This window comes from Trachypithecus francoisi, unplaced genomic scaffold, assembly GCF_009764315.1.
Source record: "Trachypithecus francoisi isolate TF-2019V2 unplaced genomic scaffold, Tfra_2.0 Lachesis_group3, whole genome shotgun sequence".
In the NCBI taxonomy this organism is placed as follows: Eukaryota; Metazoa; Chordata; class Mammalia; order Primates; family Cercopithecidae; genus Trachypithecus; species Trachypithecus francoisi.
Window position 1 is genome coordinate 79,241,934 of NW_022681468.1, and position 144,179 is coordinate 79,386,112.

Consider the following 144,179-nt stretch of genomic DNA (forward strand, 5'->3'; position numbering starts at 1 on the left):
GTTGATGCTAGAATAACTCAAAAATTCAACAGTTCTTGGACCTCCCAGCCTCTGGAACTGTGAGCAATAAATTGCTGTTATTTATAAATTGCCCAGTCTGAAGTATTTTGTTAGAGCAGCCTCAGCTAGAGTAATACACTATCAAAACGAATTCAATAATATATTAAAAGGATTATCCACCAAGTGGAAGTTTTTCCTGAAATGCAAGGATGGTTCCACATGTGAAAATCAATTATTATGATCTACTACAGTAATGGAATGAAGGAAAACACATATGATCATCTCAATTGATATATAAAAACCATTTGACATAATTCAACACTTTTTCATTATTAAAAAATTCAGTAAGGCGGAAAAGAAAACTACTAAAACATAACAAAAGCATGTACATATATATCTATACATTAATACATATAGATATATATGTATATAAAACCACAGATAACGTTATGCTCAATGCTGAAAGACTTAAAGCTTTTCTTCTAAGATCAAGAACAAGACACGGATGCTTGCTGTTGATAATTCTATTTAAAATAGTATCAAAATGATCTATTTAAAATAGTATCAGAAAAAATTAGGCAAGAAAAAGAACTAAAATGCCACCAAACTGAAAAAAGGGGAAGAAATAAAATTTTCTGTTTGCGGGTGACATGATCTTGTATGTAAAAAACCCTAAAGACTACACACACACACACACACAACTAGTAGAACAAATAAACAAATTTAGTAAAGTTTCAGGATATAAAATTAATATGTAAAATCAGTTACATTTCTACACAATCACAATGAACAATCTAAAAGGGAAACTTAGAGAATATTCAATTTACAATAGCATCTGAAAGAATAAAATACTTAGAAGTAAACTTGAAGAAGAAGGTTAAAGATGTATATACTGAAAACTACAAAACATTGTTGAAAGAAATTAAAGATGCGAATAAATGGAAAAAATGTTCATGTATTGGAAGACTTACTATCGTTAGGATGTCAATATACCCAAAACAATCTACTGATTCAATTAAACCCCTATAAAAGTCCCAGTGGCATATTTAATAGAAACAGAAAAATTCATCCTAAAATTAATATGGTATATGAGGTACCAAAAATTGCAAAAAAAAAAAAAAATTGTAGGTTTGTAGGTCTTACATTGCCTGATTTTTTAAAACCTTACTAAAAGTATACAGTAATGAAAATAATAATAATAAAAATAAAAATATACAGTAATCAAAAGGTTATGGTACTGACATACAGGCAGACATACAGACCATTGGAATAGAATTAAAAACCCAGAAATAAACCCTCCTAGGTATGGTCAAATGATTTTCAACAAGGATGCTTAGACCTTGCAATGAGAAAAGGACAATCTTTTCAATAAATGGTGCTCGAGTGAGCACAGTGGCTCACGTCTATAATCTCAGCATTTTGGGAGGCCCAGGCAGGCAGATCACGTGAGGCCAGGAGTTCGAGACTAGCCTGGCCAACAGGACAAAACCCTGTCTCAAAAATACAAAAAAAATTAGCCAAGTGTGGTGGCGGGTGCCTGTAATCCCAGCTACTTGGGAGGCTGAGGCAGGAGAATTGTTTGAATCCAGGAGGCAGAGGCTGCAGTGAGCTGAGTTCATGCCATGGCACTCCAGCCTGGGCAACAAGAGTGAAACTCTGTCTCAAAATAAATAAATAAATTTAAAAAATGATTTTGGAAAAATTGGAGATCCATGTATTAAAAAAATGAAGTTGGACTCTTATATACAAAAATTGACTCAAAATAGATCAAAGATACAAATGTAACAGCTAAAACTACAAACTTTTTCAAAAAAAAATAACAAAAGAGCTTCATGACATTTGATTTGGCAATGATTTATTAAACATGGCACCAAAAGCACAAACAACAAAAGAAAAAAGAGGAGGTAAGCTGGACATTATGAATATTCAAAATTTTTTTTTTTTTTTTTTTTTTTTGAGACGGAGTCTTGCTCTGTCGCCCAGGCTGGAGTGCAGTGGCCAGATCTCAGCTCACTGCAAGCTCTGCCTCCCGGGTTTACGCCATTCTCCTGCCTCAGCCTCCCGAGTAGCTGGGACTACAGGCACCCGCCACCTCGCCTGGCTAGTTTTTTGTATTTTTTAGTAGAGACGGGGTTTCACCATATTAGCCAGGATGGTCTCGATCTCCTGACCTCGTGATCCGCCCGTCTCGGCCTCCCAAAGTGCTGGGATTACAGGCTTGAGCCACCGTCAAAAATTTTATGTATCAAAGAATAGCAACAGAGTGACAAGGCAATTCATGAAATGAAAATAAACATTTTTAAATCTTATGTCTGATAAGGAATTGATATCCATAATATATAAGGAACACCTACCACTCAACAACAAAAGCAAACGACCTGACTTTTAAAAATAGTAAGAATTTGAATAAATCTTTCTCCAAAGAAGATGTGCAAATGGCCAATAAACATACTAAAGATGCTCAATATCATTAGTCATTAGATATATGCAAATCAAAACCACAATGAAATACTACTTCACACCCATTAGGTTGGCTATCATAAAAATAAATAAATAAATGACTAAAAAACACAAATGTTTGTGAGGATGCAGATAAATTGAAACTTTTGAGCATTGCTGGTTAGAAAGTAAAATGGTGCTCCTCCTTTAGAAAATAGTATGATGATTCATCAAAAGCTTAAATACAGAATTACTATATAATCCAGCAATTCCACTCCTGAGTATATAACGAAAAGAAATGAAAGCAAGGATGCAAACAGATACTTGCATACCCACATTCATAGCAGCATTACTCACAATAGCTACAATGTGGAAGCAACACAAGTACCAACTGAAGAATGACTGAACAAACAAAATATGATACATACATACACAGGAATATAATTCAGTTGTGAAAAGGAAATAAAATTTTGACACATGCTACTGTCTTCCAGGAATGAACCTGGAAGACATTACACCAAGTGAAATAAAATTCACTTAAACAACTGAAGACAAATATTGTATGATTTCACTTATATGACATTTCTAGAGTAGTCATTACTGAAAGTAGAACAGTGGTTACCAGGAAATAAATAAATGTAGAGCGGAATGGGAAGTTAGTGTTTGATAGTAACAGAATTTCCGTAGAGGAAAATGAAAAAGTTCTAGAGATAAATTGTGTTTATGGTTATGCAACAAGTGTGAATGTATTTAATGTCACAGTCTGTACACTTAAGATTATTAAAATGGTTATTTTTATATTGTATATATTTTACCATAATAAAAAAAGAGAAAAATCTTAAATGCAGCCAAAGAAACGTACAGAGGAAAAAAGAGATGGCAACATCTTTCTTGCTAAAGCAATGCCAGCAACAAGAGCAACATCTCAAAATAGTGAAAAAATTATACACTCAATAAAAAATGTATTTCAAAAAATGAAGGTGAAAAAATAATGTTTCAGGCATATGAAAGGTAAAAGAATTCACCTGAAATGAGCCTGCATGCTAAAGAAATCCTTCAGGCTGAAGGAAAATGATAGTAAATAAAAATATGGATCTACATAAAGGAATAAAAAGCACTGAAAATGGTAACTGCATGGATAAATATAAAATAATTTTATTATTATCTATACCTCTTTGAAATGTAACTTTAAAAAATAACAAATAACACGTGATATGAATCTCCTATAATATGTAAAAGCAAAATATGTGACGGTAGTACCATAAAGGTCAGGAAGTACGGAATGGAAGTTTCCTCTTGTAAAGGTCATATACTTTATGTGAAGTGATATAATATCAGTTGAAGCTAGATAGTGATATAGTAATAGTACGCACTATAAACTCTAAACAACCACTAAAATAACAAGTCATGTGTAATAAGCCAACAAAAAAGATTAAATTAAATCCTAAAAAATTCTCACTTCAAAAGAGAAAAGAGAACAAAGAAAAAATGGGACAATTATAAAAATAGTAAGATCATGATCTTAAGGTTAACCATATAAAAATTCCTATTAAATATAAATGGGCTAAAGATCCAATAAACAGCAGAGATTGTCAGCTGCAAATTGTCAGATAGCAAAGCAAAACCCAACTCTATATTGCCTACCGTATATATCACCTATCAAATTCTGTATTGCTTATCACTTTAAGTATAGACAAATAAGTTAAAACCTAATGATATATATATATGTGTACACACACTATATATATATATGTACACTCTCTCTCTCTCTCTCTCTCTCTATATATATATATATATATATCTTGTGTATTACCTTACTAGGGTTTTCATCACAAAGTACCACAAACCTGACGGCCTTAACTAGAGAAATTTATTTTGGAGGATACAAGTTTGAAATCAAGATGTCAGCAGGGTTGAATTCTTCTGATGCCTCACTCCTTGGCTTGTAACAGCCATCTTCTCCCTGTGTCTTCACATGGTCTTCCTTCTGCACCTATTTGTATCAAATTTCCAATTCCTCCTGCAAGTTAGAGTCCAGGTGAAGTTAACAAAGGTTATCTAATTTAGGATTTTTTCCATGAAATATTATCTGCAATAGATGATGCTAAAATTTTTTTAAAACTATGTCCCAGCTCCAACTGATTCAGTTTAAACTGTGTTTTTGCGCTGACTCCAAGTCAAGAAGATGCTCAAGACTTATAATATAATATACTTAAACTTATAATTGGTATCTAATTAATTTTATTTTTAAAAAGAGTAATTGTTTTATTTATGACTAGGTGACAACCACTTTTAAAAATAGAAGGTAATGGCCGGGCGCGGTGGCTCAAGCCTGTAATCCCAGCACTTTGGGAGGCCGAGACGGGCGGATCACGAGGCAGGAGATCGAGACCCTCCTGGCTAACATGGTGAAACCCCGTCTCTACTAAAAAATAAAAAAAAAAAACTAGCCGGGCGAGGTGGCGGGCGCCTGTAGTCCCAGCTACTCGGAGGCTGAGGCAGGAGAATGGCGTAAACCCAGGAGGCGGAGCTTGCAGTGAGCTGAGATCCGGCCACTGCACTCCAGCCCGGGCGACAGAGTGAGACTCCGTCTCAAAAAAAAAAAAAAAAAAAAATAGAAGGTAATTTAGATATATTAGTACTATTATATTTCAATGCATAATTTCACAATAGATATGTATTATAAAATATGACTAATATTGGATAAAATAAGGAATTTTAATGATCAATACACTGTGTGGTTAAGAAATATTCTTTCCTTTCAGTGAAATGTGAGTATTATCTTAGCCTGTCTCCAGCTGCCATAACAAAATACCTTAGGCTGAGTAATTTATAAACAACAAAATTTTGTTGCTCACAGCTCAAGGCACCAGCATATTTAGTGTCTAGGGTGACGGTTTCTCATAGATGGCACCTTCTAGCTGTGTCTACGCATGGTAAAAGAGGTAAACAAACATCGTCAGGCTTCTAAGGGCGCTAATCCCATTCATGAGGGCTGAGCCCTAATGACCTCTCAAAAGCTTCACCTCTTAATACTATTGCATTGGATATTAGTTTTCAACATATGAACTTGGGGGAACAGAAATATTCAGGCCATAGCAAGTATTGAATAACTGAGCATGTTGGTGTTTTATTGTCTTGTCATTCTTCTGTTTTTCCTTTTTGTTTTGTGTTAGAGAGTAATGGATGCTTAATCTAAGAAAAGGGGAGAGATTATTTTTGTTTTTACATGCTTGCAACTAAGAAATTGCACCTTATAATCCCAAATATGATGATCTGCAGTAAGTTCTTGCTCAAATCATTTTATTTTTCTATGGCTCAATTATTTCTTCTCTAAGAACTCAAAAAAGTTATATCCTAAATAATCTTTTAGAATGTAAAATAACAAATACTTTCATATATTTGACAATATAATTTGCTATGATATTCTGAATTTTTTAAAGTAGTAACACCCCAATCAATAGTAGTATGTTTACAATACATTGCACTTGCTACTCTGATCACAAAGGCATACTGAGAAATTTCGTTGGTTCTTCAGAATTATTCCATCTACATGATGTTAAACCAAAGACACAAAAGAATTAAATTCTGTGCATCAGAGTCTTAAGTGCACAAGGGATTCAAAAGAGGAGTAGAGAGACTAAGAGAATTAGAATAGGAAGAGATACTTCTCAGAGGGATAGCCTTGAAAGTGCTCTTGGAGGATGAGAGGACACAGCCAGGTGAGAGGGATAGAGCTGCAAAGTTTCAAACTCACTGATCGAGTTTCAAAGAGAAATATTCTAAGAATTTAGAAATATTTACTGCCAGAGAGTAGGTGACCACTAACCTGGATAGGCAGAATGCAGAATATTAGGGTATTAAGATTCAATTTTGGAAAAATGAAATAAAACCAAAACCACCTATTGAATATGTAAAATAGTGTGTGAAAAAGCACAAGTACAGATAATATAAGAGGTAAAATATAGGGAGTGAAATGTATTTAAATGCATAAGTTTGTGTTTGCTAACATGAAATAAAAGTGATAAATATTTATAGAGGCTGCCTCTTATTTCATAAAATCTCTCCACAGGAGAAGAAAAACATGAATTTAATTATGGAAAACAATCATTGAAAATAGTATGAGAAAATGGCTGCTTTGTCTGGAAGGCTTGGGAAAAGTTACACTAAACTATTTCTAAGCCTAAAGAAAATTAATATAGAATATTTCTTCATGAGAACTCAAATATCCAGTAGGAAACTGTAACTGCACCAGACCAATCTGGCTCAACATTTAAGTAACAAAGTGAGTCTTTTTTCGGTTGCCATAGACTCCCAGGTAAAACGTTACATAACCTGATCATTGTTTTATTTATGACTAAGTGAATAAAGTCAGATGAGCAAAGCATGCAACCAGTGGAGGAACCCAGGTGCTGAGACTGAGGTGCAGGGACTGACTTTAAAAGTGAACACTGTATGGCAGGATCCAGAATCCAATCAGATAAAGCTCTCGTGTCACCAGTGGATTCTGGATCCTAAAGTTTTCAAGTGACACCAGGGCTTTATGTGACTGGGTTCTAGATCTTGCCCGATCATCTAATCAGATCATGCCTCATTACCCCACACATATAAAATCTGATCCAGAACTCAGCTCAGAGAGACAGAAGTGAGAATTTCCTTCTGTTTCCTTGCTATTCAGCTCTCCATGAAGCTTTTCTTTTCTCAAAAGTCTTTGTCATGGTGTTGGTCTCCATGTGCATGAGGAAGCAAGCCCGTTGATTGCTCTATAACAAAATCAAGAGGAGAAAGCTCCTCATTCCTGCTCTTAGGTCCAGGAAAGTAAGAAGTAAAAAGTCTAGTTAGACACCCTCTCATGGTTTCCTTTGAGCTATGAAGTAAACAGAACCAACAAATAATGTATTATTGTAAAGGGAAATAACCCATTTGTTTAAGAAGGAGTCTTAAAGTTTATATTTATTTCTCTATAAGGAATGTAAGGTGAAAAAACTTACATTTCAAAGTCACAGTTACTTTGAGGTAAGAAAATGAAAAAGTTATATTCTTAAAAATAAAAATTTAAAACCATAACTTTCACATGTGTCTTTGAAAACTTGAATCAATATGGAACAGTCTTTGGACATGAAGTTGTTTTGTATTATTTTGTTTGTTCTCAGGTAAAAGCCATAAATGTATTTCATTCATTTGGGGAGGGCAGCTTAAAATTATGAATAATGTACTTCAGTTATATCTTTAAATGTATATATGTGTGTGTGTGTGTATATATATATTTTTTCGAGATGGAGTCTCGTCCTGCCGCCCAGGCTGGAGTGCAATGGTGCAATCTTTAGTCACTGCAACCTCCGCCTCTCAAGTTCAAGCAATTCTCCTGCCTCAGCCTCCCGAGTAGCTGGGATTACAGGTGCACACCACCACGTCCAGCTAATTTTTCATATCTTTAGTAGATACAGGGTTTCACCATGTTGGCCAGGCTGGTCTCGAACTCCTGACCTCATGATCCACCGACCTCGACCTCCGAAAGTGCTGGGATTACAGGCGTGAGCCACCACGCTCAGCCATCTTTAACATTTTGATGTCAAATTGAAGCATATTTTGACTGATGAAGTCTTTGTCAAAATAATCAAATTATGTAACTCAGGATTAAAAGGTAGAGAAGGAAAGAAAGTGAGAGGAAGAGAAAGACAAAACAAGGAAGTTGTCAAGTTTGTTATGAGCCAATGCAAAGAAATTGTCAAGTTCTTATGAAACAAAAGAAATACTACAGAGCCATAATTTGATTTCTAAAGGCATATCAAGGATATCACATCTGAAATGTACATGACAGTGGAGCAGCAAGGACAAAACTATGGACAATATTTTACCTGGCGCTCTACATCAGTCACAGTAGTAGTCACATGAGGTACCAAGCATTTCTATTTTACCCAGTCACACCTTGGTAAGACAGAGTAGCAAACTGAACCACATTAAAAATAAATGATTTCCAGGATACCGGTCCTAGACATTTTTTGAGAAAGACTTAGGAAGTAGAGAAATTATTGTAGCACACCTGATTGGTTAAGAACAAACATTTACCTATGCATAAAATATTTCTGTAAAATATATACAATGTGAACTCTGTCAATCTTTGAAGAATTATATTGCAAGTTGTTTTACACAATGAGGGGATTGGAGAAGAATGTGGAGAGAGAGAGAGAGAGAGCGAGAGAGAGAGAGAGAGAGATGTTTTTGACCCTGAGGGCAGGTAGGTAGATCATATAAGTTTAATATCTCCATATTCAGGCAGAACACTATGTGTGATTACCTGTTGATCTTTACAGAAAGGTATCTCTAATAGACCCAGCAATACTATACCAGGGCTGGAAAAGATATCAGCAAACATTTAACTTCCCCTTCTTTTTGTACGCAAGTCTGCTCTTAAATTAACAAAAGAAGACAGTTCTGCAATCCTTTTTAAAAGTTATTGGGAAAAAAATTCTTTGGCCATTCTTTGCCATTTCAAATTAAATAAAATATATTTAGACATGTACTCACAATGAAAAGTTAACAAGGTCATTGAGAAGAGGATAGGGATCTGAAGAAGTGTATATTTTATGTATGCAACACCTGGAAGTCAAGTGTGTGCTGAATGTTTTCAGTATGATTAAATAGTTAGTACAGTGAGAGTTAAGTAAAAATAGTTTGAGTTCACCTATTTCCATGCAAAAGTAACCTTATCAACTTAATTGTAGAGTAGTTTATTCTGCATTGTAAGAATTTGAGGCATATTTTTAAATAAATGGATAAATGAGTGATAAACAGCATCAAAGATGGAAATGCATCTCTCATCTTTATACAACTTACCCTATTTCTTTATGAAATCAATACTATATGTGTTAGGGTAGGTATATGTGTAGTTAGACCCTAAGTTGTCTTTTTTAAATAAAATGCAAAGATTCATGAAACCAATTCTAGATAATCAAAGGCTGTTGTAGGCTGGGAGCGGTGGGTCACACCTGTAATCCCAGCACTTTGGTAGTCTGAGGCAGACAGATCACTTGAGGTTAGGAGCTCAAGACCCATCTGGCCAACATGGTGAAACTCCATCTCTACTACAAATGAAAAAATTAGCTGAGCATAGTGGCATGTTCCAGTAGTCCCAGTTACTTGGGATGATGAGGCATGAGAATCATTTGAACCCAACAGGTGGAGGTTGCAGTGAGCTGAGATTGTGCCACTGCAAAAAAGCTGGTGTAAATTTGAAGACTCTAAAAGCAGATATGTCATAATTATTAGTCCTATGACAAGTCGATACGTTATATCATTTTGCAACACAGACTATGGAATTGCTAAGACCTGGGTTCCAGTTCAAGACCAACAATTATCAGCCATGAGTCAATAGACAAATAACATTCTCAGACAATCAACTTGCTCAGCTATAATATTGGTACTATAACTAATGTATAGTCCTTTTTTTAAAGTATAAAATATAGTGTGCTTAAATATTATAGTTGTTAATCTGTGGTATTAACCCATAACCTGTATTTCATGTTTGAGACACTTCCATCTATGATGTACATGCATCATCTCCTCCATTCTTTCCTCCACACATTTGTGAGATGCCCTAATTGAGTACCTGTCAGTTAGTGCACCTTTAAGTAAGGATAGCAGTTATTGTGTGGAGGAATAGACATGAGCTTACAAAGAGGTTTTGATTACACAATGAACAACTCAGAAATACCTTGGGAAAAAAAGTAGAAAGCAGATATGAAGAAACTGAGCTGAAGTCAATACACTAACACTGCTCTCATTGTTTAGCTGTGTAATGACAATTAACATGCTTAAAATATGATTATAAATATGCATATTGGATCTAATTATCAGCCACATAATCATCTGTAGCATATGGAACAGGTCATGAAGAAAACCAAAAAGATGATTACAGGGCTAAGGAATAGTTCATATAAAAAGGTTCAGTAGAGCCGTTTTTGTTTTGTTTTCTCTTGTGTTTGGTAACAGAAACTAGGATGCAGAATGACTTGATTGACACAAAAGCTGTATGTCTAATTTGTCACTCTTCGTACAGACTAAAGAAGTTTTATTCAGGATGACAGAATGGAAATTCTTCCTGAAGTTGATAATGCATATTTTTTTAAAGGCTATAATCTTTTTGAGGGTAGGAAGAGGATCTTATTAATTTTGCATTTCTTATACCTGGTTACACTAAGTGTTTGAAATATATTTATGGAGGGGAAAAGGAGAGAGTTAGGGACAGAGAGAAAAGAGAGAGAGATCCCTTCCTGATGCTTGGCTAGAGAATAGGGATAAACTTGTCCAACTCAGTGTAACTATTGGTTGAAAATGTAACTACTCACCTGAATTGCCTGATATGCTTCTTTAAAGTACAGATTACCAGAATAAAATCCACAGAATTAGGAATCTGAGTAGTTCTTAAAAGAAAGATTCACAGGTGTTTCTAATATTCCAGATTTGTACCCATTAGATTAGGTAATAGCATTACTAGGTCAGAGTTCCAAATTCCAGATTCATTTGGAGGATGAGATGGTCCTCACCTCAGATCTTTGGTAATGTGATAGGAGCATAAAAGTTGGAGTTTTGACAGACATAGTGACTAAGACACTTCTACAGTATATGTCTGTCATACTGGAGTTAAACAAATTTCAAAATCTTCAAGAAGAAGAAATCATGTTCAGTAAAATGTATAGCTTGACTGGCCTCATCCCTTTTTTCTTACTAGAAGAAGAAAGCTATGAGAAAGAGAAATGAAGCTTTCTCTCTCTATGAGTCTGTGAGTCTTCCAAGTTAAGAGTTCATACTGAGCTCTTAACTTGCAACTTAACTGGGCTTACAATGTCAGAGGTACCTGTACTAAGCTGAACAATCAAACCTTTTTAAAAATCTTCAGCCCTTTCCACATCTTGAGGAGCAAACTCTTGTTTCTCTACAGCAATCTGAGATTCCTCTTGGATCATCAAATATAAATATGCATCAAGTCATGCCAATTTGCTAACACTGGATATGCATTAGCAAATTCAATATAGTGTATCAAAATATATGTATATAAATGTTAAAGAAGACCAGGTATTTGTATTATACTCCCACAAGCTACTCAAAATGAAGAGTGCTGCATCATGAGAAGGGGGAAAAGCAATGTTGCTAGGATTGCTTTTTTTTACACCAACATGTGATTAGTACATTTCTGCAGAGACATCTCAGGGGTGTAGAGTACACTTGGCCTAGCAGATAGGATGCCTTTTTTTTACCATTTTTCTCTCTCCAATAGACAGAAAGTTTAGATTAGTGAAGGTGCAATCTTCTTCGATAAAATACTTGCAGTACTTAGTCCAGTGGCATTCATAATTCTGAATTTAGTCTGCTCTCTAAAGTTCTTCAGAGAAGATCAAAATTAGGTAGACTACTATCAAACACTTTGTCATTCAGCACAACACTAACCAATCTGACTTTTATAATGTTTAATGTGGAATGTTTCAGTAAACAGAAATTATATCTAAACTAATACACTCTGCTATACAAGCATCACTTTCTTCTAAAATATTTAACATCACATACACCACCATTACCAACACTATTTTAATTTCCTAAGCCAGAGTTATCTCAAAAAGGCCAGGAAAAAAGAACCACTTCCCTAAATTGATGGCATATATATATATATAATATATATTTTATAATTTGTATCTATAATATATATTATATATAATAATATATATTTATATATATATATAATTCTAAGTAGCTTCTACCTAAAGATCTTTGACATGCTTAGTATGCTTTCCCCAGGGGATTTGGTAAAAATGAAATTAACTGCAGATACTAATTTATGAAATATCAAATTCATATGTATGCTGTATTTGATTCATTTATATAAGTTTCACATTTTTTTTTCATGGAAGCAATACCAAATGAAATATGTGATACCGTAGTTTGAATCTAGACTCTGCTACTGACTTACATAAATGTCTTGGGCAAGTTGCTTAATTGCTCTGAACTTCGGTTTGTTTGTGTATAAAATGTCAATAATGTCATTCTACATCATGAGGTTGTTTTGAAAAGCAAACAAAATAAGGTTTATAAAATTAGCTCAAGTAATACAAAGCATATAGTATGCAATACATTTTCCATACTTTGTTTTATATGCCAAGTGGGTACTTGACAAGTAATGCTTGTACTTGTATGTCCTGGGCTAGCATAAATTTACTTTCCATTTCTGAGTATTTATTTAACTGAATGTCTTCTGTAAATTTCAGGTTCTGAAGACATACAGTCTGGATCTTGAGATAGAATTGTTGCATCTGTCTTCTTGTCAATTAAAACAACCAAATTAGTTTAACAACGCTCTTATCAGAATCCTGAAGCAACATTCAAGAAGGATAAGCTTTAAAATGCCGTAAGAGTATAGAAAGGACTTGCAAAATACCTTATTAGAGTGGTAGCTGTCCATAGAATAATACAGTAGATGATAGAAATGGAGATGGGCAATCTAGTTGTTTTCAAAACTTGAAATATTTTCTGAAAAATACTGCAGGGAAATTAATAAAAGGAATACTTAGATGAAAAAATATATGAGTCCTAATAATCTAGGTACCTCAAGAGCAAACAATAACAGTCTGTATTCACTTATAAATCCTCACTGCCTACTGATAACTCTCAGAATAACTATGTGAGCATAATGGAGAAAAAAAATCTGGATGTTAGTGCAATTAGCTGTGTTCTTTACTATTAAAAAAAATGCCCAGATGAGTTGTTATTAAAATGATCCACACCAGCAGGAAAACTATCAAGCCATATATATTAAGAGAGCCTGGCCTTGCTTCACTCTTAATAAACATTTTGACCATCAACTTGAATATAAGTTAAGAAGTAATAACAGCAATAATAATGGTATTTATTAACTCTCAGCTATGTGCTACAGCACTTTGCAAAGTGTCTTTTCTGTATTATGTCTCTGTTATTGATAACCACTCTATGAAATAGGTACAATTATCCTTATTTCTTACAGATAAGGAATTTATGCTCAGAGAGGTTTAGTAACAAATTCCAAATCTTAACGATTAGTTATGCGATTGTTAGGTTTGGAATCCAGGTTCGTCTTACAATAGTGTCACTTCAGTGATAGTCTACACCGCCTTCTCTCTCTCTCTGTCTCTCTATAAATATATATATATATATATATGTGTATATATACACACATACATATATATACACACACACTCTCTAATATATGTATACTCTCTCTATATATATAGATATATGTGTGTGTGTGTATATATATATAAGTGTATGTGTGTGTGTATATATATATGCTTAACTAAACTTGCAGATGTCAAATCAGGCAGGTGAATAAATACCTTGATACCTTGGTATGGAAGGTGTTGCTGGACCTCATCAAGAATCAGTAATTGCCCTATCCTACATGTATGCTCCAAACTTCACTACACAACTCAAGAAAAGGACAGAGGTGATGTAGTGGCAAGGGCTCAGTCTGTGTATATGAATGTGCATGTAAAAATATGTGCATGCATGCTTGTGTGCTGGACAGAATTAGTCGCTTTGGAGGAACATGAGTCTCCTCTTTCTGAAAGGATTCAAATCTAGGCTGGATGAAAGTCAGGAACTGTGGCTAGAATTTAAGCACCAGATGGATGTATAGACTGAACATTTAAGTGTATTTCCAACCCAATATTCTGCTGTCATGCTACATTCAACTGTTCAAATAAAAAGCAATTAAATGTGGTTAGGAGAACAGATACAGGGAAATGTATATTTTTAGTATCTTTAACTTGCAGTGAATAGTTGGAAAATCCATCAGAAGTGCAAAATCATATCTTGACTGACAAGCCTCACCCAGTGCACACCCCAGGCAATGTTTTCATGTCACTGAGAAACAAACTGGCCCACCCAGAAGAGAGTCTTACTAATCTTGATGCCTAGAAGCTTGAAGCCTCACTGGAGAAGTGAGCAGTCAAAGGGAGATTGTCACCACTGATTAGTGGAAAACAAAGAAAAAACTAAGAGAAATAAAGGAAGATATTTATTTTGCCAAGATGGATAAGATCCACCAGCTGAGCTGTACAGCTGGAGGGTAAAGGTAAGTAACCATAATCGGCAATAGTCACTTCTAGCTGGAGTTGAAAACAGTCTGTAGTATAAAAGCAGGCAAAGGGGAGCACCTTTCTCTCCCCTGAAGGGATTTCTGGCTAAAGGAATATTGTCAGCCGCCTTCTGGGGTCCCTCCCCCGAACATATGTGGACTCTGATTGTAGGCAGCCAACCTGGGCTTCTCTCCAGTCAGGGGCATATGGTGAGGTCACAATGGCTGAAGGGGATGAGACAGAAGACGATTGATTTCAGAGCCAGAGACAGTAATCCCATCAAATGCAGGTGCACAGAAATTAGGAGATCAGAACAGCTCTTTGCATTTCTTGCTACATTTCCAGTAGTTTCCCATTCCCTTGCTCAGTGCCTTGTCAGCACACCTAGAATTGAGGGTGTGATAAGAGAGGAGCAGAAAAATAAGACTGAAATATTTTCAAATACGACTAAGAATTTTGCAGAACGCAATAATTGTTTTAAACAGAACAGCAGTTTATGGTTATCAAGGCACCAAGGAATAGCACTGCCAAGAATTTACTGAGCAGTAGGGCTTCTCTGACAGGAACTGCGCAGCAATGTTCTCCCAGCAGCCTGACGTCATTCTGCATTGGTTGGGGTGAGACTGGGCAGAGTGTGGCTGAGGCTGACAGGAAAGAGATTATGCAGGTATGTAAAAGTAAGGGTACATAATTTGCACACAGTTCCTTATGGAGTCAGGAATTATGGTTCAGATGAAGGTTGCAGCTTTCTTGTGGCACAGAATTCAGCATATAAAATATGTTTTATACCACGAAATAATATATGGCAACTTTGATCCAATTCATCACCCACCTAAATCCATTAGGAAACAAATGAAACAGTCCAAATAAAGAGCCTAGACTAATTGAGGTTAGGATTTCCAGAACAGAAAGAGTTGAGACTCTAATTAAAGAAGCCTCCTAACCCCACACGTGGAGCAAAGGAGCTGAAACAGAAAGGACATGAATTCCTTCTGTTGTGCTCGACAATAGCATCATCTGACAAGTCAAACATCTGTCCAAATGACCAAACATATGCACATCCCAGTTTAAAATGACAAGATATACACACTTAATTTAGAGGTATCTGAAGTATTATGCGAGCCTAAGGGAAATCCAGAGAGACTGGGATAGAGGAAAAACTGGTGCCAAAGCTTTGGGATTCACCTTGAATAACAAACAAAAATATCTTGGATTTTTGCATATCTGTAGTAAAAAATAAATATCAATATTAGAAAAACAACAAATGTGAAACTCATCCCCTGATATTTATCAGGAGACTTAGCCTCAATGCTCTCCATGATCTAGTGTTCAAAAAGAAGTACTGGTTGTTTTTATATTTGTTTACTTTGCAACTCAATGCATTTGTTCAAATCCAAGCAGAATCTACATTTTTTTGTTGTTGTTGTTTGTTTGTTTCAATGGCTAACCAGCCAGGTAAACTAATGGTTCTCTGCTCTTAAATCAAAATTAGAATTAGGAACAAAAGCCAAAGTAGTATAGTTAACGAAAACCCACCGATGTTTACAGTCATTAGATGGCACAAAAGAACCTATGGTTTGTTATGAAATGTCACCTGCCAGAAGCTGACATTTAGACCAAGTCTTATATCACTGTCCTGGCCAAACTATGACAAAGCGAAGAAATTGCTTAAGCAAAAACAAGGACAATAAAACAAAGGTTTTCTAAATTACTGTTGCCCGTGTCATTAAATTTCATATTGTGCATGGAATATAAATACATCACTTTGTTCTGCATGACAAGCAGAAGTGAGCATTCATACATTACTCAGCCACTTAATTAAGTGCCTGGGATATTTGCAGTTAGCAGAAACTAATAAGGGAATCACATTTAAATTCAAATCACTCCTCAGGGTAGCTGTCTGCAACATAAGCAAGGCTTACTGGGTAGATGTTCCACTAAATGCTCAGCTAAAAGCTTAGATTCACTGTATTTGTGAATAAAGAATAATTCTACTTGTGATTAAAGGTGAGAGTAAAATAAACAATTCTGTTAGGGATATTTGAGTGACGTTTTATTTCCCCTGTTTTAAATAACCATTTCGTCTATTACTTTGTCTCCCAGAACAAGGGTATGATTTAGGGCTTTGCTAGCTTAGAGCAGGAGGTTCCATAAAAAAACAAATGACGAGGCTGACCCTTTCCATGGCAGCCTTTCAACAGACCTGACAGTAACAGTCCCTGCACCACAGACAGTAAACAACAAAATTATAAAGTCTCCATTGAGAAAAAAGGCAAACAGGAAACAAAGTGATGGAGGGTCACGGGAGGCAAAGAATGGGGAGGAGAGAGGAGGGATTCACATATTTGTAGCAGGAAGCCAATAACTCAGTATTCCCACCTCTGAGGAATTGCTTGTCCTCTAGCCATTGCCCAAGACTGGGTTTATTTTTAGCCATTCTTCTTTATAAATTTTAACTTCTCTGGACTAAAACAGTCCCATATGGTTTCAAATCTGCCCTTGATTCCAAACAGCCCCCACACCGAGCTTCTTCAAAATTTCAAAGCCATCTGGTCACCGTTGGTACAAATGACCTCTCAATATCCCTCCTCATACAAAGTACGGTTTTTTTCAGCTTCAGAAAACTGGACTCTCAGGGCCCCACACAATTACAATTACTAAGGGCAGAGGTACACAAAAGACCCCACCACTTCAAGAAGAAAACATGCTCTAATCCAAGGTACTTACAGAAAACTGAGTAGAATAGCTTAGATGCAGATTGTACACCTTTGTTCCTTTACTGAGAGAAATTACATAATTTCACCTGACACCATGCATCATTTTGCTACCGAAAAAATAAACTCCTAAATTCCAGATTGCAATCCCAACTTGAAATAAATTAAACTCTAATATTTTAACACTACATTTAGACTGAACATAATTTTTTGGTTAGATAGAAATTTGGCATCTTCTGCAAGTCATAAAATCTTTGAAGCATAAATTCTGATCATCACAATAGGTACTGTCACACAGCATCACCTCAGATATTGTCAAGGTACCATCTGGCATTAGTTATACAGCAGTGGATAGAAAAGGTGTAGGCCTAGCACCCAGTTCTTTTTTTTTTTTTTTTTCTTTTTTTTTTTACTACATTTTCTCTATTAGTGTGATCTGAAACTTCTCAAGGGCTTTCTCCTCTTTATAATTCTCTATCAGGGAAAGCTAATATATATATATATATTTTTATTATACTTTAAGTTCTAGGGTACATGTGCATAACGTTTATATCATGTATAACTCCCCAATGCAATCCCTCCCTCCTCCCCCCTCCCCCTGATAGGCCCCAGTGTGTGATGTTCCCCTTCCCAAGTCCAAGTGATCTCATTGTTCAGTTCCCACCTATGAGTGAGAACATGCGGTGTTTGGTTTTCTCTTCTTGTGATAGTTTGCTAAGAATGATGGCTTCCAGCTGCATCCATGTCCCTACAAAGGACGCAAACTCATCCTTTTTGATGGCTGCATAGTATTCCATGGTGTATATGTGCCACATTTTCTTAATCCAGTCTGTCACAGATAGACATTTGGGTTGATTCCAAGTCTTTGCTATTGTGAATAGTGCCGCAGTAAACATACGTGTGCATGTGTCTTTGTAGTAGAGTAATTTATAATCCTTTGGGTATATACCCACTACTGGGCACCCAGTTCTTAAAAGTGTGGGAATCAGTACTCATACCAACATCAAGAACCAGCACAAAACAGCTCCTGTGTAGAGTATACATGCAGAAAAAATGCTTGAGGATTCACATAGGGAACCATTATCTTAGTTGTATCTGGAGAGAAGACAGGGAGATTTAGTTTTTAATTAAATATCCTTTTATATAATTTGAATTTATTGCCATGTGCATGCACTGGTTTTGTTAGAAGTAGTAAACAATAAAAATTAAGTTTGCCCACAGCTTTTCAATTTTTCCCCAGTAATTTCTCTCAAATACCTCAATCTGAAAATACATTTCACCATTAAACACATCCACTGAAATCCATCCTACCATTTTAAATAACAGTCTTCTCAGTTCACAGGTATAATCTCCCCCTCAATGTTCCAAATGAGGTGCCTTGATAGATATGCCCTACTTAGGTTCATCTGAGTCTTGATGGAAGTGTTTAGGATGATCTCTTATCCAGAAAACGTATTTGATTCTTCGGTGGAACTATTTGAGACACTTGAAAATTTAGGATAGATGTGAAGAAGTTGAAGAGTCTAGTATTGTAGGCTAGCTATCATAACAAGTAATGCCAAAGATCTGAGAAGATTCCTATGCAACAAAAGTTTATTTAGTCCTAGTGTCACACATCAATGTGAGACTCCTTAGAGGCTCTACTGTGCAAAATTAGGGTCCACTTTCCTTCCATTGTGAATGTGTAGCTTGGACATATTATTCTAGGTCCAAGAGTCCTCCAGACTCAGCCAGCAAATTAATAAGGAGAGAGAAAGAAGCATAGTGTGAGAGGTTTTCACGAACCAAGCCTGGAATTGGCGTGTATCACTTCTAACTACATTTCATTGGCATCACCCCTTCCCATGAGACACCCTATCTGCAAGCGAAACAGAATTTAAGCATTTTCTTAAGAAGGAAAGTTTGGTGAGCACCATAGTAGATCAGATCCTTCGAATTTCTTCATTCTCTCCATGCACCCCTACCTTTGCCATGTGACTTTGCAGTACTTCTCAGGAGAGTGAGCAATATCTCTTTCCCCACCTCAGTGATATTGGGTTTGGCCATAAAATTTGCTTTGTCAGTGGAAAATTAGCAGAACTGACAATAGCAAACGTTTAAAATGTCCTGAGCAAGTTTCACTTTCCCTTGCAATTTGTTCCCTTAACCTTGAAAAGAACATGCCTCAGGAAGGAAGAAAGTCGTGAAGTAGACCAAAACTTGTGCAGATATGAGTTTGAAGCCACATCCAGTGAACCCACTTTCTGAGACAGAGCTACTCAGTGTAAACCATCCTAGATCAGCTAAACCACAGCTGGCTTGCTGGCCTGGTAGGTGAGAATCAGTTTGCTGCTGTAAGATGCAGAATAGAGGGAGAGAGACACAATTTGTTAAATATCATTACTGTAGTAGTAGCTAACTGATTCACACACATAACAATCTCTGCTTCAGCTGGCGTCTGTGAGCAATTATAATTTTAAAGGACCTCACTGTATATCGTTTTTAAAAGAATATTTCACCTGCATAGGAATACTTTTGTATAAATATTGAGAAAATTGTGAAATCTCTTAAAATCAGGCATAGCAAAACGAGTTAACACCATGAACTATAATGTGGATAACATGTTGTTGTTTTACCACATTTTCTAAGTATTCTCTTAAATAATGTGTTCTTAAATGCCATAAAGTGCTCATTTAAAAACTGAATATATCTTTGAGAGGTTAACAATTTTCCAAAAGTCATTTGTAGAATATTGAGAAACACAGTATCTATTCAACTACTATAACTGTAGATGATCATCCAAAGACTCATTTCTTTATGTCTATAAATTATTTAGATTTCTTCCCTTGATGCCTGCATTACAACATTTATTTCACAGCTGGTTTGAAATTTTAACAATGGATGATCAGAAGCAGAGATGTTTTTTACACCAATCATGAACTAGATAATATTAGGCATTTAAAATATACTGCCCCATAAAATCCTCAAAATATTTCCATTCATTATTTATACTTGTCCCCATTTACAGATGAAGAATCTGATCCTTTTAATTTTTCCTAAATTTTTAATGTTATATTCTGCTAATGTGTTATAAAGTTGAAGGGCTCAGCTTAAAACTGAAGGAATCTTTCTCTAAAGTTCACATTTCATCCACTACACCGGACTGTCTCCACAATTAATATCAACGCAGAAAGGTTAGTTAATAAAACACTGGCTAAAAGTAAGTTTAGGGATGACTAAGAAAAATACATTACTGACAATACAGACATTTGTAACTTGGCTTCATTTTCTAGATCTTGCAATAAAATTTGACAGTAATGTTTAGCCCACCTAAGATAAAATAATTAATAAATGTAGTTTAACAGAAGAAGGAAGAGATTCATTTGTAAAATTAAAAATCAACGGATTTCAAGCCTTTAATTCACTACAACTTTTTATAAACAAATATAAGAAAATATCAAAAAAAAAAAGTCTCCTAATCTTTTTCTAAAACATTTGGGAAAAAAGAGAAACATATATGATACAATTTTGAAAAAAAACAGTTTCCAATTTTAGAAACTATTAAGTTTAGTAAGTGCAAAGTACCTATTTAGCCAATGTAACACAGCATAAATCGCAAGAGACCTTCTGTATCTGAAGTTTGGTCAGAAAGAGCCACCATCTCTCTTAACCTCCCATGTATTTACCTTAGTAATCAGAAAAAGTCAAAATAAACCGAGAAAAGACGAGTTTTGTTTTAATTCTTCTGTAAGTCAAATACATTAAAATAAGTAAACACAGAAGAACGAGCTCCCACAGGGATTGAGGAATAATAGCATAGTAAGTGACTTGCAACGGGAACACATTCAACACTTCATGAGCTCACTGGAATTCGTGACACCTGCTCCACCTATTGAGTCAGCCTTGTGGTGGGTGGGTGCTGGAAAGGGAAAAGTGGGTGACAAAGGCAATTTCCATGGACCAAAATAGGTTCTGGCACATTTAGCTCCTAAGATTTTTTCTATTTAACTTTCTGAGGAAATTTTGGAAGAAAAAATGTTTACCAAAGTTTTCTTTTAATAAAAAATACTTTTACAAAGATTGAGATATAATCCTAGTTTCCATTGCAACATAACTTTCATAACTGTTGTGAAAAACACAAACGTATTCTGATTTTCAATTACAGCCAGTACATCAGATTAACTTTTCCCCCAAGATGAGCTTTCTACTTTTTAGTAAAAAATCATCATCCAGGTGACAAATCAGCTTTAAACAGGGCTTAAATCAGCACAGAATTTGAAATAAGCTCTTTCCTGCCAAAAGTGCAAAGACATCTGTTATCTCTTCTCTAATTCTTCCCATTAAAATTGCAACAGCAGAGCAAATTTTTAGCATCATATCTCACTCAATCATTAATCTATGGATGAAGATTATTAAAATTAAAAAAATCAGATATGCTTATTCCCAAAGGTTTCATTCTTTGAGGCCTTTGTTTAAGATAAAGTTAAACACATGCATTTCTATCATGGCACTTATTTTAAGGCTCACCTTGGCTATTATTTCTCTCACTTGCCACGTTAATTACTCTCAATTTCCACTTTTTTGTTAATTTAAATGTATAATAAATATACAAATAAATCTCTCCTTAATAAATGCCACTTTTATTATATATATATATAATAATTGACTTAAGTCATTCAAAAATAATCAGGTTTAATTTATATCTTCAAGTTTATCACTGAAAATACTCTATTAGCTAAAAATCTCTAGATATATTAACTAATGTCATTGTATGCATATGAAAATATTTTAAATTTTATGTTAATACATAATCATTATTTTATTATTTCTTGTTCTGTGTTACATAGCTGATAAATAGTCATCGTTGAAAATATGTAAAATAAAAATACATGAAGGAATTTAATCTGTCATTCAACATCTAAATATGCCTTTCACTGGAATATGTTAAAAATATACACAATATAATTTATATTTATATTTGCATAAAAGGTTTCTGTAAATTTGAGGTGATGCCTTATATCATTTTATAACTTTTTCCGACTTTGTTTTATTTCCCTAGTAATAATCTGTTAAATCTCCAAGTAGAGCACCTAATATTTAGGATACTCATCCCTATAGATGCCTCTCACTCCCTTTTTTTTAAACGTGAAATATTAGCATCTTACAATTTATTTTATAGAATGATCTGTTTTCAAGTTCAGAGATTTCTTTTAAAATTGCATTAATTCAAAGATAGTTCTCTATTTAATTGACTTTAATGTACTTCACCTGCACAACTTATTTCTCATCGAGGTGTGTGTGTGTGTGTGTGTGTGTGTGTGTGTTTTTAATACTTTAAGTTCTAGGGTACATGTGCACAACGTGCAGGTTTGTTACATATGTATACATGTGCCGTGTTGGTGTGCTGCACCCATTAACTCATCATTTACATTAGGTATATCTCCTAATGCTATCCCTCCCCTGTACCCCCTCCCCACAATGGGACCTGGTGTGTGATGCTCTCCTTCCTGTGTCCAAGTGATCTCATGGTTCAATTCCCACCTATGAATGGGAACATTCAGTATTTGGCTTTCTGTTCTTGTAATAGTTTGCTGAGGATGATGGTTTCCAGCTGCAACCATGTCCCTACAAAGGACACGAACTCATCCTTTTTTATAACTGCATAGCATTCCATGGTGTATATATGCTACATTTTCTTAATCCAGTCTGTCACTGATGGACATTTGGGTTGATTCCAAGTCTTTGCTATTGTGAATAGTGCCACAATAAACACACGTGTGCATGTGTCTTTATAGCAGCAGCATGACTTATAATCCTTTGGGCATATCCCCAGTAATGGGATGGCTGGGTCAAATGGTATTTCTAGTTCTAGATCCTTAAGGAATCGCCACACTGTTTTCCACAATGTTTTTTTTTTTTTTTTTTTTTTTTTATTATACTTTAAGTTCTAGGGTACATGTGCATGACGTTTATATCATGTATAACTCCCCAATGCAATCCCTCCCTCCTCCCCCCTCCCCATGATAGGCCCCAGTGTGTGATGTTCCCCTTCCCGAGTCCAAGTGATCTCATTGTTCAGTTCCCACCTATGAGTGAGAACATGCGGTGTTTGGTTTTCTCTTCTTGTGATAGTTTGCTAAGAATGATGGTTTCCAGCTGCATCCATGTCCCTACAAAGGACGCAAACTCATCCTTTTTGATGGCTGCATAGTATTCCATGGTGTATATGTGCCACTGAACTGGTTTACAGTTCCACCAACAGTGTGAAAGTGCTCCTATTTCTCCACATCCTCTCCAGCACCTGTTGTTTCCTGATTTTTTAATGATTGCTATTCTAACTGGTGTGAGATGGTATTTCATTGTGGTTTTGATTTGCATTTCTCTGGTGGCGAGTGATGATGAGCATTTTTTCATGTGTTTGTTGTCTGTATGAATGTCTTCTTTTGAGAAGTGTCTGTTCATATCCTTTGCCCACATTTTGATGGTTTCTTTTTTTTTTTCTTGTAAATTTGATTTAGTTCTTTATAGGTTCTGGATATAACCCTTTGTCAGATGAGTAGATTGCAAAACTTTTCTCCCATACTGTAGGTTGCCTGTTCACTCTGATGGTAGTTTCTTTTGCTGTGCAGAAGCTCTTTAGTTTAATTAGATCTCATTTGTCAATTTTGGCTTTTGTTGCCATTGCTCTTGGTGTTTTAGACATGAAGTCCTTGCCCATGCCTATGTCCTGAATGACATCACCTAGGTTTTCTTCTAGGGTTTTTATGGTTTTAGGTCTAACATTTAAGTCTCTAATCCATCTTGAATTAATTTTTGTATAAGGTGTAAGGAAGGGATCCAGTTTCAGCTTTCTACTTATGACTAGCCAATTTTCCCAGCACCATTTATTAAACAGGGAATCCTTTCCCCATTTCTTGTTTTTGTCAGGTTTGTCAAAGATCAGATGGCTGTAGATGTGTGGTATTATTTCTGAGGACTCTGTTCTGTTCCATTGGTCTATTTCTCTGTTGTGGTACCAGTACCATGCTGTTTTGGTTACCATAGCCTTGTAGTATAGTTTGAAGTCAGGTCGCATGATGCCTTCAGCTTTGTTCTTTTGGCTTAGAGAAAGCAGGAAAGATCTAAAATTGACACCCTAACATCACAATTAAAGGAACTAGAGAAGCAAGAGCAAACACATTCAAAAGCTAGCAAAAGGCAAGAAATAACTAAGATCAGAGCAGAACTGAAGGAGATACAGACACAAAAACCCCTCCAAAAAATCAATGGATCCAGGAGCTAGTTTTTTGAAAAGATCAACAAAATCGATCGACCACTAGCAAGACTAATAAAGAAGTAAAGAGCCTTCTCGCCTAACGCCGCCAACATGGTGTTCAGGCGCTTCGTGGAGGTTGGCCGGGTGGCCTACGTCTCCTTTGGACCTCATGTCGGAAAATTGGTCGCGATTGTAGATATTATTGATCAGAACAGGGCTTTGGTCGATGGACCTTGCACTCAAGTGAGGAGACAGGCCATGCCTTTCAAGTGCATGCAGCTCACTGATTTCACCCTCAAGTTTCCACACAGTGCCCGCCAGAAGTATGTCCAACAAGCCTGGCAGAAGGCAGACATCAATACAAAATGGGCAGTCACACGATGGGCCAAGAAGACTGAAGCCAGAGAAAGGAAAGCCAAGATGACAGATTTTGATCGTTTTAAAGTTATGAAGGCAAAGAAAATGAGGAACAGAATAATCAAGAATGAAGTTAAGAAGCTTCAAAAGGCAGCTCTCCTGAAAGCTTCTCCCAAAAAAGCACCTGGTACTAAGGGTACTGCTGCTCCTGCTGCTAAAGTTCCAGACAAAAAGATGACCACTGTGAGTAAAAGGGCTCCAGCCCAGAAGGTTCCTGCCCGGAAGGCCACAAGCCAGAAGGCTGCGCCTGCTCCAAAAGCTCAGAAGGGTCAAAAACTCCAGCCCAGAAAGCACCTGCTCCAAAGGCATCTGGCAAGAAAGCATAAGTGGCAATCAAAAGAAGTATTAAAGGTTCTTTTTGACATGTTGGCAAATGTATTTAAGCCTTTGGATTTAAAGCCTGTTGAAGCTGGAGTTAGGAGGCAGATTGATGGTAGGATTATAATAAACATTAATAATCAAAAAAAAGAGAGAAGAATCAAATAGACACAATAAAAAATGATAAAGGGGATATCACCACGGACCCCACAGAAATACAAGCTACCATCAGAGAATACTATGAACACCTTTACACAAATAAACTAGAAAACCTAGAAGAAATGGATAATTTCCTGGACACTTACACTCTCCCAAGACTAAACCAGGAAGAAGTTGAATCCGTGAATAGACCAATAGCAGGCTCTGAAATTGAGGCAATAATTAATAGCCTACCAACCAAAAAAAAGTCCAGGACCAGATGGATTCACAGCCAAATTCTACCAGAGGCACAAGGAGGAGATGGTACCATTCCTTCTGAAACTATTCCAATCAATAGAAAAAGAGGGAATCCTCCCTAACTCATTTTATGAGGCCAACATCATCCTGTTACCAAAGCCTGACAGAGATACAACAAAAAAAGAGATTTTTAGACCAATATCCCTGATGAACATCGATGAAAAATCCTCAATAAAATACTGGCAAACTGAATCCATCAAAAAGCTTACCCACCATGATCAAGTGGGCTTCATCCATGGGATGCAAGGCTGGTTCAACATTCGCAAATCAGTAAACATAATCCAGTATATAAACAGAGCCAAAGACAAAAATCACATGATTATCTCAACAGATGCAGAAAAGGCCTTTGACAAAATTCAACAGCCCTTCATGCTAAAAACTCTCAATAAATTCGGTATTGATGAAACGTATCTCAAAATAATAAGAGCTATTTATGACAAACTCACAGCCAGTATCATACTGAATGGGCAAAAACTGGAAAAATTCCCTTTGAAAACTGGCACAAGACAGGGATGCCCTCTCTCACCACTCCTATTCAACATAGTCTTGGAAGTTCTGGCTAGGGCAATCAGGCAAGAGAAAGAAATCAAGGGTATTCAGTTAGGAAAAGAAGAAGTCAAATTGTCCCTGTTTGCAGATGACATGACTGTATATTTAGAAAACCCCATTGTCTCAGCCCAAAATCTCCTTAAGCTGATAAGCAACTTCAGCAAAGTCCCAGGATACAAAATCAATGTGCAAAAGTCACTAGCAATCTTATACACCAGTAACAGACAAACAGAAAGCCAACTCATGAGTGAATTCCCATTCACAGTAGCTTCAAAGAGAATAAAATACTTAGGAATCCAACTTACAAGGGATGTAAAGGACCTCTTCAAGGAGAACTACAAACCACTGCTCAGTGAAATAAAAGAGGACACAAATAAATGGAAGAACATGTCATGCTCATGGATAGGAAGAATCAGTATTGTGAAAATGGTCGTACTGCCCAAGGTAATTTATAGACTCAATGCCATTCCCATTAAGCTACCAATGACTTTCTTCACAGAATTGGAAAAAACTGCTTTAAAGTTCATATGGAACCAAAAAAAGAACCCGCATTGCCAAGACAATCCTAAGCCAAAAGAGGTGTGATTTTTATACCTTTATTTGAAGAAGATGTGAGTAATCATGGAATGTGCTTCTTTGGTCCCCAAATACAGATATAGAGTCCTGAGATCTGAGGAAACTCTTTGGATGTTAATCCAATATCTTCGATATGAAAAATCGGAAATCAGCATGATTATCTTTTACTTTTTATGTTAACCTATTTTTTAGTCTGGTCTAGATGGTTGAAAAACATTTTAAGCATATTTTTAAATGTAAAATAAAAATCTAGCACAGGTATAAATATGTTTCCTCAGGTGGATTTTCACTTATGTTCAATAAACTTTTTCAATCTAAAGTTTTAAGTCTTTTGAGGTTTTGAATTGATCATTAATCTTTCATCAGTTCTGTGTTTTTATTCAAAACTTTTTAAAAAATTATATTTAAGTCATATATGTTGTGTCTGCTCTCCACATCACTTCTTTTCCCTTTCAGTTAGAAGAAACTTTCTCCGGCTTTTCATCTTCTTCATGGATTTAATTTTTCACCATTGTTGTGGTGGTTGTTACTCATTGTTCCTTTGTTTTTTTGTTTGTTTTTTGAGACGCAGTCTAGCTCTGTCGCCCAGGCTGGGGTGCAGTGGCCGGATCTCCGCTCACTGCAAGCTCCGCCTCCCGGGTTTACGCCATTCTCCTGCCTCAGCCTCCGGACTAGCTGGGACTACAGGCGCCTACCACCACGCCCGGCTAAATTTTTGTATTTTTAGTAGAGACGGGGTTTCACCGTGTTAGCCAGGATGATCTCGATCTCCTGACCTCGTGATCCGCCCGCCTCGGCCTCCCAAAGTGCTGGGATTACAGGTATGAGCCACTGCGCCCGGCCTCAATTGCTCCATTGCTTTAATATAATCACTTTGATTCCGTTTTATGCATTGTGCACTCTTATCTCATGTTGTTTCCTTCTTTTTTTTTAACTCCTTACAAACACAAGTTAAAAAAAAATTGTAATTGTTTATTCTGTTTATTCAGTAAGTTTATTTTGTAAAAAAAAAAAAAAAAATTGCCAAGAATTTTTATTTGTTGGTTTGTTTGTTTGAAACAGAGTCCCTCTGCCGCCCAGGCTGGATGGAGTTCAGGGGCTGGATCCCCGCTCACTGCAGCCTCCGCCTTCCAGGCTCAAACAATTCTCCCACCTCAGATTCTGGAGTAGCTGGTACTACAGGCGTGCGCCACCGCTACCGGCTAATTTTTGTATTTTTAGTAGAGACAGGGTTTCGCCACAGTGCCCAGGCCGGTCTCAAACTCTTCACCTTAAGTGACCCACTTCGGCCCACCAAACTGCTGGGATGACAGGCGTGAGCCACTGCTCTGGGCCGATTGCCATGATTTTTAAGAGTTGTTCCCATTATAGTGATAAATCGAGAAAGCAGAAAGTAAAAATGCAGGTTCACGTGCCCACAGACCTCAAAGGCCCCAAAAAGGAGAGTGAATCATTAAGACTGACCACAGTATCAACCACTGTGCTATTACTCATCTCTTTCTGGGATGATTTTTTTCTATCACTTATCTACTTAATTTGTGATTATATAAACTCTGTTTTCAACACACAGCTATAGCTGTGAAGATAGATTGACAGCTTGTTACATTACAAGCGCTTGGTAAATATGAATGATTATGATGATGAGGTGCTGCAGAAATCGTGATTTCAGAACACCATTGTACAACTCTCAACCTCACATAGAAGCTTAAAAATACTAAATGATACTGACCTTGCTTACTTTACTTGGGAAAACCAACAATTTTCTTTACAAATATCCAGTAAAAGAAAACAATTGAGTTCATCTGATAGCTGCTATAAAACACAAAATAATGAAAACTTACAATCTAGAATAGTAAATCTGAGCTTTCAGGAGATAAGAATCATTTGACCTATTTACAAATTAGAACATGCAGTCAGTATGTATTTATAAAATTAATTTATATAAGTGATTTCAAAACATGTGATCTTAGATCATAAGCCCTCTTTATTTAGCTGAAATAATCATAATAAAAAGTTGTTGGCAGCAAAACTTGTAATAAATATTTCTGAATGGAGATTTAATTAATTATAACAGCAATGTTTGAACAATCATTGCCAAAATAAATAAATGCCACCAAGAACACAGGCCTTCCATGCAATTTGCATTACATTAACAGATCTCATTTTTATCATCAGCAACTTTTTACTAAGAAGCCATTGTGAACAAAATATTAGCAGTGCTCTCCTTGCTACAGATATGATCAACTGTATTTTCTCAGGTGAGTGGGAACAAGGAGGTGGATCATGGGGAAGAGGAAACAAGATATGAGTCTTTTGGCCTCTCTTTCAGCTTCATTTACAACAATTGCAAATATTAGGAGTCCAACAACAATTTTATTTGTTTGAACTTACTGATTTGCCCATCCTTCAAACTTAGAAAAAAAATCAACCACATTTTTTCCCAGTATTATGAGAATCTTTGAGAGTTCTGCTATAGAAACGTACATGTCGCTGTCAAGATATAGCTACTCAGTCTCTTGTATTATTGCCTAACTAAACTATTGCCTAATAAAATAATATAAGGCCAGATATCCTAACTCTATTTATGTATTCATTTAACTCATGTGTTATATTTTAAGCTTATCTCCTTAATGGTTTTTCGCTTGTGCTTCACAAGAGCCTGGTATCATTTCAGTTGTGACACTCCACACTGAGTATAGAAATCTTACAAGATACAAACACATGCTTCGCTAATGAGACTACCAACAAACTCCAGTCTGTTTCTGCTCTACTCTTTTGGATATGTCTCACTATCATGCTTCATTTAGTAGGTCCAGTTGTTATATTATGCAATTCATATTAATCCTCCTTAATATACTTTTGGCCATCAAATGGCACATAGGTAAGCCATTAATAAATATTTGTAATTAAGCTTAAATAAAATAGTTCTGTAATAAAAGCCAAATAAGACACCACTGGGCTGTAAAAGGAGCATTTTTAACCCTAGCCCTTATTGTTTAAATAACAGTTTAAACTAAAAGGCAAGGAATCATGGATATACAATATAATATATATCTGAATAAATGAGAACCTTTAGAGTTATACAACAACTAGAGGCTATTTTCTGCCGTGGAAATTCAGGTAGAGACACTAAAGAAAGATCTCTTGTGTCTTCAAAACTCATCTGGGAAGCTTCTTAGGAAACACGAGGTAGGACTTCATGCGAATGAGAAATAAACTTCCATTGTGTTTAAGAAAAAAAAAAATCAGGAAAGTCTCTTAAAACTCTTGCTTCAGACTACAACCACACGCACTGAGTCTTTTTAGAAGAATGTTTTACAGTAAGCATTAGTCTATTTTCTGGTAAGGAGAGACAGTCCTCCATACTTGCAGCATTTCTTGCACTATATGAATTTATGAAATAGCGAACAGCATTGGTAAACATTAAACTATATTAATAGAATTTATGAAACCTCCGTTGATAAGTAAATGCCTATACAGATGACACTTAAAGGTGTTACGCTGTCTCTGATAGATAATTTAGCATCATATTGAGGAGTGACAAAAACAAGCTTAAAATAGTATGGGATGCTAAGAGAAAATTTGTATCAGAGGCTAACCAAATAAGGAACCAGGTTCCCATATACTCATGTCTCAGCTACACTTGGACAGGGACTTCAGCAATATTCTTGTAATGAAAGCCTAGTAATCAACATTAGTATCAACATGTAGACTATTTCATACAATGTGCTCAGCTATTTCCACCCAAATTTTTGTTTTATTTATAAATAACATGTTTAATAGAACCTTTTCAAGTACTTATGGCTTAAATTTGATTCTGCTTCCTAACTACTGAGACTGAACTCTTTGGAGGAATTCCTCTTCTAAATGAAATTAGTAATGGCTAGAGATTCTGCCTCACCAACCCAACATGTATTTTTGTCATATACCTTTGCAACTATGTCCTCGGCCTTAGCTGCACAAAGGCTATTCTTGCTGAATGATAGAGAGTTTACAAAAGTATGTAGAATGTCCACTGGGAATTAGTCCAAGACCTAGATCTAGAATACTAGATACCAAAATAAAATGAGTATTATTAGATTACAAAATGACCCAATTTTTTTCTGTCTTCATTTCTCAGTGGGATTTAATGGAATCATTGTAAGCAACCATAACAAAGTAGAAAAGAGACCAGGGAACCACACATATCTGCTCATTTCTCTCTGAAATTTCCATTTCTTTTGAGTCCTATTGCTTTACTTAATTAATGTTTTATGATTCATCATTCTCAACTATCTGTCCATAGCAAATACAAAATTTGTTCTTATTTGCATCCATCCTGTAACTCTGTCGGTAAAATAGCCTCCTTGTTGTCTCTTCTCCCACATCACAACCATGCCACAAATCATTCTGACATTTTTTCTTTCTCATCATCTTGACCTTCATATTCCCATTCCTGAGAATACCACTGTTACGCAATAAAAGCTACAGAGACACTGAAGATAGAGGAATGCAATTTTACCAAAACCATTCATAATGGTAAAATTAAAAATCAATTATTTGTATTTTGTTCAATAGACAATAGCTATAAATAATCTGAACGGAATGAAGTAGAATAAATTAATGTTTTCCTATGAAGGATATGTGTGGGTATTCTAGTACCTGACCCTCAGAAATCCACCAAGCAACATTTAGCTAACTCGCAAATTTCCATATACATTTAATGCACTAGTAACAAAATGAGATCAACAATAGTACCAAGAGTTTCTACAAAACAACAATCAGTAGTGAAAGTGTCTACAGAGGAACATTTTTACTTTTTGAACATAAAATGATCAATCTAAAGGATATATTTTGGCGAATTAGGTAAGAGTATTAGGTAACAATTGGTTCCATTATCTTTTGGTTAGAATACAATTATCAAAATGTAGAAAGGATTTTGATTGAAAATATACCCTTGATTTTATGTAAAAAGATTATTTCTATGTCATATATTGTAGTTAATTGTGTTAGTAAAATAATTGCACCAAAGTGGATGTTCTCGAGTCATTTATGTAAAATGTAAGAGACATAGTATTATATTCAATAGCAATAATGGAATGTATATTATGGAATCTTTAAAAATGAGCCATCAGCAAATTAGCAGGTATATCCTGGCAATAGTACTTGCATAGTGACAAAATTGCTGTATTTTCTAGGGGAAGAACTGGGTAGTAAATTTAATACTATACCAAAGTTCATTTAACAAGGGGACTTTTCACAAGAATCTACCATTGTGAGAAAAATAAAAATAAAAGCAAATAAACTAAAACACCTGAAACTACACAGAAGCCCTCCACTATGTTTCCATGACACCAGTTACAGAAATCCAAGAGTGTTTAAATCCTGCCTCTGGCAATGTTATATATAACATGTGTAAATTGTATTCTCAAGCCTTGAACTGAAAAATTTGCTTCTCTTCAGCTCTTCTTGTGGGCTGAGAAAATAAAAGTCTGCAGGAAAAAACAAGTATGACATGAACAATAAACATAATAGATTTTTGGACTTTCCATCCCTACATTTTGTACTCTGAGGTTCCTTTGTGTTGCCAAAGAGAATAGAATTTTCCCAAAGCAATACTGGTAGTTGAGGCAATATTCCACAAATGAAGAAGTTCATTAGAATTAGGAAGGAGCTACTTCTAATTGACAGTTCACACAGCTCCATAGCCGTGTTTATACCCAGTTTAGCCATCATCCATCACATTTCTGTTCCCTAGAGGTACAACACAGGAAGTTCTTTGTTTCTTAGCAGAGACTTTCCAGATAGCCAACAGAGGTCTCTCAGAGCTTTTCCAAAAGAGATTGGGTAAGAAAGCACAGGTAATTGCAGACCAGAACAAGGAACAGCATAAGAGAAAAAGCGCTCTTAGCATAGCACTGGGCTCTTAATAGACATTCAAAAAAAAATTAAATTAATTAATTTTTAAAATTCCATATCTTACACATTCTATAATCAGAGTCACTGAATTAGGAGTTTTTCATCTCCCTTTTTCCTTAACAATCTGCAAGAAGACATTCAAATTTAGAAACTAGACATACCCACACCCATCTACATGCAAATCAGTATTTGTGTGCAACCCCAGGCATCTGAAAATGTTAATATTTACAACTATCAGTTTCAATTTAATAGTATAACATATTATATTGCAAAGTGTTTTAAAATAAGGGAGTGCGCATATTCACAAATACTCTCTCTTGAATTTTGGACCTGATTTTTGAAAGTAGTATCGGGAGTCCCCTTTCCTTCACACTCCACAATCTTCTTCAAATTTTTCAGAGAAGTCCCTGGAAAACAACAAGGGCACAAAATATAACCATCTTGGAACACAATCCTACTACTAGGGCAATGAACTTTTTCATCAAAAGAGTGCAGAATCCCAGCACTTCGGGAGGCCGAGGCAGGCGATTCATGAGGTCAGGAGATCAAGACCATCCTGGCCAACATGGTGAAACCTCATCTCTACTAAAAATAAAAACATTAGCCAGGCATGGTGGCAGGTACTTGTAATCCCAGCTACTCGAGAAGCTGAGGCTGGAGAATTGCTTGAACCCGGGAGGTGGAGTTTGCAGTGAGCTGAGACCATGCCATAGCACTCTAGCCTGGTGACAGTATGAGACTTCACCTCAAAAAAAAAAAAAAAAAAAAATAGTGCAGAAGATAAGACTTCCTGTAATTTCCCCATTAGTAACAGAAAAGAAGACAGAGTCTGGAATTACATAGCTTTCCCCTTGAGATTTGTCTTGAGTCTAAAGAACCTAGGGAAATAAAAAGGAGATGACATTTACTGAGTGTACATTACAAACAAAACACAACACTTTATGCCTTATATATTATATATTTAATCTTTGCACTAGTCCTGTGAGGTAGGTGGTACTTATCCCATCTTACCAATGATGAAACTGACACTCAGAAAGGTTAGGTAACATTTCAAGATTACACTGTTAGCAAAAAGAGGGCTCTGTCTGACTCAGTGGCAGCCTTTGCTGAACTGTCTACTGAAGTAGACTGGCTCTCGAACAAGAGCCATCTGCTTGGGCTTATTCTGGCTTCTGGGGTTTATGAAAAGAGAAACCGAGGTTCTTCTTCAGAACTCTGTCTTGAAAAATCACTTTTTAAATCAATTTCAAAATTATCAATTAAAAAGACAGAACAGAAGGAGGACTTTGAAAGAGAGAAGCCAGAGAAAGGGAAAGGAAAGGGGTCTTTAACTCAAAGGATGCCTGCCTTGGTAAATATAAAGAAAAAAAAAAATAATAGGAACATGAAAACCCCCTTTCTCTCTGAAGGACTCCAGCAGTCAAAACAAAAATGTGGTCTAAAACTCTAGGGGTTCACCAAGGGAAAATTCAAGATGAACCAGTTTTCTCAATACTCCTATTCCTCAGCTGATTGATAATTTAGTGATTACGATATCTAGATTGCTATAATAAAATAGGACTTAAATCTTTTTAGAAATCAAAGCTATTAGGTTGAACCATGTGAAAATGTCATCTTTGTTGATCAAAAATGGTTGAATAATAACAATTCAGTGTGGTTCAATCTAACGTATTAGGTTGTTAACACCAATCCAAACATAGCAGAAGACCAAAATAATGAGAATTCAAACATACCAATAACTCTGGATCATGTAAAATATAAGTTTTGACCCACACAGTTTCTCTGACCAAAGTTGATATGCCAGTTTGCAGGTAGAACGTTCCCAAAAGACAGTAGTCCAGTGCTCTGAAATATTACTAAGGAAACAGTCTTTTGCCATAACAGCAGTTTCACATATGGCAAAGCAAAACACATGCGAACAAAAGTTCTATTTCTCCCATGCCAGGGGCAGTTTTTCAGACTAAGATAGCTGGTCTGTGCTTAACTATTCTCACAGCTATGGAGAAGCTTTAGTTAGGACCTCAGTGTAAATTATATTCAGCCAATAATTGTATGGAAGTATCAATTTAATTTTTAAAGAACAAGCCTTTGAGGCTTAGCACAACTAAGCCTGAATTAACATGTTTGCTACAAGGGCTGAGGCAAGCTGCTGGCTACGCTGGCCAATTCCAGTATACAGCCAACCCCCTTAGGTTTTCTACTGCATGTTTAAAAGGCCTGTTCTCTATGGCAAAGGCAGAATATATCCTGTAGGCTCCCTATGCAGCAAGAGGCTAAAATAGCATTTAAATTTGATCCTTGGAACCAAGGGGGAAATACAAAGCTGTCCAATTTCAGAAGAGTTGGAATGCAATTCAGCTGATATCACTGTCATGCTTAGGAAAAGGAAAAGGCAGACAAGCCCAAGAGGAGATAGTCACAACAAACAAGAACTCTGGATCTCTGAAATGAGAATCTACTGCCAAGTCCTCTCATCTAACAGTGCACAGTGTTGTGAACTCCTGGGGAAACTCAGACTCTCCACAGATGGGCATTTGTGGCATATGTTTTCCCTTCACAGTACACTGTAAATGGATACTTTCCTTTCTGCTTTGCTTCTTTGTCTAAAATTTAAGAGCACATTTAATTGTGCTAGGCACTTTCCTAGACATTAGGTCTAGATCCCAGATATTGGTGGACTAAGAGGAGAAGACCCCTAAGAAATTGTTTTAGGAAGAACCACATCACTTTGGAAATGGTGAGTGAACAAGAAGTCCAATAGAGAACAATTCTAATAAGGATAACACACCTCAAATATGCAGAAGTTAGGCAACTAAGGCACCATTTAGTGAACTAACATGGGTTTAATTTATAAGTATGTAAGCGAATTTAGAAAAATATACATTTATAAGAAAGTAAGATTTTTGCTTTCTCGTTAAAGGGGTATACCCTTTAGTGCTAGTCTTTGCATTTCTGACTCGTTCATCCCTCCCCACCTCAACTCTTAGATTATTTCCCTTTGTCTTACTTAATTGAAAAACTTCCCTTAAGGGATAAGTATCTGCATATTACCTTAAATGTAACCTGCCATTTTTCACAAGCAGCTTCTTTAGAATGGCCCCATGATTTTTTGTATGTTACTATGATTAGAAAATTAAAGCAAAATGGAGAATTGGTTGATAAAGTTATTGAGTGAAGAAACTCCAAGATTGTATCTCAGATATTCCTAAAATAAATAACATCCCTTTTCCGCATTATGATTGAAATCATACATATTGTAATCTGAGTTTTCAGCATAAATGTTTCCAAAATAAAGGAAGTCATGTGGATAAAACAAAGGCGAGAGTATTCTGATGCCTTCTATGTTCAGCTCTATCTGTGCCAAGTTCTTTGATAATTCTATTACCAGATTCTCCTATACAAAGAGGCTTAACTGAAACCTGTATGTGTTATACAATTAAATTATGTGTGACTAAAAAGAAATAAAATGTTTTCCTTTTCTAAAATATAGTTAATAAAAATTGATTTTCCCAATTTTGTCCATACTCACTTTTTAATCAAATGCACTTATTAAGTCATTTCTTAGACACTGCAGTGTACGTATGAGGTTTTTGTTTGTTTGTTTGTTTTTCCGGTAATAAAACTTTTTGTCCATCTCTTGTTAAAGCACACAGATTTCCCTTCAGGAAACTGGAGTACATTATGTTTTTATTGCCAATCTTCCCCCTCTCTATATTTATATTTTCTGCAGTTCTTTCAACAGTAGCAGATTATACTTCCCTGCCTCGTTGATTGGCTGTGTTATTTGCTTTGATCAATGGGAGCATGAGCAGATATGACATGAAGGCTTCAAATGTACTTGAACCAGTGCCTCCAGGGTTCTTTAGCCATTGCTATGAACAGAAGATATCCCTGGTGGCACACAGTCCCTAGAATAATGAGAGACATGTGGAGATGAACAAAAACAACGCCTCGCCTGTAGCCACGCCAGGGTGAGTTCAGCTAAGATCAGTCAAACCCCAGCAAACCCATGGAAATATGAGCAAGCAATAATTGCTTATTGTTTTACGAGGATAATAGTTTGTAGTTCTATTATTCAATATCATTGGCACCATATCTAAGTGATAACAGAAACAAATTCTTACCCTTATCAATTCTAGTGAGACTTTCAGTAAAGATTATCGTCTTCCACTAAAAAGAGATGGGCATATGACCAAAGTTAGGTCAATCTGACTCTCTCTCTTAAGAATTCCAATCAACCTGAGTAACAAAGACAGAAAACAGTTGAAGCTATTTCATCCCAGAAATTCTGCAGAGATTATGCAATACTTCTTAAAATCCAAATTCCTAAAACAGCCAAGAATCTTGACTTTTCCAGGACTTCAGATTTTTCTTTATTCTGTTGAGCTAATACATATTAATTAAATTCATTCATTTGTTCTTAAGTTAGTGACTAATTTTCTGTTGCTGGTAACTCAAAAACTTTAATGATATAAGGACTTCATTTTTCAATCTCTAAATAAATTCATTGAATAGCAAAATATCTTATCATTATTTGTATTTTTCAGGACCGATCAAAATTCACAATGAGAAGGGAGTTGCCTACTACAATGGGAATTTCTACAAACAAGTTAAAAAAAACAAAGGCTTCAACATCAGGTAACTTACTTGAATATTTTATTTGACGTAAGAAAATGAATAAGACCTGATGATGACTCTTTTTGTTTTAGAACATTAATAAAAGTATTTCCACCAACAAACATTTCATACATGTTATTCTTATTTTATTACAGAAGCTATACATAATAAAATCAAAGAACCCTCTTGAAATGGCATGTAACATGCCAAATATAAATGGAGTCAGAATTATTTAAACTTATTTTAAATAACTCATGAAAATGCAAATATTTATTTTAAATGATGATATAATTCCCATTTCCAGCAATATGATAATCAAAATAATCTGAAAACTCAGCTGCTACCAACCAGCTACAAATGGGAATAAAATTTTATTGCATATTTTAGCTGCATAGCCAATATTTAAATTACACTTGTGAGATATCCTCAGAAACCAAAACTGGAAAAGGAACGAAAAGTAGGGGAGAACTACAGGGCTGATAATTTTGCTGGGGTGGAGTGGGCTACAGTTAATTCCTCTCGTTAACAAAGGATCTTGGATTTTAATGCCAAGATGTAGCTAATATTCTGTGTCTGAGAAAGGAATGGATTATTAGTGATAGCCTACCACAAAGCTGAGACCCTTACCATCAGTGAAAGGATAGACACTGTATAGGTAAATATGGACTATAAGTAAACTTATGCTTTTCCCTGAAATTTAGGTGAATAAAGAACTGATCTGAGAATCAGAAATAGTGCTGAACTTAACATGGATTTGAAGTTCAAATCAAAATATCAAACTGTACGGTGCTTAAAGTACAAAATTATATTAAAACACAGCACCAGTTTGATTACAATACCTTTAGCACATGGCATAAGCCAATGCAGACACCTAAAATGAACAATACTAACGATAAATAGCAACAATGATACAATTATAGCAGAGATTTACACTGCTAAGAAAAAACTAAGAACAAAGTTAGCCAATGACTATAAACTGTTAATTAAAAGACTTACTAGAAAAAGATAACTTACTAATATATTTCATATATATGTATTTCCATTAGAGAAATTGAATTGGTCTACACCAGTGTTTCTCAACTTTGTCACCATTGGTGATTTGGACTAATAACTATTTGTTTTCAGAAGCTGCCATATACATTGTGGGATATTGAGCAGCGTATCTGGTCCCTATTCACTAGATGCCTGTAGCAAACTCAGAGTTTCGATAATTTTGTCTCCAATTCTCAAGGATGACTGAGGGGTTCAAGACTTCAGTGGAGGCAGTAACTGCAGATATGGTGGAGATAGCAAGATAACTAAATTACAAGTGGAGCCTAAAGATGGGACTGAATTGCTGCAATCTAATGGTCAAACATAAATGGATGAAGAGTTGCTTCTTTTGGATGAGCAGTGAAAGGTGCTTCTTGAGAAGGAATCTACTCTTGGTGAAGATGCTGTGAACATTGTTGCAATGACAGGAAACGATTTAGAACATTCCACAAACTTAGTTGGTAAATCAGCAGCAGGGTTTGAGAGGACTGACTCCAGTTTTGAAAAAAAGTTCTACTGTGAGTAAAATGCTTTCAAACAGCATTTCATGCTACAGAGAAATATTTCGCGAATGATAGAGTCCATTCACATGGCAAACTTCATTGTTGTGTTATTTTAAGAAATGACCACAGCCACTCCATCCTTTAGCAATCACTACCCTGATTAGTCAGCAACCATCAACATTGAGGTAGGATCCTCCACCAGCAAAAAGATTACAACTTGCAAAAGGCTCAGATGATTATTAGCACTGTTTCATATGTGTATTATTTTTTCAGATATGTTATTGCACACTTAGACTATAGTACAGTGTAATCATTACTTTTATATGCACTAGGAAGCCAAAAACCTCTTATGATTCACATTACTGTGATATTTGGTCTACTGTGGTGGTCTGGTACCAAACTCGCAGTATCTCTGAGGTGTGCCTGTACAAGTTCTCCAAAACCACAAATTAACAAATAATCTCCTCCTTTAAAAACTTGTCCCTGAGACTCAAGAGAGAATTTATTTTATGCAATGGGTCTTACGTTAATGTGAAAATTACATAAGGGAAAAATGACAAGTAGGTGTGACTTCATAAAATGGAAGAAAAAATTCTTAATATTAGAAAACTAATTCTTTCAACACTTGTACACTGCTAGTGGGAATGTAAATTAGTTCAGGCACTACAGAAAGTAGTATGGAGATTTCTCAAAGAACTTAGAACAAAAGTACCATTCGACCAGCTATCCCATTACTGAGTATATACCAAAGGCATATAAATCGTTCTACCATAAAGACACATGCGCATGTATGTTCCTTGCAGCACATTCACAATAGGAAAGACACAGACTCGACCTAGATGCCCATCAATGGTGGACTGGATAAAGAAAATATGGTACATATTCACTATGCCATACTATGCAGCCATACAAAAAATGAAATCATGTCATTTGCAGCAACATAGATGCAGCTGTTGATTATCATCCTAAGCAAATTAACGTGGGAACAGAAACCAGATCCCTCATGTTCTCACTTATAAGTGGTAACGAAACATTGAGTACATGTGACACAAATAAAGGAACAATAAACAATGGGGGCTACTTGAGGATAGAGGGTGGGAGGAAGACGAGAGTCAAAAAACTACCTATCAGGTACTATGCTCACTACGTGAGTGATGAAATCACCAGACCCCAGTGACATGTAATTTACACTAGTGACATGCAATTTGACAACCTGTACCCCTAAAACTAAAATAACATTTGAAAAATTACCTAATTCTTTCAATGTACAAAAGAGTACATCACAACTGAATTGAGAGCATCCTAGGAATTCAAGAAAGAACATTAGAAAAGAATATAGTTTTATCATTTTGATACTGCTACAGATGCATATAGAAGCATGCATGAATCTAATGGACATAATATTGAGCAAAGAAGTCATAAACACATAAGTAAATATGGTATCCCATTTGTTATGAATTTCAAAAACAGACAAAACTAGCATACAGTGTTAGAAGGGTAGTGATTCTTGGCAGATGCAGGGAGTGGATAGAGAAAGTGAAGGGGCATGAGATATTTTATTGTCCTCTGCTCTTATGCTTATTAGGTCTCTCCTTACCTGTGAAGTGCTATTGTTTGCATAGGTATAAGGCTATAAATTTACCCCTGAGTTCTCTTTTATCTACATCTCATAAGTTTTATGATGCTATGTCATCATTCGTATTCAGTTCAAAATACTTTACATTTCTGAATTTAAGTTCTCTTTGACTCACAAATTATTTACAAGTATATTGTATGATTTCCAGGGAGATTTTCTAGTTGTCTTCTTGTTATTTATTCCAGTAATATGATCATGGTCATATAACATCATCTGTGTTATCTTAATCTTTTCAAATTCGTTGAGATTTTGTTTGTGGCAGCAAGTGGACAATTTTTGGTAAATGTTTCATGTGTGCTTAAAAAAATGTGAATTCTGTCATTATTCGTTGAAACTTTTTATGTTTGTCAATCAGGATAAATGTGTTAATTGTGTTGCTCAGCATGCTATGTGCTTGATATTTCTTGCCTTATTAGCCATTGAGAAAGATATGTGAACATCTCCCAATATAATAGTAGACTTGCTAATTTATCTTCTCAGTTTTGTCGAATTTTGTTTTGTAAATTTTGAAAATATGTTTTTGATAATGTAAAGATTTCAGACTGTGATATTTTCTGTTGGATTAGCCCCTATATTGTTATGACTATCTCGCCTTGGCTCTGCCAATTTTTGCTTTTAAGATTGTCTGATAGCATTGCTGGGCCTGCTTAATTTTGTTTAGGATTTTTGTGATACAATTTTTTTTTTTTTTTTTTTTTGCATTTGGTTATTTTAACTTCTCTGTGTTCTTATATTAAGGATGTTTATCTTAATGCAAATTAAAACCACAATGAGATACCATCTCATGCCAGTCAGAATGGTGACTATTAAAAAATCAAGAAATAACAGATGCTGGCAAGGTTGCAGAGAAAAGGAACGGTTTTACACTGTCGGTAGGAATGTAAAGTAGTTTAAACATTGTGGAAGACAGTGTGGTGACGATCAAAGTTCTAGAAACAGAAATACTATTTGACCTAGCAATCCCATTACTATGTATATAACCAAAGGAATATAAATCATTCTATTATAAAGATACATGCTCGTGTTACATTCATTGCATCACTGTTCCCAACAGCAAAAACATGGTATCAACCCAAATACCCATCAATAGTAGATTGGATAAAGAAAATGTGGTACACGTACACCACGGAATACTACACCGCCATCGGAACGAGATCATGTCCTTTGCAGGGACATGGATGGAGCTGGAAGCAGTTATCCTCAGCAAACTAATGCAGGAACTGAAAAGCAAACACCACATGCTCTCACTTATAAGTGGGAGCTGAACCATAAGAACACATGGACACATGTTGAGGAACAACACAAACTGGGGCCTGTCTGGGCAGAGAGTGGGGAGGAAGAACATCAGGAAGAATAGCTAACTGATGATGGGCTTAATACCTAGGCAATGGGTTTATCTGTGCAACAAATCACTATGGCACATGTTTACCTATGTATCAAACCCAAGTTGATTTAAAAAAAAATGTTTCTCTTATAAGAATACTACAATCATGGTGTTTTTTAAAAAATCCAACCTAAACAGTCTTTATTCAGACTATGTCGTCCATCTACATAAAATATAATTACATGTTGGCCTATATCTACACACTTATTATTTGTTTTGTGTTTAGTTCAACTAGCCTATGTTTCCTTTTGCTTTCTTAACTTCTTTTGGATAAGATCAAATATTTCTACTTGTTCTTTTGTTTCTTTCAAGTAGTGTGATTATCTGTTTTTGTTTTGTTTTGATTTTTACTATTCTTATAGTGGTTATGCTAGATATCACAACACAAATCACTGGTTTATAATCAAATAACATTTATATTCCTACTACTTTCTTGATACTACCTGGAAACATAGAACTTGTAAATTACATTGACCTTTCTTACCTTTTATATTATTAGAATCATACTTTTTAGTTCCACATATAATTTAACCCACAGGGTGTTACTGTTATTTTTTGATAGTCTGTAGAATTTAATATTTGCCTGTATGTTTCTCTTGCCTTGTGTTCTTTGTTCTCTTATATAGCACTTCTACATTTCCATCTAGATCATCTCTCCCTTGAAAAGTGTGTCTATTAGTGTTGGTCTGCTAATAATAAATTGCCTGTTTCGTTTGTTTCAAAATTTATTTTACCGTATTTATTGAGCAACATATTTTGGGATAGAAACCTTAGTTGAGAGTTTTTTCTAGAAATATCATTTAATTTTTTCTGATTTGAATAATTTCTAAGACATCAGCTATCAGTCTAGTGTTCCTTTGAAAGCCACGTGTCCTTTTTTCTTTGTTTTTCTGAATGTTTCTTTCTTCTGTGCCTCTGATTCTCAACAGTTTTACTATGATGGCTCTTGGTATGGTTTTCTTTGTATTTGTCCTGCCTGGGATTTGCTAAGTTTTTGGAATAGGTTGATATATCTCACCAAATCTTGAAAATTCTTTATTGTTTGTTCTCTGAATATTGCCTCTGACAGAGAAAGAGACTAATCTCTCTTTCCAGAATTCCAGTTATGATTATATTAAGGTTTTTAATATGCCCATGTGTCTCTTATGCTATTCTTTTTTTATTTTGCTTTTAATTCTGCTTTCTCTGCATTCAGTATTTTCTATTGACTCATCTTTGAATTAATTCATCCTACCTTTTACTTTGTGCAATTGACTATTAAACTCATCTCTTGAGTTCTTCAATTCTATATAATATTTTTAAAATTATGAGTTATTTAATTTTTATATCTTCTTGATTGCTCTTTTTATTGAAATTATTTATCTTTTACACCGATTTTTGTTCATATATTTCTCAATGTTTAATATTTCCATCACAATTAGCTTAAAAGTCTTTGCCAAATTTTATATCTAGATCATATGTAGGTCTGCTTCTAGCATCTAAATTTTATTTTTATTATTAATAAAATGCAAATCTTCCTCCTATTTCCCCAGTTTCTCAGGAAAGAAGCTGAACTCCACCGAGGAGAGAATTACATAGCACTGGTCATTCAGAGAAAAGTAATCTGAAAGCATTTATAGCCATTAATAAGCAAATTTTCATTCATCTCATCATAGCTGGATAAAATGCACTATTTTGTAACTTTAAAAGAATGGTTAAGATATACGATGAAATCTATTAAATGCCTTTCAGACATGTACAATAATCCTATTAACTTTGAACTTAGAAATTCTATTAGGGTTGTCAAATAATTGATACTTACCACCACAAGGATTCAAATGGAACCCCAGTGATGTTGCATCAATAGTGTATGTTCCCACATGAATAAGAGCAAATTCTTGTCAGTAAAGATGCTTTAGTTTAGGTATTATTAGAACTCCATGTGTATTGTAAAACCTACACACAATTTATCACGTTGAAAGGTATAGATTTCATATAGTTCATGGAATGCACAGGTGACAAAGATAAACAACAATACATTTCACAAAATGTAAGTAAAATGACTGTGTATGACTCAGATATGTCTCCCTTTTGAGACAAATGGCATATTTGTAAAAAGTAAAAATTTCTAGTGCACAAATAGATTTTTAAGAATTTTGATCAGTGTTGCCTATTTAATTGCTTCATTTGTTATTTAAAAAAATAGTAGTAGGCTCCAATTTACCCAAAATTGTAAACCCAAAATTATAAACCCAAAACTTGGTTTACAGGGTGACACCAATTCACTTCAAAGCAATTCTGATCATACACAATTTATCCATGTAGAATGATATTCTAAATATCCAATTCTACATATATTGTAGTAAAAGCCACAAACTTGGTGAACAAAACTATCTGTGAGAAGATCTTGGTGTACAGCCATTTAGAATCACAAAGTACTTTGTTTGAAATAGATGGAGAAATTAAAATATGGACTAAAAATGGTAACTGATACAGAAAATGTCTACAAGCTAATGAAATGCTTATGTTTATTCAGACTCAAACAAAGCAAATATTGGTCACCTTATTTTCAAATATATAATCCACAATTGTGGGAGAACCTGGAGAAGTAAAGACTGGATATGGGAGACAGAGGTTCAGAGAAACAGTGACTAACCAAACAGTCTGCTAAGGCAAGTACTTCTAAGCATAAGTGGGTCCACCAACAGGAAAGTTATGGGGAAATGTATAAGAACTTGTGTATTTTGTATAGCTATCACCTCCGTGAGTCCACAGCTATACATGTGGTAGTAGCCATGGACCCATCCTGTTAGTCAATAATAGATGAAAAGACCTGCTCAGTTAGCAGGAGAAAGAAAAGACAGACTACAACTTATCAGGCCCCCCTGTGTCTGTCTGCAAGGACATCTAACCACAGAATGACTTTTGGAGAGTTTCACATCCACCTTCAGAGAGTTTAACCTCCACCTTCCCAACTTTGCATAAGTTCCTTTTTTTTGCCAACTCTTAACCAGACTTATAAGCAGAAGGGGATTCTGGAAATGTAGCTCCCAGATTAATCAAGAAGCAAAATATACCAAAGTACCTATAAAAGTTAAGTGCCTGTGTCTTACATAAAATTACAAACATATTCTCAGTTATAATTTATATTATTGCTTCAAATAAAATTAAGCAATAATTTATTACAGTTTTATTTTTAACAAAGAAACAAAGGATAGGATATAGCCCTTCCACTGATGTAAATTTCAAAATTTACAAATTTTAGACCCTTTTCCAAAATAAAAATACTGCCACTTACCATGTTATAGAAAAGCAAATTTTTTATCTGTATTTATGTTACCCTGAGAAAATCAAAGTTAATTTTAGTTCAATTATTAGTTTTGTAACTTCTTTCTTACTCTAGAAATTAGTTTGTTATATATCATTAATCAATAATACATAAGTAGGAGAGTATGTATTTCATAATGTTTAGCATGTAAGTATAAGATATTAACTTAGCCTCTTGGAGAAAATCTTGTTGAATTTTAGAACTACCTTATGACTTTGATTGACCTTAACTCTTTTTTACTTCTTCGACAAAACACATCTAACTGAATTGAAATTCACAGAAAGTAATAAGCTAAAATACTTTAATTCCAGAAAATGTGTCAATTTGAAAGATCTCAGGCACATTTGACACGTTGTTGCTGCACATACTTGTACCCTTTTTGTTCATATTTGTTTGTGTTCAAGGAAAGGAAAAGAGGAAAACTCATATACCTTGTTGCTGTGTGAATTCTCCAGCCTGCAAGTGTCTGAGAAGCTGCCAGGACCTTTTATTTGTTTTGTAATCTTTAAGCTCTTTAAAAGGACCTTGACATTCTGCTTACCTTCTTCATTTCAGCTACCTATTAAACATCAGCATTTAATGATTTTCTAACTATAACTGTAAAATTGCTTTGCTCATCCTTCTGATGTCACAGCCTTTATAACACAATTCTTCCCCTTTTTTATTTGCTCTAGGGTGACATTGAGAGTACGAATATCAGAATCCTTTTTTGTTTTCTATTCCATTCCCTGGACACATAGCACTCCTTCCAGAATCCTTATGTTCCCTCAAATTCGCAAAACTGCCCCCTGACTGTAAGTCATTACCCACAAAAAAAAGTCATTTGGTGAGCTGATTTTCTCTCTCATGCACAGCGCATACAAAGCACCTCATTATATCTTGGTATGGCCTAGTAAACTGCAGAGATGTGGTGGCCACTGAGGAGCCTCTGCACTTCACAGTCCCTGATGAAGAAAGAGCCTCTGCAGTTTCTTCATCCTTTCACGTGCACTTCTTTAAGGAAAATAATCTCTAAGATGAAGAAGTCTTGCAGGCAACTGAAATTGAATTCCCTTTCTCCCCATACCCTCACTCTTATCACTCACTTTGTCAGTCCCCTTCTGCAGTCATCCAACACCCCCTTCCTGAAATTACTCTCACACAGATTTCTTACTCATTCATTGAACCTCTAAAGGAAATTGTTTGTATCTAGTAAGCTCTTTTCATATATTTCTCATCCTCCCTGGGAAAAGATTTTATTGATCCATGAATGTCATGACATTTCCAAGATGATGGCAGTTACAGAATTTTTATCATGAGCAAGGCTTGGTTTGGGACAAGACAGAAGACAGATGGGGAACTGGTGATGTCACATATTATGTACCACAGAATATGGGGGTATCAGAGAGCACATGTGCATATGTCAGCAAGGTTCAGTAAGAGATCAACATCTGAAAATAAAACTGAGCTAACAATGAAGCAGTGAGGAAACAGGGTATTTATTCTTAAGAGAAAATTAAAACAACCATTAAAATTGCAGGTGGAACTTTGGGTTTGGAACTGACATTTTATGTCAATAAGCAATAATTATGGTGGAGTGTGTTCCCATAATGCATGTAAGTAATTTGTACATGGATAATTATTTTGCATTATTACTCAACGAGAGACCTATTATTTTTCCATGCAATAAGAAAACAGCATATTTGTAAGTAAGGCCAGTGGAATTGTATATTAAATTTTGAGAAAGAGATATTCATATAGGACAGTTTGGTGCCTGTGGTAAATGAGGAAAGAGACAGGAAAGAAGAGTGAGATTCTGGGAGACTGGAAGTTAACTCAAGATATTGGAAGGGGATTGAAAAATTGGGGACTATAAAACCAGTAAAACATAAGAAGGGAAACTTGCTTTTATAAAGAATGAGTATTTTTTTTTGTTTTGATTTCCATGAAGTACATGAAAATAAAATTATTCTTGACTATAGTTCACTCAAAGGTTTATTGACCTTAGCTTTACAGCATTTGGATAAAGAGCTTATAAAATGCCTATCATTCATAGGCCTGAGGAGCAAGAATTCTGCCTAGGGTAATAACTCAGGTGTCTACCATTGACAAAAGTTGGCTGCTAGATTTCTTTGCAATGCAGTTTAGTTAAGCGATTCTGCAAATTATCTGTTCCTGCTATGTCTATCAGTAAGGCGTTCTCAAACAAGTGTAATTTTCAGTGAATAAGCAGTCTTGGCAATCAAGTATAAAAGAAAAAAGCAGGAGGAGAGGGGAGGGCAGAAGCAAAGAATGCCACTCTAATCAATTCTGCCTTGGAGCGGAGACTCCTACCTAAATAACATGAGAGTTAATCAGCATTTTGTGTGAGGTATATAGAAAAAAAATTGTCAATTTTTTATTGCAGCACAGATATCAAAGTAATGTTTCCATTACTGATTGGCTTCAGACAGTGAATATGTTCCATCACAATGTAGCCACCACAGCTATTTCATTTCATATTATTTTTATTTTGAAATAAAAGAACATACCTTATGAGATACCATAACAAAATATCATTTTAATATTCAGCCTTCTCCATTTTTTTTCCTTTCAAATTTTAATTCTAGGGAGTACTTCCTTGTGAAACAACCAAGAATTGTCTTAAGACAGGAACACTCCAGAATTAGGTTTTGGGAGAGTGTCAAAATCTCATTCTAATAGTAGGTAGCTATGAGAGAATTGTTCATGTCATCCTACAAATACACAGTGAGCATAGATTATATTCTAGACAATATTATATTGTTTTGTCATATATGGAGATGACTAAGCCTGGCTTCTAGACTTCAAGCGATGGTAATATAGTTGGCCTTGTCCTAGGACCTTTAAAATTGCCCTGCCTTCTTTTTAGTCCATCATTATATGTACAGATAATTTATCTGGTAAATTATAAGACACAGGAACAGGTATTTTCCATTGAATTTTTACAAGTGTGATGAAAAAAAATTCCTCGACATAAGTATCAAAGTATCAATATGAGTTTGAAAAAGTCATATTGCAAAACTGCAAGTGAATTATTTCTAGGAAATTTACACCGGCAAAAAGGATACTTACTGTCCAAGTGGCAGCTCTTTAGTAAACTCTACACATTTGATTTCTTAGAGTTATTTATTAATCCAAATCCAGCTTTCTTACCAACCCCCAGGCTGAACAATTTTAGCTGGGAAGAGATGTGGCCAACTTTCTAGGACTGACTTTGATCCAGTAGAACATGGCTTTTACAAGCATTTACTTTACCAACTGGGAGCTCAGTCCCCTTCCCTGTAAAAAACACCCAGGCAAGTCCAAGGTAAAGTTTCAGCTCTCATCTACTAGAATGAAAAAGGAAGAGATGGTCAACATAATCAGCCCAATCCAGCAATTTCTAGAGCAAGATATTCACCCTTTGAACTTTTATGTGTTTCAACATTCCCAGGACTTCCATTGTTCAGACTGCCTGTGTGTGGGGTGGTAAGGGTGGAGGGACTGCCTGGTTCATTTAAGCACATGTTGACCAGACACCTATACAGAGCAGAATTTTTCTTACATCAGAAACAAAAACTTTAGTAATTCTAATTTAAATGTGATTGAGCAGAATCAGAGATGCAGTTTATTCTCTCCTAATTTTTCTCTATTTATAGCCTCACTTAGTGACAGGTCTGTTGCACAGGAGTGGGCTCTTACTCAACACATCTGCTCCCCATGTGTTGCTGAGTCACACATACTTTTTTCATTACCAAAAGTAACAAATATTTATTTTCTCCTTGACAGTCCCACAGAGTTGTTGCAACAGAGGGAAAAACAAGTGGGATTCCATTCAACTTGGCTCATATAAAGATCCTTATTGGTGCTTGTGCCTCCACTACTAAGAGGCTTGTGGAAACCTTGGAACATGTACAAAGTAGAGCAATGGAAATGACTGGGAAAGAGGATCTATGAGAAAGACTAAAAGAATTGATATGGGTGTAGGAATAAAATTGTGTGGAATTACAGATAAACTGTTTCAGGTAAAAAAAAAAAAAAAAATAGAGAATAGCCTACAGCTGAGTTTCCTCTAAAGCAAGCTTTATAAACCTGAGACAGGCTTCAGGGAACTTTTGAACCCCTCTCTCACATAATTATATCCACATAAATCTTTAATTTTTGTATGAGCCTCAGATGTAATCATGCAATATTATCTTAAGGTAATGACATAAATTATGTTTTTCTCACGATGATGTCAGAGGGCAGAGGTAAAAAACTAGGCTTTTCCACTCTTGGTGATTTTGTATTAGTAATTCTTTAATTTGCCTATTGCAGCTTTGGACTTGCACATCAAACCATGTCTGACCTAGAGGACAAGGAGTGAAAATGAATAGTCTAGCCCACATCGTTTCTCTGAATCAGTTTTATAATTGAACTGCACTTTAAACCTTATCTTTAGTCTTCTCACAAGTCTTATAAATGAATGTCACCCTGATTTGATTGACTGATCTTCGTTTCACACCCTTCATAAAGTAGCCCAAAATAGCTGCTGGAAAACACTACAAACCTGCTGAGTTTTAGCAGTCGTCAACTTCGTATTGTCAGAATTTCTTGTGGGTAAGTTATAATTAGGTTTATTTATTAACTATAAAAGCTCCTGAAAGAAAATACCACAAATCATGCCATAGCCATCTTATCTTGTCACTGCTTCTCTCTTAGGAAAGACAACATCTTATCCACTGTCATTAAGGATCATTGCTTAGAAAGGAATTTTAGGAACTAAAAAGATTGACTTCATACTGTGACAGTGAATTTGCCTTTTCTTTAAACTGGCTTATTTGCTATCTTAATTGCATATGTGTGAAATCACAAACATTCACAAAATAGGCTCTACAAAGGCATATTTGCTAGTATAATGATCGCTTTGCTTATATAATCTGGGAATGGACTTAGCATCATTACACACATTCTGAAAGAAAAAAAAATCCTTCTATCAAGGTGGCCTAAATCAAAAAGAATGTTAGCTGACTTGAACATCAGCTGCTGCTTCGTGACCTTGATTGCGTTTAGATCACCTACATTCCCCCTGCTTCAGAAGAACCCACATTATGCTAATGACCCTACTTCCCAAAATATCTAACCCTCTCACATCTAGTTAAGCTAGTGCTGTTCCAAAAACATAGATCACCCAAATGCTCAGGTGCTTACAGAAAATTCACCCTTTCTAATAAGTCATTTTGGCTTGCCACTGCAAGTGTTCATGCATAAAACATACAAGCTGAACTCAAGAATTTCTGTAAAAATATGTGCCCCAGAATATTTTTCACAACTTAAAAATCATGTATTTTAAATTGAACACCCAATGTAATGTGGGAGCATAGCAGTTTTTAAGACGTAGTTAAATACTTTAAAGAATTATTTTTCTACCTGTGGCTTAGCTAATGCAATCTGTGTTACTTAACTTTCCAAAAGCTATTAAGTAAAAACGTAAAATTTCTTTCACTTTTACATGTAAAACTCAACTTTCTGCTCAAATGTAAACTCTCTGTGGGGATAGGAAATAGAATCTCAAAATGTAATCTGTTTTCTAGTCTTAAAAATCATCTGACAGCTCTCCAAATGCAAAGTACACATACATTTCAAAAGTTAACCTTCAGGAAGTATAAATAGAATAGAGAAGCACCTTGCTGTCTCATTGTGTGTTCAAACAGCGTAAATTGATTCAAAATCTATTAAGATTAATCTTTCAAAACTAATACTCTGTGGTTCGAAGGTTACTGAGATAGTTTCCCTTCATACGTTGACATGTTTTATCATATCTCAAAAGTATCTTAAGGGTTCACATACTATCTGATCTTTATGTAGGTTACTGGCCCATTCCATTCATAGGCAACTCAAGCTATTTCTTGTCAGACAGAAACTGATAAAACTTCAATAGTATTCAAGAACCTTTTCCAGCAAAGTAAATATCCCATTGCCATATAGTAGCATTAAAAAAACGTAGTCCAATGTATTATTGAATGCCTATTTTCATAAGCAGGCTTTTAGTTGAATGTGTAAGCACATAGTACTATGTCTGAAAGCTAGCTACTAAGAAAGAAACATTTATCTCTTATAAGAGTATCTTTAAGTATACATCAATTCAACAAAAATGATATGGCAGAAAAGTAGTTGTGAAATGAATGTGAGCAATAAAGGCAACCAATAGGAATAACTCAGGTCACAAATATTTGTCTCAAGAATAGGATTTTGGCAGAATTCCCAGATTATAATTTCAGCTCTCTATTCAAATTTGCAATCATAAAGAAATCCAAAAATGATAACACATTGTCTTTTTTTCCCTAATGAAACAGCCATATATTTGAGACATATTTTTGTCTGAAATGAAATAAGATTCTGATAGACCTGGAAAACCATGTGCACAAAAAATTTGACTATTTTTAACATTGTTGTATCTCATGAAATTAAGTTGATAATAAAACCCATGGACAGTGCCTTCATGGAGGGGGTAGAGAGCATTTACTGGGAAGACAATTGCCACTAATATTTTTGAAATGCCTTAGAAACTTAGAAACAAAAACGTTATTAAAATCTCTTCTCCAGGAAGTTTTGTTTTCATTCGTTAAAGTAATCCACCGTTAAACATTATTCCATTATTCTTGTCCTTAAACATTATCCACTCGTTCTTCTGGTGAAAGGCAAATGCTGCTCAGATAGGAATCCTTGAAGCCTGGTGTTCACATGGATAGGGGAATGTGTCTAGCCAACCATGTAAGTAAAGACCCTGCAGTGAGCCACAGCATAGACTGAAGAGATCAATTTCTTGTCTTCAAAAAACACATATTCTTGATGTTCACTGCAGGTGTCAGAAGCAAACTTCAGTGAGAGTGAGACTAAAACTATCTTCTAAGGAATGATAAGAAATATTTTGTTAACAATCTTGTGAGATTGGAAAGTAGTACTCTTAGAAAAAGAATTTCATGCTATCATATACCATCTGTTTAAAATAATGAAACCATTTTAGAAGAAATGTCAAGAAATGTCTTTTATTTGACTATTGTAAGTAATCCAAAAATTGTTTACGTCCAAATTACTAAGCAATATTCTATACACCTGGAGTCAAAGTATTATACACTGCTACACTATACCAGGTCTATAGGTAATACATTTATATATTACATGCCTATCCAGTTAATGGTTTACAATTTATTTTATGTAGTATTATTTTGAAATGTATTTAGGTATCGAAATGAAATGTTTTCAAAAGAAAGATCCGCTAAGCAAAAGAAAAAACTCCTATAGCAGGAGTTCCATTTGAGCTCCTTCCCTACTTGTCAGAGAAAACTAACAAAAAATATATAAGTAAATAAACATTTAGCAAAAAATAATAAAATCCACTGACCTTCTGGTAATCTTTTATTTAGGAGTATGAGGTTAAATAAACAAGAGAATATGAAGGAGGAAAATAAGATGGAGGAGAACAAAGTTTTCAGAAGTGCTTAATAGAACTATTGTATGCCAAATGTCTACTCTATGGGAAAAGTAAATTTCACAAGATTTTTATCAATTCTGTATTCACACATCTGATCAAGGTAACATCTTAAAATGGGTAGATGAAGCAAGGACATGAAAAAACAAAAAGAGAACCCAAAGATAAGTTGATATAAATGTCAATGTAATTCATCTAAAAATCTCATTCATGTTGAGACTCTAATTCAGCAAGAAGTGTTAACTCTAGTTAAAAACAAATTAATCAAGCCTAGTATCACAGATTAGTACATCAAGGCCCAACCAAGGTCATAGAGTTAATATGTGGCAGAATTGGGATTTTATTATGCAGTACTAGAATTACAAATCAATTAGAGTCCCTTGATAAAGATTGAGTCTTTGTAAGCATCTTCCAGTTTGGTATAGAAATGGGTTAAACAATAAATGTTGATTAAGAAAAATACCTAGAAACCCCAGAAATACTACTTAAACTTCAAGGAAGATGAGTGCTGATTTATCCCACAATCTCTAACCAGATATCCCCCTTTAATTCCTATAACCTAAGATTTCATTTTTTCTTTCCATGAGATACTGCTTCCAGGAGAGTTTAAAAAGAAGCAAAGAACCTTTCAGATTACTAATTCTAAGCATGTAATATGCCCTCATGATAATTACACTTCTCTCCACTTTCTCCACTGCATTTCACCTGAATAGAGCTGGAACTAGATCTATAAGCAATCATAGTATACCCAATGAGAGATTCTTTGTTGTTATTTTAATTAATTTTGTCACCCAGGCTGGAGTGCAGAGGTGTGATCATAGCTTATAATAACCTCAGAGTCCTGGGCTCAAGCCATCCTCCCACCTGAGCCTCCCAAAGAGAGACTCTATTTTTAAATCTAGGATTAGGCATATCTACCCTTGGGTAGCTTTATGGTGAGTTGACCAGAAAAGTAAATTTCCTTTTTTTTAAGGTTCTACCATTTTTTGAAACTAAATATAAGTAACATAACAATTGAAGGAACAGTGAGGTAGGGGAAAAATATAGTGGCATTCTTTATTTTTATTTGATGAATGAGGCAATCTGATTCACCAGAGGAAAATGTAAGGTCTTTATGAAATGCAGCAGTAGTACTCAAGGTAATTTGGATTTTATATTAGATATCACAGATGTTAAGTGCATGCCCAATAGGTAATAATCTATTTAGGGAATAAACAACTTCAATCTGTTTTAAAAGTATTTATACGTTTTATTTTATGACTAAATATTATCATTGAGCTAAAATAATTTATACAGCTACAAACATGAAAACATTAACTGTGGATGTAATTCAAGCAAGTGCAAGTATCACCTGTCAGTTGGCTGTTATGAAAACAAATTATAATTAAAACAAACTTAAATTAATTCAATTTCTCTAAAATTCTTTGCAAGTACAGTACAGCTATTTGAGAAATGAAAACTAATTTGACTTCCATTACTCATAATTAGCATTCGTTAATAAGGCAAGAACTTTTAAACAAGCTATAGCATCTCTGCCTCCAAGAGTAGAAGGACTGACTTTTATTACATTTAAAACATAATTGGTAGCTTAGATAACTTACCTAAATCAATCCAGCATTTTGAAATTTTGAAAAGAACTTAGCTGCTCTGGGCTGTGATCGTCCTGAAGAAAAACTGTCTACTTTCTGTTCCCAAATAGACCACGCAAAGACTATCAAAAACTACTAACTGAAATGTTGTGATAATTTGAAGTCTTTCTTATCTTATTTTTGTGTAAAAATCAACATGTAATAGACAAGGAAAGTTTAGTCGGCTCTTTCAATTTTGCAGGTACCTGAAACATTCTTGTATACCTTCAGAGAATGAGGCTAGATGAGAAAAGAGGGTCATTTTATGCCTAAGATGTGGTTAGAATTTAATTTCCTTTTAAAATTTATTTTGAGCAAAGGAAGCTTTACTTAAACACACTGTGTGATTCCACTGGATTGTCACAGACTTCCCTCATCTGTCCAATTGTTCTGCTCACAACATTCAGGAAACCCTGCTCGCCATCTCTCTTGTTCAGTTATGTCATTCTTCCTCTCTCTTCTTGTTCAAAGGCTCTTGAAATCTCTTTTCTTAATACAGATTTCTATGACGAAGAAATACAAAAGAAAGAAAGCTAATCTTTCTGCCCCTAATTTTTTTCTCACTAGCACATTTCTACTATACAGCAAAACCACTCCTGGATTAGTGCTTGTACTTTAGCACTTTCCTATCAGTGCTTGCATAAAATGAGCTATAAATGCTTCATCCAAAATAGATGGTGACTTTTTAGGCTTTATATAACCACGTTCTTTTATATGTTAATCCATAAAAGTTCTCTTCATTTGAGATACCTTGAGATCAAGGACATAATAATTTTGAAATAATTCTGTAGATCCCATAGAAAATGTTCATGTGACATAAAAAACAGCACGCTATACAATTTGCACTAAATCTGCTCAGCACAATATCCAAAAGTTTGCAGAGACTTGGAGCTAAATTGGGTGAGCTGGTGATTATACTTGGTTTAAACCAACAGCAGAGATTCACTAGCCAAACAAAGTGAATGCCTCATGTTGTTAATGTATAGTTTTAAACAACAAAACTACAACAAATACATTTATCAAGTTCTATGTCAGTAAATTATAAAATCTAGAAGTTGAGAAGGAAGTCAAATATGTTGATTCTCACACAGACCAGAAAATAAAATATAGAATGAGAGGGTTTGAAAAAAGAAAAAAAAAAAAAAAAGGAAATAAGAATGATTTTTAGGCCTTCCAGGGACCATCCCACAATATTCTGTTAGATTTCAAAAAGCAGATATAATTAATTGCCCACAGACATTCATTTAATCAGGTGTTTTTCATCAAATGTCTCCCTAGAATTTAAAGCTGATTGCTGTCCTAAAATGCTATGATATGTACCACAGGCTCTGAAAGATCCGTCTGGTATACGTAAGTCAATATGCGTTTTGGAAGGCTCAAGGCATCTTCAAAAGTCAAAACCAACAATCTACTATCTGCAGTTTACAAACTAAATCGTACTGGTATTTTTGCCTGCATTAGCCAATTTACCCTTCATGATAATGTAAACTAATAACTAGAGCCAATCACTAGTTATTTTCCATTTTACAAATATAAATTGGGTCCAGAAAGGATAAGTAATTTGTCCAAAATTATATTTCCTAAGAATAGCAGGACTGGGAAATGAATTCAGAACCTGAGTATTTAGTCATTTTGCTTATCTGAATCTCACAAAGCTTTTGAACAAAACCTTATTCAACATGCTTGGCACTAGAAGTTGATCATTTACTCGAAGAAATCAGTTAAGGTAAGAAATTATCTTAAACAATTTACAGGATAGACAGACATGGAGAAATAAATGGATATATTAACAGATTTATTTGTAGATATTTTCATATATGGCCAAACTTTTTCTGTGGTGGGTAGCCTATTTTGTGCTCCCCACAAAGCACACACTGAGATAAGAATAAAGCACAAGTGACTCATTTGAAAGTGGTCCCAGAAAGCACAACGAATAAAATAGGGAAGATGATTTAGAGAAGGGGAGAAAGGTCATCAAGGTATAGGTTTAGCTGTGAAAACTAAAATTCAATCGCATTTGAAATTCTCTGAGGAACTGTGTGGTATTTCAAAACTATCCTAAAAATAATAACAAAAAGAAATTTTAAAAAGATAGAAAGCTGGCTGAATATTTATTCATTGATTTCCATGCCTCATTGAATCAGAGTTTTACTTGGAAACATTAAACCCCTAGCACTTTAGGTGGCCTTGGTGCTGGACTGAGCAAGCTTCTGTATCTCTAAGAGAAATTATCAGGCAGAGAGACAAAGGAATGCAGGCATGTGGCATGTCATGCTGTAAAACTGCTGGGCACTGTCTACTGAAAGTGCAGGTGAACACAGAAAAGCTGTGGATGGAGCATGAAGTGTCAACAATGTCTGCTACTACTATGAGCAGTAGAGGAGAGTTCCTGGTTGGAATTTCTCATCATTTTTCTTGCTTAACCCACAGCTCTTCCCTATTTTTGATAAATATAATTTTATGTTCCCTTAAAATGAAGTAAGAAATTAAAGATACTTGGAAAGAAAAGTGTAGAATCCTTTAGATGATTTATTTTTTCATACTTTTATAAACTTTCCCAAACCTTTACAACCATTTTACCCTCAACAAATTTTACAGAATGCTTTTCGGAAATGTTCTATAATAAATCTTCCTAACAACTCAAACAACAACTTTATTTCATTCTGCAATATTCCAACTGTATACAAAATAATTTCTTAAAAATAGATATGACTCTTGGTAAATATACAATTTAGGTGGTTGGGTGGCTAAGGCAGATGAATCATCAAGATTTCTGCTTGCCTTAGACATTAGGTGCTATGTTTACCAGTGAAGTTAAGACCATGGGCTAACCTTGTGGGGATTTTTTAAGTGGAAATTGCCACTGTTGCTGGTATTTACTGTTGCTGGGAATCTTACTCTCAGTCCCAGAAAAGGTTCATCATTATTTACGTTTTACAAAATAAAATGCAAAGAAAAAATGATTCACTGTGTGGTCTAAAAAGGCCACACTATTGCCATGTACACTTACACCCAGGTCACCAGAAGGCACACCCATGGCTAATTGATGAGGCAAGTCACCCATTCATCTAAACAGTGAGGCAATGTGATTATAAAAACGTTAGATAGGCCGGGCGCGGTGGCTCAAGCCTGTAATCCCAGCACTTTGGGAGGCCGAGACGGGCGGATCACGAGGTCAGGAGATCGAGACCATCCTGGCTAACACGGTGAAACCCCGTCTCTACTAAAAATACAAAAACTAGCCGGGCGAGGTGGCGGGCGCCTGTAGTCCCAGCTACTCGGGAGGCTGAGGCAGGAGAATGGCGGAAACCCGGGAGGCGGAGCTTGCAGTGAGCTGAGATCCGGCCACTGCACTCCAGTCCGGGCAACAGAGCGAGACTCCGCCTCAAAAAAAAAAAAAAAAAAAAAAAAAGTTAGATAATTAAATAAATAATTAAATATATTGATGTCCTTAATCCGTGTAATCACAGCCTTAAATAATGACTAAAATATATTACTTTTGTAAGAATGAATCACAAATCTTCGCCAAAAATATAAAGTGGGCAAGCATGTCAGCCTTGCTGTCTTCTCCTTTCTTGATGCTTCACTCATGTTTAGGCACTTTTGACCCTTTGTCTGTCCCACCTCAAATACTCCTCCTTCCATCACATGGAATAATTGTTAGGAAGCAGGCACTCATTTCAGGACTTCATTTCTAGGTTCCTTTTGCATCAAAATGGGGTTGTATGACTAGTTTTTAATGGGATAAAATGGCTGGAAGCAAAGTATATTATTTACTGGTCCAGATATTTGAAAAATGAGCATGCCTTCTCCCTTCTCTTTTACTATCTATTGGCTGCATATCAAAGCCTAGGGTGTCCTGGAAGATAACATGACTTCTGGCAGACTGGTCTCTGAATGTCTGAATGAATTGATCGTGACTCTTTTCTAGCCCCAGTCTCTGAATTGGAACTACCTTAGACTGTTTAGCTACAGAGAAAAAGAAGGATTTCTGGAGTCTATGTTTGAAACAATGCTGTGTGCTTCCCCAAACCATGTTATTTTCCTGGTCATACAAGAAGACTATAATGCCTAGCCTCTCCTATTTTTATATTGGGTAGATATTTCTGCATTCTGGCTAATAGAATTTGGATATAATTGACGTATACTATTCCCAAACTCATCCAGAAAGCTTCTTCCACAATCCTGCATTCTCACTACTACTCTCCTGCAGTCTCCTAGAGCTGCACGCTGAAGATGGAAAGCTAGGTCTTGAATTGATTCAGTGCGGCAGCTTACATTGACTGTGACGTGACTCATGACAGGCATCAGAGTGTTCATTGAACACATTTGGTAAACTATCACCTATAGCCTGTGCCTGCAGAACTTGATCTAAGGGAAGAGATTAGAAAACAAAGCCATTAATGTATATGTTGGTTGCTTCTGTTGTGTTTGGTAATGTGTTGTAAGAAAGAGATAGACTAAGAAAAAAGTGGTTAAGTTTGCAAGCAGAAATAAATGAGAATGAGAACCTACAATTTTTGAGCCTTGCTAACCCCTTCTAGATCCCAAAGTGTAAGAAATAAAATTGAGGAAAGTCTCCGATCCAGTGAAACTTTTCAGTTGAAAAAAGTGACTCAGCTTTGTGCCCAAATTCAGATGAAGGATCCATCCTTCCTAAAATTCCTGATAGCCTCAACAGAGCTGGCATTAAGCACAGAATCAGAGACTTGAATGAGGAATTAAAAGAATGAGTATATTTGCGAACTACATCTCAGAAAGAAATTTAGGTGTGGCTACTAGGCCATATAAATGACAAGAAAGATAGATTAGAAGATACTGTTTGTGACAAAACTATTATTTTTAAATAAGAAATAATGAGCTTAGTCTAAAACATTGGAAGATTTGGGGATAGTGTTAACCATTAGCAGACTAAGAGGCAGTCTGCAAAACCTGTGCAGTCCTCACAGAAGGCAGAGCCAGGCACCCCCTAGGAGAATTTCTTGCAGAGAGTGGAATTAGCATCTAATCAATAAACTTCTCCCTCTTATAAAATACATAGTCTTTACAATGTTCATCAAGCAAGTTTTAGAATTTTCTATGCCAGCTTCTATTACATGGAGCCCATTCTTTACCTTTTTACATGATAATATTGTCATGCTATTGGGTTTTAGGGATAGAACCAGATAAAAAGTCTTTTCAGATTATAGGATGCTGACCCAATGAAAAAGACAACACATTGTCAGAAGATTCTAGACTTTGAGTTGGAGGCAGTGACTGAATGAATTTTGTCCACCTCAGTGGAGAGTTCATTAATGTTTTCTATGTGTAGAAGTAAGAGTGAAGTAGGTATTTCATATTCGAAGTACAGACTTTGGCAGAGAAAATGTTATATGTTCACCAAAAGCAACTTTCTTGACTTTCAAGAAGAGTACATTTTTCATATATCATGTTGATTAGTTTGAGGTTCTATGATTGAATCCTAGCCATCCGAGTATGCCTGTGAGTAAAAGTGATGTATGCCATTTCACACATGGTCAAAAAAACATCTGTATGATCATCTATTCTCTTTTTTCCCTTTTGCAGAGATGTTAGAAGCCAGTTCTTGAGAATGGCAGGACCACCTGGTGGACATAACCTGGATCGGTGAATGACTGCATAGAGCAGAGTCCTACCTGTCAAGACATCAGATTGTGATGTAAGCAATAAACACGTATTTTGTTAACTCATTAGATTTGGGAATCGATTGATACAACAGTGTATTAGTTTCCTAGGACTGACATTATAAATGACCACAAACTCAGTGGCTTAAAAAAACAGAAATTTATCCTATCACAGATTTGGAGGCCAGAAATGTGAAAGCAAGGGGTTTGGCAGGGTCATGGTCCTTCCAAAGAGGGACACTCTAGGGAAGGGTCTCTCCTTGCCTCTTTCAGTTTCTGGTGGCTGCTAGCAATTCTTGGCATTTGTTGGCTTGCAAATGCATCAGTCTAATCTAATCTCTTCCTCAATTTTCACATTGACTTCTCCCCTGTTTCTGTGTGTGCATCTCAAATATTCCTCTGCTTTTCTAGAAGACACTTGTCATTGGACACTTTTTCCAGCGACACTTACCATTGTATTTAGGTCCCCCCAATTCAACACACTAGGAGCATTTAGCTTATTCAGTCCATTGAGCTCTCAAGCTATTCTACGCAACTTTTTTCTCAGAAAAATAACTCTCCAAAACAGAAGTCAATGTTTCACAAATTGTAGTAACTAAAATGATTTTAGATGCTATACATGTGAATATTAATAATTACATTTGTCATTTTAAGGTTCATTCCTAATTATATAAAGTTTTGCATTTAAATAGATGTATTATAAAAGACAAAAATGTTAAATAATTGGAAAAAAAAAAAAAACTTCTATCTATTGGTAAGCAGTAGAGAAGCTTCCTGAAAGTAAAGGGGCTTTCCTGTATCCTTAAAATCATGACGTTGGGAGGCTGATGACACTGAAGAAGATGAAAGGTGGTCTCTGATACTAGGAATTAGATATTGAGGAACACGACAATTGCCCAGGCAGCCTCCAAGTTTGGGCAAATTATATCAAGTAGTGACTGGCTTTGTGAAAAGCTGCGAAGCTTCCAACTACATGCTCATTCTGGAAAGATCAGTAGGTCACACTCTTCCTTCAGAGTGTGTACATAAAAGATAACTTCTTCAGTCACTGAATATCAATGATCATAGAAATTAAAACACAGAAATAAGTACATATCAGAAGTCGCAATACTGAAGAACCACACTGAGCATGATGTTGGATCAAATGCAAAGCTTTGCGTGCACATGCACACACACAAATTTAGACTAACAGGACTTACGTTCCTTATGCTGGTCCATCAAAATAAGAGAAAAAAAGACAACAACATAAATTAAGAAGTTATTTGACAGAGGATTCTTTGACTCAATAGTAATTAATGTAGTAATTAATTACTGAATTATAATTAATTATATTTAATTAAACAATAAATTAAAAGCCATTTGAACACAGACATGACAACTAGTTTCATAAAAATCCTCTCCTAAAGAAAATGTTCAAGGACTTCATCATAGTCTCTATTATACTTAGCATTTTTGGCAGCATATTCACCATAGATATCTCACCAGACATGAATCCTATCAAAATTTATGTAAATTAATATCAATTTTAAATTGAATGTAATTTGAACTAATATATTTTTTGGCTTATTGTAAAGATATGAAATTAAGTTATCAAATAGCAGCACTAAGTCTCATTCTTATAAATAGCTTATGGCCCAAATCTTCCTAAAGTCAACAGAAAGGAAAGACAATTAGCACATTGTTGATATTAATGTTCATTCTGTTCTTATTTCCAAAGCTATTTTATTTGCTAATTACACTTTGATTAAAGGTTCAGTCTAGGTTTGTAATATCTCCCTTTTAAATGCATTAAATACCAAAAATATGCTAATTTGAGAATAGGATTGTCAACTGAAAAATATTAGTGGGTTTACTACATCTTCTTATCTATTTTGACCATTAAAAAAAAATCTCTTTTCACACTGCTCTGGACATTAACTGCAAGTCAGATATATATTAAATGAGTTTCCTCTCATCTTATTTTCCATTTTATTTTAGTAAATAATTTACTTTCTTTGACTGTATTTTAAAAAATCAACCTGGTTAATAAGATTGCAATTTGGTGGCATCCAGACAATAACTTTACATTTTCTCTGTTATTCTCTCTCGTTAAAATTTAAAACCTTGTTAAAACAAATATTTTAATTCAGTCAGGCTTGGGTGGGGCCAGTCATTATACATTTCTAATACTCTCCTTGTTGATGACAATGCTGCTGGTCTGTGGACCAGACTTTGAATAGCAAATTGCAGTCACATCAGGTAAATGTTCAATTTTCATTTTATTAAATTTATACTGACTTCAATGACTGTAAAGCCATATACTATTAACCCAAAATGACAATATTCAAAAAGAAAAAAAAAAAAATCACACAAAGGGAAGTGCACACAGAAATAGGATAATTTTAAACGTGTTAAACCCCTTTTATACTCTTTAAATATGTTTTCCATATGGTAACTGTGCAACAAGCTAGTTCAATAGTTAACACTTCTCAACTCTACTAGCAATTCACAAACTATGCTAACGCTCTCTCAACCACAAGGTTTCCTTGTATCTTGCTCGTTTATTGATTTTTCATATTTTCAGTGTCCACACGTAATCTTGGCAGCCTAACAAGAGCCGATCTCTGATTTCACAGCCATATGCCACTTAAGTAATAGCGAAGTTTGCTTGCACACATGGAAACGTGAGCATTCTTAAAAGTATCTCTCTTGAGGTCTCACCAAAAGGGGCCAATTTTTTGATATCATTGCTCAAACCTACCTTGGATGAATATTCACTGGATCTCCTGTAGTGTATTCATTTATCTTTGCCACAATGTTACCCATAAAGATCACCTACTGAATAAATGCCTTATCAAAAAAAGGAACTTATTGGAAACTAGTCTAACAATTCACCTGAAGAAATTATTTATTTATTTATTTATTTATTTATTTATTTATTGAGACAGAGTCTCGCTCTTGTCGCCCACACTGGCGTGCAATGGTGCAATCTTGGTTCACTGCAACCTCCGCCTCCTGGGCTCAAGCAATTCTCCTGCCTCAGCCTCCCAAGCAGCTGGGATTACGGGCACCTACCACCACGACCAGCTAATTTTTGTATTTTTAGTAGAGACAGGGTTTCGTCATGTTGGTCAGGCTGGTCTCGAACTCCCGACCTCAGGTGATCCACCCGCCTCAGCTTCCCAAATTGCTGGGATTACAGGCTTGAGCCACCGTGCCTGGTTGAAATTATGTTATTTACAAAAATGCAAAATTATATTCATTGTTACCTGCATGTACATGTACAGACACACACACACATATAAAACAGGTTTATAGATAGAGAGCTTAAAGAGCCCAGTGAGAAAATTAAGCTATTAATAACAGAAATGTTGAAAAGAAGCATTGAACAACCCTGGCATTTTCTATATAATATGTTCTTGTACTTGATAATAATATTAATAATATGCTTACTTGGAGACAGCATGGCATAACAGTTACAAATACGTGTACTGAAATCAGAGGGCCTTACTTTGAGTCCCAGTTCTTTTGTTCTATATCATGTGAATTAGGATGCTTTACTTAACCATTCTGAGTCTCAGTTTCTTTACAATAGCTGCTGCTTTTAAAAATTACATTAACTTTTGTTGCATAGCAGAATCACTAAATCACATAGGCATAGAAGAAGAAGCATTATTTTCTCACTCATCACTCTATGAGTTTGCAGGTTAGCTGAGGGTATCTATCTTGTAGATTAAGTCCAGGTCAGTTCCATATGCAGGCTTCTGGGACCTGGGTTAGAAGGACAGTGATTACCTGGAGACATGTTTTTCTTATAATAGAGTACTCAAGCTTCCAGGGGATTGACGAGTGAAATGTACTGTTTTTTAATGACTCAAGTTCGATACAACAATGCCATTTCAGCTCACATTTTATTGGCCAAACCAAGTCCTATGCCAAGTCCAACATCAAGGAGATGTGGAAGGAAACTCCTCCTCATGAGGTGGTAAGGGGAAATCATTAAGGTGGTAAAGCAGTAATCATTATCTAAACAATAATCTAACCTTTACCAATGTCTTGTGAGGGATTTAAACTGCACTTCAAATGCTTAGACAGGGATATATAGTAAGTATTCCATGAATGCTTAGAGAAGAGAGATATTTAGTGTAACTATGAGTCAGAACCTGGTTTGGTTGTTCACCAGCCGTTTCCCTTTTGTTCTTGTGCACATAGCTTGATTGCATTTCCCAGTTTCTCTTTTACTTAGATGCAGCCATTTATTTGAGTTCTGGCCAATGGAAAGTGAACAGACGTGATATACTGGACTCAGCCTGGCTCACAGAAATCCCCCTACCAATCTCCCATGCTCTCTCTTTCTCATCTGCAGGCTTGAAACAGAGGTCCTAGTGGAAGACCCGGAGGCTCCAGTTCAGAGTGTCCAGCTAGATTTTTGTGATGATGGAAATGTTTTACAACTTTACACATCAATAAAATAATTAGTAGGCAAATGAGGCTACTGAACACTTCAAATGTGGCTTCTGCAGCTCAGGAGCTGAATTTTTCATTTTAATTAATATCTACATATGGTTAATGGCTACCATGTTGTACTGTGCAGTTCTAGGGAAAGGCAAAGACACTAGATAGATGGAGTCTGAAATGTTGCATGCCAATCATTTAATTGAACTGTGATATGAGCTAGAAATGAAATTCTGCTTTGCTAAATTACTGAAATTTGGAGGTTGTTTCACGGAACCGTTAGACTACTCCAACTAATAAGGGCTGTAAGTAATAGAATTACGTGTTCAGGCTTTAGCATAAGACAGAAAAAGGTTTTGATCCTGGCTCCACATTTAGTAACTACGTAGCATTGGGCCAGTTATTTAGCTATCTCCTTTGCCTATTGAAAGGAAATATTACCAGAACCTACCTAATATGGTTATGTGGGGATTAAATAACACGTTGCTCTTACAATAACATATGAAGCATAGTAAAAGCCTAAAAATAGCAGTTACAATTGTTGCTAAATAGTTGAATAGCTGAAAACATACAATTCGTAAGGGTCACCCCCAATCTCTCCTTACCTTAATGAAATATTTATGATAATTTTGTATGTGAGAACAAGGATTGAGGCAAGTCATGACTGTAGTCAAATAGATTTGGACAGGATGCATTATAGCAGTATAAAACCATATTTTAGTATTATGCCTGGGACTTTAATAAACTGCATGGAAATAGAGAAATAAAAAGAATCCAATCTATGTTATAAAAATGATTAAAGGAAGGGAATGCCTTAAAGTGGCACACTAATTAATAATAATAAAATTTAAAGCCATAGTTGAAAACATACTCAAAAGGAAATAATGCAGCATGAAAATTCTAAAGAGATGTGTTTGGTTGAAGAATAGTTTTCTGCTAACCCGCCAAGCTACCTTGACTGTGATTTGTTTGGGACCCTCATGATTAGGGAAAACACAAGTGTGTGTGGATGTCCATGCAGGTGCTGAGAGAAGAAAGAGTGAGTATGGAGAGCGCGTGGGTAGTTTATGACAGAACCCTTACCCTAAATAAAAAGCAAATTATTGTGGAAGTATAAAATTTTCATAATAATTTAACAAATTACCACCAGGGCAATGTCATATGCATTTTAAAGCAACATTTATCATCAGTTTATAAATGCCTTATTTCATCTAATTAAAACAGAGCTTAATACATTTTATGATAGAAATTTATACCAGGAAATGATACAATTTAAAATCATATTTATTATGTTTTACAGCAAGTGACTTATTTTAGGATGGAATAGATCAACTCATTCCAAGTGATAACCTTCTCCAGTTTCAGCTACATTGTTAAAACTTGAAAAATTATCAGGAATTTCTCTCTCATGGTGATATTTAATTCGAGTAAGGCCTTTCACATTTGATCTGATTGGCATATAAATCAAGAACAAATATTTCTTAAATGCTTATTTAAAGTACTCATTTGCCAATTTTTGAAATATAACTAAAATGTTATGGAAATGAAAATTAATGTTCTATCCACATATTTCCTAGAACTTCTTAATTTAGGGCAATTTTTGTTTGCTGATTTGTTTTGGTTTTTTTGAGCCCATTTGTCCACATAAGAAAAAATAATTTTAGATTATCATCTCCCTTAGATCATCTCATCTAGTCCAATGGCTTTAAATAAAACCAATAAGGCAATGACTTCCAAACCTCTATCTCCCTCCTTGACTGTTTAAGTCCACTTTTCTAGGATAACAAATAAATAGAACATAGTAGATTTCAGCAACATGTGTTTCTTGTGCGGTGCTACAACTCCAATAGCCTTGATTCTAACAGCTCAGTGTCATGTGTCTTCTCATCTCAGATACCAGGCTTAAGGATCGGAGAATGACTGGGACATACCACTTTCATGGTGGAGGGCAAGAAAAAGGGGCCAAACTAAAACATGCAAGCCAATTTAAAGGTTTTTCTTACACACAGCAAATGTCAAGTTTGCTCATATTCTATTACCCAAAGCTATTCGCGTGGGCTAGGAAGCACATTCTGTATATAAACATGGCAAGGGAGGGAAGGGGACAAATACTCATGAACAAATAATGCCAGCTACAGCACTACGCTTTTTCTGAACTCAAGGTTCATATGGACATTAGAGCTGCTTGATAACTCCACCTGCATGTTTAACAAACATTTTGCCCTTACCATGTCCAAAATTGAAACTTTGATTTCCAGTGCCCCTTGAAGCTGCAATTCACTGACCTGTCTTTCCTAGCGCAGTAAATTGCATTATTATCCAGTCTATGTTCCCAAGCACTATTCCCCAGCAGTGTATCCTATCAGTAAAGGCTAGTATTTACAGAGTCAAATCTGGGCACTGGATTGCTTATTATACTGGAGGAAAGGTGTGTTTTTATATAATTTTAAACCTTTGTATTAAGAAAACTTTCAATTATATATAAAGTAAACGGAATAGTATAATGAATTCTATGTGCCCAACTTTAATGACTATCAAATTCATGACTAATCATGTTTCACTAAATCTCATTCACTTTACCTCCCCAACAGCTTTTTAAACAAATTCCAGATATCACATCATTTCATCATTGGTATTACACTATAGAAAGAATAATATTTTTAAATTGTCAAACAAATCACCGTATGCTCCTGGTACCCTGCAATAGGTTCCCTTTGCTGTGGGAATAAAGTCTAATTTCTCTGATATCCATAATATCAGCCCACAACTACCTCTCTAAACCCTTTTCTCTCATGCTGCTATCACCTTCATCCAATAATCCCTGAAACACTGACATTTCTGGTCATCTAGTGTTCCCTTTGACACCAAAGCTCTGCCACGCAATCTTCACATGGCTATATTCATCTTATTATTTAGGAACAAGCTTAAATGCTGACCTCTCAGAAGGACATTCATTGACCATCAGTCTTAATGATCAATATGATTTGTGGCTATTTTTTAGCTTATTATCTACTGTCTGTTCACTCCACTAGAATGTGAACATCTTGAGAGAGAGTTAATGTTTTTTACTATCACATCTTTATGTCTAGAACAGTGCTCTTTTGATAGTATGTATTTAATAGATATTTATTATATGAATATTTTTGTTTGTACAGGTTGGTGAACTTTTACTACTTGGACCATAATCCTCAGTATTTTCATTTAAAGAGTTAAATCCATTTCACTAAGTTACGTGATTTCTAGAACTACTACATATTCTTGCCTAAGATTTGGAATTACAGAAGACAAGCACAGAAATAGGGGAATGCTGTCTTGCCATGTTAAGATTAAATGCATTGAAATGCTTGTGTTTCATTCAAGTGAAGAATAAGGGGTGTGGGCTGGATTTGGGAATGCACAAGGCACTGAAGAGCAGTGAAAAGTAGATCCAAAATTCCTCCTGGGACATAATTTAAGACAGCTTGAAAGTAAAAATGAAAGATCAAAATGGTTTCAATTCTTATTTCTGCTATTGTGACTTCTAGACATAAAAGTTCTAACACATCCAATGATTTTGTATGAATTTTTTGTTAGCCTATTTCTCAACATAAAACCACTGAGAATCATCATCTCTATCTAATTTTTGACTACATTTAAAGCAAATGGACAAGCAATAAAATAAAATATGAAAGCAATAAGCAGAAGACAGCATACAAGGAGAGCTTTGTATCACCAAGATCAGATCTGTGGGTGCTGTTGCGGGAATGGTTAGTAAACCTTGTTAACATTCCCATCATCTCCGTCCAAATAATACATAATGTGACAGTCTCTACAAATGCAGCCACTGTCACCACTTCCAGCCAGATTACTGCCCCTAAGTTCCTTGTTGAGAGAAATTTAGGAGTTGCCAATGGTTAAAAGTATTTTAAACCAAAAATTTATTACCTAGGGAGATTTTGTTTATGAATAAAGTTTCTTTCTACCACTTCAAGTGTATAAGAAGACAGAAAGAAAATAAATTGTGCTTGACATTAAAACTAGAGAAGCTAGAGAGAACTGGGACATCCCTTGCAGATAACTTCAGCATAAGTCAAAGGAAAACAAGGAGGAAACTAGTTAAGCTGAGGCAATTTACCAGTTTCCTTATCTTTCTGTTTTGTGTTTTATATATATAACAATGAGTTACTAAGGCAAATGTCATGTTAGGAAGAGAACACAATCATCATGATAGGAAGACCAGTGTATCTGGTATAATAATTTCAAACTTAATTATGAAAAAATGTAGTTTTTATTTTCTACAACTCAGTCTAATTTAACCCTAACTCCATTCTGCTCAGGAGAACAGAAACATAATTTGCCACTTCAAAGCAGTCTAGAGGATTCCTCTTCCCTTTCCCTTTCTTCCTTGTATTGTATATAAACGCCAAAGTCACTGAGGTGAAATGTGACATGAGGTGAAAGGTGGCATCTCGTCCTTCATCACTACATGCCTATCGTGACATCCACTGAAATATATCCTCCATCTACTTTCTGGAATTAATACCTTCATGATTATGTCAATTGAGGTGTACAGTTCTCATGTGGTCTCTTATATTATTCAGGCCACGTATGCTACTGCAACTCTCCTCCAAGTTGACTGGCACAGCTATGCCAACCTTATCCAGAAAAACGATCTGTCTATACTGTAAGTCTTTTTGGTGCATGCAGAACTGATTTAGCCATTTCATTGTATCCTCTACGCCAAGAAGGAACATAGAACGTCAGCAGCACAGATTTTATCTAATTGCAGATCTCTAAAATTATTAAAGGATTCCACTTCGTCCCCATCAGTTTAGAATTAACTCAAGTAAGAGAGGAGAGGGTAAGAAACCCATACCAGTCTCTGGATTGCTAAACTCCTTCCTTCAGATGTAATGATCTTTCTCCAGTCTCTGTTCTAGTATAGTTTGGGAAAGAGCTCCTTGTGTGTGATCATGTTTGTTTGCTTGTTTTTCTCAAATCTTGTTGTCTATTACATGAGAACCACTTCAAATATAAAAGGCAAGAATTTTAGGTCTATGCCTTTGTTCTGATGTTTTCCTGAGACTGTCCTCCCCTAAAATAATGAATGCTTTCTTGTGTTGCTGCCTGGAATAAGGAAGGGAGGTACCTATTGACACAAGGAGATGTAATGTTTAATACTTTAATGCTTTGCAATACTAGTCATCAATAATAAGTTTTCCAAACTTAATCATTTAACTAATGACAGCTTAGTATTAGCCTTTATGTTACATGTCTATAAAACATCTTATAAAGATGTAGTTTGAATTTGCTTCATGTTATATTCTCCTTTTGTTTATCTGGGAAAACAACATCTACTAATTTAAAATTTTTCACATCCAAAATTTATGCTATAATAGTATAGTGGTAAATGATGGTGTATCAGGATTCTCTCTTAACTATTAATGATATGTTTAATTTACAGAATGGAAAGAGTTTAAGAGCTTAAAGAAGGAATCTTGTTTTTTTTTTCAAGATATATCAGTAATATTTATTCATGAATAACCACTTGTTCTAATATTTTAAGTGAAACTGAAAATTATTCAGAATATTGTAGCTGAGGCAATTATCAAAGTTGTTTTATACCAATTACGATTTTATAGACAAGCTAGTACAGGCCATTATACTCCTTGCCATATAGAATTCAAAAACTGAAGACAAAATTATTTTGCAAATTTGTAATAAGTGTAATCCAGAACATGAGTATTTAGAATTTTGTTGATTTATACTTTTCAAGGTCACTTTCAGTCTCAAGCTCATTATGCTCACTAGCAACTCCATGAAATATGCACAATGATGTATTTTTATTTAAATGATAAGCAATTAGATTCAGAAGAGGTAAAATATTTACTTGAGGTCATGAGTCACAGATATTCAAAAGTAGGGGTAGAACTACATGATCTGAAAAATAACCCAATAGTTTTTCTACTTATTATCCCCCTTGAAATTATGTTTGAAAATCGGGGTGAACGTTTTAACTGTATTTAGAGATGGGTTCTTTATATTAGCAGCACAATGTAATTAAGCATTCTTATGAAAGTTATGACGGGCCTCACAGATAGTAATTTGTAAGGCTTCGATAGATTGTCTTATTTTCTGAGTTATGTTTTATGCCAGAATATTTTAAACAAAATATAGTTTGCTCTAATAATTCTTCCACAGTCTTATTTATATTACTAAAATGCTTACTAATGCATTTTTTGATATTTTGCACAGATAAACATATACCTAGTTCTTTCCTGAAATACCAGAAATCGCAAGCTTGTCAAATTGTGATTAATGAGGATTTACTGGATATCAACATATGAGTCTTCGGTAAATAATGTTTATTCTTTTTAACTGAGTTGCATTATTCAACAATGAAGAACAGAGGAATGATAAATAACATGCTAACATGATAGAGATTTGAGTGAATGTTTTGTCTTCACAGATCTTCAACGATTTGAACAAATTCAGAATTCATTACAGCAGTTTTTCACATAAAACTAAAGAAAAAAAAGATCAGTTCAATTTCTATGAGCCAGATATTGGAATTACTTGAAACAGGCTCGCGGTAGCTGTTCTCTGGGGAGAATAGTTGTTAACTCAATAGAATCAAGTCCTGAGATGGAGGGGGAGAAAAACAAACCAATCAAGGCTAATGGTTCCTGATGAACCCAGATTAAACACAGAGATTGGTCTGGTTTAAATATACTCAAGGGAACAGTCCTTCAGATAAGAGTATCAATTTTCACTCTGGGTCAATAGGATGAAGAGTGTGTGGTTAAAAATCAGATATTGCAAATGTATACAGCTTGAGTCAGGATGCCTGTTGGGGGGGAAAATAACACTTGGCAATCAGAAAAAAAACTGAAAGTACATGAAGAATTATAATGAATACAGTCAAATAAAAAATATTAAATTTAACAAGATAATTTTAAAAATACTTAAAAATAAACATGCTGAAATCAGTAACTTGTATATATATATATATCTCAATATCTTAGAAAATTAAAAAGAACTGTAAGTATGAACAACATAAAAATACTTATGCATAATATTTAGGATTAAAGTGAAGAAAACTTCAGAAGTATTGAATAATATAAGCACTTGAATAAAGAGACATTACCATACGTAAGTTTAAATATTGTAAAGATTTAAGACATTTCTACAGATTAATTTTTAGATTTAAAGCAAACCTAATCAAAATCCCAATTTTTTACTTATAAAATAATACTAAAATTTAATTTATCAAAGCATGTATTGAAAAAAGGCAAATAAGAGATTTTACTATAAGGATGTTCAATGCAGCATTGTTTAAAACAGAGAAAGATGTAATTGTTTACATAATAAATCACACTGCATCTGAAGTTTATGACTTTGTAGGCAAGTTGTTTTTTAACAATAATTTTTTAGATAAATTACAAAAATGGTATGTATGTTATAATGATTTTTATTTTGAAAATACTCTGGAAATATAGTTATATATATTTTTACATACAGGAAAAAAAAAAAGTTTGAAACTCTCACTGCTCCTACCTAGGACCAGATAAATCTCCCAAGATGGGAATGAAGAGGGCAAGTCCACGATCTTATCTGAGGAACACTCCTTGAGCAACCTCCACCTTTCATAACTCCCCACCTGCCCCCGCCCCCATGTATTGCTGTGTTCCTGTTTTTCTCTTCAATCTGATTCTTGGTAATTTTTTCAAGGGAATAATTATAATTTTTTCCCACTGCTTTTATCAACATGTTTATGTATATGTATGCATTTATTCATTTTATAATACCTTCCATTGCTAAGGTTTTGAAGCTGGAAAGGAAAGCTACAGTATGCATTTATTCTGTAATCTTGAAACAAAACTGGAGAAATTTTGGCAATGGCAGTCAAGACTGCCTTATCTCTGTGTTTGCAGTGTTCATGATTGGGTGATGAAATTATGAATGCTTTCATTTTCTTTGTTTGAGTAAATCCATTTTATTCAAATTGTTCATTCTTGGCATATATTGTTTTACAATCCTAAAATCTATACTATTTGTTTCTGTTTTTAATATCCCTAACAATATCTGCTAAAATGAAGAAAAATTAAAAATATTTTTGAAATACTTTCATTTTTATTGTCTTAGATCACTTAGAGAAAGAAAGTGGACATTTTTCTAGTAAGAAATACACTTAAACAAGTTTGAATTAAACTGAAGTATTTAAGACTGACTTACTGTCCACCTGAATTCCATTTTATCAACCCTTTTATGAATCCTAGTTTAATATATGTAGAGGACATGTTTTCAACTCTCTAAAAAAAAATTCCACAGAGATTGTGTTAAGTGCACATGGTAGTAGAGGATAATCTCTTTGAGAATAAACACTGTGCCAAATGCATTTGTATATCCTTCATTGTGGCTAGCATAGGGCCTTACACAAGTACACAATGAAACACACAAGTAGTTCAGACTGACTTAAGATCCACTTCAACCCCATTTTATCAATCATATCCCAGTTTGATATATTTACAGGATATGTTTTCAATTATCTAAAAATATTTTAAAGATGTCTGAAAATATTCTATATCATTATGTTGAAAATAATAAATTTGGGTTATACATTGCTCTTATTTATTATAAACTCTCTGGTTTATTATCTTAAAAAAAACTCTGTGAGGATATACATATGCTTCCATGAATCATTATATGCTTGAGATCTAACTGATCCCATTATTTGACTTTTTACTTTTAGGAATATTCTCCTATCATTATTTCAGAAAGGAGAATGACCTTGACCTTTTAAGCACAGAGAATCAAGTAGAACTTACTAGCATGTAGTGCTACTGTCTTTTTACGTATTGAAAAGATACGCACTTTTTTTAGTCCCCAAAAGGGGTCAAAATAAATGTGGCAAGCTGCTTATTGGTCTCAGATTAGAGTCATGTCTTCCCAAAGGGCATACAAACTAGACCGTTAAGAAAAATGGGTTACTGGGACAAAAATTATCATAAGATGATATACACCTACATAGGATTCCAAGGGACTTCTGTGTTCTATTAGGGCTCTGAAAATATGCATCATGAATGAACTAGAACCTGTAACCTATCCTCTATTTATTTTGTTGAACTGGGTTTACTAAAAAAATTAAAAGTTTGTGTCTGCTGAAAATATGTACATTCTACATAGGGTTCCAGCAAGTATGAGGAAAAAATAAAATCTAATTTGACTGGACTGCTGGTTAATTTCCTAAAGTCCCATTGCTTTCGATTTCTCGGTGATGACATACTTTCCTGCAGTCAATATGCATCTCTTAATTTGTTTGCAGGAAAGTTGGCCTCTTTTGCCTTCTCAAATCACACTTTGTAATCAATGACTATGTTCTAAATAGAATTCAGAAATGTCTTTAGAAATTGAGGGCAGTTTCAATAAATTTTTTTTAGCCTGCTCTCCTTCTGGGAACTTATTACTACCATAGCATAGCAGTGAGTTTTTTTTCCTTACATCTGCAAACCAACACACATTCTACTACAATAGTCCAGGATTTACAGAGCAGCCACATGCTATGAATAGACTTTGTTCAATAAAATTTATTCCCAATTAAATTCACTTCTTGGGAACATTCCATATTTACATGATTCTTGTAATATTTCAAAACATACAAATTAACACTTCAGTCACTTGGCCTATTAAATAAATTTTCAATATCTGCATGTGCAACAAAGTCTTACTTTTTAGGAAACTAAGAAACTTCTAATACTATTAAAACATCCAGGATGAGTAAGATAGTCAAACTTGGGATTTGAGGTCAAAATTAAATTACAGTAATAAGTGATAATTACACCTTAGAGTAAGCTATTTCATTTATATTTGAGTGATGGCTGTTCCAAAACATAGTTTATCTTTCTCAGAGACTGGTTAGTTCATGACACTATCATTTTATTTGAAGTACTATATATTCATACCTTTCAGTTAGCACTGGTTAGGTAAACCTCAGAAGCAGATGACCTGTGCAAGATCATCTGAGTATACATTTCTGAACTTGAATACTGCATCTTAAGAAGTCATCATCCTTGATTTGTCTATTCTACAAAAATTTATACCTATAAACAACAACAAATGCCACAACCTTAAGGAGATTCTATATTAATGTTTAGCAAAAATACATTCAAATAGTTAATCCATTTGGACAAAATACACAAGTAAAGAAACAATCAAAGCCAAAAGCAGAGTAAAGATACTACCGAAACTGTTATTAAAGTTGTGGTTCAAGACTATCGATAAGGTCACTTAACGTAGGTCATAGACTTCACTAAGACTGAGACTAAGCTATAGAGCCGGTGCTGATGACGTATATTTATGATTCATTCACTCACTGACAAAGCCAATGCTATCTATGAACTATTGCTCACTGTGAGACTGTTCCTAGTCATGGGATACAGTAGCGAAAAACATAGACAAAGTCTTTCTTCTCATGCTGTCATGGCTTTTCCATTTTAGATGAAGCCAAGGAGGAGGAGCTCCTCAACAGATAGATAGATAGATAGATAGATAGATAGATAGATAGATAGACAGACAGATAGTTTAACTTAAGGTAGTGATAAGTGTTATGAGGAAAAGCAATATATCACATTCTCAAATGACCATATTGTACCACATCTCTTGAAAATATACTTTAAAACGGCTTCAGTACAACATTGTTAGAATTTAAAAAACAACAAGAAAACAACTTTTCAGGGGATAATTCATATACATACTTATACAAGTAACTTCTCTGAACTTACTAGTAGCAGGATTAATGTAAGACCTAGCATTTTCTTAATTCTAAGCTTGTGCTTAGATGTATGTCTTAGCTTTCAGCTTTCATTAGCCATAGGCTACATTTAACTTTAAAGATTACAGTATTACCTCAAGAAGAGTATTAGAATAAAATTCAGTAAATGAGGATTCCAGAGATTCAAGAGATCATGAGCAAATTCTAATCTCTTTGTGTTGGTTTCTTCCAACTAACAAATGTGGATAAGATTTTTCAAATAAATATAGAGGAGTTTTGAGAATTTCTATCCGATTAAATTCCTAATATTTCAGCTATTGGACAAGTATGGGGGTGCATCAAGGAAGACAAACACTAAATAATTCATTATACATGTTAGAAAAGTGGAGACCTACCCGTTTTTTTGGAGAAGATAAGCCATGATAAAATTTGAGCTTATACTCGAAGAGTGAGCAAACATTAGTGCATATACTAAGTAGCATATTTGAATTCTTTGAGGTTCCCTGGAAGAATGGCAATCAGTATTTGTCTAATAACAGTAGCGAAAGTCGCACTATCATAATTTCATATCAGAAGATATAGAATAATCCCCAAATCTCAAATAAATAATATATATGAAAATAAATGAAGTCTTGGTAACTAATATGCTCCTCACTAAATTCCTGAATAAAATGTGGCCCAACCTATTAAAACTTTAGGGTATGGCTAAATCTTATTGGTATTTTCAGAACGAGTTATTAACCTTCTCCCTGTTTCCTTCTTAGTTTCTCATTTTTTACATTCTTCATTCTCTCCTTTCATTACAAACAATCACACTAGTTACTAAACAGCATAGTCAAGATAAAGAGACCTCTGAAATTATTCATCTTGCACTGAAGTCATTGAGAACAGAGTGAATAAGTTGTAAGCAGTTGTCTCTCCAGAAGCCATCTGGTTATAAGAGAAAAGGTGAAATACTAATTTCTCTATGAACTTTGTTTTTAAAAACAGATGTTTATAAATTGTATAAGGTTGATCATTACAGTAAAAAATGCCCTTTAATTTGACTTAAATATCAAGTTTTTGTGACGAATCCTTATACACATATTATAGTGATAGAACAAAGAAATAAGATTTCCAGGGCTCACAATAGCTACATCAATTTTCCATTAAAAGCTTCAGAATTTAGCTGATCTCATTTAGTAATAACCTAATTAGTGAAGGTAAGGAAATAATAACATGCATCAATCTATTATCTTTTTTATATAAATTATATAATGAAATTAATTTACAGCCATAAGAATACAGGTTATAAATGACTCTGATAAGGTGTTAACACACTAGAAACCCAATTGAACCTGTAAGTACATATTTCTTCACTGAAATTGCTCAAAATCCATTCATCAAATTGTTTCATCTAAATTCATTTCCCACCGGTAAGGAGAAAAGGAGGTAGAAGAAGAAAGATGAGAGAGGTAGGAATGAAAGAATTCCTGGTGTTATAGCCCTGTGCCAAATTTTAAGCTTTTCAAATACCTAACAGAAAAGATAAACCACCTAGTATGTTGTCATACTAAACACAACGAATGATGGTTCTTGTCCCCAGTTTCAGTTAAATGCTAAGAAATACAATTCATGACCTTATTTTGTTTGTTTGTTTTCCTACAAGAGCTCCAAAGAGCCATTTCAAAATGATCGTTCTTTTTAAAGGTTGGCGTTGTTCCTCTTATCATCTTTATTTGCATTTATGTTTTGGAATAAGAATTTTATGATACAAAATCCTCAATATGCACCTGATGGCCTTTTGAATTCTCCCCAATAAACACTGGCATATCTCTACACACACACACACACACACACACACACACACACACACAGTTCATCAGGCCATATGCCACAATTAATTTATCTTCTCAAAACTAATCTTTTTTTGTCATAAAGTCACTGGATTACTGTTTCTATATATTCTGAAATAACATCTACTGCATACCTCCTTAAATATTTTACTTTACATAGAAGTAGAAAGCAGAAGAGGAGGAATAGGAGAAGCACTGTGAAACTCTAAGTGAAAGATGGGTGTTTTGTTGTTGTTGTTTTGGTTGGTATGACATTTAACAGGTCCAGGAAAATGAAAGATCTCTCCTTCAATAGAACATCCTACATAAGTAGCCACAGTGAACCTCTCCCTGATGACCCCTCAAGAAAGAACAATTGCCAAGTGTCTGTATGTAGGCCAAAGGGACTATCTCAACATTCAAATTATTTGAAATATGCATTATTTTAATATTCATGTAAAATTTTCATTTTACTTCCTTAAAACAATACCAACTTATTTTCACTTATTACAAATTCCTGGTCAGGCACTGTGGCTCATGTCTGTAATCCCAGCACTTCGGGAGTCTGAGGCGGGTGGATCACCTGAGGTCAGGAGTTCGAGAGCAGCCAGCTAACACAGTGAAACCACATCTCTACTAAAAATACAAAAATTAGCCAGGCGTGATGGCGGATGCCTACAATCCCAGGTACTCGGGAGGCTGAGGCAGGAGGATTGCTTGAGCCCAGGGAGTTGGAGGTTGCAGTGAGCCGAGATCGTGCCATTGCACCCCAGCCTGGGCGACAAGAGCAAAACTCCTTAAAAAAAAAAATAAATTCCTAACCTTCTGGTAGTATTTCAGCCCCACACTACCATATGCTCCCAGAGGGATCCATAACCAACTATGAGATGCATAAACAAAGGTGACCTTCTGGATGAGGTACACTGGCTTATAAAAATTTATTAAATGCATGCTATAATTGACCTTAAGAGGTTATATAAGCAAACCACAGTTTCTAGGTAAGGTTATATTTGGTCTAAACATAACAATCTACTTTCTGTTTGAAAATCTCCAGAAGGGGAGGTAACATATCTTAGCATGTTTTAAATTATAGTGCTCAACAAAGTATTCAAATCTAAAAATTCTCTTTCTCAGTGAAAAGTCATCTATTCCTTTCCACCCTAGGTTGCAATGAAGGACAGCTATTAACTATTACTACATCATCATTATTATCTTTTAACATTAGAAGCTCAAGAAAGTTACATTTTGTTAAGAAAAAGCTGATTTTTACTCAGAACTGTGCAAGAGCTGTGAAATGATAATAGCAGTAAAAATAGCAATAGATTTGAAACTCCATCTACAATACCTCTGCAAGCTCAAGGGGACAGAGAAACTAAGGCATTGTCCCATCCAAGGTCATGCAGAATTAAAAAAAAAAAAAAAAAGAGTCAATAGGAAGCCAATCCAGGAGTTTCAGTCTCCTGTTCTTACTGCTTCAATAGTCTCACCATCATTAAAGTTCTTTTTCATTCAGGTTAGACAGAGCCCTATGGGATTCATTCCCCCTTGTGTGTGTTGCTTGGCTGAGCCATACATTTCTATTGGCCCTATTGATTAGGCATCTGCTTCCTCTGTGAGGATAGTTTGCTCTTGTGGAACTGTGTTTAGCAGCTGTTACAGTTCAGATGAGTGTTGACAGGATGAAAATTAAATTAACACCCAATAACATTTTAACACCTGGTCCAACAACTGCAATATCATTGAATTTCACCTTTTCAAAATTGCTTCGGGAGTTAATTCATCCTTACTTTGACTTTGACCTGAGGAGACATTCCTGTAATTTTGCCACAAAAGACTCTCTCCTGACTCTTCATTTATAATTTCCATGAACCTCCCTCTGATCCATGTTTAGTGACTACATGACCAGTTTTTGGAAAATACACAGAATAAATATCCTATTGGAAGATGTGCCACCCTCTTGATCACAGCTAAAGAATGAGCACAAACAAAAACATTAACCGAAAAGAAACTGTGTTTCACTGTAGCATAAGCCAGACTGATGGGCAAGTAACCATCTTACCAGAGAAAATGAAGTCAGAAAGAATGCAGGTTTCACACACTTGTGACTTTCTCAGTCTTGATTGGCTTGTGAATAATGTTGGAAAGAGGATGTAAAGCACTGTCTTGAAGCCAGTGGACTCTGAAGTCAGTCGGCCTGGTTGAAAACTTCACCTTGGCTGCTCCCTAAGCATATGACATTGTATAAAATACTTCAATCCTTAAGCCTCACTTTCTTCATAAAATGCAACTAACAATGGTGTCTATTATGTAGGATTATTTTGATGATTATACAATTCATGTAAAACTCTTAAAGTGCTAGTGCCCGACAAGGTCCTAAGTAAGCCTAAGGTACCATATTATCTCACAGTCTCCCTGAACTGAAAGGGAGCTTTGAGATCATTTCTCTTGCCCTCTCATTTTACATTAAGCAAGCACAAAGTGGTTCAGCAATTTCTCAGGGATGTTTATTTTGTAGTTAGAGCTGAGAAACAAACCCAGGTTTCCTCATCAGAACTTTTATTTTCTTTTTATAAGACTGCCAACTTCTATTTTAATAGGCTATTTATTTAGAAAACATTCTGTGTCAGTGCTGTGTAATTTATCCACTTAAGCTCCTTTTGTATTTCTCTTTCTCCTCTGGGAGGCAGAAATGGTGTTATTTGCTATTGGCCAGAGCTATTAAGAGGCATAAGTAATAAAAATATTATATTATCATTTGCTGTTTAGAATTCCTATCAGATGCTAGGTGCCCTGACAAAGATAAATATAACACAGTACCTAACTTACAAGAAAGCAAGGAAAAAATGGTATCACACCACCACATAAAAAATACAGTCTATTAACAATTGTTAGAAAATGATAATCCACTTTGTGGATTTTCCAGGATCATTATGTCTTTTCTTGTTTTTGTTGCCTTCAATTTTATTGCTAATTATATCTGTACTGAAGGAGGACTAGCAGAAGGGAGAACTGCATTTTTTAATTTGGGTAGTGTTGCACATATTAACAATGATTTTTGGCAAATATTTTGTATTTCTAGAGATTGATATTTTAGGCTGTAATGAGATTTTAGGATTAACTGTAAATTAACTGTAAATTGTATTCATCTATTTTTCCCACCTGCCTTTTCCCCAACAAAAAGTAATACAGACTCAAGAGTTTTTCTTTTTGTTTTATGATAGATTATCCACCCCCAACTTTTTTTCTTTTCATCCTAAACGTATGGTAGTGATAAAATAGGTACAATTTGCAAAATACAGTTTGGGGGTGATAATTACTTTCACACGTGATACTTTAAAAAAATAATTTTAATTATTTTAAATAAAACATCCCAATCCTTTATTATTAAACTTGCAAAATTCAATGTAAGCATTAGTTTCTCAGAAAAATGCAGTTTTGTAAAATGAGGTATAATTTCATGAAAAAAAAAATGACAGATGGGAGGGGCAGATGTGAAGATTCTAACTATTCTAACCAGCTAGTATGAGAAAAGCAGTTCTCCAGAAGTACAAATCAAATGGTGGAAAGTATTGAATGTTTTCAAACTGTTATATAATTGCTTAATTGCCTCACTCTCCTAAATGGTTCCCTGTGTCCCCTCAGGCAAATAAAGCCTTCATTACCCTAACTGTAGAAGGGATCTAATCACCCTGGGGAGAATATGCATATAATTTGAAATATATAAGCATTAATGATATAATAATGTGCTCAGCAACACATATATCACTGATTCCATCTATATTTCCCAGATAAACGTATATGTATCTGGAGAAAGGTGTATTTTTCACTAAAAATAATGAGACTGGTAACAGTTTAAAAATATTTTTAGCTATCTAAGCATGCATTTAAAACAGGAAGAAAAGTTGTGATTCTCAAATTCTCATAGATATGATAGTGCATTTTATCAATCCTTTGCAGAACTAATTACTAAGCATCTAAAAATACTCCTACTAAAACTAATATATTCACACTATGATCAGGATTAATATTTTAGTGTTGTATGAAGAATGAGAAAAGATAATCTTTACAGACCTAAAATATGTTTGAGCAGTTTTAAGAGCCTTGGCAACCAGTGACACTTTGCTTTGGTATATTTTAATTATGCTTTACTACAGTAAGATATGGTCAACTGGGGAAAAAACATTGTTTTCCTAGGAGAAAGAGAAGCCAAAAAAAAAAAAAAAGAAAGAAAAAGGTGGAATAGAAATCAGGAAAACTTCTCATCTATGCCATTGCTAATATATCGTTATCAAGTAATAATTCATAAAATCATAGAACTGGAAGAAATCTTAGTATTCCATTCAGTCCATGCTCATGCCTCCTGGAAGTAAGTAGAAAATAAGAAAAAAAGGGAAAAACAACTGTAGACTTTTGAATAAAAAACAGCAGCTCAGTCAGGCATGGTGGTTCATGTCTGTAATCCTAGCACTTTGGGAGGTCAAGGTGGGTGGATCACCTGAGACAGGGAGTTTGAGAGCAGCCTGGCCAACACAGTAAAACTTCATCTCTACTAAAAATACAAAAATTAGCTGGGTGTGGTGGTGCATGCCTGAAATGCCAGTTACTTGGGAGGCTGAGTCAGGAGAATCACTTGAATCCGGGAGGTGGAGGCTGAAGTAAGCCGAAATCATGTCACTGCACTCCAGCCTGAGCGACAGAGTGAAACTCTATCTCATACAAAACAAAACAAAAAACAAAACAAAACAAAACAAAAAAATCTAGCCACTCATTGGCCTCTGATACTATTTAAAAATATTCATGATAATGTTGGCAACCAAAACAGGTAGAGCTCCTTTTTACCACTTCATCAGACACAAAATTAACAGTAATAATAATAAATTAATTAAAATACCGGAGAAACACAACCCAGAATACTGGGGATCATTTGATAGGAACACTTTATTTTACAGATAAGATGACCATCCCTGTAAATTATGGCACGTGTTCTCCATGGCTACACAGATAGAAAAAACGAGATGCAAATGGAGGGACATTACCTGGCAGGCCAACATACATTTTAGGACACTAAGCTAGTAGTCAAGCTTGCTCTATTATTAGTTATTAGTTAACACTTAAGTGGTAGCAGAAACTAACAGGAGTCTGAAAATTCTAGAACTTTTAGTTTATTTGCCAAAGGGAATCATGATCTCAGCCTCTAGGGCATCTCAGATGTGGCATGGAAGTCATTTATTTTGATGTCTACCAGCCTTTCTTCCAGCACTCTGACTTGCTACAGATGACTGCTAATAACTATATCCAAATAAAAAAAATGTTTGGAAGGGAAAGTTCAAATGTATAGATTTGGTACCAATATATATTAGCAGGAAAATTGCATATATATATATGTATATATATCTGGTGGAAAATTAATCAAATAATCAAAATATTATTTATTACAGCTATATATTGCTAATGTACTATTTGACATAATCTATGGTCATTATTGAAATTCTTTAGATCTGTTCTTTGGGTATTCTATAAGAAGGTTAAGATTCATAATCTTTGCCACCATCTCAATAGATTTTTTATATATTTTTCTGATTTTACTTTTAATACAAACCACTATTAAGACAAGAAACAAGCCAACAAACAAATACGTTTCCCATGGTAACTGGAACTCATCCTCTCTACCACAGATCACCAAGAAAGCAAAGTGTATTCCATCTGCATGAGAGTTTAGGCTAGAAATACCAAGAATATAATGTTATGACCTAAGAACCCTGAGATGAGAATGTTCTTCAAAACAGTCTTGACAGATACACATAATCAAGATGTCATGTTGCTGTGGCATACCATACCCACATCCATGTGAAACACAACGTGTAGAAGGAAAAAAATGGAGAAAGACAGAGTCATTTTTTGGCTGATATCTTACACATTGCATCACCACCAAATGTTAAGTAAACAAGAAAGCAAATTTTAACCGGGGGCGGGGGGGAAGTCCTTTATCTAGAGATTTTTATTTAAAGTTTTATTACAAACTGGGAAAAAGAAATGTAATTATATTTGCTTTCAGAGAGGGATCAGGCTTAATACATTTATACAAATGTAGTCTTCCTAAGAAAATAAATATTTAAGTTTTGGTTCCTGGGAGTTCCCAAAACTGAGGATGAAGTGAAATTGCCTTTGGAGTCAGTTACACACCCAGAATGAACTTCAAGATGAACTAAGGGAATAGGAAGAAAAAACAAATATAACCTATCACTGAAATTATATTGTTTACATAACTACAACATTGTTATCTAATGAAAAATTTTATGAATTTAAATCTATTTGATTTATTTTAGTGTTTATACTTAAAATATACAATTAGTCAAAACATTTCCCATCTGAGCAATTAGTATTTTGTAGAAAGAATGAGTTTCCAAATATTTAAAAAACAATCATATTCTTAAGCTACAAATTATACTTAATTATTGCAAAAAGTTAATAGATAAATGTGGGCTAGTAACTTACTTTTACAGAAATAACAAAAGTAAGCTCAGATCGTCTCCATACTATAATAAAAGCTCTTCCATAATTGAAACACAAATGCTTTTACTTACAAACACATGCAGTTAATATTGATTAGGGACTTTGGGTGTATTTAACCTGTAATGAGGGCTGACGCATTTAAGACTTGACCTGCACAGAACACAAAAAGTTCAACAGCACAATTCCATGAATGAAACAAAGATGGAGTTTCATCATTCAAGGAGAATGCTCATAGATTTAGCCACTATTGATATATACCTAGAGGTTGGCTCTTTTCTCAAAGCTCTCTAAGTAGTCCATTTCTTTTTTTTTTTTTTTTTTTTTTTTTTTTTTTTTTGAGGTGGAGTCTCGCTCTGTCGCCCGGACTGGAGTGCAGTGGCCAGATCTCAGCTCACTGCAAGCTCCGCCTCCGGGTTTTACGCCATTCTCCTGCCTCAGCCTCCCGAGTAGCTGGGACTACAGGCGCCCGCCACCTCGCCCGGCTAGTTTTTGTATTTTTAGTAGAGACGGGGTTTCACCGTGTTAGCCAGGATGGTCTCGATCTCCTGACCTCGTGATCCGCCCGTCTCGGCCTCCCAAAGTGCTGGGATTACAGGCTTGAGCCACCGCGCCCGGCCTAAGTAGTCCATTTCTAACTTGCCTTCTAATATGATCTCATCTTAGAATCTACATGACTTTGTATTTAAAAATTCTTACTGAAATAACTTCACTTCTCTATATTTATTCAATTTATCTCACTCTTATTCTCAGGTGAGGTGATAATACCATGTTCACCATCTTCAAAACAATTTATTTACTTTTTTGAGACGAAGTCTCACTCTGTTGCATAGGCTGAAGTGAAGTGGCACGACCACGGCTCGCTGCAACCTCCACTTCCCAGTCAAGTGATTCTCCTGCCTTAGCCTCCCTGGTAGTTGGGATTACAGGAACCCACCACCATGTCCAGCTAATTTTTGTATTTTTAGTAGAAATGGGGTTTCACCAATTATAATTTTTGAAGTATTTATTTAGGTCATCTGAAAAGCAGACAGCAAGATGGGAATAGACTTTCAAGAGATTTTTCAGTTGGAAACAACTGCAAAGAATAAAGGGGAGGAAGCAAGATGAGGCAGAGAAATTCTTCAGACTGCAATGCAGATCTGATGTTTTTGACAAGAAAGGGAAAGAAAGAGAGTGGGGCAGGTAGTGTCTCAGACTTCAGTGCAGCTCTGAGAGAATCTCAGCCAGAAGGATAGGAGTTCCCAAATCAAACTTTCCTACTAGAGAAGTCCAATGTCTCATGAGAATGGGCCACCATCAGAGGCTTTCAATAGCAGAGCTCAATGATGCATTTCTATGTCTGCCTTGGTAGTTTTTAACTCTTAGTCAATGATACTGTTCCATAAAATGAGGCACATTTTTCCCCCATTCCCCCACCACCACCTGCACAATTCTTAACAGATCAAGGTAGAACTGTCGCTATTGCCAAGTCAGAAGGGATGTGGAGTTTGAGGATGAGACACTCCAAAGTCACTGAGAAACAAACAGAGAAATGAACTCAACTACATAGAAACTGGTAGTTAGTTTAACTTGTTTTATCATACATCATTTTACTCTCTTATTTGGAGAGGTTAGGAGGATAAAACTCATGCAACATAGACTCCTTTGGAAACTGGGTTTCTAGATGTAAATTAGCTGCCTTCACATGGCATTTCGGGGCAGTGATGGCTGGCAAGCAAGTTTTGACAGGAAAGTTTTTGTCTCAGACAGGCTGAACATTCTGATCCCTTGTCATCCACCATCAGCATATATGATGGCAGTGGAAGTAGCCCTGGGAATAGCAGGGTTTTGTGATCTTATAGCAAAAAGTCTAATGGTAATCTGCTTGCAATGCTTTTGTAAAAAAGTAATTTCCTGTAGAAAGCCTCTTTCTGTATGGTTTTGGTTTTTCTGAACAGAAACCTGAACTAACACAATGATCATGCTATAGAACTATGTGTGTGATAGGGAGGTAAATGGACAGAGATCATAAGGTGGAAAGCTGTGGAATAACTGCACTTGCATCAGGATGGAAAAGTACTATGGAAAATCATGATACTGCTTATTGAATACTAAGAATCTTCCAAAAGAAAGGAAACTTAGTTAGTAAATTCTGGGGTAAGAATATCCTGGAATGAAATACAGAGATGATGCACATGTAAAATGGTTAATTTGCTGTGAAGTCAAGTAGTTCCTGAATGGATTAAACATAATTCAGATATTATCCAGAAATTTCACTCCTAGGATATATCCAATAGAAATGAAAACATATGTTCATACACAAACTTGTACACAAATGTTTATAGCAGTTATTTATAATAGCCAAAAGATGGAAACAACCCAAATGTCATCAATGTACAAATAGATAAATAAATGTGGTATATCCATACAATGGTATATTACTTGGCCATAAAAAATGAAGTGTTGCTATATGCTACAAGACCAGTGTGCCTTGAAAACATTATGCTAAGTGAAATAAGTCAGTTTTAAAAGTCCATATAAGATATGAATCTATTCATAGAAAAGTCCACAATAGAAAGATCTATGGAGACAGTGGTTGTTTCGAGCTAAGGAAGGAAAAAGGAGTAAGGGTTTGATAGTTAAAGGGTTATGGGACTTCTTTTTGAGGTGATGGAATAGTAGAAAAGTCTTTCCAGACACAAGAAACAGAGTAAGTCCACAAAAAGAAGTCAGTCATTTTATTTGTGCTTCCCTTGCTTTATTGCTGCTACTTTTTATAGGGTGTTGTATTTAAAACACAGTGTGTATAAAACACTGCTACCCCTTCACAAACTGACAGTTTTGTTTGCTTGTACCAGTAAGGCATAACCAAACTTGAAATCAACATGAAGTCCTCTCTTAAATCTTCCTTTTCATGTTGAAATTGCACTTACTCTCTTATTGTGTATTTTGATTTAGAGTTGTGTTCTAGTGTATTAATTCTCTATTACTGTGTAACAAATTACCACAAATTTAGTAGTTGAAGATGACATCTCTTTATTATCTCACAGTTCATTAGTTCAAAAGACTGGCCTCACATGCCTGGATTTTCTGCTCAGGGCCTCACAAGGCCAAACTCAAAGAATCAGCCAATCTGTAGGCTGTAGGGAAGAATCTACTGTTAAACTCACTCAGGTTGCTGGTAGAATTCAGTTCCTTGCCACTGTAGGATTACGGTTCCTTGCTGGCTATTGGATGGGAGTTACCCTAGGCTCCTAAAGGCAATTGTTTGGTCCTTGCATGTGGCTCCTTCCATTATTAAAGCCATGAACACAACAGCATGCAACATCTTTCTTATGCTTTGAATCTCTCTGATTTTCTTTCTGCCACCAGCTAGAGAATACTGACTCTCCGCTATTAAAAGGTTCATGTGATCAATTAGGCCCACCAGAATAGTCTCCCTTTTGAGTAGCTCAAAGTCAACTGTTCAGTAACTTTAATTACATCTGAAAAACCACTTTTTCAGTGTAAGATAACAGAACCAGGGCATACTATTTTGTTATATTTACAAATCAAAAGGTTAAGGCAGGAAATCTTGTGGGGAGTCCATCTTAGAATTTGATCTGCTAAACCTGGTTTAGATGAAAAGATTTCTATGAACAAGTAAACTTTAGAAGTACCATCTAAGAAATGATAAGTAGGGTTTTCTTCTCTCTGCAGGATATCTCCACATTTTTAAATGGTTTCTGTAGTTTTCCAAGAAGATAAAAATCTGTGTTAATTTTTTAAAATTGTATATCATGAGTCATTACATCAATGTAGTACATATGACATCATTGTTCATAGGAAAATTAAACTGAGTAAAACAATATTAGAATCAACCACAATAGGTTAAAGGTATTTTTGTGAATTATTTTATACTCATTATCCATATATGTATGGTTTATAATGTATCAGGTAATGTTCTAAGAATTTTACCAAAAGCAACATATTTTAATTTAGTAATAATCTTTAATGATAAAGAAACAGAGGTAGAGAACCTTGCCAAATGCGAGATAGGTAGCAAACGTTAGAGCCAAGATATGAACCAAGGTTCCACCTGGGTTTGTAGAATCTAACTACTATAGGGCAATGTTCTTAAGCACCACTCTAATGCTAACAGTTTTGTTCTTTTTTCACAGCTTTTATGTGAAATATATTTAATAAGTAACCTCCTATGTTTCCTAAACATAGATTACAGTAAAATCCTTTGTTGATTCCATCCTGTAGTTCATTTTGTATCTCGAGAAACATCATTTAGAGATGCTTTTGTTTGTATGTGTAATATAAAAACAAGGTGAATGGAAAGCTACACGGCCATAAAAATTAACAAAATCTTGTCCTTTGCAGCAACATGGATGCAGCTGGAGGCTGTTATCCTAAGTGAATTAATGCAGGAACAGAAAACCAAATACCACATGTTCTCACTTAAAAGTGGGCACTAAACATTGAGTACACTTGTACACAAAGAAGGCAGCAGGAGACGCACCAGGACCTACTTGAGGGTTGAGGATGGGAGGAGGCTGAGGATCAGAAACTACCTATCATGTGCTAGGCTCACAACCTGGGTAATAAAATAAGCTGCACACCAAACCTCCACAACACACAATTTATCTATGTAACAAACCTGCACATGTGCCCCCTAAACCTAAAATAAATGTTGGAAAAAAAAAGACCAGCAAGGTGGATCTTATGCAGGTGGTTCTAAATCAATTTCAGTAAATTAAAAACTTAAAGTTTGTAACTTCAAGTGTTGCAAAATATTTTAAAACTCTATTTAAATAGTCCCTATTTTAAAATGCTTCTTGAGTTTTGATGGGGTTACATCCTGAGAAGCCCATCATAAATTGAAAATATCATGAGTAGAAAATGCATTTAATATACCTCACCTACTGAACATCATAGCTTAGCTTAGCGTACATTACTATGCTTAGAACACTACATTAGCCTACAGATGGGCAAAATCATCTGGCAACACAGTACACCATAGGGTATTGGCGTTTGCCCTCATGATTGCCTGGCTGACTGGGAACTACGGCTTGCTGTCTCTGCCTAACATCAAGAGACAGTATTGTACCACACATTTATAGCCCAAGAGAACATCAAAATTCAAAATTCAAAGTCCAATTTCCACTGAATGTGTATAGCTTTCACACCATTGTAAAGTAAAAGAATTGTACGCTGAACCATCATAAGTCAGGGACTGACTGTATTTCAATATTATTTAGGAGAATTAAGAGTAAGACAATTTTCAATTATTAGTTAGGTTTATAAGACAGTCCAGGAATTCATTGAAGTAAAAAAAAAAAAAAAAAAAAAAAAAAAAGGTCACTTTCCAGAGCTCGATTATACCATGGAGGCAAGAGTAAATGGCATTAAATCAATATCCTAATATATCAAGCAGCTAGTAGAAGCAATGAACTGGATTACTGAGAACACTGTGGAAGAATCTTAAAAACGTACTGTTGAGTTAAAAAAAAAAGGAAATGGAAAAATACCTAACTAAATCACAATGTCATTTAGATAAAGAGAAAAGGGGATCATCACACATACGGACAAATAAAGATGTCACTGTATTTTTTCTAAAACACATGCATATCTACAACATCAAGGGTGCATCGAAGACTTAAAAATGTCTACCATATTAAAGACACCACCAGCAGTGATTTGTAAACAGTCTCATGCCATCTGCCAACATGCTTCTTCCACGAAGCCTTGCCAAGTCCTGGCTCCATCTTGGAGACTGTCTGACCTTCACTCCCAGGGGAACTTTGGCTGTTTTCTCTTGTCCCCACCTTCTGTCCTTGACCTGCATACTCACTTCTATTGATTATGTAATTCATTAATTAGCTGTAAGATTAGCTATTGCACCACTCTGCTTAGCTGACGTATATGTCTTTGGAAAGTCTTCCAAGTGAAAGGTAGTTCATATTATTTTTAATTTGTTATCTGTGGCATCAATAATCATTTCTTCTAGAAGTTAGGCATCACATCTTTGGTCAGGAAAGTGACTTTCTATGGTAACATGGTTTCTATAGGAACATCAATTTAAACTGTACCTTTCAAAGCATCTTTTTCTGAATACAAATTCTCATAAAAATAATGCATATCCATAGATTTTTGAGTGCTAAAAAATAAAATTTATGTATATGTTATGTAAAGTTTATGTATTTGTTAATCTTTCTCTGATTATTTTATCAGGATACAGACTCAAGGTATTTATGAGGGTTCACATCATATGTCTGTATCTTTGTGAAGCATTTTTTATTAATAATGACTTAAGAATTCCCTGAATGTATTTTAGGAGTCAGTTGTATAAACAATTATATGCAAATAGTTTAGCTAAAATAACCTAATTATAAAAGAAAAATTTCCTACCTCAAAAGCAAAGAAATAACAGTCATGACAACATATATTATTTCTGTCATTCATTTACTATAATAGTCAAAAAATTACAACACTTCAAATTCTTGCTATGCCAAGTTCTGATGAGATTACTCTATTTTTCTTGACAGAAGATGTACGAAAAATTCTTATTGAACTTATAGCTAAGTGAAAATCCAAAAAAAAAGCTGGATATGTCAGCCAATGAGGTTGACATCGCTCATTGTGAATGTTCAAGTTTAGTAATAAATCCTCACTTCACTGCACAAAATATTACTCACTGCAATAGGACTCACTTCCTTAGCTTCCAGTTTAGGTCATACATGTGTAAGCTTCTTGCTAACATTTTAATTTAACATTAAGAAATGTCTTCCAGATTTATTAAGAAAATATAATGGTATAGAAAAATGAAAGTTTGAACAATAAATATTTGCTTTGATGAACAAATGGAAAACATAAATTTAAGAATACTTAAAATCTACAAAAAGATTTACTTCTCCATGCAGACAGATGCACAATAGGTTATCTTGCAAAACTGAGTTGCTTACTGATGGCCCCAGCCTCTATCATGCTACGATAACCCACTATAAGTCTATATCATTGCCTAGATATCAGTATAGTCTCTCACATAACAAAAAAAGTTTGTGGATAATACCATCAAGAGAGTTACATTTATTGAGTTAAAGTAAAGTCTTATGAATAATATTTCAAAAATAAATATAATTTGTTTCCCCAGGAAATAGATGTGCCAAGTCTGCTATTTTGCAGGACCTTGGATTAATATCCATTTGAGTTGATAAGCTTCAGAAACAAATTATGTTTTCATCAATACTTTCCTTAATTAACTCTCATACATATTGTCTGTGTATTCAGATGGATTCTGCAGTGCTATACTGTAAATTGACCAAAGAGGACAATTGATTGAGACTCTCAAAAACAAGCTTCCTTGAGACAAAAGAATTTATAGACCAAGAAGTCAAAAAGGCCTAAAGTATTTCAGGTATTTTAGCACAGATTCAAATCAAAAGCTGGGAATCACTCCAAAAGAATTACTGAGATTCATCAAGGAGTGTATTTTTGTACATACTTCCAGCATTATTTACAGCCTTTGCAGCTAAACTTCAATAAAGATTCATCTACCCCAGCTTTCTCCTTTTTTTTTTTTTTGTTATTTGCTCTTTGTTCCTTTGTAATTCTTGCCACAAAATGTAACCTGTTCTCTTAAAGTTTAACAATAACATAGTCATCAACTCATATATATATATATATATATATTTTTTTTTTTTTTCCTCCATGACCTGAGAGCTACTATGGAAGATTCCCCTTCCTATCATGATTGCCTGACCCTGTCACTTTCTGTTCTCCTCTGATTCCTACAGCCATTTCTTCTCTGTCTTTTCTCTTGACTTCTTTTCCTCAATCTATATGCGTCTTTACCCCTATTCCCGTATCTCCTCCTTATTTTGTTATTGTTGTTCTTCTCCAGCTCTCTCTCACCAAATATTAATTATTTTGTGGCTTTAAATATTATTTCTCACCTGTTTCAGTGGCTCACACCTGTAATCCCAGCACTTTGGGAGACTGAGGCAGGTGGATCACCTGAGTTCAGGAGTTCGAGACCAGCCTGGCCAGCCTGGCCAACGTGGCGAAACCCCATCTCTACTAAAAATACAAAAAATTAACTGGGCATGGTGACAGGTGCCTGCAATCCCAGCTACTCAGGAGGCTGAGGCAGGAGAATCTCTTGAACCCAGGAAGCGGAGGTTGCAGTGAGCTGAGATAGCAACACTGCACTCCAGCCTGGGCAACAGGAGCGAAACTCTGTCTCAAAAAAAAAAAAAAAAAAAAAAAAAAAAATGAGAGGATTCCTCTATGGCCCACCAGCAAGTTTACATCCATCACTTTACTCCTTCATTCTCATTTTCTCATTTCTAATTACCTATTTGCTTAATCTATTTTGAGACTATAACAGAATCTCAAAGGCCACATTCACAAAGTTGAACTTCCCAAATTCCTAGTTAAAATGAATTATCCTATTTAATTCCCTACTTCAGTTAATGGCTTGGATGTTTTCTCTACTCATCCAAGCTTTCCACTTAAAAGAGTTTTTAGAGTTTGATTTTCTTTCTTTCTTTCTTTCTTTCTTTTTGTTTGTTTCACTGTCACCCAGGCTAGAGTGTGATGGTGCAATTATAGCTCACTGCAGCCTCAAACTCCTGGACTGAAGGGATACTACTGCCTCAGCCTCCCAAGTAGCTGGGACCACAGGTGCACACTACAGTGTCTGGCTAAGTTTTTTATTTTGGGTAGAGATGGGGTTTCACTATGGTGCCCAGCTGGTCTCGAACTCCTGGGTTCAAGTTATCCTCCCATCTAAGCCTCGCAAAATGTTGGGATTACAGGCTTAAGCCACCATACCCAGCCTTTCCTTCTTCTTTTTTTTTTTTCAAACTTCATAGACCTTGCCTCCATCAATATAGTCAGTTGGGAGACCATGTTGATTTTCCCACTGCAGTATTTAATATCTACCCCATGTACCACATTTCACTGATACTGCCGTCATTATCTCTGTCCTGTTATACTATATTAGGTTTTGTCAACATTGGTGTAAATAGTTCACTTTATTAGAGTAAAAACCTTTTCAAGTCTATTCTTGGTCCTAGCATTTTTCTTTTGAACACATAACTTAAACAGTTTAATCTTCTCTTAATTTACAATATCTTTTTTTTTTTTTTTTTTTTTGAGGCAGAGTCTCACTCTGTCGCCAGGACTGGAGTGCAGTGGCCAGATCTCAGCTCACTGCAAGCTCCGCCTCCCGGTTTTACGCCATTCTCCTGCCTCAGCCTCCCGAGTAGCTGGGACTACAGGCGCCCGCCACCTCGCCGGGCTAATTTTTTGTATTTTTAGTAGAGACGGGGTTTCACCGTGTTAGCCAGGATGGTCTCGATCTCCTGACCTCGTGATCCGCCCGTCTCGGCCTCCCAAAGTGCTGGGATTACAGGCTTGAGCCACCGCGCCCGGCCAATTTACAATATCTTAAAGATGATACAAAAACATTTAAATGGGCCAGGCTTGGTGGCTCACGCTTGTAATCCCAGCAACTCTGGAGGCTGGGGTTGGAGGATAAGGAGTTCAAGACTGCAGTGAGCTACATTCACACCACTGTCCTCCAGCCTGGGCAAAAGGATGAGACCCCATCTCTAAGAAGAAGAAGAAGAAGAAGAGGAAGAAGAAGAAGAAGAAGAAGAAGAAGAAGAAGAAGAAGAAGAGAAGAAGAAGAAGAAAGAAGAAGAAGAAAGAAGACAACAACTGTAAAATGGAACTATGATTGTCATCTCTAGGAACAATACTTAATCATGCAAAACTAGATGTAGTTTACGGTTAAAAATAGCTTCATAGTGTAAAAGCTTTTATCATGCTGCATCTAACTTGAAAGCCTTATTCCCCTACATTCAGTCTTTCATTCGTTCAGCCATTTAATCATCAAATATTTGTTGAATACTCCCTATGTATCAGGTACTGTTTTAGGCACTGGGAATATACTACTAAGCAAAATAGACAACCTGCTTGAACTAATTATCCTTATACTCTAGGGGTAGTGAGGGAGGAAACAAAAAATAAGTAATGGAAAGATTACCTACATCACTCTGTGTTCCACCATAGTCCAATATAGATAGGAGAGAGATAGGGTCCAAAATGACAAATGCCACAGGGCCTAGAGAGAAACTGATTTCTTGTTAACAGCAGGAATCATATAGGCCACACACTGAATGAGAAAAACACTTCTTTAGTTTCAGCATTACACAGCATAACACAGTAGAACACAAGTTAAAATAATAGCTACAGCTATAGAACAGAGCCTGTACTTCAGGTGTAAGCTTAGTGCAATTACAAAGTGAAAGACTGGTAATTCTCAGTTGCTAGTGTGCAAGTTACCATCCTAGCGCTGGCATTAAATTATCATCTAGTGCAACGCCACACTCTACTAGAACAACTTTTCCTTTGATCACACCTATTTGATAATTTCCCCAGTCTTTTAGTGAGTATCTAGTCAGGTTTCTCCAGAGAAACAGGACCAACAGAAAACATGTAGATGTATAGATATGTAACTTAATTATAAGGAATTTGCTGATGCAGTTTTGAAAGTTGACAAGTCCCAATATCTGCAATAGGCAAGCTGGAGACCCAGGAGAGCCGATGGTGTAATCCCAGGTTCAAGACCTAATAAAACACTGAGGTTCCAGCTCAAAGGCTGTTAGGGGTTCCCCCTTACTCATAGAAGGGCCAACATTTTGTTCTAGTCACACCTTCAGCTGATTAGATAATGCTGACTGACATTAGGAGGGCAATCTGCTTTACTCAGTCCACATATTCCAATGCTAATCATGTCCAGAAACATCCTCACAGACACACCCAGAATAATGTTTGATGAAATATATGAGCACCCAATGGTCTCCTCTCTTTTTTCTCTTTCTTCTTCCTCTATGTATACATGTATGTATGTACGTATGTATCTAATGTCTATCACTCTGACCAAAACCATGGATTCAGACATTATCAATTAATGCTATTGTCTTTGTAAACCATGTATTAATAGAACACCTTATCCCACTGTTAATATTCAATAATGAGACAAGGTAGACCACAGCCTGCAATTGTCCAGAATGAACAGCAGAGGTAAATTATGCCTCCTATACTGCTTTTCTAGCTAATTGATACATTTTCTTATATATCATTTTGTTAGTGGTGGCAGAGATCAGAGTTACCATGAGTTACTAGCAACATATCCATGCAGGTCCACAGCAACTTCAGTTCTTGACTCCTCAGAATAAAAAATTCGAGTGGTATAAAGCAGAAAAAGAGACTGAGGCAAGTTTCAGAGCAGGAGTGAAAGTTTGTTAAAAAGTTTTAGAATAGTAAGGAAAGGAAAGAAAAGAGGAAAGTACAACTTGGAAGAGGACCAAGTGGGCAGCTCGAGAAACCAAGTGACTTGGGGTTTTATACTTTGGCCTGCTTCTGGGATCTTGCCTTACTTCTCCCAACTCCTGAGACCTTATTGGGAAGCTGCTGATCAGTTTCAGGTGTTTTCTATCTATCAGGAGCCTGCCTTTCCCTGATGCTGGCTACAACCAATTATTACTTTAGAGAAATGGTTAACAACTACCTGATCATCACCTGATGGTCAACACTCCTGGTGTGTTTTGGCCGGGTGTCCTCTCCTGCCCTGCTCATACCTAACTAGCTACTTCCTCTAACAGTTTTATTTATTCTTTAATCCACTTTTTGAAAACAAAACTCAACCCCTTTTAAACTAACCCATACCTTGCTGCTTGCTAGATTAGTCTTTCTAAAGCACCATCCCACCTTATCACTCTGTGTGCAAAGACCTTTCATTTTTCTCAACTGATTTCAGCATAGTCTACATTATGTATGTTATATTATATAACCTACTGCAAAACCTTGATGTATACTATTAACTAGTCAGGGTGACATATTTGCTGTTCCTCATTCAAATATTGCTCATTCTATTCCTTTTTTTCTATGACATAACTCTCAATCCCCAAATTGTACTCACTCAAAATCTTTCCTACTCTTAGGACTTAATTAAAATGTTATTTCTTCCATGAAATAACATGAATTGTTCCCTATTCAAAACTATCTTACTTTACATAAAACAATTTCTCTATACTCTGCACATGCAGCCATCTCTCTTTGAATCAACTTCCTAATTTTGGATACTCGAGTGTTAAATCCCTGATAAATCCTCTTCTTTATCTGCACTCACTTCTTCGGTGAGTTCATCCAACCTAATGGCCTTAAACATCTATTTGCAATGTCTCATAAAGTTGATTTATGCTACCCAGCCTTCTCTTCTTTGTTCCAGACCACTGATACCAATTGCATACTTGATTATCAGGGAAACCAGCCCCCAATATTTCAACATAAGTTCTTTCTATTTTCCCTAAGTGTTGGTTGGTCTGAAAAATAAAGAGAAAGAGTACAAAGAGAGGAATTTTACAGCTTGGCCTCCAGGGGTGACATCACATATTGGTAGGACTGTGATGCCCTCTGAGCCACAAAACCAGCAAGTTTTTATTAGGGATTTTACAAGGGGAGGGGGTGTACAAACAGGGAGTGGGTCACAAAGACCACATGCTCCAAAGGGCAATAAAGATCCCAAGGCAAAGGCAAAATTAGAATTACTGATGAGGGTCTATGTCCCTCTGTGCAAATATTGTCTCAATAAACATCTTAACACAAAACAGGGCTTGAGAGCAGAGAACTGGTCTGACCAAAATTTACCAGGCTGGAATTTCCGAATCCTAGTTAGCCTGAGGGTAGTGCAGGAGACCAGGGCATATTTCAGCCCTTATCTCAGCCACATAAGACAGACACTCCCAGAGTGGTTGTTTATAGACCTACCACCAGGAAGACATTCCTTCCCCAGGATATCCTTGCTGGGAAAAGAATTCAGCGATATCTCTCTTACTTGCACATCCATTTATAGACTCTCAGCAAGAAGAAAAATACGGCTCGATTCTGCCCAACCCTGCTGGCAGTCAGACCTTATGGTTATCTTCCCTTGTTCCCTGAAAATCACCGTTATTTTGTTCTTTTTCAAGGTGCACTGATTTCATATTGTTCAAACACACATGTTTTACAGTCAGTTTGTACAATAGTGGTCCTGAAGTGACATACATTCTCAGCTTATGAAGATAACGGGATTAAGAGATTGAAGCAAAGACAGGCATAAGAAATTATAAGAGTATTATTAGAGAAGTGGTAAATGTCCATGAAATCTTCACAATTTATGTTCAGAGATTGCAGTAAAGACATATATAAGAAATTACAAAAGTGTTGATTTGGGGAACTGATAAATGTCCATGAAATCTTCACGATTTATATTCTTCTGCTGTGGTTCCAGCTGGTTCCTCCATTCGGGGTTCCTGACTTCCTGCAACACTTGATATCTCCTCCAGAATGTTTAATAAACCTTTCAAACATAACCTGTCCAAAACTGAACTCCTAATCTTCCATCCACAAATGCTCTTTCCTTTCTCAAGTGATAATATCATCCTTGCAGTTACTCAGGCCAAAAACTTGCAGTAACCTCTTATCTGCCTTTCTTTCCCTCACAAACCCTGTACAATCCATCAGAAAATCTTTTTGACTCTACCTTCAAACTTTATCCAGAATCAAACTGCTTCTCAGTAATTCCACTACTATCACTTGGTTTTATCCACCATTATCTGCTTGTGTAGATTTTTGCAACATCCTTCTAACTACTTGCTAAGATTCTATTCTTGCCATTTGTCATACAGCAGCCAATAGTCTGCAAAGGCATATGTGATCTGCCATTTCCATTGCCTCTTTCACCTCATGGTTTTCCCTTTCTGTCTGATTCACTCTACTCAAGCTGCGCTTGTCTCCTTGATATTCCTCCCATACACCAAGTTAAGTTCCATTACAGGCATTTCCAGTGACTAGTTTTTATCTGCCTGGAATGTCCTTCAAAATATCCTCATAGCTAATTTCCTCACCTCAAGTCTTTGCATAAATGCCACCTTTTCTGTGAGGTCTATTCTGACCATCCTATTTAAAAATGTATCTTTATCTATCCTATATGCTTGATCAGCTCTATCTGTTTTATTTTTTAACCGTGGTATTAATGGCCTTCTAATATGCTATATAATTTACTTTTGTGTATTTTTTGCATCTCTCTCTACTAGAATATAAGATCTACAAGAGCAGGTATTTTGACGCATTTTGATCACAAATGTATTTCAAATTCTTACATTGGTGTTAAATAAATTTTCCTTTTTTAAAATTATTTTATGCAATATGCACTATAGTACTATTGTTTGTGTATAGCTTATTTCCTTTCTCAGTTTTTGGACTCCATGAGGAGAATATCAGTGTCTGATTCATTTTTGTTAACCGCATCTGCATTCACAGTATTCAGTATCTTGCTTTGCACATGAGAGGTAAGTCATAGTACAATTTTCATACAAGAAAATGCAAATTCAAACAAATTAACTGTTTGTAAATGGTATAAATTAATTTTGGGTGCATAACTATTTCACAGAAATGAAATAAAATTTTTCTATATACTTTCCATATTTAATAAACAACTAATACCAGGAAACTGGAATGTTGTTGGGAAGTGAGACTGGGTCTCCTGTCTACATCTTTGTGGAGCCAGATATTTCATCTCTGGTTGTCTGCACATTTTTGTTTTTTCATTTATGTCTGTCTCTCCACCCCTTCTCTTTGCTCTCTAATCCATCTCCATACAGTATTTCACTGCTTCTTCATATTTATATAACAAAAGATGGCTATCCATAGCTTCCTAGTTTAACTCCCCCTCAAGTAACACTTGAACCATTTCAGTTTTACGGGCTTTGGCATAGATATAATGACAGCCATAAAGTTTAACCCATCAAATTTTATTCAAGTATTTTCCTAGCCATTTAAATGACCCTCACTATAGGCCTAAATCTCCTACTTAAAAAAAAAACCTGCCTAGTTCAGCAGACTGCCAATGGACATCCAAACTCATTCAAGCAATAAAAGGAATCTTGACTAGGTTGAAGGATTCATTCTAATTAAATCAATTCCTTTGTCCCATTCATCATTCATTCTCTCTAAATAGCTATGCCAATTTATTTTGCCCTACTATAAGATTTATAACCTTGTGTTTATAGTGGAAAAGAAATGGAAAGGCAAGGTGAAAAGAAAGTTTCAAGCTCAACAAAGAAAAAGTATTTTGCCCAGTTTTCACTTACAGCAATGTAAAATCTTTAGGCAAGATATCCTGAGTATATATATATATATATATATATATATATATAATCACTATGATCTAAATATTCTCCCTTTTTTCTCGCCTAAATGTTCATCTTCTTGTTATTACCCCTGGTTGTCAAGAGATACAAGATCCTGGCTTTCTACAAAAAAAGCTGGGGAAATTTAACGAAAACCACAACAGAATTTTAAGAAACAGATTTTGTCTTTTTGATATTTTTCTTTTTCCTTTTCACTTACTTCTAAATGAAAAATAACAACCAGAGATACTAGCTCAGAAAGCACATGATGAATGTCACTGCTCATCAGGGTTTCACCTAGACCGCTGTCTTCTTTCTCCAGTCTATCCCACACTGATAAAGTTTAAAACCACAAATTCTATGACACTCCTACCATTGTGAGATGAGGTTCACAGCACCTCTCCTTTAATCTGGGCAAGTTCATAACTGCTTTTACCACTAGAATATACTATGTGGCTTCCACAACTAGGTCATAAAAATATCTATGCAGTCTTTCACCTTCCTTACTGGTACACTTGCTCTTGGAGCCCTAAACAACAGTGTAAAACTGCCGACCTGGGGTGGAGTCGTATAGATTCCCCCATCAACATTCCTAACTGTGTAAATTATTTTGTCATCTACTCTACCTGCTAGAGATGTGAATAAAGAAATCTTTTTTAAAGGGTATCCTCCAGCCCTAACTGTTTCAGCCTTAACCGCTTTAAATTGCCTCCAGTAACGGAGTCATTCCATGAGCATAATAAAATGATTATAGCTTTGTAGACCTGACTTGTGCAGTAGTTTGTTACACAGAAATAGATAACTGGCCCACATTTCAAAGCTTTAGTTATTTCTTTTGATTCCTGAACAACGTCTTCATTAACAAAACATTGACAGCCAGTTATCATATGTAAAGGATGTGATAAACTTTACAGTAAGGTGTTAATAGGTGATAACCCAATATAAGCCTCTGAGCCTCCAGCTTCCTCATTATTAAATCAGGAGTATGTGCTATATAGTCTCCTAGACTCCTTTCACTTTGGATCTTTGTAGGACTCATGAGATGTGCCTTAACTTAGAGAATAAAGCACCAGTGGTAGCACTCGTGGGTGCATAATTTAATTTTCAAATATTTAGCTTAGAATCTCTCAAATATATCATTAGGTTGTCATTCTCATCAGTTTGTTTCGACACTAGCTCTAGTCTAGAGACTGTCAATTCAACATTTTTTTTATGGGAGCAGTATACCTCTACATCTCTTCCCTAATTAACTCTTAAATAAGATGTGTGATTTTTGATGAACAATCCAGGTACTTTCCTTCTCCACAGTAATTCAGAGAAGCAGTTCTCTCAGGACCATACTAATGCCATTAGTGTCTGTAATATTGGGCCAGAAATATTTCTAGTTATTTCCTCTGGAAGGCAAATAAAAACGCCTGAGAAGTTTCCTAAGGATCAGATTTACTCAAGCAGTATTTTTGTCCCAAAGCATTCTTTTGTTCATCACTAGAAATGGCATTATATCACCATTAATTCCTATATTAATTTTTATATTAAAGAAGATGCATTTCTGAATACTTCTAAGAATTTAATTTGAAAATAGATTTTGCTTTAAATACAGGTGCTTCTTTTCCCCCTCTTAAATGTTAGTGCAGTGAAGAAATTATTCTCATTTTTCTTTCATTCTTAAACAAGCGTTCCTAGTTATTTGTTCATTTAGTTATTGTTACATAGCTAAATATTTTTTTCTTCAAATTTTAAAATCTCTCTTTCCTAGTGGTAGACCACTGACCCTTAGCGAAAGGAAGGAAACCAGTGAATTTTGGTCATTAGCAATAGAAAAGATTGGATCTTTTCACAATCTCTGAATGGAAAGAGATTGTGACAGTTAACCAAGTTACACTACTCATTAAAGCTTAAAATCTGCTTTTCTGAAAATCCTGAGGTAACCCTCACACCACAGATTGCATGTGTTGTTCTTTTAAAAGTGGGGAATGACATTAAAATAACTATGAAAATATTTTTGACTGAGAACATATTGAAACTTATCATTATCCAACTCTGGTGCTTTGACTAAAATGTAAAACACTTTTGTTGAAGCATTGAAGTTCTCATTAAGTAGTCCTAGCTTAGTCAAAGCGCAATTGTTGACCTTCTGTGCTTAAGGCATGTGCTGTTCCACACAGATAGAGGTTTTCCTACCACACTCCTCTTGATGGTTCATAATGGAGTGACATGTGCATATCAGGAGAAGAACAGACCCTAATTTGACATATTAAGTAGCATAGGCACATAAAAGGCCTTCATTAAAATATTAAAAGTTTGTTAAACCCATAAGAGCTAAGAGATGTGTTTCTATGAGAGGAAAATTCCAACCTCAGGCTCCCTCCATATCTTAATTTCTGACATTTGTTAATAAGAACATTAACTTAGAAACTCATTTTATCCAGTAGCTGCTAAAGTGCTACTAGACTACCGGAGGATTAGTTCACACTTTACTTTTTGCAGAACACAACAGAAGAGTACCATATACAATCATTGCATCCCTGAAAGTGCCAAACTACAAACTTAAGGCTCATTTTGTCATTGTGAGCTAAACGGAGGATTGGCGGGGAGTGTCCTCACTATAACACTTTTCACCAAGTTGTTGATAGCCTCATCAAGGTTTTGATATTATAACTATGTCAATGGACAGTTGATGGTCATATTTTCAACCAAAATTTGGGAAGCACTTACCATCAGAAAGTGCCTAAAAAAGAGCACTCTGAGTCTCCAATTTTGACTTTTTTTTTTTTTTTCTTTTTGAAACGGAGTCTTGCTCTGTCACTCAGACTGGAGTACAGTGGTACAATCTTGGTTCACTGCAACCTCCACCTCCTGGGTTCCAACAATTCTCCTGTCTCAGCCTCCTAAGTAGCTGGGACTACAGGTACACGCCACCACGTCCACCTAATTTTTCAATAGAGATGGGGTTTCACTATATTGGTCAGGCTGATCTTGAACTCCTGACCTTGTGATTTGCACGCCTCGGCCTCCCAAAGTCCTGGGATTACTGGTGTGAGCCACCACAACTGGCTGACTTTTAAAAATATAAAACAACCTATCTAGAGACTAATTTTTATATTAGCCATTAAATGAACTTAGTAATTTCTATATTTAAAAAGATACATTTCTAAATACTTTTAAAAATTAACTTTAAAGTAAATATTGTTTTAAATACAGGGCTTTTTTCCCCTCTTAAAAGTTAGCATCATGAAGAAATTACTTTCATTTGTTAAGTAACAGGTATCAAAAAAGTGGTAATATTTATATATACCTAATCTTTAGATATTGTTATCTTAACAATTTAAAAGTCATATTACATCCTGGAATCCACCATAGTGCTTGAAAAGCACCTGAGACATAATTCAAAGGCTATTTGTTTAATATATAAATTTTTTAAATGCTTTACTTCTGCTGAGTACACTTTAATAGTATGAGGATAAACATGGAGGGAATAGCAAGGATTGCTCCAGTAACTAGGCTAGGAAGGACTTCGTGGATTTACAAAAAGAAAGAAAAAGTTCACAAATTGGTAGCAAAGTAATATGTGAAAATTAACGTATTCGTTTTGCTAGGGCTGTCACACACATACACACAAAAAAAATACTACACAATGGTGGCTTAAGGAACAGAAATTTATTTGGTTACAGTTTTGGAGAAGTGTATGATCAAGGTATTACTCTGATGCCTCTCTCCTTGGCTTCCAGATGGCCACTCTCTCCCTGTGTCCTCACACGTTCTTTCCTCTATTCCTGTACAGAGTTTTGGTGTTTCCCTGAGTGTCCAAATTTCTTCTTTTTGTAAAGACAACAGTCAGATTGGATTAGGTCCCCCCTAAAGATCTCATTTTAATGCAATGACATCTCTAAAAGTTTTATCTCCAATACAATCACATCCTGAGATACTGGGAGTTAGAATTTCAACATGTAAATTGGGGAGACACATTTCAGCCCACAACAACTAGTTTCTCATCTTCAAGGCCACAGAAACCCACAAAGTTAAAAATAGAATTTTGAAAAAACTGAGGTTTTATTTCTTTGGAAATATATTAGGGAGAGACCTTGAGGTCTTTAAATATTCAGAAACTATAATAAATTTGCAAACAGTACAAGAAAATTGTGTAATCAATAAAAGTAGGCTTTGTATCAACTGCAAAAACAGCAAATTAATGTCATGATATTATACCATAAAAATAAAGGGCCACTTTGCTGGAAAAAAGTTGTTTCACAACCTACTTGAGAGAAGAGAAGGGGAAGGTATGAACTGACCAATAATCAATTGCTATATATGGCTACATATGAAATCTAACTTCCAGAAGATAGATGTGGGAACTTGGGAGGAAAGGCAAAGTCAAATACTAATTACTAGCCTAAGGCTTACCAATCCTTACAAACCAACAGGGCTTTCTTGCTGGACCCTAGTTTCTATTCCCTAGAATGGACCATATGTTCCAATTTGCCAAGGACTACCCCAAGTTATATCTGTTGTTTCTCAGTCGTATGTCTGGTTAGCATCTCCTATGACAATCAAAATTATCCCAGTTTGTATGATGTGATCATCTATCACTATGGCCCCTTCTCCCACAACATGTGTATAAACCCACACAAATAGCAAGTATTTGAAGTTCGGAAGACCTGGTCTCTCATCCTCAATAGGTATCATCCCCTCCCCATACTTGCACATTCAACCTCTTTCCCTTTTGACCAGTGAAGAGAAGTTGAAAGATCTCAAATTCTGTTTTATCTATCTTTGATGTATTAGTCTGTTCTCTGAGACTGGGTTATTTATAAGAAAAGAGATTTATATTGGTTCATGGTTCTATAGGCTGTACAGAAAGCACAACACTGGTATCTGCTTCTGGGGAGGCCTCTGGAAGCTTACAATCATGGCAGAATGCAAAGAGGGAGCAGGGACATCACATGGCAAAAGCAGAAGCAAAAGATAGAGAGATGGGAGAGGCACCACACACTTTTAAAGGACGATATCTCTCAAGAGCTCTCTCACTATTGCCAGGACAGCACCAAGGGGATGGTACTAAACCATTCATGAGAAATTCACCCCCGTGATCCAATCGCCTCTCACCAGGCTCCCAATTCCAACATTGGGGATTATCTTTCACCATGAAATTTGGGTGGGAACACAGATCCAAGTCATAGCACTTGAAAATACAACCTAGGTTCTGAAGAGAAAGAAGAGTTCCTGTAATATTTTTCAAATTCTCACATTTAATCTCAACAGTCATCAAGGTATAACAGAAAGAAGTCTGGACAAGAAATAGTATTAGAATTCTGGTCCCCACTTGGTTGTTAGTTCTGAGACTTTGTACACATTATTTAAACTGTTTAAGCCTTACTTTCCTCATTCATATCAAAGGAATAGGGTGGATAGGGGAGCATGATATCCATCCTACCTATTTCAGTGTCCTAAAGAATCAAATGAAATACTGGCTAAACACTTTTAAAATCCTTTAAGCATCATATGAATGGTAGTTGTTATTATTCTTATAATCAGAGAGATAAATAGACAGCATAATAATTAAATGTGTTTATTTAAAGGCCTTATCCACAACATTAGAAGTGCCCTCTAGGAGCCATAGCTTCTCACTTCCAGACCACCATTTTCTCATTATTGTACTTTCACCATGAGGATTCATATGAGTAAGGTGAAAGCAGAAAAGCTGAATTAAGGATTGTGTGTCTGAATATACTGCAGAATTAAGGACGAATGATTGAAAAACCTACAAGTTCAGAGAGGAGGAAAAGTGAGGTGAGATAAAACTGTAAAAGTACTTCATAAGCTTCCCAGTCAGGTCTTCAAGGGCATTGGAACATGTAAGTGGTGATGTGTTAGTATCCTGTGCTTTTTATACTTTTATTATGGGGAAAGGGAAGTTGGGGAATGAGAAGAGGGAGAATAATAAAAAAGAAAGGAAACTATAAAAACAGCAATGAATAGACTTTTAGCCTTTGCTTGGCCCATTTTGACTTTTGTTAAAAGAGGACATAGAGAACACAGGAAAAAGAGAATCAAGATGTGGGACTATATTCATCAACATAGGCCTGGATGTATGAGAGATTACCTTGGCTTCTTTGTTTTTAGTGTGTTTATGTGTTTCTTCAAGAAAGAAAAAACATATATATAAAAGTATATGGTTTTGTCCCTAGAAAGACTGTTGCCTGATACTCAATTGGGTAAAAAGATAAAATAATACATGGTCAATCTGGAAAAAAAAAGGACTTACCAACCTATATTCTAGCACAATACTCCCCACTTTTCACTAGCCATCCCATTGTCATCTTCTTTTTTATCTATTGTAAAATTCTCACCATTCCCATATATACAATTTAGTGTGTATTTAGGCATATTAACCTGGGGATATATCCAACTATGGATACAATGTATGTGCTCCAGTTTCCAAAGAGTAATTTTATGCTCAGAGAGACCAAGGTCAAAGTGGTTGAAAAGACATGTGGGGTCAATTCTTGCAGTCATTAGAAATCAGTTCAAAATGTTTCTTAAACAAATACTCAAATCATAATTGCCCTTAAGTTTGAATATGTACTGTGACATAGTCTATGCTCTTCTGACAGAAGGTTTTGTTTTGTTTTAACAAAACTACCACATAGTCTGTATTGAATTAGTTTGCTACTTGATGTATTCAAAAACATTAAAATTTGGCAATGACTCTTCTCTTGATGATGACTCTTGGCTATGACTATGGCTAGTTGAGGGAAGAAGAGTAGAGAATTAGGATTGTTTGCAGAACATGCCCATAATGAAGCAATTTCATTTGTTTTTTCTTACTGTATCAGTTATCTGTTGCCATCATAAGGCTATAAAACAACAGAAAGCCTCAATGACCTATAGCAGTAAACATTCATTTAGCTCACAAGTCCACAAGTTGATGACTGAGGCTGAACTCAGTCACATAGTTCTTCTAGTCTCAGGTGAGAGCACCCGCATATCTGGGGTTCTGCAGTCCCAGATTGGGGCCTCATACATCCGGACTGCCTGGGTATTGGCTAGAGTAAATCAGCTCTGCTTCACTCACCTCTCACCAGCAATCTATACTTGTATTCTCATGGCAAAAGCAGAGGAATGAAAGTTGAAAAAAAAAAAGAATAAATAAGTAAATTGTTTCAAGAAAAAAAGGAGAAGGCAGAACTGTCACTGCCTATTTCTCCCTATCCACACCAAACTCTATTTCAGCTGCCTAAATGTTTCTCAGGTTTCTTGACTCAACATTTTTATCAATGATTTCCTCTTTCTTCACCACATAATTACTGATATCTTATTCTCCTGTATTCTTTACTCTGTATACTCTATAACTGATTCTCTATATCCTGTAACTGATGTTTTCAAACCTCCTCATGCATTATACCTGCTAACTTCCCATTGACCAAACCAAATAACATGGTTGAAGGTAGAATGCAGGGAGCAGAGAAATAAACCCCACCTTTTAATGAGAGTAGCTACAAAGCCACAAGGCAAAGAGATCCCTTTATAAAGAGGGATGAAGAATTTGGGCTATCCCTGCAGTTCATGGTAGATATACCATCAACCATTCTTAGATAAAAAACTTCTCAGGGCTTTAGGGACATCTCTACATGTTTTCATTAGAATATCTATATCTATCTATCTATCTATCTATCTATCTGCAGTTCCCAGTCATCTTCCCTGGGCCACCTCCCCACCCACCCTGAACTCTATTTCTCAGGTTTCTTAACATTTTCATCACTGATTTCATCACCCTTTATCACGTTGTTACCAATATATATTTCCTTCTGTTTTCTTTATTCTCTCTACTCTATAACTGATTCCATCATGTGCCAGGTCAAATGAGCCAGAAAAATAGGAAGGTCTCTTCCTGCTTACCCTCTCTTTACATTTTCCAATGGATCATGTCCCATGACTGCTACCTCTGTAATATTTGCTTATTTATTTTTCTTTTCTATTTCCACTGTCACAATACTGATTCATGTTTTACCTTTTATAACTACTGAAATATTTTACCTCTCTTTCTATTCTAGCCTGATCCAGAATAACTTTTCTAAAATGAACATTGTCATGGGATATCCTAGCTTACAATCTTCAATGGTGTCCCATTGCCCGTAGGACATAGGATGTGAGGACCTTCGTGATTTAGCTTCTTCTTACAGTACCCTTAAATTATGGTAATACTAATCTGGAATAATTTAGTGCTGTTTTGACAAGCCTGGCTGATTCTACTTATTTGATATGAGTGTCATATGTGTATATATATATATAATATATATATTACATACGCACATAAACACACATACATGCAGAGACACACACACAACTGGGGTAGGGAAATCAATAAAAACATAGACTTTGGAATAGGGAGGATCTAAGTTTGAATCCTGGCTACATCACTAACTAGCTATTTAAATTTGGGCAAGTGAACTAAACATTTTTAGTATAGTCCTTTGGTCTAAATGTTGGTTTATGTATTTGTGTAAAAATGCACAATTGTAAAAATACGCAAATACATAGGGTATGTATCCATCAGGTCTCAGTTCAAGGACCATCATCTATCTGAAACCCTTTCTAAATGACCTAGAGTACCTTTCTCACTCTGTATTTTATGCCTCCACTACATACTGTGTAGACCTTTATCATAACAGCTGTAGTGCATTAATGCACTTATTGCTTTACATCTGTCTTTGGTTCTATAGACTATTCTCACCTTATTAAGATGACTTCTTATTCATCTTTCTAACCCCAGAATCTAGCATGCAACAGATTTGGTGTCTGAATAAACTCAGAGACAGGTGGTAGGAACAGTTTCCAGGTGAAAAGGAAACATTACACATGTACCCAGGATACATGTTATATATTCTCTTGATATTAAATAAAACAGACTGAAGAAAATAGACTAAGCTTGAATCTTCCTCTACTCTCTTAAACGATATCCCAGGCAATTTGCCACTTACTCCTTTTCAATCAGTGATTACTTCCTGGAGCTCTCTCCAGATGTATAAAATGACTGGTAAGTCAGTCTTATAGAACCTGCCAGAGTCAGCTCTCCAGATGGTACTAAATGTGTCAATAATGAAAATATGCCAGTGTTAATGCTGTCCTTCATTTCCATATACCTGATGAGCCAAAAGAATGAGAGAATGTCGACTTTTACAATAGATGGGCCAAGTGCTGGAACAAGAAGATTTTTGCCTTGAGGAGTACCAATCAATCATTAAAAAGTTTATTCTACCTCAAGAGATAACTCCCCAATGATATTCTTAATAATGAGGACTTATACACAAGAGAAGCTAAGAAATTTAAAATAAGACACTATATACATATTAAATGTATATTAATTTCAATAACCTGCATACATTCATTTAAATGGTACACATGCAGATACCATTCAAGGCCTCCAGGTAAGAGTAGCCAGACTCTAACCAAAGCAGAAGAAGGGAGATCTTGTGGCATCAGAATTTCACCTCTTTAAGGGTTCTTCTTCCCTCCTACTATGAAATAATAAACATATATTCAGTTATCATTTTTTACAGTCATAATATACCACCTGAGAATGCCTAACAATGAATTGCATAGTGGAGACCTGACCATAACCCTGAGTTTCTTCCATACCCATTGTCTTCTGCTGGCCAGAAGTTGTCAGTTGGCCAGCAGAGTAAATGGTGTCTTCACTTGAGTATTCTGAACTTAAAAGGTCATATTATAATTGATAGTGACTATCCAAACCAATTAGAGAAGGATTAGATAGTGGAAGGATTTAAAAGATTTGCAGAAATAAATAAATAAGAGCCATGAGAAAGTGCACATCATGAATAAGAAGCCAGGAGGTAAAAATAGAAAAGCAAAAAGTAGCCACAAGTAAAAGCAGAGAAACAAGTGGAACAATAGAGTGATTAGTAAAGGCAACAATGGGCATTTACCTACAATGAGACAACTAAAAATTTCTGGGGAGACACAAAGAACTCCTTGAGGACCCGGGATTTGATTACTGAAGCAGCTTATTGTACTTTCCCTCTTCTCCTGTAAACCTACAATGAACTCCCATCATAAGTGGAAATCTAAACACGTTTACTTCTTATTTGGAAGTAACTTAATAATGCAATGGGAAAGTGTAAAGAAAATGTATGTGTTTCTGCTGGGCAACATTTACAAGTCAATTTTTCTTTAGAATCTAACCAGAATAACAACTCGGAACTTTTAACCTTCAGAACCATATTTATCTGTTCCAACTCTTTCATCTTACTGCTAATACGCTGTTAAGTATAACTTTTCCCCCATCATGAGTCAATATTTTAAAACAGTACTTAGCTTAAGAGAAAAAATGTCACTTAATAAGATAATATCATCTCTCTCAGGTACGTTAAAGTTCCCTCTTAGTTCATTAATGTAAATCAAAATAAGTACATTAAGCTTCTAGTCATAAAAAAGTTCAAACCAAAACACAGATGAAATAAGATGATTCTCTAACATACTTTTCCCAACTAGTATTTGATCTGTAACTCTCAAGACTTCAACTGATTAATATTGTCTGCCATAAAAATGCCCATGATGGAAGCCAAAATGTTTTAAGAAGTTCTTCTTTCACTTCTCCTAGGTTAACTCTTATACGGGGTTGAAAAGATATTCCTTGACCACTAGCTATGGACAGAACCACTTCTGCCATATACAGTTGGTCAAAGTAGTCACAAAGCCTGCTCGGGGTCAAGGAATAGAGAAATAAACTCTATGTCTTGATGAGGAGTGGCAATGTCACACTGCAGAAGAGTACACAGATGGGAGATCTCTGGTCATCTTTAGATAATACAATCTGTCAGCCTCGAAAGTTAAAAGTGCGAGCACAGATATATTTTACAAAATATCTTCTGCATTTTTTTCTATTTTTATAGTATTTTCACAATATTTGGCATGCAGCAGATATTTTTACACAAGTTTTATTTTTCAAGCAAGTTTTGAAATATTTCTAGTACTGCCACACAGTATACAAAAAGTAGAGGTGCTACTTTTTTTCGGGGGTGGAGGTTAGATACAGAGTGGTTTAAATTTTCAACTGCAGTAAGGTTACTGTTTGCCTTATGTTTTCCTTGATGAAAGTGGCCAGGAAGACTTCCATCCTGAAAACTTCACCTCCTAAAAGCCCCATTTGTTGAATACTATTTGCATGATTACATAACTAGATTTGATCTCTGGGTGTGGACTATGCATGTACTTAACCTGAGGCTGATTTGTCTCTCCTCTAAGGATGCATAAAAATTAGTTTTTAAAGGTTCCTATAAACTTTCATCAGCCAAGTTTGTATTAAAGGAAAAAAGCAAAAAAAAAAAAAAAAAAACAGCCTTCAGTATTCTAGATAAAGAACCTCCTTTCGATTGTTGCCAGGGAGACCTCATCTGAAGCCTCCCTCTACGCTGGACATGCATTGGCTCATATTCATCACTATTGACAGTCTCATATGTGTCACTGTCCAGCAAAAATCCTCTCTGTTGCTATTAATAAGCTACCCTTTGCCACATTGATTAGGTGCTTATCTGAGCTTTACAGACAACAACCTCCCTGCTTGTCTCAGAAGTCTCATATTTGTCAGAATGGTACCCCTAACTCTTTACTCCCTATTTTCATGAATTTAGGTACACATAGCTTTGACCTTAGATATTTTCTCTGTACCTCTGTCTTAGCACTCAAATCAAGACATTTTCTTGAACCTTGTTACAGTGTTAACTCTCAGACAACCACACTCTGCTTTGTGCATTCCATATCTGGCACTTTCCGGAAGTCGTTTGGGTCTGGGTACTCTGCCTAAACTATAGATGGTAGAAATCTCCAAGCTAAAGTGTGGGGCTTCTAAATAACATGCACACAATAAATTTTAAAAGGATGCACTCAAATATCCCATTTTTAATATGACTTAACTCCATTTCTTGATAACAATAACAATAATTAAGTGGAACTGGCAAACTATTAGATCTAGTCCAGTAAATCAGTGGTATGACACACAAAGTAGATATTAGGAGGGAAAGGAGAAGCTTGTTCCCAGCTTAGCTGTAAACCGTGCTCAAAGATTCAGATGCTACTGTAACTCCCTAGAGAGCCAATGGGCTGCCCTCACTAGGAATTTATTTCATTGACATGTCCACCTCGAAAGCAGTTTATCCAAAAGAATGAGGCATGCAAGCTCAATTTGAGAATGATACCAATTTAGAAAGAGGAGGCAGTTATCAATAGGTGCTTTATGTGAGTTTCATGGCCTCACATTTGTATTGTAGGAAAATTGACTTCCAGAGAAAATAAAAGCTGTTTTCACCAAAATCTGCATGAGATATTGCGACCATGAAGTCCAATATGAAGTGGCAACTCTGGTTGCTTGTATCTGGGACATATGTATCCAAGCACACCACAAAGGTGGGAGAAAGGGCTTCTCTTCCCCTAAGCATAGAGCCGAATGGCCACATGGCGATTCCTCAGCTTCAACAATAACTTTAGTTTTGGTGCAGCAAAGCAGCTTCAGTTCAATAGAATATTGACATTACTCAGTTTCAGTGATTTTTATCCAGAGCCTATGACAATATCAGCAGCCTTAGAGTTCCTTTGAAGGATTGTGTGGACATTGATTATTTTGGCAGCATACATTACCTTAGAAGTATGGACCAACAATGAGAGCAAAAAGGAAAATTTTTAAAGTTACACAGAGGTCCCAAAATAATTGGTGGAACTTTGAGAGGGGTTACAATTTCCACAGTAGAAATTAAAGAAGATATGGAAAACTATTGTTTGTCATTTTTAAGCTTAGTCTATATTGGTTTCTTCATATGATTTTTTTAAAAAAACAAGCTATGAATTAAGATGTAGAATTGAGAAAAGCCCCAGCAGAACATGGGGATGAATGTTAAACACTGGCTTCTCTAACCCTACAACTTTGCAATCTAGTCCCTGTCTACCTTTTCATCTTTCCTTATTTTGTTTATACACATGAAGGATATTGGATGATGGAGCCACTGACCTGTGCCTCTCCACAAAATAGATCCATTATATGCATATAAAAAAGAGTACGCATAAAAACAAACACCATGCTTGAAATTAGAAGAAAACATTTCAGTAGTACATTCAGTTAAACTTGCTGTTCTTATTTAGGATGCTATTATAGCTTCTTTGCTAGAATGTTGATTTCTAGAATTGTTCGCTGCTAGCAACTCACCATAAAATTCAAGAAGTGTGTCATAAAAGATCTCATCAAATATAACAGTTAATCAGATTCTTTTAATTCTCTGCATACATTTTCTCAAAATAACACATAGAATCCTTAAGAAAATGAGTTCTAAAATATGATCAAAGCAAAAATAACCTGTTTCCGATGGAAGCCCAAAGTGTCTAGCAAATGCCTTTCTAATTCATATAAACAGAGACAAATAGGTTAATTTTGTTTATTGTTTTATTTTTAACAGCTCTCAGCCAGGATCTCATTTACACATTTTTTTTTTTTTTTTTTTTACTATAACTCTCTTTTAAAAGGGTATTTCCTCAAGACAAGAAATTTCCTGGCATAATTGGCATGAGCATGTTATGTGAAATTGAATTATGTTAGCCAGCATTTCTCTAATTACCATTTTTTTCATGGGCATCTATTATTCAACAATAATATTAGAAAAATAATTAATACCTTCAGGACAAGGACCTGAACTTTATGCAAATATAGATTAGAAAAGTCCAAATTATTTTTTAATGAGCTATATGTATTATGTCTCCCTATCTAGAGTTCATCTGGACCATGGCATTAAATAAGCTTAGAGTTAATTAAGCATATTATAACTATTCCTGGCTTCTGCCATTATTAGTATGAATCTGCCAGCTCAGAGGCACTCAGCAAACATGAAAATACTTTATCAACACCCCTCTCCAAAACACCTTGAAATATTTCAATCCTGTCTATACTCTTGGGATAATTCTAGAAGCTCAAACCTGTTGGACTCATTTTTAAATCCATTACTTTTCTATTTATATCAATATGAATTTCAGGAATAGAGGAGGCTTTCTTTGTAGATGTTGATTTATATTAATAAGAGCTATAGCCAAACAATTGCTCTCAAGCACATGCATACACGAAGGTAGGATATCTCTTGCTGCAGAGATGCTGGCTCAGGCAGCAGATTAAATGAATAGATTTGCTTCATATTTGAGTATGCTAAATTGAATACAAGTCATAATAGAAAATCTCAACATGTAAATGAAATCAGAAGAGCTTTTCTAATTTTCAGGAAGTGAATGACAGAATCACCCTTTCAGTTTAAAGAAAAAAAATCTTCAGACCACTCATTAATAGCTGATCACATGTTAGCACTAGCCAAACTAATTGAATTGAAACCTACTCAGAAGTTGTGTTAGTTAGAAGAGTGAACCCTGTTGGAGCAAGTCCTTCTAAAATCCATCCAAAATTTGAAAGAGCTATTACTTATATAAGATAATCCTATGGATGGAGAGGAGCAGTGCCATGAATATCAAGAGAAAAGCAATAGACATTCATTTTCTATTAGGAACTCAGCAGGGAAAGGAAAAACAGCAAAGCCAAGATGAATTTTCCATGGGTTGGGTTCAAATTCTATCATAAACCCTAAGGCCATATTTCAACAGCTGTGGCAAAATTTTTTATAGGAGAATGATTTGACACTTGAAGAGTTATCTTTCCAATCTCTTCCATGTAATTCTGTGATGAAACAACAAACTCAGGCATCCTGGAGAAGGCCTGAAATATCAAAAACCAATAGATTGTGGATTCAGACAAACCAGACTTTAAGTACAAGCATAGCCATACACTACATGAGCTACCTTGGAAAATCAGTTAACTTTTCTCAGCCTTAGTTCTTTCTACAGAAAGAGAATTCACTACACAAACGGAGCCATCAAAGGGCATGTACCCAGCAAATATTTTGAAACATAACAGGCATTCAATAATTATTTGTTCACTCATCTCCTTTTCTTCAGATATTATCTTCACTCTATTTTTATGCTATTGGCTACTCTTCAAAAACTTCAGTTGCTTCAAGCAATTTTGCCTTCAGTCTTGTATATCCTACTTTTATCTCAAGGTGTTCATCAGTTTGACCCATATAATATATCTTTTGAAATACCTCAAGACTTTCTGTCCCCACAACCTCACTCCATTCCTCCTCTAGGGTTGGAGGAAGAACAGAACAGTAGTCAAATGGAATTAATAAGAATAGGCTATTGTACCAGAAGTTGGAATTTCTGTTGGGAAGAATAAAGGAATCATAATGACAGCTAGACCCAGGCAAACACATTCCTGTCTCTCGTGAAATACTCTTCCCCTTAGAATTCCTTGTGGCTAATAGGTTTCTTTTCTTCTTGGAAGAGAAACACCCACAACTCTCGAGGAAGAGTTCAGGAAAAAGGAACTAAGAGACAGGATAGTGAGGCCCACACATTACTTAGGGCAAGGTAGTCCTCATGACACATGAAATACAGGTTTGTTCTCTGGAGGGATGGAAACATAAGCATTTCAGAACCAAATCAGTAATTATTCTTTTTCCTTTTGTGAAATGATATCTGTGCACATGGGACTCAAGTTGAGATGGTCAAGGGGGGCTGCAACTGCTGTATGAGACAGGTAGAAATCTCAAAGATTTGATCCTGTCCACATGCTATCACTACCCTTCTAATAGTTAAATGAATGTAGCCTGGTTTTTTTGAGTTTCATACAAAACAGTTTATAATATTATAAAATATTATTTTATAACTTTACTATAAAGATTTAGTACCTCATAAAGAAATTTTGAACTTCTTTTCCAAAAATGAATATAAAATATTTGTTCATATCATATACAAGAACTCTCTTAGGTTACATATTCGATAACTATTTATAGACACTAATTTTTGATGGATCACTATGGTCAGCTACATAACAGTACCTCAAAATATTTACACCCTAATCTCTGGAATGTTTGGATGTTTTCTTACATGGCTAAAGGAATGTTGCAGATGTGATTTAATTAAGGATCTTGAGGAGGGGCAATTATCTTACCTTATATCATGGACCATAATGTAACCCTCAGGGACCTTATATGGAGGAGACAGAGGGAGTTTATTACAGGAGATGATGTGCAGGTGCTGCTGACTTTGCAGATGAAAGAAGGGGACCTGGGTTGAGGCATGCATCTCTAGAAATGGGAAAGGTAAGGGATCACATTTTCCCAGAGAACCTCCCTAAGGAATGTGGCCTCGCCGATACCTTCATTTTGTCCCAAAGAAACTCACTTTGAGATTCTGGTCTCCAGATCTATAAAAGAATATATTTCTGTTTCAAGTGACTAAATCTGTGGTAATTTGTTACAGCAACCATGGGAAGCCAATAAAGTCAGAAATGTTCTAACCAAATAGCAACTGAGGATTAAATAATTTATAATTTGAGTATGTGAACAGAAACTAAAGCTTTTCCCAAAACTTCCAAACTTGATTAGGTACTTTCACAGCATAGCATAATCCTGTTTCACTACATCTCTCACATACAGTGAAACTTAATTATTTAGTCGTCTCTCTTCTCCAAAAACCAGACAGTACATGAGAGCCTGGTTTCATATCTGCCTTACTCATCTCTGTATCCCTAAAGTCGAGCATAGTAGCTGACACATAGCAGAATCAATAAACATTTGTTGAAACAATAAATATGTGAATGAGAAAATGAATGAATAAATAAATTGTTTAAGAATGGTGCCAAGGAAGGAGAAGCAAAGCAAGGCAACACAGGCAAAAGAGCATTACCTCACACTTGTAAATTGTTGTCAGTATAGGGAAGAAAGCCAATGGATTCAGGGGATTTTTTTCATGCTCTTCTTGATCATCTTTTGCTAAGTTTCAAGAAGCAAAGCACAAAAAGGCAGCCAAATGAAATCAAAGTTTTGTATTATCTACAAACTTTTAAAGAGACCGTAAATTATCATAAAATGTAAGCATTTATAGATGATCATAGGATCAAACATTTAAATATTTGAAAGATATCTAATTCATTTTACAAATTGTATTTTAAATGTATTTCACTGTATTATATAATGGAAATACTATTATTATACTGTTGTATTGTGTTATTATATGGTCTAAACAATGACTCTTAGTAACAAATTACAAATACAGTACTTTTACCATTTTACACAAGCCAATAATTGATAGTCAAATTCAACATGGAAGTTGTATCTTTAAACTCCAAATGTTTTACGTACCCCAAATGGTTGTGTTTCCTGTCTCTACACAGGAAAGACAAAGAACATTCACTAAAGTTTAATTCTCCTTGACAATCAGCACTTCTCTAAAACACACTCAAAGACATAGAAATGGGAGGTTCTACTTCGAAAGCACCTAAACCACCTGTAGGGTAGGTTGTTTGTCCAGTGACTTGCTCCTTGCAATTACTAATATTGCTCAGTAAAAAGGGCTAAGCCTTTCCCTCTTTCTAATATACATGAAAACCTTGTTTGTAAAAGTTTTTACTATCAATAAATGCATTTCAATCATAGCCAGTCTATGTATCCCAAGCTAAATGCTTTCTTCAAACAGAAGTGCATATCCTGGAATCTTTTGCACCTGTTAATTTGAAAGCAAAATTTGGATCTGAAACCTTTTTTTGTTTTTATCTAAGCACTTCTTTACAGCTGTTCAAACTAGTATGATAATATGAAAATCACATATCATTTATTCAGAAGGGAAATTAACTTTTATAATAACATACATTTCAGAAATTTCTCATGTAGATAAACATTGCTTTTTTTCCCCAAAATTTAGATTCTCTTTACAAATATTTGTTCTGTGTCACTGAATTCTTGTTTCTCTAGTTTGAGAGCTATATATGAATATGCAAATAAACTAGAGCAGTAGTCATTCATTGGAAAGCAATACTAATACTAATATTAATGCCATTCATATCTTACAAAGAACTTCTCAGAGTTAATATATAATGTATAGTATTACATGCAAGTAATTCTCATCTGCATATAATATAGAAAAGTATGCCTGCCTTAGTATAACTAAAGCTGAATTTGAAAATATTTCCAGCACAAAATCCATTTTTAAGTATTGGTGATCATTAAAAAGTCAGGAAACAACAGATGCTGGAGAGGATGTGGAGAAATAGGAACGCTTTTACACTGTTGGTGGGAGTGTAAGCTAGTTCAACCATTGTGGAAGATAGTGTGACGATTCTTCAAGGATCTTGAACCAGAAATACCATTTGACCCAGCAATTCCATTACTGGGTATATATACAAAGGATTATAAGTCATTCTGCTATAAAGATACCACCACACGTATGTTTATTGCAGCACTGTTCACAATGGCAAAGATGTCGAAGCAACCCAAATGCCCATCAGTGATAGACTGGATAAACAAAACGTGGCACATATATACCATGGAATACTATGCAGCCATAAAAAAGGATAAGTTCATGTCCTTTGCAGGGATGTGGATGAAGCTGGAAATCATCATTCTCAGCAAACTAACACAGCAACAGAAAACCAAACACCTCACGTTCTCACTCATAAGTGGAAGCTGAACATGAGAACACATGGACACAGTGAGGGGAACATCACACACTGGGGCCTGTTTGGGGGGTGCGGGGTTATTGGAGGAATAGCATTAGGAGAAATACCTAATGTAGATGATGGGTTGATGGGAGCAGCAAACCACCATGGCACATGTATACCTATGTAACAAACTGCACGTTCTGCACATGTATCTCAGAACTTAAAGTATAATAAAAAATAAATAAATAAAATAGAATAAAATAAAATAAATAAAGATTGTTAGCTATTAACAAATGACTCTCTAAAGAACAACACACATTTTGATTAGGAGCAAGGAAATGTGGCAAAGATTATAAAAATTCCCGTCAGATTTTAACATTAATACATTAGTCAGGCTAAGAGTTATATCAGTAAAGGATGAGTGATGAGAAAGCTTCAAGTATACCAACAGATTCTGGGCTAAAGTACAGAACTGTCACGAACAAGATCTGACAATGAAAACCAAAGAAAAAAAAATCACAGAATGGTACCCTCGACTTGACTCACCATCTGCTAGAATATTTGTATTAAGATCTTGATTTCCGGATTTAAAAGATCACCCAGGCTGGGCATGGTGGCTCACACCTGTAATCCCAGAACACTGAGAGGTCAAGGTGAGGAGGTCACTTGAGCTCAGGAGTTTGAGACTAGCTTGGGCAATAGGGCAAAACCCCATCTCTACAAAAAATACAAAAATTACCCGGGTGTGGTGGTGTGTGTCTGTAGTCCCAGCTACTTGGGAGGCTGAGGCAGGAGAATTGCTGGAGCCCAGGAGGTCGAGGTTACAGTGAGCCATGTCCATGCCACCGCACTCCAGCCTGGGCAATAGCGTGAGATCTCCAGCTCTAAGAAAAAAAAAAGAATCTTCAATTTTCTTCTCACTCTAATATATCATGGTAATAATGACCTGAATTATATTTCTGTTAAGGCCATCTTTTAACTGGAAGATAGATGAGAAAAGAATTCACATTAACACAGCAGTACTTATAAAATTTAAAAAGTGATTATGAACAACCTTCCTATTTGCTTTAGAGATAAAAGAAGAAATACAATTCAATTTGGAGTTGATAAGAAATTATACAAAAGCAATCACTTATTTTGAACATGGACTCTGTAAACTAACATATTTGAGCTGCTGAATACTTCACATGCCAGATTTTAGTGGTCTTTAGTCTCAGGTTGGCACCTCTAATGTTCACACAGACTGTTTCGAAAGGAAATTTGCAAAACAAAGAAAGATCAAAGTACATTTAGATATGTGGATGAGGCTAAAGTATCTATCAGTGGAAAAGATCTCCAAGATGGAAACTGTGATCTTTAAAAGACAGTTTCTGTTTGCCAGCAGAACCCAAACAAAACATCATTTTGTTCCAAAAGATGAAACCAAGGCATTTTTACAACTAGATTTGGACTATGGGCTTCCTAATTAATTTATGACTTCTAGCTCTGTATGGTAACGTTTCTAATCCGTTTCTTGAAGAAGAATAACACCACACAATGAAAAGTTGAATTTATTAAGAGGCCAATATTAGGAATGGGCGGAGACTTAGAATTCATGTAATAAAACTATCTCATGTTACAGGCATGGAAACGAAGGCGTAGGGAGGTAAAGTGACTTGCCAAAAAGATGACACAACCTTTCCTCTAAAAGGAGGAAAGAGACTCCTCATCTCCATACCCACTGTTAAGTCCTCTTTTCCCCAATATTAAAGCACAACAAAGAGCAACTGAATGTGAATGAATGATTTACCGTACATCATGCTTGAGTTTTGGCAGCATTTCACTACTTTTTGAAGCCAGAGTGTTCTGAGTTACTAAAGATTGACACTACTATTTCAGTGAAGTTTATTGTTCACATGAAACCATTACAAAGTAGAGTAAGAGACAGAACAAATTTGATTTTGAAGTTGACTTTTTGTCCTTAGAGCATGTGATGAGGGAAAATGTTCTGACAGTTCAAGCTTACTCAAGCTTAATGACAGATCTAAATTGGAGCTTGGAGATAAAAGAAATTCTTTAGTGATGCCTCAGTTGTCATTGATTGCTATGAGCAATTTTAAAGCTATTCAAGATGAGAATTGCCAGCTTGGTTCTGAAAGGGGAGAAAGTAGTACATAAGATTAGAGGCTGGTACAAATGCTATCTTGGTTTAAAAAGAGAGAGGACAGTTTAGTATCACACGCATAGGTGACAATCGTGACTACACATAGACATTTACCAGCAGGAAATGACTCAATGAATGTTTAGGGTAGTGTAAGCACCAGCTGTGCTGAGGAAGATGAAAATGAAAAGCAGCTTCCCTTATAAGGATCACCAGCAGCAACATGGCTGGGGAGGGAGGGGGAAGAAACTGGTTGCTAAAGCTGAGAGCTAATAAAAAAAATCATAAACTATTTTCATAAATTACAGGATATGGTCCTTCTGCTTGCTGAAAATCATGGAATTAAAAAGATAGAGTCCATTCTGAGAAATTCAATTTCATCAAATGGAAAGTGAAAGCATCTCCAATTCTATATACACACACTGAAGCCTTCATGCCCCATTTACACTACTCATATCCAATCCCGTAATAAGTTTCTGCCTATTGGGTCTGAATAAATGGTGGTTATCAAAATGTTCTATTTTTAACTGATCTTTTAAGTTCCTTTCTCTTTAGTATTTTTTCTGATAAAATATCCTAATTCCTTAAGACTGTTAATTAATTGATGTGCTTTCCCGTAAATAAGAGTATCATTCATTTAAAGGTAGGAACCAGAAACAGAAAAATTCAGCAATCTTTAAGGGTTTTTTTTTTTTTTTTTTTTTTGACAAAAAGAGTTCTATCTACAGGTAAGACAGAGGGTCCCGGGAAAAAATACAGCCCCAGTGGAGATTTTCCACTGGAGTACACAGCTCTCACCTGTTTGTTATCCCCTAAATATACTGTGCATATTCACACTCAGTGCCTTTTTAAAAAATGAAGCTGTTCTTCTATATACAAATGGTTTTTCCAAGATTATTCACCTGGCGTATATAACTCATTCTCTACTTCTTACCTCCAACATCACTTTAGTGACCGGAAATCACATGTCAGAGAGAAATAAATATTCTGCCTTTGTATTTCCACAGCACACATCTCGAACATAGCAGTAGCACATAAAATCCGTTTATTCCTTTACTATAAGAACTGCCCTACAGAATATTATTTGTCTCTGTATCTGTCACAGGAGTTAATATATTGACTTTTACATAGCAAATACTATAGAATATTTGTTCAATAAATGAATAAAAGTGGACTTTATCAATAGGATTGTTTCTTTGTTTTCAATGGAAATTACAATAAAATATAAAATCCAGCTACAGACAACCTTGCCGGTGAATTTTTCTTTCACACATATCACAGAAATGTGTATTTTACCCTAATATGTCCTATACAAATATTTCATTATGTCTATTTTCCACCTAAGTATTTGTTGTTAACAAAGAAATTGCACAGGAATTTATGGGTGTGTTTGTATTATAAGATAAATAACATTGCTCCTTTTGTTTTGCAGCAATATAGAAGAACTCACCAAAAATAGTATTTTCTGTTGACCTAGACTAGGATTGATAAACATAGAAATGGAAAAATGATTTTATGGAAATGACAGAATCCACCTCCTTTCAGAATCATACCTGAGTTAGGGAAGAGAAGAAGTGAATCACAGGAATTCCTGTGTTGTCTCTTGCTGACATCTTCACCTGCAATATCATAGCTTTCAGTTACTGTGGTGAGATTCAGCCACATTATCTGTACTACACCATACTGTCTGCCAAAGTATTTCCTTACACTATTCTTTTATAGGAAATAAAAACTACTCTAATCTATTTATTTTTGTCATATGGGTGGACCTCGGCAGAAAAATCCAGATGATTTTGGTAAAGTGAGCTGGCAAAACCCAATGTAAATTTCCTAATAAACAAAAGCAAGTATTTTACAGTGTAAATTATGCCACATCAGGGAAATCTCATCGTCCACAGATGTTGCAAATTACTAATAAAATATCCAATCCCAGCAGTCTGGGTATATCCAGTTCTTATTTGTTTGTTTTTCACTAGAAATGATCCTACCAGCAAAATGCTGTTGTTTTCTAAATTCTTGTTCATTTTGGCAGTGTGCTCTAATAAGAGAGGGGAAAAAAATTCATTGAAATAATCTCCCATGAGGGTGCTTGTTATCTGTGAAGATATATATAATGTCATTGTCCTTATCAGAGCAGAAATACTTCTGACCTTCTCAAGAATGTATACAATCGCCCGGAGTGGTGGCTCACACCTGTAATCCCAGCACTTTGGGAGACCAAGGCGGGTGGATCTTGAGGTCAGGGGCTCAAGACCTGCCTGGCCAACATGGTGAAACTCAGTCTCTATGAAAAATACAAAAACTTAGCCAGGTGTGGTGGCTCAGGCCTATAGTCCCAGGTACTCAGGAGGCTGAGGCACGAGAGTTGTTTGAACCCCGGAGGTGGAGGTTGCAGTGAGCTGAGATCTCACCACTGCACAGAGACAGAGCGAGACTCCATCTCAAAAAAGAGAAAAAAAAAGAATATATACAATCAATCTAAAAATGGGATGGTTACACTTACTTAACATGCCTTATTTTTATCCAAATAAACAAGAAAATAATCTAACAATATTTGAAATTCTACCATAGGATATTATATTAGAAAATAATAGTAGTCTTTTTATAATGTTTGTTCGCATCACAAAATTACTCAGAAGGAAAGCATTTCTTTTTTTTTTTTTTTTTTTTTTTTTGAGACGGAGTCTCACTCTGTTGCCGGGGCCGGGGCTGGAGTGCAGTGGCCGGATCTAAGCTCACTGCAAGCTCCGCCTCCCGGGTTCACGTCGTTCTCCCGCCTCTGCCCCCAGAGTAGCTGGGACTACAGGCGCCCGCCACCTCGCCCGGCTAGTTTTTTTGTATTTTTTAGTAGAGACGGGGTTTCACAGTGTTAGCCAGGATGGTCTCGATCTCCTGACCTAGTGATCCGCCCGTCTCGGCCTCCCAAAGTGCTGGGATTACAGGCTTGAGCCACCGCGCCCGGCCAGAAGGAAAGCATTTCTAAAGTTACATTAGAACATTGTAATTCATGTTTGTGTTGGAATGATGATTACCAGCATCTGGGAAGGGTAGTGGAGGAGTAGAAGCGGGGATGGTCATTGGGTACAAAAGTATAGTTGTATGGTAAGAAAAAGACCTAGTATTTGATAGCGCATCAGGGTGACTACCGCCAGCAATAATTTATTGTATGTTTTTAAATAACTATAAGACCATAATTAAATTGTAACACAAAGAAAGGATAAGTGCTTAAGGTGATGGATACCCCATTTATTCTGATGAGATTATTGCACACTGTATGCTTGTATCAAAATATCTCATGTGGCCAGGTGCAGTGGCTCACGCCTGTAATCCCAGCACTTCGGGAGGCCAAGGCAGGTGGATCACAAGGTCAGGAGTTCGAGACCAGTCAGGCCAAACATGGTGAAACCTTGTTTCTACTAAAAATACAAAAATTAGCCTGGCATGGTGGCGGATGTATGTAATCCCAGCTACTTGGGAGGCTGAGGCAGAGAATTGCTTGAACCTGGGAGGCAGAGATTGCAGTAAGCAGAAATCATACCACTGCACTCTAGCTTGGGCAACAGAGTAAGATTCCGTCTCAAAAAAAAAAAAAAAAAAAAAAATTTCATGTACCCCACAATATATACACCTGCTATGTACTCATAGAAGTTAAAAATTATAAAAAATAAAAAACAAATTCTTCTCTTTTCTAGTAGTTCTCTAAAATTATTTCAAGAGTGATATTGATGCTGTAACAAAATTATGCAAAAATTGATAAAGTAAAACTGCAATTTGGGTTTTGTAATAATAAATTTGCCCGTGGTTTTTCTTATATAATGTAGTGGAATCTTCTGGTACCCAAGCCACTCCAGAAGGGCAAGTTACCTAGCTTTTGGGAAAAACAAAACAATTATTCTTACAAACCACAGATAACTTAGTAAATTAAAAGAGAAATTATGAATATTATTGAGAAGCATGAAAGAGACAATGCAATCTATTAATTTATGTTCAGAAACAAACATCAGCTCTATACATAACTAATTATTGATAATAATAATAATTTTTCAAAATTTTCCTTTTCTGATACATTTCTGGCCACTACTTAACATTCCAGTTTGTGCCCTTGCCTACCTTACCATACAACAGACTCTTAATTTTGTATTGATTTAATAATTTAATTATTGATTTAGTCTGTTTTTCTTCCATTAGTCTGAATATTTTGGAACTGATGCTGTATTTTCACTTACGCTGAAATTAACTAACAAAAAAGTCTGAATTATAACATTTTAATGCATCAAAATTGTTCTTTTAACAAATATTCTTTTAACTTTGAAGAAATAGCAATTATATTCTCAAAGTCTTTGTTTCACTAACGCTGCGGAAATGAGGCTTTATTTTTAACAGGAAAACACTGTTGATTTATGGGGGCACATTTTTGGGTTTTTTTTATTTTTTATTTTTTTGCCCTTGTTAATTAAAAAACAGGAAAAAGGATGGGCACGGTGGCTCATGGTGGGAGGCCAAGGCAGGCAGATCATCTGAAGTCAGGAGTTCAAGACCAGCCTTGCCAACATGGTGAAATCCCATCTCTACTAAAAAAAAATTAAAAATTAGCCAGGAGTGGCAGTTCACACCTGTAATAACAGCCACTCAGGAGGCTGAGGCAGGAGAATTGTTTGAACTAGGGAGGTGGAGGCTGCAAGTGAGTCTAGATCACGCTACTGCACTCCAGCCTGGGCAATAGAGTGAGATTCCTTCTCAAAAAAAAAAAAAAAAAAAAGGAAACATATATATTGAAGTAGTGTATTTGCTCTTGCAATAGGTATATTTCTTGTTTTTTAAAATCCAATTCATCATTCAGGCAAATTATTATGTAATCTTATATTTCCCTCTAAATTATATTAATACATGCATCCTTATGTGTAAAAAAAAAAAAGAAAATCTGATTATTATACTTTCAAAGGCCAGGCCTATATGCCCCTCAACCTTTTCAACAATAATGTTTGTTTGTTTAATCTAAAACAATGAAACAGCTAAGGTTTAAAAACAGAGAAAGCCTCTATCAAACCTAGAAAGATTGGATTGATAACTGTAATTATATGATAATTTGATATGAAATTGAATTTTTATTTTGATAACATTTAGTCTTTAGTTCACATAATAAGTAGTATTCAAGATTCAAGGATATATGAAGGTATGGTTGAAGAGATTGTTCTAGGTGGAAGAAGGCACTGTAAATAACAATTACCAAGATGCTGCTGTGAATGCCTTTTTACTGTTCATTATAGCAAACTGCTGCAGAATTTTCACTATATTCTGGGGAGCATCATGAAAGAGATTCTGGAGTCTGTGATCTTTCACTGGGTCACTAGTGATCCATCAAATATGTACCCCTCGGGAGATACATATTCCTTGATGTGAAAGTTAGAAAATACTTCAACTCTATTACTTTCTATATTTTTTTACATTTTAAAAATGGAGCTTGACTTTTCTTCCTAGCACACTATAGAACATGCCTGAAACTAATGGACTTCAGACTCATCTAGCCGAAACAATGCAGTCATCTATTTTAATCTGTAGTGTTTGTGGGGTCATGTCCTTCTTCACATTCCTAATATTTTTATTTATAATATCTCTTTTTTCCCCTTTGATCAGTTTTTCAAATGTTTACCTATTTTATTAGTATTTTTAGCAGATGTATTTTAATTGTATTAATAATTTTCTTTGTTTGCTTCTTTGTATATTTTTACTTATTTTCTCAATGTCTAACATTATATTTACTCTTCATTTCTTTTACATTATTTGGATTTATTCTGTGTTTCTTTCCATTAATTTTGGGGTTAAATGTCCAGCTCATTTATCTCAGTCCCTCTGGTGTAATGACACCACGTCAGGTGACTTTTAAGCCAATATCTTTCTCTCTATGTAACATTTGGTTATATGTTGTAAATATTGAGGTGTGGTAAATTCAATTCCAAATACTCAGCAATTTTTATTATTATCTTTTTTATTCAGCTTTTCTTTTTTAAAATAATTTTAATATTTATTGTAGATTCAGAGGTTACGTATGCAGGCTTGTTACCTCGGTATTTGCATGATGCTGAGGTTTGGCGTATGCTCGATCCTGTCACCCAGGTAGTGAGCACAGCACCTAATATTTAGTTTTTTAACCATGCCCTCCTCCTTCTCTTCCCACTCTGGTAGTCTCCAGTATTGTTGCCTTCTGCATGTTCACGATCACTCAATTTTTAGCTCCTATGTATAAGTAAAAACATGCAGTATTTGGTTTCCTGCTCCTACATTAATTTATTTAGGATAATGGCCTCCACCTGTATCCATAGTTTTTCAGATGTATAGTTTGTGAATATTTTCTCCCATTCTGTATGTTGTTCATTTACTCTGTTGATAGTTTCTTTTGTTGTGCAGTAGCTCTTTAGTTTAATTAGATTCCCATTCGTCAATTTTTGTTTTTGTTGCAATTGCTTTTGAGGACTTAGTCATGATTTTTTTCCTGAGGCCCACATCCAGAGGTGTTTCCCAGGTTTTTCTCTAGGATTCTTATAGTTTGAGGTCTTATATTTAAATCTTTAACTCATCTTGAGTTAGTTTTTGTACATAGTGAAAAATAGGTGTCCAGTTTTATTCTTCTCCATATGGCCAGCCAGTTATCCCAGTACCTTTTATTGAATAGGGAGTCCTTTCCCCATTTGACTTTGTCACAGATCAGATGGCTGTAGGTAGGCAGCTTTATATTGGGGGTTCTCTATTGTTTTCCATTGTCTGTGTGTCTGTTTTTGTACCAGTATGTACCAGTATGCTGTTTTGGTTGTGGCAGCCTTTTAATATAGTTTGAACTCAGGTATATGATAATCTAGCAATTATGCCATCCCGTACTTACCCTTCAACCCACACAAGTTGCTGACAGATATATGTTTCTGGTCCCACACTTTCTTACTCATTTTCTTGTCCAAGCCAGTTATGTATTTTCCACATTTCTGAGCACAGGCCTCTTGAGTTGTGCTTTGTCTTAGCTATGTCAATATATTTCTTGGACACAGAAAACATTTGAAATTCTGGCTTCCTTGGACACGCCCCTCTGGGTTATACCAAGTGTCCATCTCTATTATCTCCTTATCAAAGGAAAAATGAGAAGACCACATCTATTATGGCAATTTGTTGGTGTATAGCAGAGGAGCAAGGCAAAGACCATGTTGGTGCACATGCGTGCACACATACACACACAAACACCTCAATATATAAGTAAGTCCCTCCTTACTAAGTCTCCTTACTGTATCTACTCCCACTCTGCTTTTCTCAGAGCAATGGAAGTCTTATTTAATCTGGAAAGAGAGTAGGCAGGAAGGAAATTTTTTCTGACTTATTTTGTTTTTTGTTTTTTTTTTAATGTATTGGTTATGAGGCTGGGTATGGTGGCTTAAACCCATAATCCCAAAACTTTGGCAGGGCGAGGCAGGTGGATCCCTTGAGCCCAGAAGTTTGAGACCAGCCTGGGCAAAATGGCGAAACCCCATCTCTACTAAAAATACAAAAAATTAGCTGGGTGTGGTGGTGTATAACTATAGTCCCAGCTACTCAGGAGGCTGAAGTGGGAGGATCACCTGAGCCCAGGAGGTGGAGGTGGAGGTTGTAGTGAGCGGTGATTGCACCACTGCACTCCCACGTGGGCAACAGTCAGACCCTGTCTTCCCCAAATATATATATTTCATGGGGTGAACTTTATGCCCAGGGTTCTTCAGGGCTTAAGCTTTTGAAAGTAAGTATCATTTTCTTTTCTTTCTTTTTTTTTTTTGAGACGGAGTTTCACCCTTGTTGCCCAGGCTGGAGTGCAATGGCGCAATCTTGGCTCACCGCAACCTCCACCTCACAGGTTCAAGCGATTCTCCTGCCTAAACCTCCCAAGTAGCTGGGATTACAGGCATGTGCCAGAACGACCGGCTAATTTTGTATTTTTACTAGAGACAGGGTGTCTCCATGTTGGTCTGGCTGGTCTCAAACTCCCGACCTCTGGTGATCCGCCTGCCTCGGCCTCCCAAAGTGCTGGGATTACAGGCATGAGCCACCATGCCCGGCCATTTTGTTTTTTCTTAAAAGAGGCTTCAGGTGTACAAAACCTGTGAAGACTCTCCTTGAGGAAGTAATTGCCTCATCAACCTCAAGGTATGAGAGGGAGCCTAATTCTGAGTAATAGAAAATCCTAGAAGCAACATAGAAGCTAATATATTACAAAATATGATTCTGACACATACGGTAAGAGAGCAGCACTAATGCTTTTTATTTGTGTTAAAGAAAAATTGTAAGAATTAAGACATACTTTATCCCAATTCTAATCTTCATTTCAGGATATCTCCGACCAGTGAATTACTTTCAGAACTAGACAAGCTTTAAGGAGATTATATACTGTTATGTAAAGGGCCTTCAAAGCTCTGAAGGTTGTAAATATATATATTTTTAAAATTCAATAAGAATAAAAATAAAGTTTTATTTCCAAATACAAAATTTTGTTTTACAAGGGAAACATACAAGGTCCATATGTTAGAATACTAAAGTATTTCCAAACAACCAAGTAGAAAATAAAAACAATCATTTCTTTGTGGCTCTTCTTTGATAAGAATTTTTCCAGAATTTTAAGTAGAAATCAATCAAGTTTGGCAATATTAGGCCTCCACATCCGCAAGACTGACATAATCAATGTTACCCTAAAACTCTGTAAAATACAATCCATTTTAAGCACATTAGCATATTTTCTGGAAGCAATATGAGATTGAGAAAGAGACAATATTTTTACTAAATAGTGGCAATCAAACGTTAAGAATAACTGCAAAGCAAAGCGAAAGAATATCTATCTCTAGGGTGAAATGAAAACTTTAACATAAGTTGTTTTTTCCTTCTGTGTAGAAAAAAAAGACTATAAGTAATTTTAAAATTTTGCATTAAATGTATTAGAACCTAGTTTTAAAACTGGGAATGTTTAAAAATATGTACCACAAAGAAACAACATTAATTTAAAAACCAAAGATTCACAACCATTTAAAAGTACCTTGTATTTCGAGGCTCTTAAAACTGTTTGATTTTAAATTTTGTTATAAAATATAAGCTCTATGAGGACACGCACCTTCTCTAAGTTTTTCCCCACTGAATTTTCACTACTCAGAACATTAAATAAAATATGAAAATCACTGCATAAATCCTCATAGAATGAATTAAAATATACGATTTTAATGACCACACATTTGTGACACAATGAAGGTATTTTGTCCTTACTGTTTCATAAGCGAGATGCTAAGTGATATTTTTCAAATAGCACACGGTTATTTAGTATCAGACAAAAATGTTATTAAGTTTTATGTCAGTGCAATGTTCTTTCTCAATAGCAGAACAAGATTGATGAGGCTACTAAAGGGTTACATATGTACATCATTGAATAAATCAAAACTGCTATTTTAATTCCATACAGAACCTGAAATTTTGTCAGATTCAGAGAAAAAGTTTTGGTTTATTTTCCTTTAAATCTGTATCTATTGAAGTATAACTAACATTTGTTCCTGAGCAGTTTGTCCATCAATTTATTCATCCATCCATTCGTTCATCCTTTTTATCTTAATGATATCACTCAGCACTAAAATAAAGGGACCATACAAATAAAGCTGATGGAGTCTGAACTATCACAATAAGTAATCCAACTTACTTTGTGCTTAGATAGTACTATGACTTTGCTATGTCTTTGAGCTTTTTACAGCAAGAAATTATTTTGTCACATTCACTTCGTTGTAGGGAGGGCCAATAAAATCTCAACAATCTGATGATCCCCTAAACTTTCACCATTTTCCATCATGTTTCAAGCAGCTCCCTTTTACTTCACCAGGAGAGTTTGATTAGGTCATTCCCTCCATTTACACATCAGGGTTTCATTCATTCCTGGGATAAGAGGAGAATGAACACTTTAAGAAGAATCTAGCCAAGCCATATGGGTTTCTCTGTGAGCTCAGGATTGTGAAGGAAATTAAAGGCATATTGAATGAGAAAAAGTTAAAGGAAACTGGAGGTATTTAGCAGTGAGAAAACTCTAAGACCAGGCAAGGTCGTGGTCTGCAAACATTTGAAAGGTTGTAAGGTTCCAAAAAGGAATATTTGTACTAGGGATAGAAGTAGTACTGGTGGCAGGAAGGTTAAGAGTACATATTGCAGTTCAATATAAGGAATTAAGAGCTATTCAAATAGAGATTTGGTTATGCAATTCAGCCCATGTGGAAATCTTCACTATTTATTTGTCATGGACTTATCCAAGTGTAGGTTAGAAAACCTCTTGATGGGGTTGATGTAAGCCAATTCAATCATTACATTAAGGTTTAGCTTTCATGACCTTTAAAGTCCATTCCAACGCTGAGATTCACCGAGGCTCAGAAACCCACTCCACTGGGAGTGCTGCCTGCCAAATTAGTCTTTGCATGAAAGGCACAAAATGATGTCAATTGTTGCAGCTGCAGTGAGTCAGCTGGAAACTGCCTGACAAAGGCAAAGTTCAACCTAGTTACTAAACCCCAACTAATTTTAAATGATTTTAGCTTTCTTAGATGGTTCCAGAATTACACACTCAATTAATGCTGTTGATTTCAGCCAAGTCTCCACAAAAATAAGTGAAAGCAAGGCAATTATTTGGATAAGTCAAAGCAAAGAAACTAAATCTTTCTATTTTAACTCTATTTTCAATGGTTCTGAAAACTCAGACCAAAAGTATATCATGATTCATGATATAGAGGATTGAATTGGAAAATAGAAGCTCTCAGTCCAAGTCCCTGCCATATTTCACTGTATTTACAAGAGAGGAAGTTTCAGAGTGAGGCTGATGTAAGTTTGAATACTGGCTTAACCATCATTAGTTATGAGGCCTTGCAGGAGCTACGATATCTCTGAATCAGTAATCTCATCTACACTAACAACTGCAACTACCATTATTGGAAGCCTGCTATGTGCCTGTCACTGGACTAGAGTTTCAAATGCACACTTATCTTTACAGTATTTCTATGCGATGAGCATGTTAATTACGTTTTAGAAATGAAGAAAATGACTTTCAAGGAGATAAAGTCACTTCCCCAAACCACACTATTAGTAGGAATCTTATGAGAGTGAACAGCACTTTTTAACATTTCATTGTCAATTTTAGCCAGTGAAATGTAAAAGTGTCCTGTAGATCTTACAGGAGGATTTATTTAAGAGAGGAGACATGTTTGTCTTACGCCCTGCCTCTGTCCTGCTGTCCAGAAGTTGTCTGTGATGGCTAGAGCTCAAGTCACTGGCTAGCTCTGGTAACACATCTAGGGATGAGAAAGAAACACACTGAAAATAATCTGGGTTCCTGTGATTTTGAGCAACCACCATGTGTGTCTAAACGAGCTCATAATAAAGTTCAACACGATAGGGAAATGCACTTCTTTCATTTTAAGCACTGTAAAACATTATTGATACGGGTTTTAGTATAAGGATGCTGACCTTAGTTATCCTAAGTGATATACCACATATCCAAATAAATCATGTTTCTGGAGCAGAGGCTCATTCTGGGGCATAATATGAGAGATGTTTGATTAAACAATACGCAGATAACAACTACAGAAACCAAAAAGCTATCTAGCAGCCTAAAATTTCTGTAAGTGATTAAGTAGCCAACCATGGTAAATTTGGGGGCAGATTTAACTAAGCAACAGCATATATACAAAATAAGTTGGAGTTGAGGACGGAAGCTTGTCTTAATAAGCTATAACATTGGCAAACCAATTCTTCCCATGACATTCCTGTAGAATTTGGTAATAATAAAAACCAGTCATCAATTGATACTAGAAGCCAATAATCTCATCCTTTGTTTGATTCATTTACTTAAATAATTGTGCCATATTCTCCAATGCACCATGCCTGCTATATATGCTCAAGTCCTCAGATTGATTTAGAGACACAGAAAATGAAAAGCATAATTCCTGTCCTCTAGTGAAAGAGACATAAAATTAAACAAATAAACAAATACACAGAAATGAATAATGTGATAGAAATATGCACAAGATGCATTGGAAGCCCAGAGGAGAAACAGTCTCTTCCCAGATTATAGGGAGAGATGGGGATTAAAGACTTCTCAAAAGAGGTGACAGTTGACCTGAGTCCTCAGCAATACATAGAATTTAACCAGGCATATAAACAGAAGAAGGGTACTCTAGACAAAGTTAAAAGTCCATACAAATGCAAAGCATTGACAGCTTGACATATTTGGGCTGGTGTACACACATTAATATGGAATAGAGGAAAAGAGGATATGAAGAAAGGGCTGGATAACCAAGGCTCATTATACTAGCCAGAGGAGCTTAAATTTTATCCTTGAAACATTTAAGATATTTCATGAGCACTTAAATGATCAAACGTGCTTGCTGAGATTACTCTGGGAAGAGTTTGGAGGACAAAATTGTATTATAGATATAAATTGAAGGGCACATTAGAGATATTTAAAAGAACTAAGAAGAGTCTACCAAATTTAGCAGTCTAAAGGCCATTTGGTTTGAAGAGTGAAAGAATTTCAGGGGTGTATGAAAGCCAACCCAAGGCTGACAAGAGTAGAGGATTGAATGAGCAATGAAGTGGAGAGGAGTGGAGACTAACTCTTATGGTCATGTGCTGTATAAAGATGTTTTGGTCAATGATGCACTCCATATATGATGGTGGTTCCATAAGATTCAATGGAGCTGAAAAATTTATATCACCTAGTATTTACCATACTACACTTTTCATCATTATTTTACAGTGTACTTCATATATATACACACACATATACATACACACACACATATATATATATACACACATTAACTGTAACACAGTCTCAGGCAGATCCTTTAGGAGGTATTCCAGAAGAAGGCATTGTTATTATAGGAGATGACAGCTCCATGGTTGTTATTGCCCCTGAAGACCTTCCAGTGGGACAAAATGTAGAGGTGAAAGACAGTGATATCGATGAGCCAGATGTTGTGTAAGCCTAGGCTAATATGTGTGTGAGTTTTTAACAAAAAACATTTAAAAAATGTAAAAATACATTAAAAAGCTTATAGAATAAGGATATAAAGAAAGAATATTTGTGTACAGCTGTACAATGTGTTTGTGTTTTACGCAGAGTTTTATTACAAATGTTTTAAAAAATTAAAAAGTTTATGAAGTAAAAAAGTTACATGAGCTAAGGTTAATTTATTATTAGAAAATAAAAATAGTTTTAATAAATTTAGTATAGCCTAAGTGTACCGTGTTTATAAAATCTACAGTAGTGTACAGTAATGTCCTAGGCCTTCACATGCACTCACCACTCTCTAATTCACCCAGAGCAACTTCCAGTCCTACAAGCTCCATTCATGGTTTCTTATACATTTTTTAATGGTAAAATGATATACATTTTTTAATGGTAAAATGGTAAGTGTGCCATTTTTAAAAACTTTTTTTTAATTTTAACTTTTTTCTTAATTTGTATTTTTTGAGACAGGATCTCACTCTGTCACCTAGGCTGGAGTGCAGTGGCGCAATCACAGCTCACTGCAGCTGCCGCCTCCCAGGCTCAGGTGATCCTCATCAGCTTCCTGAGTAGGTGGGACTCCAAATGCATACCACCACACCCAGTTACTTTCTTTTATTGTTGTTGGTGTTGTTTTTGTAGAGACAGGGTTTCGCACGTTGCCCAAGCAAGTCTGTAACTTCTGGGCTCAACTGATATGCCTACCTTGGCCTCCCAAAGTGCTGGGATTACAGGCTTGAGCCACCATGCCTGGGATAAATCTTTCATACTCTATTTTCTACACGTTTTCTATGTTTAGACATGTTTAGATACATAAATATGTACATTGTGCCACAGTTGCCTACAGTATTCAGTACAGCAACATCCTGTATAGGTTTGTAGTCTAGGAGCAATAGGCTGTATCATATAGTCTAGCTGTGCAGTAGGCTATATTGTCTAGGTCAGCTGTCTCCAACCTTTTCAGCACCAGGAACCAGTTTCGTGGAAGACAATTTTTCCATGCACGCAGTGGGGGCAGAGGAGAGGGTAGTGATGGTGTCGGGATGATTTAAGCACATTACATTTATTGTGAACTTTATTTTCTGTTATTATCACTTTGTAATATGCAATGAAATAATTATACAACTCAACATAGTGTAGAATCAGTGGGAGCCCAAAGTTTGTTTTCCTGCAACTATATAGTCCCATTTGGGAGTGATGGGAGATAGCAACAGACCATCAGGCATTAGGCTCTCATAAGGAGCACACAACCTAGATCTCTCGCATGAGCAGTTCACAATAGCGGTCGTGCTCCTATGAGAATCTAATGCCGCCATTGGTCTGACAGGAGGCAGAGCTCAGGCAGTAATGCGAGCAATGAGAAGTGACTGCAAATACAGACTAAGCTTGGCTCATTGCCCACTGCTCACCTTCTGCTCTGTGGCCTGGTTCCTAACAGGCCACGGAAGTGACTCAGGGGTTGGGAACCCCGGTCTAAGTTTTTGTAAGTACACTGTATGATGTTGACACAATGACAAAATCGCCTAATGTTGCATTTCTCAGAAAGTTACCAGCGCAATGCATGATTGTAGTTTTCCATCAAAACAAAGCTGCTTGAATTGAGACAATATTCAAAAATATGTCTCAGGAAGAAAAGTAAGAGGAGTGTGTCTTTTTCCAAAACTAGAGAGAACTGAAAATGTTTATATTGTGGTGGGGGCAGGAAAGTCTGTAGAAGGATGAGAATAATCATTGAAAGCAAGACCATGAGCACTTAAGGGAAATGGATCCTACACAAAATATGCAGTATATAATACAGTCAGGCAATAGAATTGTTCATGAAAAGGGACCCCAGGCACGAGTAAAGTATTCAGGTTTAAAGAAATTGAGAACTTCATTATTTGCTTCCCTATCCCAGATGTAAGCCAATTGGGAGAGTCAACAAGAAAAAAAAAAATCACAGTCAGCAGAAGGTTTGAACAGCCATATTATCTGTGAGATGCTTTATACTTGATCCAAGAACCAGAACAAAGAAATGTATTCTTTTCTTCCCCACACTTATTATCTTATTTGTCCTTTTCTATGCAAATAGAGGTTGGGATAGAAATAAAAAAACCCTTCAAGACATTTTTATTCATCGTTAGGTAGACTCAGACAAAACAACTTGCTGAATGAAACTATAGACAGTGTTTTAAACATTAAAATCCAACCTACAAGAAAGAAGGGGGAAGGAAATTCAGAAAGAAACTGTTAGTATTATTCATAAATGCAAAGACAATATTGTCAGATCAACAGTAGGAAAATTAGAAATGATTCTGAGATATTAACACCTGGGGGGAAAGGTCTCAGGATTAAACTCCAGAGATTAGAAACAGGATTCTCAAAATGCAGTTTTGACAATGGTGAAGATTAGAGTGGTTTTCATCATTGTATCTCCCCTATGTGATGCTGTTACAGCACATAGTACTCACAAATGACTACTATTTATATATTATTATGAAGTGTATAACATGAGCCTCATACTTTCAGTATGTTTAATCACATTCTTAGTATGGCTAAGTATGGACTATCAGTTCTGTAACACTTAGTTTTCTTTTCAAAAATGTATTTTGTAATTGACAAATTAAAATTATATATGTTTATGGTATAGAACATGATGTTTTAGGGTATACGAACATTAGGGAATAGCTAAATCCAGTTAATTAATATATACATTACCTCTTATACATATTCTTGGTGATAAGAACACTTAAAATCTATTGTCAGCTATTTCCAAGAATACAATATATTATTACTAACAATAGTCACCAGGTTGTACAATAGATCTCTTGAGTTTATTCTTCCTATCTGCACTTTTGTATCTTTTGACCAACATGTTCTCAACCTCCCACCCTCACCCCAGCTCCTGGTACCACCAATCTACTCTCTATATCTATGAATTCAATTTTTTAGATACCATATATGTAATATTCTGTGTTACTGGTCTTACTTGGCCTGACTGATTTCACCCAATATAATGTATTCTATGTTCATCTATGTTGTTACAAATGACAAGATTTCCTTCTTTTTAAAGGCTGAATCATATTTTATTATGTATCAGTCCCAGATTGTCTTCATTCATCCAATGATGTACACTAGGATTGAGTATATATCTTGGCTATTGTGAATAACGCTACAATGAATATGAGAGTACGGGTATCTCTACAACATACTGATTTTAATTTCTTTGGATCCCCAGTAGTGGGATTGCTGAATAATATGGTGGTTCTGTCTTTAATTTTTTTGAGGAACTTTCATACTATTTTCCATCATGGCTGTACTAATTTATATTCCCACCAAGGATGAGCTAGGGTTCCCTTTCCTCCACATCCTCACCAGTGCCTATTATCGTCCATATTTTTGATAATGGCCATTCTAATAGGTTTGAGGTAATATCTCATTGTGGTTTTAATTTCCATTTCTCTAATGATTGGTGATGTTGAGCATTTTTCATACATCTATTGCCTATCTGAGTGCCTTCTTTTGAGAAATTTTTCAGCTTCTTTGCCCATTTTTCAATCAGGTTGTTTTCTTGCTATTGAGTTTGATACGGTTTGGCTCTGTGTCCCCACCCAAGTTTCTTCTCGAATTGTAATCCCCATGTGTCTAGGGAGAAACCTGTAATCCCCACGCGTTGAGGGAGAAAGGTAATTGGATTATAGGGGCGGTTCTCCCATGCCGTACTCCTGAAAGTGAATGAGTTCTCACGAGATCTGATTATGTTATAGGTGTTTGGAAGCTCTTCCTTTGCTCTTTTCTCTCCTTCCGCCTTTTGAAGAAGGTGCTTGCTTCCTCTTTGCCTTCCACCATGATTGTAAACTTCCTGAGGTGTTCCCAGCCTTGTGTAACTGTGAGTCAATTAAAGCTCTTTCCTTCATAAACTACCCAGTCCTGGGTATTTCTTTATAATTGCAGTGTGAGAACGAACTAATGTAGAGTTCTTTGAGTTCCTTATGTACTTTGGATATTTACACCTTATCAAATGTACCATTTGCAGATATTTCCTCCTACTCCATAGATTATTTCTCCATTCTGTTGGTTGTTGTGCAGAAGCTTTTTAGTTTGAAACAATCCTACTTGTGTATTTTTGCCTTTGTTGCCAGTACTTTTAGGGTCATATCCAAAAAATTCATGCCTAGGCCAATGTCATTTATGGTTTTGTATGAGTTTTAGGATTGTCTCTTCTGTGAAAAATGTCTTAGGAATTTTTACAGGGATTGCATCGAATCTGTAGATCACTTCAGGTAGTATGGACTATTTTAACAGTATTAATTGTTCCAACCTAAGAATATGGGATATGTTTTTAATTATTTGTGTCTTCAATTTCTTTCCTCAATATTTTATCGCTTTCAGAGTACAAGTCTTTCACCTCCTTGGTTAAACTTATTTATAAGTATTTTTTGTAGCTATTGTAAATAATATTGTTTTCTTGATTTCTTTTTGATAATTCTTGGTTGTTGCAAAGAAACATGAATGATTTCTGTATTCTGCAAATTTGCTGAATTCTTTTATTTGTTCTTACAGTTTTTTACTAGAGTCTTTTGGATTTTCTATACATAAATAATGTCATCTGCAAACAGTGACCATTTAACTTCATCCTTTCCAATTTGGAAGTCTTTTATTTCTTTCTCTAGTCTAATTACTCTGGCTAGGACGTCCAGTATGAATATTAACTAGTATGTTGAATAGAAGTGATGACAGTGGGCATCTTTGTCTTGTTCCTGATCTTAGAGGAAAAGGTTTCAACTTTTCACCTTGAGCATAATGTCAGCTGTGGTTTGTCATATGTGACCTTGATTGTGTTGCAGTACAATCCTTCTATATCAAATATATTGAGTCATTACTATGAAAGAATGTTGAATTTTGTCAAATGCTTTTTCTTTACCTATTGTGATGATCATATGGTTTTAGTCTTTCAAATGCGGTATATTACATTTATAGATCTGTGTATGTTAAACTATCCTTTCATTCCTGGAGTAAATCCCATTTGATCTTGGTAAATGGTCGTTTTAATGTGCCGTTTGATTTGGTTTGCTAATCTTTTGTTGAGGATTTTTGTATCTGTGTTCATTGAGAATATTGACCTCCAAAATTCTTGTCTTGAAGTGTTTTTGCCTGGCTTTGGTATCAAAATAACACTGGCTTTATAAGATGAGCTTGGGCGTATTTCCTCTTCTTCGGTTGTTTTGAAGAGTTTGAAATGGTTGGGATTAGTTTTCCTTTAAATGTGTGATCGAATTCAGCTGTGAAGCTATAAGATCCTGGACTTTTCTTTAATGAGAGAATATTACTTATTCAATCTCCTTACTCTTTATTTATATATTAAGATTTTCCATTTCTTTATAATTCAGTCTTGGTAGGTTGTCTGTGTCTAGGAATTTATCTGTTTCTCCTAGGTCATCCAGTTAGTTGGCATATAATTGCTTTTAGTATTTGCTTATGATCCTTTATATTTCTGTAGTGTGACACTTTCTAGTGTCTACAGCTTCTGAAGGTGCTGGAGATACAACACATGGTTAGATTCTTCAAGGGAATGTTCATTAATTTATTTATTCATTTGAAAATTATTTAGTAAGCTCTACTACAAATTAGGCATGGTATTAGAACTAGAAATCCAGAACTCAATCAAGTTGCACTGTTTGTTTTCTATCATACAGTTGTACCACAATTTCTAGCTATGAAGGGAAAGCCTGAAACAGCTTCTCTAAGATGGCAGAAATTGAGTGAGATCTCACAATAATATAAATTGTTTACAGCAATGTTTCTTAAATCTAAATGTGCATGCACTTGGGGATAATGTTAAAATGTGGACTCTGATTCAATAGGTCCAGGGTGTTTCATGAACCATACTTTGAGTATCAAAAATTCATAGCAATTTAATATAGGTGGTATTAATTAGAAAACACATTTGAAATTTTGTTTCTATAGTTTTTCTCTTCATATATTTTACCTTTTTGCTACCTTTTCATAGTGTTTTTGTTTGTTTTCTAGTGCAGTGGATAATTGCTGTCTCAGTTGGAAAGAGTATACTTTGAATATATTCTTCAAACAAAAATATGCCATAGGTCACTGGTTACTATGGATATTAAAGTATGTTTTAATATTGTTGGGCTCTAAACACTGCATAGCTTAGTTCCTTCAGGAAAAAAAAAAAATGCTCAATGATATATTTTCTCTTTTTATTAAAGCATTATATTTTTAAGATTGGAGGGAGCACATAAATGCTGTCTTATTTTCTCTTGATAACCAAATTGTTCTACTTTTTTCAGTAATTAGAATAATCTCAATCTTCACTGGAATAATAATTTGTCACTAATATTCTGTGAACTTGACTAGAAAGCTAGAGAAAAACTCTTTTTCTTATTTGAGATATATATATATATATATATATTTTTTTTTTTTTGAGATGGAGTGTCACTCTTGTCACCCAGGCTGGAGTGTGATGGTGCGATCTTGGATCACTGCAACCTCTGCCTCCCAGGTTTAAGCAATTCTCCTGTCTCAGCCTCCTGAGTATCTGGGATTACAGACACCCACCACTGTGCCTGGCTAATTTTTGGTATTTTTTAGTAGAGACAGGGTTTCACCATGTTGGTCAGGCTGGTCTCAAACTCCTGACCTCAAGTGATCTACCCACTTTGGCCTCCCAAAGTGCTAGGATTACAGGTGTGAGTCACCACGCCAGGCCTAATTTTTAAAATCTACCAAAAGAGTACATACAATTGTCACCCTATTTTGCATATTGAAAAACAAAGCAAAAACCCAAGAACTATTATTGCCCAACCAACCATTGATACTCTGAATATAACAATCCTCATTGTTAAAATGAGGGTATAGTAGTCTGCTTAATTCCCTGCACCTATAGCTATCTAAGTCTAAACTAGAATTACTAACATTCCCATGAATATTTAGTTGCCTCACCCCCATTTTTTAGGGCAAGGTCTACTGTAAGAAGCTTTGGGTCAGTATTTATCATTAAACCCTCCTGACTGTTGGCCTCTCTTAATTTTAATAGCTGATTCACTGGTTGTGAGATGATTTAGTCTGTATTTGGTACTTTAAGACACTAAGACACTGGATTTCCTAATCTTTAGCTTGACTGTCCCTTGGAAAAATATGTAATATCTTCTCCTAGATGAATATCAAAAAGCAGTTGCTAGATCATCAAAGTTATAATCTATTCTCTTTCCTACTGCACTGACACCCTTGATTTGAACTTAAATCAGAGTATTGGCTAATCCTCAAAATCTGCCTATATTTTCCTCCATAAACTAAATTTATCAATTTAGATTTAATTTTAATAAATACTTGTGTTCAAATTTCCCGTATTCCTAGTAGAAACTCTTTATCTAATACTACGGACATACCTAGATTTCCAATCTTAAATGTTCCAACATATTCCCTTCCCTTTGTTGTCACATCTATCTTTTCCCTCCATCACTCCATTTCTGATTTTGATACTAAGGCCATTTCTTTTTATCCTTAAATAAAAGTAGAGTGCCTACTGTGCTCTAGAAACTGTCTTACATGTAGTAATACACAAGAAATTACTCATCTGCACAAAGCTTATTTTTCAAATGCTATGATTCTAATATGTACCTATATAAATTTAAACAACTGTGAACTGTATTCCAACTGTATTTCATTCATTATTTCTGATATATATTTTTATATTTTTACAAAATACATGTTTCTAACAATGCTGCAAGTTTAACCATCTATTTTACTTACATAAAATATTTCATAATCATTCTTTTAGAATCCTAGATTGCAGTTTTTTTTAAAAAAAATAGAAAATACCTAATTCAACACCCTTATCCAAATTCAGAATACATTTTCCAGAGTCTGTGTACATCATCTAGTTTCTGCTCAGATATCCAAGAACTGGGATTTTTTTTTTCTTTTTTTCTAGGACAGAATCTTGCTCTGTCACCCAGGCTGGAGTGCAGTGGTACAATTGGCTCACTGCAACCTCCGCCTCTCAGGTTCAAGCGATTCTCCTGCCTCAGCCTCCTGAGTAGCAGGGATTATAGGCAACCACCACCATGCCCAGCTAATGAGTTTCTTATTTCATAAGGTGAGCTCACATTGTTGTTTCTCTAATTGGTACCATTTCTGCTCTTTCTTCAACAAAGAAAAATATTATCATAAGGTAACCTCCAAATATTAGAATTCCACCATCCCGTGTCACCGTAATTCTTTCTTCTCTAAGTTAAATAACTCAAATTTGTGGCAGAGTTTTATAGATCCTTCACCACTTTGATCCCTGTTCTCTGTATGTGCTCTAATTTTGCAATGTTTCTCTAAAGATATGACACTTCAAATAGAACAAGATCACCCTGGGGGACCAGCACAAAACACCACAAACACTCCTGAGACCTGGATAACCTAAAATTATAAGGTAAGGGTGTCAATCTTCAGTTTGTAGTGAGCTAAGGGAAACTGAATCTCCTTCTACATGAAATACAAGCCAGATATTTCTGTATCTTAAACTAAATCAACCAATTGCTTATGCCTAAATAGAGTAAATTATATTTGCCCTTGTTAATTTTCTGTTAGTTTCAATACAACATTCTAGTTCTGGTTATGAAAACACATGACTCAATCAACTATGCTATTAACTATCCCTTCCAATTTTTTTTCCATCTGAAAGTATGATAAGCTTGTCATATATGACTTCACCCAAATAATTGATAACATTTTTCAACAGTATGAAGGCAGAAGACAGAGCCTTGTGGCATTCCCAGATGGCAGCAAGCCATTAATCTTTCTTTCTTTTTTTCTATTTTTCTCCTTTGTAAGTATTTTCTTATGAAACTCATACTTGCTTGCTATAAAAATTTAAACAATACAGGAATGGATATATTAGAAACAGAATAGTCCTATTACAATCCTACTTTCCAAAAGTAACATTTTTCAATGTTTTGTTACATATTTATCTATATAGATAGATGTATTTGCCTATTTCTATTATAATTGTATGTATTCATATTTTTCAAAAGTGGGCTTACATGGTAAATATTGTTCTACAAATGCTTTTATTTAAATTATCATTAGCCTATTTACCTCTGTGTTCGAACATTTCAAGCTATTTTATTCTGTTCTGGTTACATTGTAAACCATCATATAGTCTTACCACAATTTATTTAATCTTTTTCTGGTGAACCTACTTTACTTATAATTTTTGCTGTTATAAAATATAGTATATATATATATATATACTGCCACGTACAAATTTATTAGGCAATATTGGCAGTATTTCTGTAGGATTAATTCCTTGAAGTAGAATTGTTGAATCAAAAACTATGCATATTTTCAGGTTTAATGCATACTGCCAAATTGCCCTCCAAAAAATAATATGGAATTATACCTCAACCAATGTTAATGACTATGTCCATTTGTTTATATCTTTGTCAAAAAAATAATCAATCTTTTAGTTTGTGCCACTATGACAGATAAAAGCTTTTCTTAATTTATTTACCTTTTGTGTTTTTTTGAATTTGTGTTTTAATGTTTTCTGTTTTAATCCAGCAAATTATTGCTCGGTTTCATAGCTAGGTATGAAAGCTTAAGGGACCCTAGAAATAATTAATTATTTGAACTGAGATGGATGGCACCAACCCAGTCTCAACCCTTATGGCTATATACATCCCAAGTGAAGACTGACAAGATTCCAATATTAAAGGCATAAATACATGAAGAAAACTGATGTTCCTTAACTCTCATCCTCTTCAAGTTGGAACTCCATCATTTTGTATGTAAAATGGATGAAGTGAAGGCATATATTTTTGCAAAATGGTAAACAAAATATATTCTCCTGGCTACAATTTGGTTTTATTATAATGTGTGAATATGGAATACTTTCTATTTGAACAAGAAAATGTTTTTTTTTTTTTTTTACTTTCACATAATAAAGCATCATTTTCTTATTATATATTTAATGTATTAATTTCCCCATTTAATTAAATATCCAAAATATCTATTACTCCCCAGTGATCTCAAGCAGTAGTTTTTAAAATTATACAGCTCCTAAAAAAACTAGTAATTTCTAAGAAGATAATATAAAGCAGTTATTCTCAAATCTAGATAATCACAGTATCCTTTGAGGACTTTTAAAACAACAGCAACAACAATGACATCTCTGGAGCACATCACTAAAAATTCTAATGCACTGGAATTAGTAGGAGGCATTAAGTCTATACTTGTAAAAAGTATTTTCAGGTGATTCTGATAATGTTTTTAAATATTATACACGTTTTTACCCATTTCTATAGAATTTATACTGTAGACTCTTAGACCACCAAGTTTAGATTATCTGGAAAGATAATTTTAGATGCGTATGATAACTAGGCTATAGTCCAGATACACCGACTCAAACATTTAGAAGGACCTGGAAATTTCAGTCTTAATTCTCATCCCACTAAGTTTCAGTAATATTTACTTCAATACTGAGTCTCTACAATAGCATCATTGAAGTATAAATGCAGGAAGATTGATTATGAAACTGCCTTTGCAAAAATTATATCGGAGAGAAAATATGGCAGTGGGGGAGATTTGATTCAACCAATCCCCACTCTTGCCTTTAGGTTTCAAGCTGCCTTAATTATTCTTAGGCTTAGGCCAAGCTAACTTTGGAAGACACTTAAGTTATAGTTTAAATGATAATAGCCCTTGTCCAAAACTAAACTGCCTTTGTAAAGCTAATGAAAGACCACTCGGCTAGGGGGAAGAGAGGAGCCTGAATTCTGCTAAGGTATAGACTGGTCACAAGACAGCCAACTTCTCCAGTTACTCCTGCAGATAACATCACTATTGCACATTGGCCTTTTGAGATATCTTTTCAAGTTTTTTGCATGTCCGACACTGATGGCTCCACCTGGACCCACCAAACCACTCCTGTGGCCCCACCAATGAGCTACTCAGCTCAAGAGGACAGCTTTGACCTGCTATGATTTAATCTCTCTGCAGCCTATCAGCAGTAAGGACTCACTGCCTAGGCAGCCCCACTCCTTTTCCTAAAATGCTTCTGAAAAATCCCTCACCTACAAGCCTTCTTGATTTTTATTTTGACTAGGTATTGCAGCTTCAATCTTGCTGTATGCCTCTTACATGTGTTCTCTGATGCTGGAAAATTAGGATTTTAGCTACGCATTTCTCAGCTGAGTTAAGGCACCTACGCACTGTGTTTTAGCTGTACCATTCTCCTATAATTTTAACCACTTACTCTCACGCCAACCTACAACTCTTGTGTATCTACTAAAGACCACCAGTATCGGAAAAAAATAAATAAATAAATAAGAGAAGCATGTAGAGGTAAATATCATATTTTTTCTCCATAGGTCTATTTTAAATGTGTGTGTGTGTGTGTGTGTGTGTGTGTGTGTGTGTTTAAATACAGGGTCTTGCTATTTTACCCAGGTTGGTATTGAATTCCTGGGCTCAAGTAGTCCTCCCACCTCAGCCTCTCAAGTAGCTGGGATTACACGCACAGCCACCATGCCTAACTAAAAGTTTTTAATTTTAAAATACATTATAAAAATCAGAAATGTATACATAAGTAAATTATAAAAGCAATTTTAACCAACCTAGGTTTTAGAAATAGAATATTGTCAGTATTTTAAAGCCTTCTGTTTGACCTTTCTTGTTACATTTCCCTCTCTTCCCACAAGAGATAATCGTTATTATGCTTTATATGAATAATTTATTATTGTTTTCCTGTGTATGAATCCCTAAACAATAAAGTTTAATTTTTCTGTTTTCTCAGTAATATAAAATTTAAATCATACTGAATATACCCTTTTGACTTTCTTCTTTTCTTCAGTAGTTTTT

At 35.4% G+C, this 144,179-nt stretch overlaps 1 pseudogene across 1 annotated transcript; it reads left to right on the plus strand.

Annotated features, from left to right (window-relative positions):
* The first annotated feature begins 24,576 nt into the window (after positions 1–24,576).
* Positions 24,577–25,359, plus strand: LOC117069879 (annotated as a pseudogene). Its single transcript, XR_004431701.1, has one exon. The product of XR_004431701.1 is annotated as a 60S ribosomal protein L14-like (transcript).
* The last annotated feature ends 118,820 nt before the right edge of the window (positions 25,360–144,179 follow it).